Source organism: Vipera berus (genome assembly GCF_964194415.1).
Source record: "Vipera berus genome assembly, chromosome: 7".
NCBI lineage: Eukaryota > Metazoa > Chordata > Lepidosauria > Squamata > Viperidae > Vipera > Vipera berus.
The window spans coordinates 13680822-13810847 of record NC_138209.1 but is presented as its reverse complement, the minus strand read 5'-3'; the positions used below and the strand labels follow the sequence as shown (position 1 = coordinate 13810847).

The 130026-nt window shown below is 41.1% G+C and overlaps 3 protein-coding genes across 3 annotated transcripts; 2 read left to right on the top strand and 1 right to left on the bottom strand.

Moving 5' to 3' along the window:
* Positions 1-14345: 14345 nt before the first annotated feature.
* LOC308671160 (broad substrate specificity ATP-binding cassette transporter ABCG2-like) lies at positions 14346-42032 on the top strand. The gene is made up of 15 exons (XM_081333231.1): positions 14346-14921; positions 22779-22838; positions 24845-24959; positions 25835-25987; positions 27648-27805; positions 28459-28610; positions 29854-29952; positions 31732-31961; positions 34108-34190; positions 34960-35049; positions 36865-36989; positions 37286-37440; positions 37937-38026; positions 39036-39136; positions 39772-42032. The coding sequence occupies exons 1-15, from the start codon at positions 14734-14736 to the stop codon at positions 39917-39919; spliced, it is 1947 nt and encodes a 648-aa protein (XP_081189357.1). The 5' UTR covers positions 14346-14733; the 3' UTR covers positions 39920-42032.
* An 8205-nt stretch (positions 42033-50237) lies between these two features.
* LOC308671235 (broad substrate specificity ATP-binding cassette transporter ABCG2-like) lies at positions 50238-77890 on the top strand (the record flags this gene model as incomplete). Its single annotated transcript, XM_081333335.1, has 14 exons — positions 50238-50290; positions 50727-50841; positions 51740-51892; positions 53413-53570; positions 54468-54619; positions 57491-57595; positions 60428-60669; positions 65557-65639; positions 66675-66764; positions 67808-67932; positions 68688-68842; positions 70961-71050; positions 75991-76085; positions 76750-77890. The coding sequence occupies 14 exons, from the start codon at positions 50238-50240 to the stop codon at positions 76895-76897; spliced, it is 1764 nt and encodes a 587-aa protein (XP_081189461.1). The 3' UTR covers positions 76898-77890.
* Positions 77891-78571: 681 nt separating this feature from the next.
* PKD2 (polycystin 2, transient receptor potential cation channel) lies at positions 78572-117050 on the bottom strand. The gene is made up of 15 exons (XM_081332715.1): positions 116522-117050; positions 107885-107995; positions 103850-103983; positions 102219-102469; positions 101161-101385; positions 98901-99129; positions 97980-98150; positions 94201-94382; positions 92358-92478; positions 90129-90227; positions 89264-89385; positions 88307-88424; positions 87290-87453; positions 86524-86671; positions 78572-80674 (listed from the first exon to the last, which is right to left on the bottom strand). Exons 1-15 carry the CDS (start codon positions 117018-117020, stop codon positions 80429-80431), a joined length of 2820 nt encoding a protein of 939 aa, XP_081188841.1. The 5' UTR covers positions 117021-117050; the 3' UTR covers positions 78572-80428.
* Positions 117051-130026: the final 12976 nt, after the last annotated feature.

Here is a 130026-nt window from a genome sequence, read left to right as displayed (position 1 = left end):
TGTTAGTTTAAAAATGTGCTAGGAAGGTGGAATATTAGATATATTTGTTGCCTTGAGTTACTTATAAAATAATAAAGGCAGGATAAAAATCAAATAAATAATTGCTAGTCTAGGGGGAAAATGGCATTTTGAAACTGAAAGGATTTCATTTACAGTGAGACCATTTTTGAATGCTTTGAAACACTTTAGCCCAGGTTGTTGTTGTTGCTACTGCAGGACAAGAAGCAATGGGTAGAACCTTATCAAGGAGAGAAGCACCCAAGAACTAAGAACAAATTGCCTGACAGTGAGAACAATTAAGCAATGGAAGAGTTTGCCATTGCTGGAGGCTTCCAAGAAGAGATTGGACAGCCATTTCTCTGAAATGGTACACGTTTCCTGCCTGAACAGAGGGTTGGACTGGAACAGGGGTCCCCAACCCCTGGTCCGTGGCATGCCAGCAACCAGTCCGCACAAACAAGCAAACCCCATCCATGGGATGCAGCCAGCACACAAAACCACGGACCCTCCGGTCCATGGAAAAACCTCTTTCCATGGAACCGGTCCCTGGTGCCCAAAAAGCTGGGGACCTCTGGACTAGAAGACCTGACAGTTAGAACAATTAACGAGTGGAACAACCTGCCTCCAGAAGTGGTGAATGCTCCAACACTGGAAGTTTTAAAGAAGAGACTGGACAACCATTTGTCTGAAATGGTATAGGGCAGGTGTAGGCAACCTTGGCTCTTTTATGACTCATGGACTTCAACTCCCAGAATTCCTGAGTCAGCTATGCTGACTCAGGAATTCTGGGAGTTGAAGTCCATGAGTCATAAAAGAGCCAAGGTTGCCTACCCCTGGTATAGGGTTTCCTGCCTGAGCAGGGGGTTGGACTAGATGACCTCCAAGGTCCCTTCCAAATCATCATCATCATCATCATCATCAACAACAACAACAACATCTTTAAGGTCCCTTCCAACTCTGTTATTCTTTTTTCCCTGGGCTAAGTTGCTATTTATAGATAAGCTGTCAACTGACTATCCTCTCAGCTCTTAGTTGTTAACATTTATCTTCCCTTCTGTTTTGTTTTGTTTTTACAGCCTCCCCGCAGTTTTCCCCAGACCTTAAGGCAGACAACATCCAGAGATCATTTCACAGTGAGATCAAATGGCAGCCTAGGATTCTAGTAAGGATTGCAATGCTATCAGTTATCCCCACTAATCACAAAGCTTTGAGGGGCCCATGTAGGAAAATCAGGGGACAGTCATGGCGAAAAGCTGTGCTAGACAAGGTAACGTTTAATGTATATTAGATTCATATCCCATCTTTCCTTGAGGAGGGAATAGCAGAGAATCGCCCCCAACATTGGGGGATTTGTCACTGGGGGATCTTTATGGGTTTTTTACACTGTGAAATGTTGAAGTAAGAGTCCTGGAGTCACCATATGTCAGTTTTGCAGCCATATACATTTGTTTAATAAATAGATAGTGCTTCTTCCTCTTTTTTTAAAAATCTTTGTGTGAGGTCAGTTGCAGTGAAAGTGAGTGACTGGCACAAAGTTACTCAGTGAGCTACCATGGCTGTGGGTGAATTCGAACTAGCCCTTGTCCAGCATCTCAGCCACCTGATCACACTTGGATATGAAGGGTCCTTGGTGCTCTCTGAGCTTGGTTGTTTTCTTGCAGACATTTCATTACCCAAACATGGTAATGTCATCAGTGTTGGTGAGGAGTGGAATTTGCTTCCTCGATAGTAAGGAGCAAACCTATTCCTTACTAGCACTGATGATGTTACCTAGTTTGAGTATTGAAACATCTGCAAAACAACAACCAAACTCAGAGAGCACCAAGGACAAATAATCTCCTTTATTGGTAACACTTGGATTTCTTATACCTATAGTAAGTAGATATACTAACACTAGTTTAGTATTCTTTGCATCTTCTAATGCCCTTCCACTCACAGTTGTCTAAGACTGGCAGCACCATTTGAAGCACCATTTTGAAGTGAGGGATCCAAGAAAACTGCTGCAGTGAGATGAAAGTTGGACTAGCTAGCCACCAGTCTCTTTCAACTCTATGGTTTTATCATTTTTTAGAAGTTCCAGGACTAAGGGTAATTAATCCACCTTCTTCTCTCCAGGTGAATCAGGTAGCTGCCTTCATTTTATATCTTTACCCAACCTATTGTGGCACTTGTGTCCAAGATGGCCTCTGACTAAGGAAAGGCTGCCGATTTCTGCAATTAGCAATAGCAGTAGCACTGAGACTTATATACCGCTTCATAGTGCTTTACAGCCCTCTCTAAGCAGTTTATTGAATCAACATATTACCCCCAACAATCTGGGTCCTCATTTCATTGACCTCAGAAAGATGGAAGGCTGAGTCAACCTTGAGCTGGTGAGAATTGAACTGCTGGCAGCCAGCAGAATTAGCCTGCAATAGTCCATTCTAACCACTGCACCACCACAGTGCTTATTCATAGACTTCTGGCTTTCTAGGCAATATGTCTACTGTTGTTGTTAGTTGCGAAGTCATGTCTGACCCATCGCGACCCCATGGACAATGTTCCTCCAGGCCTTCCTGTCCTCTACCATCTTCTGGAGTCCATTTAGGCTCACGCCTACTGCTTCAGTGACTCCATCCAGCCACCTCATTCTCCGTCGTCCCTTTCTTCTCTTGCCCTCAACCTTTCCCAGCGTTAGGCTCTTCTCCAGTGAGTCCTTCCTTCTCATTAGGTGGCCAAAGTATTTGAGTTTTAGCTTCAGGATCTGGCCTTCTAAAGAGCAGTCAGGGTTCATCTCCTCTAGGACTGACCGGTTTGATTGCTTTGCAGTCCGAGGGACTCGCAGGAGTCTTCTCCAGCACCATAGTTCAAAGGCTTCAATTCTTTGGTGCTCAGCCTTTCTTATGGTCCAACTTTCACAGCCATACATTGCAACTGGGAAGACCATAGCCTTGACTATAAGCACTTTTGTTGGCAGGGTGATGTCTCTGCTTTTTAGTGTGCTGTCTAGATTTGCCATGGCTTTCCTCCCCAGAAGCAAGCGTCTTTTAATTTAATTTGTCTAGTTACACAGCAAATACTCTTGGCCTCCCTCTGACCACCTCTCAAGCTTTGTGAAAATGTTTGGGAGTCAACTGTACCCTTCCCCACCTTCTCATCCCCCTTGTAATACAGGGGCTCGGATCATTAGGGGGAAAGCCACAACTGTAAGCCCATGAAACAAATTTTTCCTTGCACAGAGAAGGGACACTAGTGTGGATGAGTTACATTGGATTCTGATCTGGGTTCATTTGATCTGAGAATCTGGCATTAATGAATGTCAAGTGACCCATTGTCAACTGACACAAATTGACAAAATGTGGACCAAGCACAGAATGTGATCAAAGTAGAAAAGAAAGCAAGAACAGGCATGGGAATGGGGTTGTGATATTCAAGTTAAGTGAGAACGGGAAACATATACCCTTTGCCCTATAAAGGCATTTCTGCTTTCTATTCAGATGCTTACTAAGACCTTCTCTATATTTGGAAGAACCAAGACAAAAAGGTTAAATGAGAGCTATTTGGCCCAAGCTGCAACTGCGAAGATCCTTCAAAAATTCTTCCTTCTCAGCTGATCCAGGGATACACATTCCTTTTTCTTTCTTTAGAGCATCACCCCGGACTAAGAAAGATTCTTCTCTTCCATCTGAAGATACAAGACTGGCATTCAGACCACAGAGAACCATCCTTTTGGGTAATTATATCTTCTGCTATGATTGTGTCTCTTGTGTAATGAATGATAGCCTTGGGAAAGCGTGTTAAAGGGTATAGTTCTGAACCTATATCTTAGCCATGTAATTAATAAAATGAAACTTCCCTCTTTACTTGCCTAAGTAGGTTTACTAAACACGGCATCTATTCAGTGTTGTTAAACTGTTGTAAAAGCATCACTGATGGTATAGCCCCAACTGGAATTAGGATTAACAATTAATTCCAAGTAGCAACAAAGCAATCTTTAAAGACAGCAAATGGGTACTGAAATATCAGAGGATGACACACCAAGATGTGATAAGAACTATAAACTGAACACCACATCTAGCTGCGGTCCTGATATTTAGAGAAAGTTAAGAAATATGTTGAGAATGGAAAAAAAATGAAAAGAAAGTGCTTCTAGACTTTAAATACTTCCAGTGGAGTCCCAGGACTTCTTCAGTTTAACAGTTTGCAATATTCAGTGCAGACAACAAAGCTGTTGGCAGAAGGGGGTCAAAAAAGTCAAGATGGCAGTCTTCCCACCTTGTGACACAAATAAAAAAAGTGGAGATTCAGTCACCTAGTAGTGGACACCTTCTTAAATTTTTTAAGCCCCGTAGATACTTCAGGCAACCTTAATGCAATCAAATATGAATCATAGGTAAGCAGGGCCTCCAAGAATTTTTGAGCTCTTGAAAAACAATTAGCATGGAAAAATCAGATTTAGTTGAGCAAGACTGTCCAAATGGAAGCCCTGAAAAAACAAGTGAATACATGCAGAATTAAGAGTGTTAAGAAGGAGAAAGCCCAGAAATAAATAGGCTGCGTATTACTAAAAATGGCAAATAGTGTTCTCTTTCCCTCAAGTCCATGAACCACTGAAACTGGAGGCTAAAGCATGTCTAATGAAAAGAACAAGTAGCGGTCATACGATATAACACTTTGTGTGTGTGTGTGTGTGTGTGTGTGTGTGTGTGTGTGTGTGTGTGTGTGTCTATTTTCCAAAGCATCAGAAGACAGGACAGGAAACAATGGAAGGAAACTAATCAAGGAGAGCAGCAACCTGGAACTAAGGAGAAATTTCCTGATAGTTAAAACCATCAGTGTAATGACTTGCCTCCAGAAGTTGTGGTTGCTCCAACAATGGAGGTTCTTAAGAAAAGATTGGACAACCATTTGTCTGAAATGATATAGGGTTTCCTGCCTGAGCAGGGGGTTGGACTAGAAGACCTCCAAGGTCCCTTCCAACTCTGTTATTCTGAACTGCTGAAGCTCTGTGTTTTTGATATATATCCAGTTCTGAAAGCATTATATGGCTTCAGCTCTTTGTTAGCTTGAAGAAGGACAAAGATATCAGCCATTTTTAGTAATCGGCAGTTTGTTTGTAATTACAAGTCCCGACTTACATACAAATTCAGGTTAAAGAGAGATTTAGGAATGGAATTTGTTCTTAACCCAGGGACTGTCTATATTACTATGTTTGGTTCAGTTAAAACTGAGACAGATATGGTAAGTACCCCATGGATCAGTTTAAAAGACATACAAGGACTTAAAAAAGAGTTTAAGGTTTGTTAAATACAACTTGATCAGCATTCCCAACAAACTTCTGAATGGAGTGGCATGAAGTTTAAATAAAGCAGAATTGCTCCAATTACCAAGTACAAAAGGAAGAGAGGAAGCATCAAGAGATGTTTTAAAAAAAGACATTTTGAATGAACTCTGATGGGATTGAAAATCTTTTCAGAATAGTTGTGAGTATACAAAAACATGTCTCTGAGTAAAATGAACTTTGTCCCTGTTACTGATGAAATAGTAATTCAAAGCATGTAAACAGAACTAAAAGGACCAAAAATTGCTGATTCATTTCCATTGTGCTTGATCATGCTTTTGTATTACCACTTAGTCATGTACAGAAGTTCTCTAAAGAGAAACTTGCACAATAATTTAATATTGAAGCATGTTTGGGAATTTGACTTTTTGATTCTCTCTCAGAAGTGCCGGGAGATAAACATCTGTACTTTGAAAATGGTAGAGATAGCTTGTGTGACAAATGGTTATATCGTTGGGTTCCCCTTGTGAAGGTAATATGAAGGTTATATATATATATATATATATATATATATATATATATATATATATATATATATATATATATACACACACATATATACACATATATACACATATATACACATACATACATACATATATATATATATATATATATATATATATATATATATATATATATATATATATATATATATATATATATATATATATATATATATATATATATATTTGTTTTCTGAGGTTTTCGCGGGTGTTTGTATGTGGATGTTTGGTCATTCGGGTTTTTCCCCGCGTAGAACTAAAGGTGTAGGAGCAACGTTTCGACGAAGCCACTAGCCTGATGATGACGGATGGGATTTCGTCGAAACGTTGCTCCTACACCTTTAGTTCTACGCGGGGAAAAACCCGAATGACCAAACATCCATATATATATTCAATTCAACTAAGTAATATAACCTCAGATTTGATTACTACATGTGTTTCTTGGATTTAGTGTCTTTCCTTGGATAAGTTTTTTCAAAAAGTATTTTGTGAAGATAAAAGTCATGAATTTTCTTGAGGAACACTAAAAGCAGGAGCTTAGATCTGTTGATAGATGAACAATTTTAAAAACTGTAATTATTTAGGGTTTTTTTCTTCTTTACATGTGAATTTTGAGTTAGGGTTGCAGACTTTAGGGGATCCCCAAATGGATTCTAAATTAATGGGATTGGAAGCAGGAAATATTCCTATTCCCAGATAGATAATTGTTCAATGTATTCTACACTGCATGAATATTCCTGAGCAGAGAGAAAAAAACAACAATATGTGAAAGAAAGGAAGAAACAAGTAATCTGGTTTATATTGAATAAAAAAGGAAAAATGCAGTGTTTAAGAAATGAATTTAAATATAAATATGTGCCTATACATAATGTAAAATAATTGTAGTCAATGTGATGGTATCATTTAATATGTTAGATATGTGGAGAATGGCAATGCAATTTTAACCAATCAAGTGCCAAGAATAAGCATAATTTTACAGATTGGCATAAAGCAGTGTGGTAATTTTGGAAGATGTATTAATTAATACCTAAGCCACCAGGTTTTTGGTTTTTTTTAATTTGATGGCTTATAAATTTATAGTTATTGAAATGTTGACTTTTTAATAGTTATTTAATAGGGCTTCTTTAATAATTATGGAATATGCCCTGAGTTGTGTTTAAGATGGGCGGCCATAAAATTTATTAAATAAATGAAAAATACAGTGAGCCAAAATAAATTAAGATGCTGCTGCCAGAAAGCAATAGAATGAAGTTATAACTTCAGAAAACATTTGAATGTATTTGAGCAATTGGGAAGAAGGATGTGGCTATGGGGCTCATAGTTTTTTTTTTAAAAAAGGATGGCAATCAGGTCTGGTAACAGGTTTTGGCTTTGAATGTTTTTCCTTCTAATATTCCCTGAAAAGTATGACGGGGCAGCTCTCTAGAGAAGACTATACTGTAAAATCTGGAAAAAGTGGAAGGAAAGAGGAGAAAAGGATAACCAGAAGCAAAAGGGACGGACATGACTAGAATATTGATGGGTGCACTGTTGAAAATAGATCATAAAGTCTCAGTGTGATGCTAAGAGCTGACACCCAATTGTTGGCAGATAATCAAGCAGTCAATGGGTCCTTCTTGCAACCATTCTGTCTTTGACTTTGTACCTCATTCTACCTGATACTGATGGTTAATACAATAGCTGGAGATGGAGAAATGAAGAAAGTCAGGTCAATAATCTTACAGCCTTTCCTTATTGCTGGGTTAAAGCACTACTCACTCATCCCTGAGTTGGCAGAAAACTAGACTGGCATGACACATGACATCCCATCCTTCCTTTATTACTTATGCTTTTCAACACTGCAGTCCCTCTGTGTCCTTCCAGGTCAGTGACTGACAAAGTCCAACAGATTTTGTATGCTTGGAGGGTGCCCTTGGAGGGTGCCAGAAGAAGGCAGAAAAATACTACTTAACACTGATAATAGTTAAAGGAAATCTAGTAAGTCCGTCTTGCTTGTGGACCAGAGATGAGACTTAGGCAATGCCACGGTTTTTAAGCATGATGCTAACACTTAGTGACTGTTTCAAGTTACCCCAAAAAAGAAGAAGGCAGATGCTTACTTATGCTTTTCAACACTGCAGTCCCTCTGTGTCCTTCCAGGTCAGTGACTGACAAAGTCCAACAGATTTTGTATGCTTGGAGGCTGCCCTTGGAGGGTGCCAGAAGAAGGCAGAAAAATACTACTTAACACTGATAATAGTTAAAGGAAATCTAGTAAGTCCGTCTTGCTTGTGGACCAGAGATGAGACTTAGGCAATGCCACGGTTTTTAAGCATGATGCTAACACTTAGTGACTGTTTCAAGTTACCCCAAAAAAGAGGAGTTACAATTCCGAAGCTTTCCCTCCCTCCATATTCATGTGACTGCACTTTGGACACTTGTCAATACAATCACATTTGCAAACATTTGCAGCACCCTGGTTTAACACAACTGTGTTTTACAATGATTTTGCTGAAAATGGACTCTTCTGGGTTTTTTTTTCTCCAGAACCATACCATTGCAGACAATGGGTTTGTTTAATGATTGTGATGTGCGTTTAACAACTGTGTTCACTTTACAGCCGCTGACTTAATGATCACTGCAAAAGAGATCATAAAAACCAGGCTGGTCACGTGACTGGCCTGTTTTGACTTATGACCATAATGGGCAGGGTCCATTATAGTGGTAACTTGAAGGCTACCTGTAGTCGTGCTTTGATCCTGAATATAATAAATAAACATTTTTGGGGGGCTGGTGCAAATGAAGAAAGCCTTTGAAAGCCTATTACAGTGCAGTGTAATATTCTGGCTTTAAGAGATAATAAGAAAAGTCTCCATCTAGTGGTCCCAATGTGGAGGACTTTTGCATTAAAAATCACAGATGCTTGAAACTGTGAAAGATTTAACACTTTGCTCTTTTGTCACAGTCACATTCTGCAGTTATGCTGCTTTAATTGGCACAATATTCATTTTTTTTCACTTGCTCTGCAGCAATAAACATGCCCATCTGTTCAAATGAATACCTGGTGATTCCCTAGCCCAGGGCAGAAATGTCGGTTGTCCTCAACTTACAATGGTTCACTTAGTGACTGTTCAGAGTTACAATGGCACTGAAAGAAGCAACTTATGAACGTTTTTCACACTTATGACAATTGCAGGATCCCCAGAGTCACATGATCAAAATCCAGAGGCTTGGCAACTGACTCATGTGTATGATGGTTGTCTGGGATCATGCGATCTCCTTTTGTGACCTTCTGCCAAGCAGAGTCATTGGGAAGAGTCTTCATCCTGCCCCCTCATTTTCCCGCAGAAGTACGAATAAATCCCCTTCCTTCTTTAGAAAAGCAAAAATAAATAAATGAATAAATAAAAGGGAGAGGATCAAAGAGCTGGTGCTTCTGTAACAGTCTTATTGGCAGGTTGCTAATCTCCTTTGGCAGTTGTACATTTAGATCCAGTAGTTGTGAGACAGGATGAGCCAGACTCTTCCAGGCACAGCAAAATATTGAAGTTTTGGCAGTGACAAATACTACCTAAAAGTGGGATTTCCTATAAAGCAAGAATTGGAGGAAGTTAACACTAATTTGCTCTGATAAGCACTTGGCAATGTTGTTATATGATGGGTGTGTGTGTGAGAGAGAATAAATTCAGTTGGGGCTCTGTGATGCGTTATTGTATGTAAGAATTATAGAATCATAGGGCTGGAAGGGATCTTGGAGGTCCTCTAGTCTAACCCCCCCTGCCCAAGGAGTCCTTACATCATGCTGGGCAAATGGTTGTCCTTTTTTGTTGTTGTTGTTGTTGTTTTTGAAAATCTCCAGTAACGGAGCACCTATTAACAATAACTATCATTAATGTTGTGACAGTAATGTATCAGTCAGTTATATTTGGCCTCCTTCCTAATGCAGATATGCCTAGATTTGAAGGATCAGATCAATGTTGGAGCTACATTGACCCAAGTAGTACAGTAAATCATTGAACATGTATCTCAAGGGTCAGGTGTGGAACTGCTACTTTCTTGTAACAGAATAGAAGCCAGATATTAAAATAGTACCAAACTCACTATTATTTTTTTCTGGTAGATCTTATAAGTCTACAAAAGACTGTCCAGCTTTTCAGGTAGAAATCTTCCCTAGTCTTGTTTCAGTTCAATACCTATCAGGACATACTCATAGCAATGCAACTGTTAAAGTACAATGCATGTAGTGCCCCAAAAATGATTGAAGGTGATAGTGAACACAGCTGATAATCACCATGTCTCCTTTCCAGGCCCTGCTAGCCCTAACTACAGAACATGAGAAATCCCAAAGTCATTAAACATGAATTGATCAAGATTATTATAATTTCCTCTTCCCATATAATGGTCTATATGTTACATGTCTTGTCCTTCACTGTCACCACTTCTCACAGTTTAGATAGGTAAATGATGATAATTAATTGTTTGGCTTTTTTCAATGTTACAGATTTTAACCTAGTTGAATGAACCCAGCAGAAACCCAAAGAGAAGAATAATTGTTGTTCTATATTTGATCTACAGAGTTGCCTTATATTGTATCAAGCTATAAGTTGATTTATTAAAATTTGGTGCATGAATGTTCCTGGCTCTTTAGGATGTGCTTTCTATTCAAGAACCTTTAAGTGGAAATATTGGGTATTAAAACTAGGGTCTGCTGAATGCCAAATGTTAGTCCCACTCAGTCTGCCATTACCACCGCAGTCACGCCCACCCAATGGGCCACACCCACCCAATGGGCCACGCCCCCCGGCACCCAATGATACATAAGTGGGTTTTGGGTTGCAGTTTGGGCACTCGGTCTCTAAAAGGTGCGCCATCACTGGCATAGGATATGGTCAAGGTCTGGATCTACTGCACGTTTACTCCCTTTAGAGTAGAATCTCAATTGTTTGAACAGAGCTGGAGGCAGTGGGGGAATACGTTTGCCTAAGCATTATCCTTAATTTTTCCTCACATGGGCATGAACATGTGGGCAGCCCGGATGACTCTGGAGCTTTTTTCTCAACATATGTAGAGTGGGGAATCTGGGTGCACTGTCAAATGCCCATGGACTTCCTGTGCGCCTTCTGCATTGTGCCTGAAGCATTATCAGTCACTGAAATAGAGTCAGGCAAAAGAGTTGTTCTTCTCTACTAGCCCCTCCCTAACACAGGCCTTTCACCCCTCCCTTAATTGCAGCTGGAAGGGGGAGGGATGAACTGATCTCTTTACAAAGCTGTGCAAAAGGAATTGCTTGAATTGAAAGAGAGAAGAAACTAACCAGCGCTCTTTGTCGTACAAAGCGGTCTCTTGGATGCCCCAGTCAGGCTCCTGAGGGTGCTTGTCGGAAAGCCGTACAAAGGTCTGCACGTTGCATTCCGTAATTCAGTCCCAGATGTGATGTGAACACCTTATTTTATTTTGCTGCCGCTTCTGTTGCCTCTTACATTCATTGAAGGTAAGTCCAGAATAGACATTTGGGATTTCCCCCCCCCCCTTTACTTTCTGATAGATGAGTTTTGTTTGCCTCTTTGCTTGATTTGGTTCTAACTTCTCATCTTAGTTGTTTGCATGAGTAAAGGAAAAAAAAAAGAAAGATCAGAAAGAAATGGTCCCTGTTAGCAACAGCATTTGTGGGTTTCCTTACAGTTGTTTTCAGCTGATAATAAGCCAGTTCCTTGCTTGTGTGATTTAAGCTTACCACTTTTTTTTTTACAAATACCAAGTATTCTAAGTAGGATAGGAATGTTCATAATAGATTCACACAGCAAAGTAACCAAACGTACTCAAAATTTGCAATGGCCAGACCTGACGTACTATAACAGAAGGAACCTGAAAATTACAATCACGTATAAATTGTATAACTGTATAAAATATATATAAAACAGAGAGATTGGAATAAAACTGAGCAAGAGATAGATCTATAACTGCTATGAGTCGGCGGAAGTCAGACAGCAAATAAATTTAATAAATGAATCTAACCAATACCTATCTTATTGAATAGTAACCCTGACTGATTTTTCAGTGCACTAAATATTAAGAAATCAAGCTGAGATTTTCTTTGTAAAGGATTAATTCTGATTCCTTTAAAATCATAAGAAATGCAACAACTTCCTTAGGACCTGATTAAAACTTAGTTGTCCTCCCATTGGTTTTTTTTTTAATTCTGTAGCTAATTAGAATAAAAACACAAGACTGTCTTCCCAGAATATTTTGAAAAGCCTTCCACGGTTAATGCTATCAGTTTAGTAAGCCAGGCATGTTATGAAATGCGAATACAATATTAAAGTGTAACGTTTTAACTAGTTATCACAAGGGCCAGTTAAATAGTGCTTCTCCCCCTTTCCTTCCCTTTGTCAATAATTCAGATCTATTTTGGCTGATTTATTAACAAGATCATTTTGCCAGAAGAATTTAATAGACGTATAGCTTAAAAAGCCATCCTTAACACCACTGCATTAGCTTTATACTGAGCCTCTATTGAGAACAGGGGAACCATAGCTAGAATTCACCCTATCTGGAAAGATATAGAAATCACTTTTAATCAATCCATTTAAAATAAATTCAGGGCATTTTTTTAAAACCTGCCTGCCAATCATATTTTTAAGGGAGAAATGAAATGTATCCAAATCTCGCGCACAGCGTGCCTTTAAAATTTTAAAATCAGTGACAGACGTACCTTGGGCTGTTCAGACTTACAGTTTAGGCTCCTATAGTATCTGCCATTTCCAGAAAGGCATTTTTTTATTCATCTCTGGCATCAAAAAGACACAAAGGGTCTTAATAGCACTTTAAAGACTCAGCCAGCCTTTAAAGCAGAAGCTTTCGTGGAGCTACATCTGATGCGAGGGAGTGTCGTCCATGTGGATTATGCCAGGCAAAAACCATTTATTTGCTTAAAACCAAAGGTCATTATGCAGCAGGTAACACTATCCACGCAATCAACCCAGATGAATTCCACAAAATAAGTATATGATTCTGTCTAATGTGCAATGCAGCTCTTTGTGTGTCTCTGTGTTGTGTTTTTGGCTTTTCCCATGTGTGCATCTGGGGCTTCAAGATTGACTCCTTATGTTGAGAAATCAAAGCCTTTTGTTGGCGGCATCCTGTCTGTATAATTCTATGCTCGGAAGGGCTAATGGGGCCGCTGAACACAAAGGCTAAACCTTTCCATGGAGAAAAATAGCTGTTTCAGAATACAGTTTATCTATGAATCAGTTTAGAAATAAGTATTGCTGAGGCACAACTGATCTGTACTGGTTACTGGGAGTGCTGTCATAATTAGCTTTTTTTAAAAATTTCACACTGGAGTGTTAATGTTTCATTATCTATGTTTTATTTTGCTGTCTACATTTTGAGAATAAAGGATAACTCAGTTTTAGGGCTAAAAGAGAACCAAAGTTTATCCATACACAATTCTATACTACTTCGTCCTTTGATTTTGTCTCTTTTCTTCACTACTTTTATTCTACCTCTTCCTAAATTGTCCAACATTTCCTTTTGGTATATGGCATATATGTGTATTCCTCTTACATGGTCATATGTTTATTTTTTAAAACAAAATTTCTTTATCCTCCTTATTTTTTCCCCCTTTTTGTGATTGTTCACCCTCCACCCTCATTAGCTTTGTGTTATTAAATAAGTAAAAGTTAAGAGAGCCACCCAGAGTTGGTTTATAAGACAGGCGGCCATAGAAATGTTTTAAATAAATAAATAAAACAATGAGGGACTTTAGAAATGAAAATTCTGGGGAAAATGGAATTCTCTTTATTCCTTAAGTTTTTTTCTTTACATCGTATCCGCTCAGAAATAAGTACAATTGACCTTCCTTACAATTATGCTACTACTACTTGAAAGAATTATTTTTTAGGACTCACAGCTGTAAGAAAAAGGTTTCTTTTTAAAAAAAGTTAGTGTAATAGAATTCCCAAAGGTGCTTTTTCAAGAGGCAATTGGACTTTCTTTGTTTTTCCTTGAAGGTATTTCGCTTCTTATCCAAGAAGCTTCCTCGGTTCTGACTTTCCTTGAAGCGAAACATCTTCAAGAAAAAACAAAGAAAGGCCAGTTGCCTCTTAAAAAAGCACCTTTGGGCCAACCATGACCTGGATGACTGCGAATCTCCATAGACATTTAGTGTAATAGTAGTGAATCATTTATGAAATGCTTTCTTGTCAATACATTATGTAGTGATTAAAATAAATTGAATATAATAAAAAATTTTTTTGAATCCAAAGCATTGATATGGGATTAAAATAAACTGAACTTAACAGAAAAATAATAATAAAATCTGTATAAAATACATTTAGTGTTGATATGGGATTAATTACATCCTTGAGCTTGTTAAATCTAGATCTATGGAAATGTATTACTTCATCTTTTCATTTTTAGAATACAAAAACTTTTCAAAAATCAGTAAGTTCAAGAGTCCTTAGAGATATATTCAAAAAGCAAAGTTCCAATGTACAATGATATTTTTTTCATAAAGTTTTTATTCATTATTATTTTGGCATTCTATTTAGGCTGCCCGGGATCAATCTATGAATATTAAGGATGCATCTGCCTAAAATGATGTTTGCATCATAGAGAGCAGAAATGTACAACTGATTTGTAGCATTGGATTGTTCATAATTGTACATTGTTAACATTTGAATTAGACTTTGTTAAAAAAAAGAAGTATTTTTAAGCAATATGGTCACCATTTTTAAAACAGTTCAGTTGATAACAATTTTTTAGGGCTGGTTAATTTTCAGCTTAAGTATTGATTGTTTAATACGGTTAATGCATTTATACATTTTTATTTGCATGATAAAATAAAACAGTAAATGAAAAGAGACAGCGCATGTCTGAAAAATAACACATTTATGTGTTTCCTAGGCGTGAATATAATCCAGAAAGATGTCTCAGAGCCCAGAAGTCATTGTCCCGATGGCAGATTGCGATACAAATGGTATCCAGAATCAATCTTGCAGCTCAACAAAACCCAGTACTGTTGCCTTTTGTAACATCTGCTACAGAGTGAAGACAAAGAGTGGATTTATAGGCTGTCGAAAAATAATTGAAAAAGAAATTTTAAAAGATATCAAGTATGTTCATCTACTACATCCACTTGCATGCTCAGATTGTTTTCTTTTTAGATATCCTTAGCATTTGCATAGGATTTTTAACATTGCTCATTTGCAATATTTTGGAAACTTTTAGACAGATGATGGCACTTGGATAATATCCCTGGGATTTGGAGTTTGTCTATTTGTTGAGGTTGTGCTTCTCTGAAGCATCAGGTGCATAATTTGGACTTTTTATTTTTTTTGGCCCTTCCAGACTGCTTTTGACTCCTGGCCTGGCCTGAATTAGTTTTCTTGGAAAGTTTTCAGAAGTAGTAATGACTGGTCCAAGATCACACAGCTGGCTTTGTGCCCAATATGGGACTAGAACTCATGGCCTCATGGTTTCTAGTTTAATGTCTTGACCACTACACCAAACTGGGTCTCGTAATTTGGACTCGCGTAGTCATTTAGGACCCATAATGGCTTCCATAATAAGGAATGCCTTTCTCAGCTTCAGCTGGTGTACTAGTTGAGTCCATTCCTGGACAGTCACTATTTGAACACTTATCTATGATAATTTTTTTCACATCATCAGAAAGTTCCAATCAGGGAAGGGTTCACACTAATGAGAAAGAATATAGTGTGTCTTTTTTCCCCCTCAGGATGACTATGTTTATTGACTAATCTTTCTATTAAGGATAATTAATACGATGGCCATTTGTAAATTTCAGTGGATTGAATCCTGTGGCGGTTGTGTAGCAGTGAAAAAAATGCTATCCTTTCTGGGGTGTACACTTTCTACCACGGTCATTTATGTCATATCCCAGGAGTCCCCCTCCCCCAGTCTATGGACTGGCACAGGTCTGCAGCATGCCAGCCCCTGGGCCTCGCAAACAAGCAAAGCCCCATCCGCAGGATGCAGGCAACATGCAAAACCACACCCCCACCGGTCTGTGGAAAAAACCTCTCTCCATAGAACCAATCCCTGGTGCCCAAAAGGTTGGAGGCCACTACCGTATGCCATACATTTTTTTTAAAAAAAACCAATTACAAATGAAGGCAAATATACCTGTCCCCAGATAATGTTGCAGGATCGATCCAATCTTTGTCAGTCACCGGGACTGGAGGTTTAATCTTTCAAGCTTTCAGACTTCTGTTAGAGTCCATCCTCAGGGAACATCTCTCTCACTAGAATGTGTCACCACTGGCCTCCAGCACAAGTACAGAAGCTCAGAAAACTAAACCTCTGGAGCAGGTGACCTACCCAGATTGGATCCTAAAAAAATTCTTATCCTTGGAATAGGCTAGAAGAGAACAAAATATGAGATAAATCATATGTGGGAATGAAGTATTGTTGTTGTTGTTAGTTGCGAAGTCATATCCAATGCATCGTGATCCCTTGGACAATGTTCCTCCAGGCCTCCCTGTCCTCTACCGTCTTCTGGAGTCCATTTAAGCTCACGCCTACTGCTTCAGGGACTCCATCCAGCCACCTCATTCTCTGTCATCCCCTTCTTCTCTTGCCCTCAATCTTTCCTAGCATTAGGCTCTTCTCCAGTGAGTCCTTCCTTCTCATTAGGTGGCCAAAGTATTTGAGTTTCAACTTCAGGATCTGGCCTTCTAAAGAGCAGTCAGGGTTGATCTCCTCTAGGACTGACCGGTTTGATCGCCTTGCAGTCCAAGGGACTCGCAGGAGTCTTCTCCAGCACCACAGTTCAAAGGCCTCCATTCTTTGGCGCTCAGCCTTTCTTATGGTCTAACTTTCACAGCTATACATTGCAGCTGGGAAAACGATAGCCTTGACTATACACACTTTTGCTGGCAGGGTGATGTCTCTGCTTTTTAGTGTGCTGTCTGGATTTGCCTTAGCTTTCCTCCCCAGGAGCAAGCGTCCTAGAAGGGAACAGAATATGGGAATGAAGTATAACCACTAGATAACAAGTGAAGAGACATGAGAAATAAAGCATTGTCTACTCTAGATCTAAAGGTTGGTTGACTAGTTTGGAGAATATAGAAAAAACACAAAACACAGTAACCCAAGTTCTAACACCAGTTGTCTCCTGTTCTCGGATGTTTGTTTTATGGATCTCCCTTTAAATGTTTACTTTCCATTCTTATTTTGGCCCATGTAGGCTCAAAAGTTCAGTATGGCGTGGGGTCAGTGTGTGATGCTATAAATAATTAACTGAATTATATTACTCTCTATGTGAAAAGTAAAAGGGTTACTCCCTGCAGAATACTCAGCAAAATACATCTAGGTAGCTAGGTGTCATGAAGGCAGAAGTCATCACACTTAATTACACCATAAAAAGGTCAGATTTCAGAGAATATCTGAGGTCATGGTTATATTTTGAAGTCAATATTTTTTTCCACACAGAAACTCCTGAAAATAGATTCAAGTCTTTGCATATTTGGATCAATGGATTTCAATTTATTACTATAGGTCCGTGGTGGCAAACCTATGGCACACGTGCCACAGGTGGCACGCAGAGCCCTGTCTGGGGGCGAATGTGCCGTCGCCCCAATCCTAGGCCTTCAGCTGGGTTTTATAAACCCTTTTTGCTTTAGGCCTCTGCCACCGTGTGCAAAAAAAGAGAAAAGGTTCAATGAATCAATTTCAACTTCTCACGGGGAAAAAAAAGATCTCGCAAAGTTGGAATTGATTGATTGAACTTTTTAGTCCCACCCAGTCTGCCGTTACCACCGCAGTCACGACCACCCAATGGGCCACGACCACCCAATTGGCCATACCCACCCAATGGGCCACACCCACCCGGCACCCAACGATACATAAGTGGGTTTTGTTGCATTTTGGGCACTCAGTCTCTAAAAGGTTCACCATCACTGCTATAGGTAGTCCTCAACTTATGGCCACAACTGAATCCAAAGTTTATGTCGCTAAGTGAGAAATTTGTTAAGTGAGTTTTGCCCCATTTTACGACCTTTCTTGTTAAGTGACTCGTTGCAGTTGTTAAGCTAGTACCACGGTTGTTAAGTGAATCTGGGTTCCCCATTGACTTTGCTTGCCAGAAGGTCACAAAAGGGGATCCCATGACCCTGGGACACTGAAACCATCATACGTATGAACCAGTTGTCCAGCATCTGAATGTAAATCACAGGACCATGGAGATGCTGCAATGGTCGTAAATAAGAAAAATGGTCATAAGTAACTTTTTTCAGTGTCATTGGAACTTTGAACGGTCACTAAACAAACTGTTGTAAGTTGAGGACTACCTGTATCTAGAAGTCTATGGAGGCTCTCAGTCATCCAGGTCATGGTTGTCCCAAAGGTGCTTTTTCAAGAGGAAATTGGACTTTCTTTGTTTTTCCTTGAAGATGTTTTGCTTCCCATCCAAGAAGCTTCTTCAGTTCTTCAGTATCTAGAAGTTCAGGTAGTTCTCGATTTACAACAGTTCATTTAGTGGCTGTTCAAAGTTACAAAACCATTGAAAACTGTGACTTTTGACTTTTTCACAGTTGCGACCTTTGCAGCATCCCATGGTCATGTGATCAAAATTCAGATGCTTGGCAACTGGCTCACATTTATGACCGTTGCTGTGTCCCAGGGTCATGTGATCCCCTTTTGCAACCACCTGGGAAGCAAAGTCAAAGGGAAATCCAGATTCACTTAACAACTGAGTTTCTAATTTATCTACTGCAGTGATTCGCTTAACAACTGTGGCAAGAAAGGTCATTAAATGGGGCAAAACTCACTTAACAACTGTCTCACTTAACAACAGAAATTTTGGGCTCAATTATAGTCATAGGTCAAGGACCACCTCTACTTTCAATTCATTTACTCATCCAGGTTTTAAACTGTGTTTGAAAAGATGCAGAAAAACAACAATGAGAGGGATGTAGACAATTTTGACAAGGAAAGGCACAAGAAGTTGGCTTTCCTTTTTCGGTTAACAAGAAGAAGGGCAACTAAGGCAGAGGACACCTTGGATATTTAAAAAAATCATATATTGTATGGAAAGTCTCATCGGTCTTCCCATAATACAAAATATAGAGTCTTGAAATTAATTGAGTCACAAAGGAAGTATTTGCCACTATTAGTGGCCACACTGGCTATTCTTTGTGTGTATTCATGTGCCTTCAAGTTCATAATTATGAACCCTGGCAACAGTAGTCCACGCAGAAATTTTTTGGCAACATTTTTTTGGTAAAATAGTTTCCCACTACAAATAGTCCTTGACTTAACAACAGTTCGTTTAGCAACTCTTGCAACGGCACTGAAAAAGTGACTTACGACCGCTTTTCACATTTTATGACCTTTGCAGCATCCCTATGGTCCTACTGCGGCATCTCAGGGGGTTGGGAGTGGGAGGCACCGTTTTACGGTGGTTCTCCTCCTATCTCCTGGGCCGCTCGCAGTCGGTTTTGACGGGAGGGCAGAGATCCGCCCCGAGGCCTCTCGTTTGTGGAGTTCCTCAGGGGTCAGTTCTCTCGCCCCTCCTGTTCAACATCTATATGAAGCCGCTGGGCGAGATCATTCGTGGTTTCGGGGTGGGGTATCATCAGTATGCTGATGATACCCAACTTTTTTTCTCCACCCCGAACCAACCCAGTGATGCCCTCGCCGTGATGTCCCGTTGCCTGGAGGCGGTCCGGGTCTGGATGGGGAGAAACAGGCTTCGTCTCAATCCTGCCAAGACTGAGTGGCTGTGCATACCGGCATCTCGGGTCAACCAGACTATTCCATCTTTAACGATGGGGGGTGAGGTGTTACCCCCCATTGATAGGGCTCACAACTTGGGCGTCCTCCTGGATTCACGGCTCAATTTTGAAGATCACATAGGAGCCGTGACCAGGGGGGCTTTTGCCCAGGTTCGCCTGGTGCGCCAGTTACGACCCTACCTGGACCGAGATGCCCTACGCACAGTCACTCATGCGCTCGTGACCTCCTGTTTAGACTACTGCAACGCTCTCTACATGGGGCTGCCCTTGAGGACCACTCGGAGGCTTCAGCTGGTACAGAATGCGGCTGCGCGAGTTGTGATGGGGGTTTCCTGATACTCCCATGTAACACCTCTACTCCGTGAGCTGCATTGGCTTCCGGTTGCCCTCCGGGTGAGATTCAAGGTGCTGGTGATGACCTATAAAGCCCTAAATGGCTTGGGTCCGGGATATTTGAGGGAACGCCTGCTGCCAGCATCAAGTTCCCTTCGTCCTGTGCGCTCCCGCAGGGAGGGCCTTCTCAGGGTGCCGGCGGTAAAAGACTGCCGGCGGATAACACCCAGGGGGAGGGCCTTCTCTGTGGGTGCGCCTGCCCTTTGGAACCAGCTGCCCATGGAGCTTAGGACTGCCCCCGACCTTCGTTCATTTTGTCGGGACCTGAAGACCTGGCTCTTTGAGCTTCCCGGCCCAGGCTGAGATTTTTTAATTGGGGTTTTTATATTTCTTCAGGGATTTAATTTAATCTTTTTAATTGTTTTTAACTTTTGTATCGATGTTTTAAGTACCCTGTAAACTGCCCTGAGTCCTTCAGGAAAGGGCGGTATATAAATTTAATAAAATTAAAATTCAAATTCAAATGTGACCAAAATTCAGATGCCTGGCAACTGACTCATATTTATGGCGGTTGCAGTGTCCCAGGATCATGTGATCTCCTTTTGCAAGCTCCTGATGAGCAGCGTCAATGGAGAAGCCAGAGTCACTGAACCACGGTGTTACTATCTTAAAAACTGCAGTGATTCATTTAACAGCTGTGGCAAGACAAGTTGTAAAATGGGGCAAAATTCATTTAACAACTGTCTCGCTTAGCAACATAAATTTTGGACTCATTTATCGTCGTAAGTCAAGGAGTATTTGTATCTTCTTTCTAGGGTTGAAGAAGGCCACTGACTTAGACTTTTTTTTTTAAAAAAGAATCGCTGCCAAGTTGTGGTCAGGTCTTGATAACCAAATATCTAGTTTTGGATTTCCTGGTACTTTCCTATTTAATTATTATCCAACTCTGAGCAGGCTTAGCTTCCAAGTCAGAGACGGGGATCCAGATGCTACCATCTGCCATAAGCAACTTGACAATAATGATGCTGCCTGTTCAACTGTATCCGATTCTCGGCGTAGTAGTCCAGTTCTCTCTCCGCATTTTCTGATATTTCACTTGTTTTATGCTCTACCTGGAATCAGCTTTGATAGTCTTTAGCCGCCACGTTTGGGGCGGCCTCGTTTCCTTTTACCGTTGATTATTCCGAGCGCAGCTCTCTTTTTCACTGAGTTTGATCACCTCATCTTATGATTTTTGCCTTCCAGTGACATGTTTGTTTTTATATGTTCCATTACTTGCCTGTCACTTTTGGGGTCCAAGGAATGCCCAGAAGCCTTCTCCAGCATCACAACTGAGAAAACCTCAAATTCAAGGAAGATCAGATAACTAGTGACTACTGGTCATATTATACAATTTCTTGTTCTAAGGCAGTATGAACTGTTAAGGGGAGAGGATGGACAGGTGGGGTTTTGTTTTGTTTGTTTATGCTGCATCTTGGCTCCTTAAAAGAACCTGTTTGGGCATTCTGAAAAAAGGAGGTTTATTAGGTGGATCTTTGGAACTACAAGGTACGCAGTGGCTCAGTGGGTTAGGATGCTGAGTTTGTTGATCAGAAGGTTGGCAGTTTGGTGGGTCGAATCCCGAGTGCCGCGTAACAGAGTGAGCGCCTGTTACTCGTCCCAGCTTCTGCCAACCTAGCAGTTCGAAAGCACGTAAAAATGCAAGTAGAAAAATAGTGACCACTACAGTGGGAAGGTAACAGCGCTCCGTGCGCCTTTGGCGTCTAGTCATGCCGGCCACATGACCACGGAGACGTCCTCAGACAAGCGCTGGCTCTTCGGCTTTGAAACGGAGATGAGCACCGGCCCCTAGAGTTGGAAACAACTAGCACGCATGTGCGGAGGAACCTTTACCTTTACCTTTTTTTGGAACTACAGGTAGTCCTTGACTTACAGCCACAATTGAGCCGAAAGTTGCTAAGCGAGGCAGTTAGGTGAGTTTTTACAACCTTTCTTGCCACATTTGTTAAGTGAATCACTGCAGTGGTTAAGGTAGTAACACAGCTGTTAAGTGAACCTGGATTCCCCTCTGACTTGGCTTCTCAGAAGGTCCTAAAAGAGGATCAGATGACTTTGGCACACCATAAATACGAGCCGGTTGCCGAGCATCTGAATTTTGATCACGTGACCATGGGGAAGCCGCAACGCTCGTAAGTGTGAAAAATGGTCATAGGTCACTTGTTTCAGTGTCATTGTAACTTCGAATGGTCACTAAATAAATGCTTGTAATTGGAGGGTTACCTGTAATGCACAGAGTATTTCTTTTGCACTGGGGACTCTTGTGTCTTTTTCTTTTTTTCTTTTTTTAAATCTTTTTCAAGAAGTTCAGCAGTGGCAGAAATCAGCTTCCTTGAATTACACCTTGCCTCTAGTGTCCAGCTGTTGGCGTATTCCATACCAGACATGTCAAACACAAGGCCCGGGGGCCAGATCCGGCCCGCGAAGTGGTTTCATGTGGCCTGCGAAGCCATCCTGGAAACAGTGAGGGAACGGCCCCCACTGCCTTGGCCCTGGCCCAGAGACCCTCCTTCTGCCAGAGACCCTCAGATCTGTCCCACTCCTGCCCAGGCCCCCATAGGCACCCTTGATGCGAACGATGTAGAGCTGGCCACGCCCACCCAGTAGGCCATATGCACTCTAGCCACGCCCACCCAGTAGGCCATGCCCACCCTGGCCAAACCCACCCAGCCCCCTGAGGGCAACTGCAATGCTGATGCGGCCCTCAATGAAATTGAGTTTGACACTCCTGTTCCATACCATAGCTTTCCAAGGCACATTTCTGACCTAAGATGCTTGCTTCTACTGGCTTAGAAAGTGATACTTCTTTGTTGGTTTGTTTTTCAGTGGAATAATGACACCAGGACTGAATGCAATTCTGGGGCCAACAGGCAGCGGCAAATCTTCGTAAGTTTTACAGCAGTGGACAAATGTGGTTTCGTTTACACACACACACACACACACACACACACACACACACACACACACACACGACTGGGAGTCCCCTGGGCAATGGTGATGTCACCAGCTAATCCTTTTAACTTTAATTTGGAAGCGCCTCGGGTGCTTCGCTCGTGTCAGAAGCACTGAGATGCCTGCAAGTTAAAAGGATTAGGTGGTGACGTCACCATTGCCCACGGGACACCCAGCTGGGGGGCTCCTTTCATGTCCACAGCAGGAGCTGGAGTAAAAGATGGGTTCTTAACACACACACACCCCATGGCAGCATTTGGCTTTCGAGCACGGGCTCGCTCTCACATCCAACCCAGCCTCCTAACTGCAAGAGCCACCCCATTACACACGGTTTTCTATAATCCTTTGCTAAGCAGAAATTACTTTGATGTGAATCATAATTGGATAGCTTCTCTGTCCGCTATTTTTAAGTTTAAGTTTAAGTTTATTAATATTTCTATACCGCCCTTCTCCCGAAGGACTCAGGGCGGTGTACAGGGCAAGAGTAAAACATAAAGTTACAAAAATTAAAAAGTTATTAAATACATGCCCATAAAAAACAATAAATACATTAATAAAACCCCCAATAAAATGATAATAAAAACCCCAGCAATCCCACCCTCAGGCCAGGCCGGCTTGTTCGAACAGGTATGTTTTCAGATCGCGGCGAAAGGAGCGAAGATCCGGATTGTTGGAATATTTGCTTGGATCCTGATAGGTATAATGCTATGGTCACATACCTATCTGTGCTGTCCCAGGCAGCTGAAAAATAGCTGGATGTGGATTATGCCCAACTCTCTAAGAATCAGGGGTAGGCAGCTTTGGCTCTTTTATGACTCGTGGACTTCAACTCTCAGAATTCCTGAGCCAGCTATGCTGGCTCAGGAATTCTGGGAGTTGAAGTCCACGAGTCATAAAAGAGCCAAGGTTGCTGGCTCAGGAATTCTGGGAGTTGAAGTCCACGAGTCATAAAAGAGCCAAGGTTGCTGGCTCAGGAATTCTGGGAGTTGAAGTCCACGAGTCATAAAAGAGTCAAGGTTGCCTACCCCTGGTCTAAATGCTCAGCATTAAGATGCTGAGGCAGTAGAGCAAGAGATGTGTTTGTCACAAGTCATAAAATTTTAAAAGAAAATATATTAAAATATTGATTCATAGATTTGGAAGAACTTAAGATGTCATCAAATGCAATCTCCTGCAGACTGTAGGATTTAACATATCCAGCCTTTGTTTGAAAATCTCCAGCGAAGAGGGAAAAAACCCATTCCATGGGGTAACCTATTCCACTAAGTGACAATTGTTACTCTCAAGAAATTCTTCTTAAAATCAATTCTGTATTTACATTCTTGAAATTCATTGCATTAGTTCTAGTCTTATTTTGACTGTGAGAACAACCACAAAGAAAAGCCTCCAAAACAGAAATGTAATTTGAGAAAATGTCTTAGACTTGACCTCCCTAGTTCTGATAAGATAAAGGCAGCAAGGGGGGAGGGGGCCAAATTCAGATTTGCAAATTTCTGTAAAAATAGTATTAGCACAGTCACAGTCTATTGGTCAAACCATATATTTATGCCAGATAGATAGTTTGATGATGCGTTCTTCCTTTGAAATCCTAAGTACCTCCAGACTTGCAATGTAGGATCAGATCATAACTGTGAAGAGGATGGTGTAATCCTGGCTGAGGAAATCCAGGAGTTGAAATCTTCAAGTTGTCAAGGTTGAGGGACACTGATTTACATGAAATAGTAGCAACTGCTGCAAAATTAGACTGGGAGAGATGAGACAGATGGGTTTTGACGATCTCTGCCAAACCCTCTATCTGAAGGTATTGCATCTCATTGAGGCTTTCCCCATCCTTGTGCATTTTATGTAACCAAAACCACACAAATGCGTTATTTGCGTTTGTGCACTTTTCAGCTTAGCAAAATGTGGCAAACATCATGCAATCCTGATTTCTCCTTTAGATTACTGGATATTTTAGCGGCACGGAAAGACCCTCGTGGCTTAACTGGAGATGTTTTCATCAATGGTGCCCCCCAGCCTGCCAATTTTAAATGCATCTCCGGCTATGTAGTCCAGGTAATTGAGTATCCTTTTTCCCCCACCTGATTGTTCACCAAATACAGTGAAACATCAGAACTGTTATGTGTAAATGTCTTTTATGCAAAAGAAATCTGGATATGTATAGAGTGGACTATTCCATGCTTTCTCTTCTTTTTTTGACACTTCAAGAATCTGGAGCAAAAGTTCCATGTGTTCCTTGAAATCTGACAGAGGCCCAGGTTTTCAGCTGCTGCTGCGGTTGAATGCTAGGCTGGTCAATAACAAACCACCTCTCATTTGTGACCTTATTAAGAGGAACATGCCAACCTGGCAAGCATCACCAAGACATGGCTGGGTTTGAAAGCAAGGGGGTATGGCACCACTCAGACCTGCAGGCCATGGGAGGGGTTCAAACAGTTGTCATCTGGGACTATCTATTGGCCTTCAGAGGTGCTGCTCCACAAGTTGCCAGTTATGAGATCCTGTTTCACATTGGATAGGCTTTGGAACATCTCACTTCCAGAAGTGATGGAGGCCCACCGCTCTCCTGGCCTTCTGGAAGAATATCAACACCTGGCTCACGGCCCATTGGCATGCGGGCCTAAGACTGATATGCAACCCTGGGACTCATTGGTGGCTTGAGGGCACTGCCTTTGCCTCTTCAACATTTTTAACCTCTTAATTTTTAACTTTGCTTTTAATTATCTTTTATTTATTTATTTTTAAAAAAATGTTTTTAACTCTATTTTTAATTATATGTTTAGCTCTGTTTTTAATTATTATTTTTTATATACCACAGTATAAATGAGGCGAGATGAGCGGTGTAGAAATTTGATAAATAAATACATATATAATTTCTGGTTTGACGCAAATAAATGGAAATCAGCTAAAAGCTTCCTTTGTATTTTCAGGATGATGTTGTGATGGGGACTTTGACGGTGAGGGAAAACTTCCAGTTCTCAGCTGCGCTCAGACTACCAAATACAGTAAAAGCTCATGAAAAGGAGGAGAGAATCAACCAGATCCTCAAGGAGCTGGGATTGACAAAAGTGGCAGATTCAAAGGTAATGAAATTAAATCTCCCTGAGGACTGATTTCCATAAAGGGAGCACTAGAAATGGACTCTAAAGGCACGCGGTGGCTCAGTGGGTTAGGATGCTGAGCTTGTTGATCAGATGATCGGCAGTTTGGCGGGTCGAATCCTGAGTACTGCGTAACAGAGTGAGTGCCTGTTACTCATCCCAGCTTCTGCCAACCTAGCAGTTCGAAAGCATGTAAAAAATGCAAGTAGAAAAATAGGGACCACTACGGTGGGAAGGAAACAGCGTTCCATGCACCTTTGGCGTCTAGTCATGCCGGCCACATGACCACGGAGACATACTTGGACAAGCGCTGGCTCTTTGGCTTTGAAATGGAGATGAGCACCGGCCCCTAAAGTTGGAAACGACTAGCACGCATGTGCAGGGGAACCTTTACCTTTTATCTATCCTCACGCCCTAACTTCACCATGCCAGCCAGAATGGTGTAAAAACCCTCTGAATGGCACCAAGGCTTGGAGAGGGTGTTATAATGTCAATTGATCTGTATTTTCATTTGGTGACATTTTACTCAGGAATATTTGTCAGCAATATATCTTGATTTTCTAGATCAGGGGTCCCCAACCCCCGGTCTGTGGACCGATACTGGCCCGTGGCATGCCAAAAACCGATCCACCAGACAAGCAAAGCCTCATCATTGGGATGCAGGCAGCACACAAAACCACACACTCTCCAGTGCATGAAAAAACTTGGAGACCTCTGTTCTAGATCTCCCATATCCAGGACTTTGCCTATAACATACATAGACACACATATAGAATATCTGCCTTCAATTATCTAGATTTGGATCTGGTTCTATCTCTATATCTCTAGCTATACTTATTCCAAAGCCTATACCTTTATCTATACCTATATCTGTATCCTCCCAGAATATGGGGCATATTCATCCTTTCATGTTTTTTGAAGTCAACTGCAATTCGTCTGTGCTCTTTGTGTCATTAATAGGGAGACCTATGATCTATAACACTTGTGCATAGCCTAACTACAACACAGTATCAACCTTTGGGAGAAGTGAAGAACAGGAGGGCTTATGTGTTACCAGATCTTTATATTAAAAATGAAGAATACAGAATTCTGGCTACTCAACAATCAGACTGAGAGAAATTGGTCTTAATGAGATGAAAGGAGTGTATTATTAGCCTTCTGATTAACAGTGCAGAAGTAAATATGAACCAGGTTAAGCGATTAGGCAAATAAATGGGGAAGTACAGAGTGAATACTTAAACCAGATGTTACTATGGTTTGTTCTTATCAACACTGAACTAGGGTTCAGCAAAGGGTGCCCGAAGATGACAATGTATTAACTTTGTGTCTGTGCTAATGTACCACTGATAATGAATACATATTCCAATTGGAAGGGTCTTTGATACTCTCTAAGCTTGGTTGTTTTCTTGTAGACATTTCGTTCCCCAAACTAGATAACATCACCATGATATTATGAAATGTCTACAAGAAAACAACCAAGCTCAAACAACATCAACCCTGAGCTGCAAATATTCTCCTTTATCTTCCAGGGGTTTTTTAAATCAAGTTCAATAGCAAGTCTTCTATTTCTGGGTGCTAAATAATCTGTACTGGAAAATGTTTTCTAGAAGACAATGTCACGGACATCCCCATTTTCCATTAGGTTGGAACTCAGTTCATTCGTGGCATATCAGGAGGAGAGAGAAAAAGGACCAATATTGGAATGGAGCTCATTACTGACCCAGCCATCTTGTTCTTAGATGAGCCAACCACTGGTCTGGATGCCAGCACAGCCAATGCCGTTTTGCTGCTCTTGAAAAGGTAATTGCTAGATGAAGTGCTCCATGTAGAAACTAAGCAGAAAATAACTCGAGGTTTTCAAAAACAGAGTGCACAACTGTTGGGTTGACCTAGAAGACCTCCAAGGTCCATGTCAGCCCTTTGATTCTATGATTCTATAAAAGGAAGTGATGCTATAGTCCAAGGGTCTTCAAACTTGGCCCTTTTATGACTTGTGGACAACTCCCAGAATTCCTCAGCCAGCATTGCTGGCTGAGGAATTCTGGGAGTTGAAGTCCACAAGACATACAAGGGCCAAGTTTGAAGACCCCTGCTATAGTCTTTTTTCCATGCACAAAGGCCACATATAGAATTAAACATCGTCCCCTTGATCAGAGGATCAAGATACCATTCAGAAGGCGTTTTCTTAGCAGCCCTACCCGCTCCCTGAAAAGAAAAAAGAATAATGAAAAGAAAGAGACCAGTTACAATATTGACATTTTGCACAGCCAAACAAAATGACAGATGGATAAATGGATGGATGGATGGGTGGATATTTTAATTCATTTTTTCCCCAAAACAAAAAAAACACCTAGGATTTGAGTGATCAATATTAATTTTCAGGGTCTTTTACATTAAGGACTTAACTTTAGCTCTTAAACATATTTCTAATGAGCTTTCTACTCTCTGTGCAGGATGTCTAAGCAAGGGAAAACCATTATCTTTTCCATCCATCAACCACGCTATTCCATCTTCAGACTGTTTGATAAGCTGACCTTGCTGGCTGCAGGAAGACTTTTGTATCATGGACCTGCTCAGAATGCCTTAGAATACTTCAAGACCAACGGTAAGCATCCAGAAGGCTATTTATTGAATGCCTGGATATCTCCTTTTCTTTTTTCTTTTCTTTTTTTTAAAAAAAGATCTGGGATCTGATTTAATTTGGAACCATAACGTTGATGGGAAAGTATTTACCTCTGAGATTAATTTGCCAAAGATCCAGTATGATTCTTAGCTCAAAGACAACAGTGAAGGACAGGATTGCTCATGGAGTATTAGTATGAATAAAATTATAAATGACCTTACTTAAGCCTAAGTATTAGATCTGGATAATGTATTTGGAGAGGCATTGCAATAAACTTAGCAAAGATGGTTTTGTTCTTCAGAGGCTCATCATATTTTGAGGTCTTCCTTCAGTTTTCTTAGTACCTTGTCTCTGTGTGCACCTTTATGTTCAAAACCTGAGAAAAAAGTCTGAAGGTGAGATAATGAGCCTTGTAGAAAACTGGCCTTCAGAAGCAACCCCTCCAAATGCTTTCCACAATTCTATTACACAATAATCAAGGTGTACCAAATACCATACATGTACTTTGGAAACTTTGGAGTCGAACAATGTGCTGTTACGTTATGAAACAATTTTGAGGGAAACATTTATTAAGAAGTAGCCAGGGCAGATGTGCGTAGAAATGTCCTAGCCTTTGTAATGTAGTGGGTCTGACGCAAGGAAGAGACGCCAGCTGGAGTACGTGTTCATCTCTTTATTGGGGGGGAACGTACTGAGGAACGAGGGTTACCTGGCCTCCTTAAATACCTAGCCAGGTAGGCGTCCAGCCAATGGGGTTGGCCCTAGGTTTCCCGCCGAAACTAGGTTTCCCGCCAAAACCGTCCAGGCCACGCCCCCTGGTGGCTGTTGCTATGCAGATGCCTGCATTGGATACATAACACCCTTCTCTAAACAATCAACTTTCCAATGGCTTGTGTTCTCCCTGCGTTCCATCCCCAGCATTAAATCCCAAAGGAAAAAGGCTGTGATGATGCTACCATCTTTGCTAAGGTGGAGTCCTGCATTTTTTTAAAATTGGTGGATACGTTTTGCTTCACCTGGAGAAATTCAGAGAAAATGTCTACCCAATTTCTCTGTCCTAAATTTTATTAAGGAAGCCTGTTTGGGCCAGCTCTAGCAAACAATAATGTAGATGTTTGTGGTACTGCCGGAAATGCTTTGCCATATATTTTCACCAATGGTTGAAATGATGCAGAAGCAATTTTGTTTCTTTTATTTTTTCTTTCTTTCTTTCTTTCTTTTTGAGGTTATGAGTGTGAACCATACAATAACCCTGCTGACTTTTTTCTGGATGTCATTAATGGAGACTCGACAGCTGTGGCTTCTCATAATGAAACTGACAAAGGTATAGTGTGCAAAACATAGCTCCTTGTTTGGAATCACTGCCTGGTGTGCTATAGAGAGCCAGTCTGCTTTTTGCACTGTCAGCTCTGTCATTGAGCTCACTTAGGATCTAAATAGTGCAAATTGCACCGCAGGAAACATATATCTAAGTACATTAGATTCATTTATGTGTCAGTATTCCTAAATGCTGCATAGCTTTCACTAATTATGATGCAGTGGAGCCACAGAGAGTAGGGAAAGCTGCATCCATCATTACATGGATTATATTTTAATACCAGCTCTGACAAATTGAAAATTGGTTCTGCAGTGTTAATCAATTCTCTAGCTACGCTATGCATCTGTTGAAGTGAGCTACAGCCTACAAAAGCCAGTACCTTTTGATAAATGTTGTTAGCCAAAAAAGAATAGCAGAATAACAGAGTTGAAAGGGACCTTGGAAGTCATCTAGTCCAACCCCATTCCAGACAAGTAGCTGTCTAGACTTCTCTTCAAAGTCTCCAGTGATGGAGCACCCACAACTTCTGAAGGCAAGCCGAACGTTCTCCTAATTATTCTAACTGTCAGGAAGATTCTCCTTAGTTCTAGGTTACTTCTCTCCTTGATTAGTTTCCATCCATTGCTTCTTGTCCTGCCTTCTAGTAAGGTACAAGCAGACTGATATTTTTGGCCATCATTGACTAATTTAGATTCCTTCTATTTTTGTCTTTTTACCAACCTTTTAATGTTGGTATTGTTATTATTTCAGATTTTTGTGTGCACCGCTTTGAGCCACATTTAGATGTAAAAGTGTACTTTAAAAATTCAAAAATGAATAAAAGGATATTTACAGGCCCACCGACTTCTGGGTGACAAGGAAAGTGCTGGGCCATGATCAGTGAGATGCAAGTCAAAGTTTGAACTCAGCTACACAGAAATTCACTAGGTGACTTTGAGTCAGTAACTTTAACTTATCACCCAGGATTGGTATGGGGAAAATTAAAAGAAAGAGACATATGAATGCTGCCTCAAATTCCTAAAGGAAAAGCAGATACAGATCAAACAATCAGTTCTGAATTGGCTTTGCTGTCTCTGCAGAGATTTATAGGTTGGTACAATTTCTGTCATGATCATTGTTAAATAGCGGGTTCTTTGGCTCAGGAATGAAGACGTGGAACGGAGTACAGGGTAACTCAGTTTATTTCGTGCTGTGACTGTACCAGGGAAGAGGCTGCAAACAGCCGCAATATATAGTCTAGCCCCTAGGTGGCAGCCAATAGGTTTGAATCAACCATTGCCGCCTGGAGCTAGCCAACTGCAGCACAGGAGACTTGTAGTCTGGGTTGCTGGAGAGCCGTTAGCTGCTCCAGCAACCCACGTGGTATTCCCTCAAAAGCCCAGTACATAACAATGATTATCATGATGCTCATCATTAGCATAAATACAGGTAGTCCAGTTCATTTAGTGACCATTCAAATTCAGTTCCAGTGTCCCCAGGTCACATGATCATCTTTTGTGACCTTCTGGCAAGCAAAGTCAATGAGGAAGCTAGTTTCAACTTAACAACCATTTTTACTAATTTCACAACTGCAGTGATTCACTTAATAACTGCGGCAAGAAAGGTCGTAAAATGGAGCAAAACTCAACAAATGTCTCACTTTGAATTGTGGTCATAAATCAAAGACTACATGTATTTAAGCAACGCTATTCCCACCACCATCAAGCCAAAGTGCTATCTGTCCACCCAGAGAAGGGAAAAAAAACCATATTCAATGTAATTATTTTTCCTTTTATCTCTTTAAAGATGGTACTCACGATCAGATGCTGGCAGACAAATTGGCAGAGAAGTATTCCAGTTCTTCTTACTACCAAGAAACCAAAGCAGAATTGGAAAAGCTGTCTTCCAAGGGCAAAACCAAACACATCACTTTCCCAAAAATCACCTATTCCACTTCCTTCTTTCACCAGCTGAAGTGGGTCTCCAAACGGATGTTCAAAAATTTAATGGGTAATCCTCAAGCCTCCATAGCACAGGTAATTCTAAAGGTTTCAATTCTCCTGCCCTTTGACATTCCAATTTTAGACTTACTGAAGCTGGTGAGGTGTTGCTTGGGGCTTAGGTGTCAATGCTTCCTTATTTTCAATAAGGAATTTGTTTCTTTCACGTTTCTTCTTACAGAAGTCTTTACAGTACTGTTAAAAAAGACAGAGGACTACTGGTGCTTCCATGTTGACATGTCTTTCCATCACTCTAAAGCGTCTCTGATCACCCACACCTTCCAATTTAAGAAATCCCAACTGGCAATTCCCTCCTGGCATTCCCTTGATTACGGAAGGGGTCTCAGAGAAGATCAGCTGGAGAAAAAAGCTGATTTTCTCTGAGATCCTTCCCATTGTCAGAGATAGCACCAGTTTGAATGCTGCCTCTCTAGGAAACTAACTAACCTGATTATCCTCCCCATTTCTTGATCTAAAGGCTATAATTCATATTTTCTTATGGAGCTGTAAGTTTCTCTTTGGTTGGGACTTCTGCCTCTTAGATCTCCTAGGATCCCAACCTATTGGGCACCAGGGACAGGTTCTGTGGAAAGAGGTTTCTCTGCGGACCGGAGAGTGTGTGGTTTTGTATGCTGCCTGCATCTCGCGGATGGGGCTTTGCTTGTTTGTGTGGCCCAGTTGTTGGCATGCTGTGGCCTGGTACTGGTCCACAGAGCGGGGATTGGGGACCCCCAATCATGAGGGCTGAAGAATTCTGGGAGTTGAAATCCACAAGTCTTAAAGTTGCCAAGGTTGGAGATTCCTGCTCTACAGATATTCTGCCTCCAACATGTTTCACTACCTTACTACAGCTGAGACACCCTGTTGCCTTACTTTACTGATCATCCCACACTGTAGTTTCCTGATACTCCCCATTCCCCACCACCACCACTTTTCTGGCTGCAAAAACCAAACATGAGAAGGGAAGAATGAGGCTGAGGATAAGCTGGCTGTTATTTTTTTATCCTTCCGTTAGCCAGCTGTAGGAGCTCAGTAATGATGGACACCAGCTTGACAGCTTGAAATTGCTGTGAAAGATTTGATAGGTGAGTCCAGTGACTGTGTGGAAGTTCTCTGAGATTCAATAAAGACTGTTTTGGGGTCCCTGATAGTGTAAAAAAGCTGCTTTAGAGGTAACTGCCATGGAGAAATAGCAGCAGACAAAATCTATCCCCTTCACCATCATTTCTTAGAGGTTTGGTGGTATTGGGAAACTTTAGAAGTGGGGCTTAATAAAATGATTAGATCTGTTTGATTTCTTGTTAAAACCTTTGCTCTCCACGAGGCAATAATCTCCTCATCACAGAGGTCTTTGATGTTGTATGTTGATGTTATGAAAATCCCTTTTAATAGCATTGTAAAAGCTTGACCTTGTGACAAGAATTATGCCCTTTAAGAGTCTTATAATCTCCTGAGGGCTAAGAGTCCTAACTTCCTGCCCCCTCTTGATTGCTTTGTTCTTCCTAACCTCATTAGGAATGGTTTATGAAATGAAATCTGTAAATGCTGCAAGGTATTCCTTTAAACCTTTGTATTAATCTTCTCAGATTGGTCTTGCTATGATCCTTGCTCTCTAATACAATTGGCTTAGTTGCACGATTTTTGACACTAGGTCCTTTTGGCAGTTTCCTGAATTTCTTCAGTTCAAGATCGACTCTCAATGGCCTGATACCATTACTTTGGCTGCAATTTTAATCAATGCTATGTAGTTTCTTTTTTTAAAAAAAAATGTATTGATTTTTTGCAGTAACAATCCTTAGTACCTGGTGTTCAGCGTGTTGTCTTGGTTCATATTTTTTAAAAAAATAATAATAATTTATTTTTATACTTCCATAATTAGTATATTGATTAATAGTATATTTCTTTGATCTTCTCTTCTCCTAATAGTGTTCTCCTTCTTTAACCTTAAACAAATAGAATTAATATTTTCTATGCATAAATGATTAAATATGAACATTTTTTCCATGTTTGTACCAACAACAATAGCGTCCACATATGACATTTTTTTTCTTATCAAGAAGAAGTCCACGAGTCATAAAAGAGTCAAGGTTGCCTACCCCTGCACTAGAACAACTGTTTTCCAATAGGTTTATGTTAGTGTGCATCAATTAATAACTGAGCATAATATATGTTTATATTTCAGTTACTGGTTACAATTTTCCTGGGATTAGTCGTGGGTGCCATATTCTTTGGTGTAACAAATGATGGTAAAGGTTTACAAAATAGGTGAGTCCTTTGGGGATAATAGGATGATCAAATGAGTGGTATTTGTTTTGAGTGCAAATTCCAACAATGATAACTCGAAATAAAATTGAAACCTTATTTTAACAGGTTGAAAATGTTCATTACAGAAAAATGTATGGTGAATTGGAGAGTAGGACATTGCAAGAGATTTCCACTATTTTGTCTGATATTTATCTCTGTGTACATGTTTTTGCATAATGGGATGATTATAGAAATTGTATTTTGGAGGTAGTGCTTCAATTCAGCTATGGAAAACACACTTGAAATAGGGTGTGTTCATAGGGTGAAATCATTGCTTCTGCCATCTTCACTGTTTAATAGCAAGGGCTGTTGCTTTTAAAGCCAAAAAACATCACCTACACAAAACTGATATAAAAGGTTGCCAGAGGTAATAACTTTTCTTGTTTTAATTTTGATAAAATATGTATTTATTTGATCAAGGTTAGAGCAAGATTGTTGTTACTTCTTCTGACAACTTTTTAAGGAAAAAAAAATAGTCAGATAAACCCTTTTGGCTTATCATTTGTATTTCCCTTTAAAATTTTAAAACCTCGGCCAGTTTATTTTGTTGAACCAGTAAAACTTCCTTTTCTAAATCATTCTTTTTTATTTACTATTTACCTCCTGGAACACAAGTGACAGAACATTTTTTGCTAAGAAAATAAAACCCAGAAGCGCTGGATTATTTTATTTTTTAAAAAGCCATTTGAAAAACCTAGTTTCTCACAATGACAATCTGTCTTTCCCCTAGAATCGGTGCCATGTTCTTTATGACCACTAATCAGTGTTTCAGCAGCATCTCAGCAATTGAACTCTTTGTGGTGGAGAAGAAAATATTTATGTAAGTAAGCATTCCTAGAGAAAATAGATGATGAATATCTAAAAGAATTCTTTCTTTAGTGATAAAATCTTTTGATCTACCGTATTTTCCGGCGTATAAGACGACTTTTTAACCCATGAAAATCACCTCAAAAGTTGGGGGGTTGTCTTATACGCCCAGTCGTCTTATACGCTGGAAAATCAGCGAGCCCGGGAAGGCACGCCCTCCCCTCTCACTGTGGAGGAAGCAGGGCAGGCTGGTGTCTGGCGGGAGCCGGCAGGGCAGTCCTGCGCACGCGCGTGCTCCCCAGCTGTTAAGGAGCACTCCTTAGCAGCCGGGGAGTGCGCGCATGCGCAGGACTGCCCTGCCGGCTCCCGCCCGACGCTCTTCCCTCTTGAAGCAGCATCGCTCCCTGGCTCCTAAGGAGTCCTCGGGGATGCTGCCTCAAGAGCCATGGCAGGTGCCTCACGCTCTTCCCTCTTGAAGCAGCATTGGCGGAGCCGTTGGGCGGGAGCCGGCAGGGCAGTCCTTCCCTCTTGAGGCAGCATTCCTGAGGACTCCTTAGGAGCCGGGGAGCGATGCTGCCTCAAGAGGGAAGAGCGTCGGGCGGGAGCCGGCAGGGCAGTCCTGCGCACGCGCGCACTCCCCAGCTGCTAAGGAGTGCTCCTTAACAGCTGAAGAGTGCGCGCGTGCGCAAGACTGCCCTGCCGGCTCCCGCCAGACGCCAGCCTGCCCTGCTTCCTCCACAGTGAGAGGGGAGGGCGTGCCTTCCCGGGCTCGCTGATTTTCCGGCGTATAAGATGAAAAATCTTGAAAATCATCTCAAAAGTTGGGGGGTCGTCTTATACGCCCAGTCGTCTTATACGCCGGAAAATACGGTATTCACTTGCAGTATAGTCCTCTCTAGGCCTCAATGGGTGTGCAGGTTTGACTCTCATTGCTGTGTTTGGCTGTGCATAGGGCAATCCAAAAACTCAAGATAGTAGTCACAAGGTACCTATTAGACATGCTTCTGTTTTTATGACATGCTTCTGTTTTTATGACTATTTCTAACTTTAATCAGTAATATTTATTGAGAATGCCACCTAATCCCTTCATGATTCTGGGTAGTACTGGCAATAGCACTTAAACTTATATACCGCTTCACAGTGATTTACATCCCTCTCTAAGCGGTTTACAGAGTCAGCATATTGCCCCCAGCAATCTGGGTCCTCAGTCAGCAGAATTAGCCTGCAGTACTGCATTCCAAGCTTAACTGATACACCACAAGAGATTAAAAAAAAACAAGCAAAAGTTTCCATAAAACAAAAGGTCTGTCTAAATAAGTTTTGAATGCCAGGCTTTACTCTGTAATTTTAGAAATATATTGGGGCAAAAACAAAATGGCTTAAATTAAAAGGAATCACAGTTTTTGCAGAAATAATAGTTGAATATGCATATTGTAAGAATGGGAGTTTGATATTAGGATAAACATTGTTATTAGGACATATCAAAATGTGATATTTAATTTTTGATTGATTGATGATTTATTTATCTATCTAGCTTGTGAACTCAGCCATAGACGCTCGAAATGCCGAGCCAGGTTTTATGTATAGAGTAGTGTGAATACAGATTGTAATTTACTCCGTAATGAGTAGTTTAATTATTATTCAATATATTGTGTAAACTGGTTGCAAGAAGTCAAACTAAAAGCTGTAGAGCTTTTGTAAATGCAATATTTCAGTCAGGATAATTTCCAAGGAACAGTCATTCTGCTGCAATTCATACATGACACATCTATGTTTTTAATGAGTGAAAGTTAATCGAGTATCTAATTTTTTGGTTGTTTTGTTATAGACATGAATATATCAGTGGATACTATCGAATTTCTGCATACTTCTTCTCAAAACTAATGGCTGATTTAATACCTATGAGAACTTTACCCAGCATAATTTTCACCTGCATAGTTTATTTCATGCTAGGTAAGTTTATCATCTTTTGTCTATCTGGAGAAATATACCGAGCAAGATCTGCAAACAGATGTTTCATGTATAGACATCATAAAAACTACAATGCATCTTTATGCAAATCGGAATGAATTATGTAACAAAAAATGTAATCCTCAGGCTAAGCTACAAACTGCTAAGCTTGTAAGCCGCCCTGAGTCTTCGGAGAAGGGTGGGATATAAATGGAATTAAAATAAATAAATAAAAAATAATATAATGTTTGACAATATAATAGGATTGAGATTCCAATCCTGCTTTTCTTGTTCTCAAGGACTGAAACCCACCGTAGAGGCTTTCTTTATAATGATGTTTACTCTGATGATGGTGTCATACACTGCAACCTCGATGGCACTTGCTATTGCTACAGGACAGAATGTGGTTGCTGTCGCCAATCTCCTGATGACTATCAGCTTTGTTTTTATGATTGTGAGTACCTTGAACGCACATCTCATTAAGGCTACTTTGTCCAACTTCAGAGGTTTCCAGAGGGTTGTCAACCACAACCATAGAATCAAAGCCCCTTCCTTTTGAATTTGTTGCCATGACACAAATAAAAAGATGGGGTTTCCATTACATGATTGTGATTTCCCTATTGACTAACCCTAACAATTTGCTTGTCCCCTTCCCTGTTATCATCCCTTCCCCACATAATGTTGTTCAGGTATGTTACACATCAACATCTGGCCAGCATGCCTGAATATGGGCATTTCTCTTACCACCAGGCCAGTTTGATGGTAAACAGTTTGAAAAACCAAGATGGGATTAAGAAGATACTACACACAGAAGGAAGAGAATGGATTTAGTTGAGAAAATAGAACAGCCTTTAACATTCCAGGAAATGTTTGATCATTTACTGATTATAGTTTCAAAAATTACATTCCTTTTTTTTTAATGAATTTTGCATCTTTGATTTTATCTGCAGATTTTCTCGGGTTTGTTGGTCAATCTCACCAGTGTCATGTCATGGCTATCTTGGCTCCAGTACTTCAGCATCCCTCGATATGGCATGACAGTAAGTGCTACATCATCTTGTAAAGAAGAATTGACTAATATGTATCTTTCTGTCCATCCTGTCCATCCATCCATCCATCCATCCATCCATCCATCCATCCATCCATCCATCCATCCATCCACAAGCATTCTCTAGCCCACAATAGTATATTGCTGAATAGCAAACAAATGAAATCCTTTCAAGACCTCAAAATCTCTGTTCTGCGATTTCATGAGATTAATAATACAAGGAGAGAATACTGATTTATTGGTTCTTTTATGGGTTATGGCCCCAGTGCAGTTAAACATATAACTAAAGGGGCAATTTTAGCAGCAGTGGGTATATTGTAAGTCTAACACACATAATATCTAATACTTCTGAATGCATAGGCACATTGTTGCACACATTGAGGCTTGTTTTTTATATGCTTTCAAAAACACTATTGTGTTATGTTTCTTCATCTTCAAAGGCATTGTAGATCAATGAATTAGTTGGTCTTGAGTTCTGCAATTTCCATACAAATGAAAACTGAAGCCCCTCCAATTTCTTACTTGAAGCTACATTCATGAAAAAGTTTTAAGTCAATGAAGTTGTCAAGTGTCCAGTCCAGTTAGCCCAAGCCAGAATAATGTAAAAAGGGGAATGAGAAAAAAGATTATTGTTCTCCTAACTGTATTTTTAAAAAACTTTTCTTCTTGATTAACCATCTCACAAACAAGAAAAGCCTCACCCTTCAACCAAGATGTTTACTTTTATAATACCCTCAGATATTATTTGGTTGTGTGTCAAAAAGCTCTGAAAATCAGGGTCAACTGTTTTCTGCTTACAAGTATGGAGACTTCCTTTAATAGCATTTATTTTATTTATATTTTATTTTTTTCTGCAATTTTAACAGAAGTAGGTATATTGTAAGTCTAACGCACATACTATGTAATACTTCTGAATGCATAGGTATATTGTTGCACACATATGGCTTGTTTTGTATATGCTTTCAAAAACACTATTGTGTTATGTTTCTTCATCTTCGAAGGCATTGCAGATCAATGAATTGGCTGGTCTTGACTTCTGCAATTTGCATACAAATGAAAACAGCATCCCCTCCAATTATACAGAAGTTAGCACAATTCAGCCGTAAGTAGGATCTCTGCTTTTCTCAGCTATGCCTAATACTAAAGACTTGAGGCAATCCTGGTACAAGATATTATAAGTGAAAGAAATGAAATATTATCCTTTTCATATTATGGTTAATGAAGTCTTGAATCCTTTAAAGTGGGAATCAGAAGGAGAAAGCACCTAAATCTGATCAGGTCCCCCCAGAATATATTTTCCTATGTAAAGACTTTGCACTGATAATACCAACAACTTACAATTGTAATTGAGACTTGGAATTGTGGTTGTAAATCATGTCGGTCGATAAGTGGGTAATCATATGACTAGCCTGATTTTACAGCATTATTATGTGGTGGTTGTTAGGCTACCCTCAAACCAATCTGTATCCATGGGTTATAATGTGGCCACATCTGTGTTGCAGTCTTTGGCCCACACAAGACTGAGGCATCCTTTGGTGCTGTCTAAGCGTGGTTGTTTTCTTGCAGATGTTTCATTACCAAACTAGGTAACATCATCAGGTGTACCCAGAGAGTACCAAGGACCCTTCATTTCATCCCTGAGCTACAAATATTCTCCTCTATCGATGCCACACAAGATTGTTACATGTGTGGTGAAGTTTCTAATAATCAAAAACCTCTGCTTGTATTTCTTTTTAGGTGCACTGGAGAAGAATACCTAAAAAGCCAAGGGATTGATGCAACTGATTGGGGGTTATGGCAGAACCATGTGGCACTGGCTTGCATGACCATCATTTTCCTTACTATTTCTTACTTGAAGCTACATTTCATGAAAAAGTTCTCTTAAGTCAATGAAGTTGTCAGGTGTCTAATCCAGTTAGCCCAAGCCAGCATAATGTAAAGAGGAGAATGAGAAAAAAAGACTATTGTTCTTCTAACTGTATTCTTTCAAACTTTTCTTCTTGATTAACCATCTCACAAACAAGAAAAGCCTTATCCTTCAGCCAAGATGTTTGCCTTTATAATACCCTCAGATAGTATTTGGTTGCATGTCAAAAAGTCTGAAAATCAGTGTCAATTATTTCCTGCTTACAAGTATGAAGATTGCACTTGAATAGCATTTTTTTATTTATATTTTTCTTAAAAAGTCTTTATATTCCTGACATAGCCCATGCTGATTCACAACATTAAATGACAATAAAATTATATTTAAATGAATGGACCCATCAAATAACAATAAAACCATCTCACAAATAAAATTAACCATTGATAAAGACATAAATAAACTTCTTGAAGGGAATGCTACATTTAAAGATTTCAGGTTATTTTTCAAATAATTAGATACAGTGGTACCTTGGTAGTCATCGTTAATTGGTTCCGGGAGGCACAATAATGATGAGTATCAAACAATTGTTTCCCATAAGGAATAATGTAGTGAGTCACAAGGCAGACGACATTGACAAGTTCTAGCTTGTGCATTGCGTACCAAGCAAACAATGATTACTGGGACAAAATTTTCACATCACAATGAATTGAGTACCAAATTTGATGAGTTTTAAAGCAGCCGATACTAAGTCACCATAGTACGTGTTTAATTCTTCCCCAGGTACTAAATGGTTATGAAATGCTTAATTCCAGATTAATCATATTTCTCAATATATGGGTTTGTAAGTGATTCATAGTCTAAAGTATAAATATGAAGTGTAACAAAGCCATTGGAGATAAACCAGGACTGGTGACAGATACCACTACAAATACTAAAACTCTATTGATATTTTTATTATTATTTATTTATCAAATTTTGAAACTGCCCATCTCCCTCACAGACTTTGGGCAGTGTACAGTACAGATAAGATGTACAGATGTGTACAGCTAGCCTGATATAGGCTGTAACAAGCCTGAAAGCTTGACAACAATTCTTTTCTCTCTCTAACATCAAAGAGACTCTAGACAAGGCAATCTTGAGTATCATTTTTACACCTTCCTGTTTTCCTGTTCATGGTTTCCTATTGACTGCAATATATTTTTTCAATGCTAACTCCATGCTGCTGTACAATTGTGTAAAAGGTTACTTAAATATCCAGTCCAATTCAAACCAATCCAATCCAATTATAGGTCAGTGACACAGATCAAGTAAATCTTACTAGATAAAACCTGTAATGTACAACCCACAAAATAGAACATATAAAATAAGGCATATAAGGAGCAAGAATTGCAATCATGCTACCACTATTTTGCTATCAACAACACACACATTTTATTAGTTGCCACGCAGGTATGGAAACATGACATTTTTGTTTATTATTTACAGGCTATAAAACATTTCTACTTACAACCATTATTATGGATTGTACTTTGTGTGCAAAGCTTAGAATGAGAATTGCCCCTACTACACACCCAACACCTGTGAATATATGAGAAAACATTGATATAAAAATGTGCATAGTATGTCGGGATAATAGTCAGGTGGTTTCCAATTCATATTATCCACAGTTACAGCACAAAAGTTTTATTCTACTGCACTATTGCATTTAAACATATTTCATGGAGTATTTTTTCTCATAACCTTTTTGGAAGCCAGTGACTGAATTGCCATACCTTAAACTTAAAACCGTGATAGTTGGGGTTTCATATCAATATAAAAGCCTACATTTGAACTTTTTGGTAGAAAAAGTCAATACTTGCTTTATATCAAAATATATTAAGGTTGTCCAAAACCAATATCAATATAGTAGGTACGAATGGATGATCAAAGCTGTCCTTCTTTTTAACATGTATAGGATGCGTATTTTACTTTTGTTCAATCTTGTCCAATTCTCAGAGACTGCCTAGAGAAGTTTGCAGTTTTCTTGGCAAGATCTTTTTGGAAGTGATTTGCTATTGTCTTCTTCCCAGGGCTGAGAGAAAGTGACTGGCCCAAGGTCACCCAGTTGGCTTCATGTCCCATGTGAACTCATAGTTCCTCAATTTCTAACCCAGGGATCTTCAAACTTGGCCCTTTTATGACTTGTGGACTTCAACTCCCAGAATTCCTCAGCCAGTGTGCCTGGGAGTTGAAGTCCACAAGTCATAAAAGGGCCAAGTTTGAAGACCCCTGTTCTAACCGAATGCCTTAACCCAGGGGTAGGCAACCTCGGCTCTTTTATGACTCATGGACTTCAACTGACTCAGGAATTCTGGGAGTTGAAGTCCATGAGTCATAAAAGAGCCGAGGTTGCCTACCCCTGCCTTAACGACTACACCAAACTGGCTCTTGTGATGCATATAATAAATCACATTCTGACATATTGGCAGTCCTGACATATGCCCCTGCCTCACATCAACGTTGATATAAAGCGATGACTAAAAATGACTTCATGAGTAGTTAAGGATAAATGTAAAAAATGAATATTGCTTTAAGACTGAGATATGTACTCAAACGGATTCCTTTGTTACTACCTTGAATGGATTTTTCGCCTTTGGGAAGGACAAATTTCCTAATTGTGCCATTGATGGGCTTTATATGATAATGGCAATTTTAACTTCTTCAATCTTCAGTTTTACCACTAAGCATATGTTTTCCCTTCTATTTTCTTTGTGAAATTTAAAACTGAGGAAATTAAGATTATATGACTATGTTAACTTTTTAATACTTCGGCAATGTCTTGGTTCTTTCTTCTGCCCAAAATTCAGTTGTATTTTCAACACTGAAGGCTGCCAGGCATATAAAGAAGTATGATGTTGTTTCTTATTTCCTGAATTTTATACCTTTGGGTTAATCCTACATTGCAAATTCATGTATCTATGTATGTATGTATAAAAATTCATAGATAAATAATATTGTACTTTAGTTCAACTTATTGCCAACCAAACTTTCAAACATCTGTTTTTTATTATTGCAAAAAGGATTTGGATTGTCTAAAACTACAGAAAAACAGTAGATTTGATTAAAGTGTCTTTTGATTTCATAGCTTGGTCTGGACTTGTTACCAGCTCTATAACTCCTGAATTATTATTATTTTTGAAAAATATACTTTACAATTCCAAATTTATAGTTCTTTAGACAATTAATGTATATTATTATGATAGACATTGGTTATTTGTAAAAACTCTGCAAAGAAGTGATGGAATATTCTATAATTAAGTGTTAGTTAATAGTTAAGTGTCTTAAATTATTAACTAGGTTCCTTGTTATCATAATATGATTTTTAATGTTTATTGGACACATCAGAAAAGATTTAGAAAAAATTGGCTACCAGCTCCGTTTGGCTAGAAGTATGAACTGACAAAAGGTTATCTAGTCATTGTCCTGATTTGGTTTAATGTTCTAAAATTTATTATAAGACATTAGTAATAAGATTTAAAGATATTAATGTATAATATGTTGTTACAATAGTTAACAGATACAATTCTCCATGTAAATGTCTAATGAAATCATTTATGCAAGTGTGTGTGTAACTACCATGCTTTTTTTAACCTATTGTATTTTGTATAAATAAATTCCATACAGGTAGTCCTCAATTTACAACCATTTGTTCAGAGTTACAACAGCACTGAAAAAAAGTGACTTATGACTGGTTTTCATACTTACAATCGTTGCAGCATCCCCATGGTCACATGATTAAAATTTGGGCACTTGGCAACTGGCAACTAGCAGTGTCCCGGGATCATGTGATCTCCTTCTGCAACTTTCTGACAAGCAAAGTCAATGGGGGAAGCCAGATTCACTTACTAACTGCCTGCTTCCCTTAATAACAGCAGTGATTTGCTTAACAACTGTAGCAAAACAGATCATAAAATGGGGCAAAGCGTACTTAAAAATAATGGAAATTTGGGGCTCAGTTGTGACCGTACGTTGAAGACTACCTGCCTTTCATTATATTTATCCATATACAGTCTAATCCACTCATAAGTAGCAAGTTTAATCGGGTTTACTATTGTAACAATATATTACAGGTAATCCTCAATTTACAACCACAAAATGAGACTGGGTCGTTAGTCGGTGTACTATGTGATGGGACTAGATTTTACAGCCATGTTTTTTATAGCAAGCTACCATGGTTATATAGCGAATGAGATGGTTGCTAAGTGAATCATGTGGTTCTTAAGCGAATCCCGTTTATCCAATAGACATTTTTTTTGTTGGAAATCAGCAAAAAACCCCTCAGAAATCATTGTCATGTGATCAGAGGATGCTGCAACTTATTGTAAATGCAACTATTTGCCAATCACTTGAAATACAGTCATGTGAGGGAGTCAAAACTTCAAGAATGGATCTTAAGTAACTTCTTTAGTCTGTTGTAACTTTAAATACTCATTAAATACCCAGTAGCAAGTCAAGGACTACTGGTATACAGCTAGTATTTGACTTACAACTGTTCATTTAGTGGCTGTTCAAAATTACAACGGCACTGAAAAAAGTGACTTATGACCATTTTTCACACATATGACCATTGCAGCATCCCTCGGGTCATGTGATCAAAATACAGACACTTGGCAACTGATTCATACTTATGACGGCTGCAGTGTCCTGGGATCATGTGATCACCTTTTGTAACCTTCTGACAAGCAAAGTCAATGGGGAAGCCAGATTCACTTAACAACCGTGTTACTAAGTTAACAACTGTAGTGATTCACTTAATAACTGTGGCAAGAAAGATCGTAAAATGGGGCAAAACTCACTTAACAAATATTTCACTTAGCAACAGAACTATTGGGCTCAATTGTGGTCGTACGTTGAGGACTACCGGTATATTCTATATTTTAATTTTTTTCCTGTTGTATTATTTTTAAGCACTTGTTATGCATTGTTTTGGTATTGTATGTATCTTTGTGTTTTGTTCATTTTCTTTTTTCTTTTTTCTGTTACCTTGAAAACAATAAAACATTTACTTTTTAAAAAAAGGTAAAGATATTAATGTGATGTGGCTTTTCAAACCAGACATTTGGAGCTTATCAGTAGATGAAGAGCACTGGATTCACTGAACATTCATTGAACAACACTGAACACTGGGTTCATTGAACAAGAAGATTGCAGTATCTTGTTATAATGAAAAGACGACAGCACCAATCCAGATTTTCAGCCCTGGATTGGGAGTTGCATTCTCTCTGCCTGGAACTCATTTTCACTTGACATAATGAAAAAAACTCACTGATATTCCATGTCGTCAGGGTCTAATGTGGAGAGGGGGGTTTAACCCACCTGCTTCTGGGCATCCCAATCACATTAACAATCAGAGCTCTGCACACTGGAAGTAGCCTTTCACCATTGCTACACACCTTCTGCAGACAGTTGGCACCGCCATATCAGAATAACAGAGTTGGAAGGGGCCTCGGAGGTCATCTAGTCCAGAGGCCCCCAACCTTTTGGGCACCAGGGACCAGTTCCATGGAGAGAGGTTTTTCTGTGGACCAGAGGGGGCGTGGTTTCATGTGCTGCCTGCATCCCGCAGATGGGGCTTCGCTTATTTATGCGGCCTGGTTTCTGGCATGCTGCGGACTGGGGGTTGGGGACCCCTGATCCAGTCCACCCCTGTTCTAGCAGGAGACCCTATACCATTTCAGACAAATGGCTGTCCAGTCTCTTCTTAAAAGCCACCAGTGATGGAGCACCCACAACTTCTGAAGGCAAGCTGTTCCACTGGTTTGATTGTTCTTACTGTCAGGAAAAGTTTGCTTACTTAGGTCCAGGTGGTTTTTCTCTCTCTGTTCAGTTTCCACACATTACTTTTTGTCTTGCCTCTTGGGGCTTTGGAAAATAGGTTGACCCTCACTTCTTTGTGGCAGCCCCTCAAATATTGAAACACTGCTATCATGTTACCCCTAGTTCTTCTTGGTATCATGTCGCCCCTAGTTTTTCTTTTCACTAGACATACCCAATTCTCCTGCTTCAGCGGGGGGGCTGGACTAGATGATCTCCAAGGTCCCTCCCAGATTCTATTCTATTCTATTCTATTCTATTCTATTCTATTCTATTCTATTCTATTCTATAAATTCCTGCAACCATTCTTCCTATGTTTTAGCCACCAGCCCCCCAATCATCTGCGTCACTCTTCTCTGCACTCTTTCCAGCGTCCGGACATCTTATTTTTTTTTTAATATTTTGGTGACCCAAACTGGATGCAATATTCCAAGCGCGCTCTTACCAAGGCTTTGTTATAAAGCGGTAGTGTCCCTTCTGTGATCTTCATCCTATCCCTCTGTTGATGCAGTCTGGGATTGCACTGGCTTTTTGCAATCTTAGACAATCCTACATTGCGGCTGCCAAATAAAATAAAATAAAATAATAAAATAAAATAAAATAAAATAATAAAATAATAAAATAAAATAAAATAAAATAAAATAAAATAATAAAATAAATAAAATAAAATAATAAAATAAAATAAATAATAAAATAAAATAATAAAATAAATAATAAAATAAAATAATAAAATAAAATAAAATATTAAAATAAAATAATAAAATAAAATAAAATAAAATAAAATAATAAAATAAAATAATAATAAAATAAAATAATAAAATAAAATAAAATAAAACCCAATTCAATCCAGGGCTGCATTAACACGAACGATTAAATTAACATGATCGCTGCGCTTTTTTTCCCGGGGCCCGGCTTGGTCCAGCGTTCGGACGACCCCTGGGGCGCGCAGCCTGCGCGGAGGGAGGGGCCGCCCTGGAACGCGGCCGCGGCGGGCAACGGTTGCGGAACCAAGCTGGGGCCGAGCAGTTAAGCCTCCGCCGCCTTCGTCGGCAACGCTTCGCTTGCGTTCGGTTTCGCGGCCCGCCGCCACTCCTTAACGTCCCGGTGAAGCGAGAGGGAGGGCGGCCAGGAGGCTTAACGGTAGGAGGCGAAGGGGGAAAGGAGTCGGTTCCAGCTGATCCGGATTGCTGACCAAACGCCGGCCGGGAGAAGCGCGGCTTTCCTGGAGTCTGGTGTTCTGGCCGGTAGTATTCCATCATCCGAGATGAACGAGATGGAGAAACGCGCTCCCTGTACGCAGATCACGCTTTCCCAAGTTCGGCTTTTCTGTATCTCTTTTTTGTTTCTTCTCTAGAGCCCTAGTTCTCAAACCTTGGCAACTTTGAGCTGCGGGGACTTCAACGCCCAGAATTCCCTTAGCCAGCAAATAGATGTAGCCGTTCATCTTTTATTATTATTATTATTATTAAAGAGTTTTACAAAAACAAAATTTTACAATATATCCCCAAAACCCTCCCACCCCAAACCCGCCCACTTCCCCCCCCCACTTCCCAGAGCTAAATACAGGATTATAGTTACAATAATCATATTCTAAATAAAAATTATGCATAATATACAATTAACCAAATTCATAATGTGCTTTAACTCCCCTTTAACATAACTACAAACAAAGTACCAATAACAATATCCCACTAAAATCTACTCATAAGCTAAATGGAACTTTTTAGTCCCATATTTGTTCTGAATATAATTTATCCATCTCCTCCAAACTGAAATATATCTTACCTGTGAATGATCTTTCAAATAAGCAGAAATCTTAGACATTTCTGCAAGATTCGAAACTTTAAACACCCATTCTTCTATAGTGGGCAAACTATCCTTCTTCCAATATTGTCCCACCAGTAACCGTGCTGCTGTTATCATGTTCAACATCAAGTTAGTTTCTTTAACATCACAATCTTCAACAATACCCAATAAAAACAATTGCGGAGAAAACTTTATCTTTCTCTTAAAAATCTTTTGAATGTTCCACCAAATTTTGATCCAGAAAGCTTTTATATTTCTACAAGTCCACCACATGTGAAAATAGGTAGCTTCTAAACTACCACATCTCCAACATTTAGGCTGTAAATTAGGATACATGTTGGACAACTTCTTGGGATCCAGATGCCATCTATAAAACATTTTATAAAAATTTTCTCTTAACTCATAACACACCGTAGGACTGGTATGGCTAGTTTTGGCCAGAGCAACTCCATTTTGTTGAATCTCCCCCCACACCCGCCACCCCAACTTTCGTCTCACTTCTGTTCTTAGATGTTTTCTCCTGGGGCCTCTCAACCTTGACCTAAAATTCCTGGAAGGGTACAGGGTAGCCTTATCTAGGGACTCTTACCAGGCCAGCAGCTGATTCAGGGTTACCTCCCCTTTGTTGTTGCAGATTAATTAGCTAGGAAGTTCTGCATACTTAATTATCAGCCTTATCAGTTAGGGGCAGAAGGGCGAGGGCTGCAATATTTTAGTAATGAAGCCCCCCCCTTCAGGAAGGGCCATTGAGTTACCAGGGTTGTGAATATTTTATTGCTTTTTGCTTCTTGCTTGCTAATGATCGCAAGCCTCTGTGTTCCAAAAGTGTCTAAAAGTAGCCCACAGCTGAGCCCAGCATTTCTGTTCCTGAGAGATTTGTTAAGTGAGCATTGCCCCGTTTTACGACCTTTCTTGCTACAGTTGTTAAGAGAATCACTGCAGTTGCTAAGTGAATCACGTAGTCATGAAGCGAATCCAGCTCCTCCATTGACTTTGCTTGCCAAAAGCTCGCAAAAGGAGGTCACGTGACCCAGAACAATATCAACCGTCATAAAATACGAATCGGTTGCCAAGGGTCTGAATTTTGATCATGTGACCGTGACTTTGCTGCCACAGTCGTAAATGTGAAAAATGGTCATGTCATATTTTTCAGCGCCGCTGGAACTTCGAACAGTCACTAAATGAACAATTGTAAGTTGAGGACTGCCTGTGTAGGCAGTCCTAGTCTTACAACTGTTCATGACGGTTGTTATGGTAAGGACTGTTCAAAGTTAGGATGGTGTTGAAAAAAGTGACTTGCAACTGGTCCTTACACTTATGACTATCCTAGAGTCCCCCAAGCTCATGTGATCAAAATTCAGGTGCTTGACAACTGTTATGTATTTATAATGATTGCAGCAGCATCCCGGGTTTGCATGGTTACCATTTGCAACCTTCCCAGCTGATATCCAATAAGCAGAGTCAACAGGGAAATAAAATTTAGTTAACAAGTGCATGATTCACTTAACACCTACAGTGATTCACTTAACAACCATGGCAAAAAGTGATAAAATTAGACATGACTTATTTAACAACCATCTTGTTTAGCAACGGACGTTTCGGTCCCAACTGTGGTTGTAACTTGAGGTCTACTTTTAAAAGCTTATGCTAATGTATGTCTTGATTTGTGATTTAGTCCTGGAAGCATCACTCTTTGTGCAATACAGAATTGTTACTTCTCCCAGCTTGTTCTCTCTAGACCAGCCATGAGGTTTCCAATCATTCCTTCTGTTTTTTTTTTCAAGATCCTGACAAAAGTATAGTTGACATATCGAAGAGAAAAGTTACGTTCTTAAGCGGGATGAGTAATGTAGAAGGAAGTATCATAACCTTTTACAATGTTTCCTATTTTGTGAAATTCAAGACTGGCTATCTTGGCTTTCGAAAAGAAATTAAGAAAAACATTTTGTTCAATATCAGGTAAGTTTTAACTGAGGAGGGGGCTTAGTGGGGTGCAGTGGGTTAAATTTGTTTGGACTGGGAAGCTAAGCAGGGTCAGGCTGGATTAGGATTTGGATGGGAGAACACCAGGAAGTTCCAAAATGACAGCTACGACAGTATGATAGAAGCTCCACCTGCTTTATTGGGGCGGAGCTTCCATCACACCATACCATTCTGGCTGCCATCTTGACAGTTTTGAGCACATCCTGCAGACACACCTGACTATAAGCCGCCTTGGATATTTGAAAGTTATTCCAGAAGTAAACAACGGCCAGCCATTTCTGTTGCACTGCCAAAAATTTCATAAACATATACACGTAGCCCCTTCCCTCCCCAAACTCAGATTCAATTGAGGTTTATTGTTTCCTTTAAAAATGTAGTATTTGAGCCAGGCCTTTTAATGCTATTATTATTGAACTTTTGGAATGTTTATTATTTGTCCAGTCTTTTTAATGTCAGGGACACAATGGAGCTGTTGATGTGTTGCCATGTAACTCACTTTTGATCAAACCTGAAACTATACAATTTAAAGAATTGAAACTGATGAATCAACTCAAATGATGAGAGGCTTATAGATAATAGTCACATAATGTTTTTTGCCCATGTATCTAAAATAACAAAGCAAAATGTGTAGTTAGTAATATATATATACAGTAAACATCTCAAGTGTAACAAACTAATTTTATTTTGTAGTGGTGCCATGAAACCTGGTCTTAATGCAATTTTAGGACCCACTGGCTGTGGCAAATCTTCGTAAGTATTAAAATAATGACACAAAAGCCCTATTTTATAATCCAATTAAATGCATATTGCCCTCAGGTGGTTTGGAGAATAGGTTGACCCCCTCTTCTTTTTGGGAGCCCCTCAAATAATGGAACACTGTCATGTCACCCCTAATCCTTCTTTTCATTAAACTAGCATACTTAATTCCTGCAACTGTTCTTCATAAGTTTTAGAGTTTCAGTACAGGTTTGAATTTTACAAGACTTTTGAATGCTTGCATTCTTTAACAGTTTAAACAACTTTGTATTTCTCTGGCTTATGTAGCTGTTTTGAAAGCACCTGTTTCTCTTGTGTGTGCATGCACAGATAAATTATGATTTTGAACGATTGTAAAGCTGCAGTTGATGTGTTCCTGAAATGTAGATCTCAGTAGTTTCAATTGAAATGGGTTTTATTTTTCTTTTAGGCTATTGGACATTTTATCTACAAGGAAAGACCCCAAAGGGCTGTCTGGGGATATTTTATTAGATGGCATGGGCTTGCCAACACATTTTAAATGTATGTCTGGATATGTAGTACAGGTAAGCCTTTTGTTGCTATGTATAACCCACATATTTTATTTTCCACCCAGGGGAAAGTATAGAATTTCTCAGTGACTCCTGTTTATTTATGATAAATTGGCCAAATAGAATGGTTTGTGTCAGGAACACATTCCAATATCTTCTGTGCTTATATTGCATAATTTAATGTAGAATATTGTAAAAAATTTTTTTTACAAAAATATACACATGCTGAACGTCTAGACAGGAAGAGGAAATTAAATCTAAAAGAATGTTCAGGGGCTGTAAAACCAGAAATGAATACAGGTAATCCTCAACTTACAATAGTTCGTTTAGTGACTGTTTAAATTACAGTGGCACTGAAAAAATGACTTATGACTGTTTTTCACACTTACAAGCGTTGTAGCATCCCCATGGTCACGTGATCAAATCCACACACTTGGAAACTGGCTCATATTTACGACGGCTGCAGTGTCCCAAGAATGTTTTTTTTTTGCGATCTTCTGACAAGCAAAGTTAACGGGGCAAATAGATTAATTTAACAATGGTGTTACTAATTTCACAACTGCAGTGGTTCACTTAACGACTGTGGCAAGAAGGGCCATAAAATGGGACAAAATTAATGTAACAACTGTCTTACTTAGCAACAGAAATTTTGGGCTCAATTGTGGTTGTAAGTCGAGGTCTACCTAGGTGGGGAGGTGGAAGTTTTGGAAAATCCTATATATAGTGTGATGTCATAAAATAAAATCTAGCTCATTTTTGAGAGGTTTTTAAAGGAACGTAGACGTAGAACATAAATATAATTCTGTGAATGCTCAATACACTCTCTTAAGTGTCTAATAATGATTGTACAATAGCGGTCTTAGCAAGTCTAATGTTCAAATGAAAATATCTAATTGTTTCTTTAATCTCTAAGGATGACATAGTGATGGGGACCTTGACAGTCAGAGAAAATTTAATGTTTTCAGCAGCCCTTCGGCTACCTTTATCTACGACCAAATATGAAAAGAAGGAGAGGGTTGAACAGGTTCTCAAGGAATTGGATTTGGCTAAAGTTGCAGATACTAAGGTAGCTATACATGCATTAGTATAGTTTTTAATCCCATGCAATACCAACATTTAGTGTTGTAAATAGTTGTGTCAATAAAGAACGGTACGAAACCACCATCTTCAAAGAGTGCTTTTGTTTCTGGAATCCAAAAAAGTATGTCTGGGGTTGCATGTAAGCTGCAGATTGGTGTTTGCCCACCTTTCATCTAATCCGAAAATGAGAGAAAGTTTAGTCTATTACTATTACTCTATTTTGCAAGAACAATGATGCTTGAGTGTCATAGGAACTGCCGTTGGGGCTGTGCTGAGCTTGTAGAAAGCATCCAGTCTGCAGTTGTTGTATGACTTAGTTTAACATAATATAGCTGAAGGGCCTGCAAAAATGAGGAAATGGTGGGTCATCTCATCTGCATTGCTTCCCTTCTTGGATCCATGTGAAAATAGCGCGGGCTGACAGTGTTTAGTGGCGAAACTGGACTTAACTAGTTAAAATCCAGGAAATAGGTTAAATGAGAATGAAACAGGGCAGGAGATTAGGGGATGGGATGCAAATGAACCCTTTGTTGGAGAGATCTCTGTTGACCTGAGGGAAAAGAACATGAAAGAGAAGGATGGGGGCAGTGAATGCAAGCAGAGCAACAGAAATGGCGTTGTACAGAGACGGGGCTGCTGAACTGGGCTAGAGAGAAGAAAGAGAAGGAGGCAGGAAAATAATCAGCTGCCTGGAAAACAGGTGGTAGATGAGCGCTGGGGAAAGAGAGAGAAGCAACTTTACCAGTCTCCCTTTTTTTTAAATAAAGGGGTACTTTGAGACTGGACACCCTCAGTGTAGACACTAATCTGTGAGGGAAGATTTGCTCAAGGTGGCCATTTTGTGAGTGCCTCAAGGACATGCAGGTTCTTAAAATTCCAAAAAGGTTGCCTATCTTTATGCGAGGTCTTAGGTTGCAGGGTTCTGATAGATCTTTCTGGCAACTAAGGGTCAAGTGAACTCCATATAAATGGGCATTCTTTCACCAATGCATGAGGACAGGTGGCTTAAGATGACCATCTGAGACCCCTTAATGCAGGGGTGGGCAATTAATTTTCCCACCTGAGAAACTGGGGCAGTTCTGGAAGGCCAAACCAATAGGGTTCTGAAGACGCATCGGCACGCACACCCACACACATATGTAAATTGTAAAAAAAAAAAGCAGTTGCCTTCAAAATAAAAGCAACGCAATTGTATTGCATGCATGGTGTACACTTATTTACATTTGACTTCTAATTTCTAGACTGATCTCATGCAGGCCGGACAGGGACTATCAAAAGGCTGGATATGGCCTGGGGTCCATAACTTGCCCAGGTCTGCCTTAATGTATGCTGCCTTTCCAGTCCCCCCCATATTCTTTCAATGATGTGCCATTTGATAAACTCAGCTGTTATCAGGAGAAGACATGGTTAAAGTATTCTATGCTGAAATAATTTTTTTCTTCCATACTGTTCATGAAATGTTACAGTTCCAAGAAGTTTATTTTGCCATTTCATTTGCTGCACCAGGTTGGCACCTATTTCACTCGCGGAGTTTCAGGGGGGGAAAGGAAAAGGACCAGCATTGGATTAGAACTCATTACTAACCCCAGAGTGTTGTTCTTAGATGAACCAACCACGGGATTGGATGCTAGCACAGCCAACGCTGTCCTTCTGCTCTTAAAAAGGTAATCTGTGCCACGGGTAATGCTCAACTTACAGCCATTCATTTAGCGACCTTTTGAAGTTCCAATGGCACTGGAAAAAAGTGACTTACAACCAGTCCTCTCCCTTACGACCACGGCAGACATTTGCTTAATAAAATCGGAAAAAAATTGTAAAACAGGCTGCCACCCATTTAACAATTGCCTGGCTTAGCAATAGAAATGTCAGGCTCAATCGTGCTGGGCTGAGGACCACCTGTGCTTTTGTCATTCTGGTGGCCAGGAGAACCTTCTTCGTCATGTGTTATTAATTCATTTCATATGTCTTGTACAACCCTGATGGCGCAGTGGTTAGAATGTAGTATCGCAAGGGAAGCTCTAGTCCAGGGGTAGGCAACCTTGGCTCTTTTATGACTCGTGGACTTCAACACCCAGAATTCCTGAGCTAGCTATGCTGGCTCAGGAATTCTGGGAGTTGAAGTCCACGAGTCATAAAAGAGCCAAGGTTACCTATCCCTGGCTCTAGGCCCACAGCCTAGAGTTCGATCTTGGCCAGATGAAGGTTGACTCAGCCTTCCAGCCTTCTGAGGTCAGTAAAATGAGGATCCAGATTGTTGGGGGTCAGTATGCTGACATTTGTAAACCTCTCAGAGAGTACTGTGAGAGAACTATGAAGCAGTATATAAGTCTCAAGTGCTATTGCTACAGCTCTGGCTAAGACAGAACTGGGCTAAAGCAGGTGGCTTTGGCTTGAGCAGGGGTAGGGCTACAGGACCCTCAGCAATTTTCGACTGTGATAGCAACATTCAAGAGTCTGATCCATTTTCTCATTTCAAGCTGCATGTATTGTACTTTGATGCACAGCAATTAAAAGCAAAGAGTTCTTACGTGAGGTAATGGTCTTCCCTTTGTTGCACCCAGGATGTCACTGCAAGGAAAGACAATCATTTTTTCAATCCATCAGCCCCGCTACTCTATTTTCAAGTTGTTTGACAGCCTGACACTACTTGCCTCTGGAAGGCTATTGTATCACGGGCCAGCTGACAATGCTCTTCCCTATTTCAAAAGCCTTGGTGAGTTTTTATGGGCTGTGCCCATTCTTACCCAATTTGATTAGCCCTCTGCCTTTCTATTTGGGGAGTAAACATTCCAGTAAAAAATGTGAAAGGTATCATTTAATTTTTTTAAAAAAAAAACCCAGTTAAAATCAGTGGTGTACAAGGGTTTCCTAAAAGGAGAGAAAGTGGAGCTGAACACAAGGCAATGTATTCTATCACTTGGGAGCTGTTACAGGTACAAATTATGGATGTGCCTTGGGAATATTATGGACAGTAGGAAATAGGTTTTGAGCAACGGTTAGTGAAAAAAAAAGATTCATTTAAGGAAATGCAATGCAGAGGTAAGCAAAGCCTGGCACCTAGTTATCTACCGTGTTTCTCCAAAAACAAGACCTATCCCGAAAATAAGCCCTAGCTTGATTTTTACGCATGGGCCTAATGTAAACCCTACTTCCAAAATAAGCCACGCCCACTCCATCCCACCATCTGGGAAATGGAGGCCAGGCCCCGATGCACGCATCATCCCGGAGCTCCATTCTGGGCTGCAGAGGCCTTTCCTGAAGGTCTTTGCCAGTGAAACGAAGGCCGGGTCGCGATGCGCGTGTCATCCCGGAGCTCCATTCTGGCTGCAGGGGCCTTTTCTGATGGCCTCTGCCAACGAAATGGAGGCCGGGGGCAATACTTGTGAGTGGTGACGAGTGGCCGCAGAAGAAGTGGGCCAGTGGCAGCCATGCGGGCTCCTTCTGGATGGGGCTGTCGGTGCCGCCGCCATGAGGCGAGACAGCAGAAAAGTCATCCCCCGAAAATAAGACCTAATGTCTCTTTTAGAGGCAAAAAAAAGACTGGGTCTTATTTTCGGGGAAACACAGTATATCTGATTTGGAGGAAAGTCTAATAAAATGGAGCTTTGCTTATGTCTGTAACTGTATCTTCCCCCCTTTTCCCCTCCCAAAAAGTCTCTGTAGCCTGATCCTGTTTGCGCTTTTGTGAAGTGTTGAAGATCTTGCTTTTTCTGCAGACTTGGAGGGTGTCTGTCTGTGTATGTGTGTTTTTGTGTTTGTGTGGTAGGTAGTTTGGTAGGCAGATAAATAGATAGGATGGGGTGGATGGCTTGAAGTACCTCCTTGGTGTTCTGATTGTTTTCATAACAGGTTGTATTTTTCCCCCAGAATGGATATTTGGCAAATGTCTCTGTTGTAATTTTTTTTGTATATACTTTTTAAATTGCTGTTTTAAGGCTAATCATTCTACTTTGTCAACTGGCTTGAGTTGTGATAGACATTGGGTTAGCTTATAAATTGGATGAAATAAGTTGAAAGGAAATATAATATAAAATAAAAAGCGTTCCATATGTTTGTGCCTGGGAAGAAAAGCAGAAGGAAATAATCTGAGTTTAAAAATCTTTTGGAGCTAGGATTTCTAGCCTATATGCCCCATGGACCTTTTGAGAGTCTGATAAAACATGCAGATCCCTTTTCAGAATGAATGAATGAATGAATGAATGAATGAATGAATGAATGAATGAATGAATGAATGAATGAATGAATGAATGGTTTAAATGCAACCCCGCCCCAAAATACACTGTTCTAGACATAGATCGTGTATTGCAAAGGAAACCAATATTTGAAAAAGGACCTCAGAAAGCTGGAGTAATTCAGCATTAAACAGTTCATATAGAATAGAAAAAAACTATTAAGCCCTGGCAAACAGTTGGCCTCTGGTACAGCCTTTTGACTTAGTTTTAATATATTCCAGATATGTTGCGATAGATAGGAATTATTAAACCTCACTCTCTGGAGAAAAATCAGTGCTCTCAGAATGAATATTATTCCTAGATATATGTTTATATTCTGAGGTGTTTTCCCATTTATATATCTGGAAAAATATTTTCAGAAAATATATTTTTTAGAAAATTTCTGTGGGGTTCTTCAATTAGGACAATATATTTAGAGAATATGCAGTTCCTAATTAATGAGGGAGGGAGGAGTTGCTTTTCGGAATCTGGAGTTACCGTACATCATCATTTATTTAGTTTATTATTTTATTGTATTGCGTTTATTTATATTTTGTATTTCTGGACCATCCCTCTCCCACATACTTATATATCAAGAAGCCAACAGTTGGATTTAATTTTCCTACTTGCGCAACTTAAGAATATAGATACAAGGTAGTCTTTGATTTACAATAGTTTATTTAGTGACTGTTCAAAGTTGCAGTGACACTGAAAAAAGCAACTTATGACTGTTTTTCACACTTAAGACCGTTGCAACATCCGTACAATCATGTGATCAAAATTCAGGCCTGGGGTCATGTAATTACATTTTGCAACCTACTGACAAGCAAAGTTAATGGGGAAACCAGATTCATTTAACAATCACCGTACCAACTTAACAATGAGGCAAAATTCACTTGTTTCACTTTGCAACAGAAATTTTGGGTTCAATTTTAGTTGTAACTCGAGGACTACCTGTATAGCACCTTTGATGGGATGGGCAATATTAAAATCTAAATGTACTAAAACTCTGGTATCTCTGAAAACCATTACGTCAGTTAGAATGTTATGGTTTGTAATATCTAATAAAAAAAGGATTGGTCTGTTATTCCCATGCCAAATTAACTTTATGGAGAAATCCAGCTTTGAATATTGGGGGAAAAGATGGTGATGTGTTCCAGATATTGTGCATCAGTTTAACAATTTGGCTGCTGGTTTTTTGTTGTTTTTTTTGGTCAGTACGCTTTTTGGTCATCCCTCATAAAGTATGATGAAGTAGCCAAATTGGATGTAACTAAAAAAAAACCCACTCCAAGTTGTAATTGCTTTATGAGTTTTCATTACGACTGTTGTGGTAACAAATATATTTTTTTTTTAAAAAAAATTCCTTGCAGGTTTTGTCTGTGAACCATACAACAACCCTGCTGATTTTTTCCTGGATATCATCAATGGGGATTCCTCGGCGGTTGCAATGAGTAAAATGACAATTCACACTGCAGGTATAAATGGCCAAGCTTTTCAGATATTCTGCGGAAGAAATCGGGCATCTGTGCGACGAGCTTGTGGGTGATTGCTTCAGAAAAAGAAGTTAGCTCAATAGCCCTCCAAGGCTCTCCTCTCTTTCCTATACTTCAGCTCCAAAATATCCCACACAAATTGATGAAAGGCAAGGAAGGAATGAAAATGTTATAAATAAAACATATTTATACAATTCATTTGTAAGGATACAAGCAAGCCTTGCTCAATGACTGGTTGCTTAGCAACCATTCGAAGTTACAACAGACACCCCCCCCCCAAAAAAAACAAGGTACTTAAACAATTTGGATTTGAAATTTTGAGGGCTAGCCCACCCTCCCTCCCCACAGTCACATGATTGCATTTTGGGTGCTTGGCCGTCCACAATTACGGCCATTTGTAGCAAGCTGCACAGTCGCCACGTGACTGTAATTTACAATACTTTTTTGCTTTGTTGCCAGAAATTGGCTTTTATTTCTGGTTTCCAGCAAAAAAGCACCCAGTGTGGACAATAGGTTAGGATTAGGGTTTCGTTCCCAACCATCATGTTTGCTTAATGACCACCGCAAAATGAGTCATAAAATCAGGTTGGTTGTGTGATGACTCGTTTAACAATTGGCTTTACTTACTAATTTCAGGTTCACTTACAGCTGAATGTCAATGACTACCTGTACACCCCCGTAGATAGGGCTCGCAACTTGGGAGTCCTCCTAGATTCACAGCTCACCCTGGAAGACCATATAGGAGCTGTGACTAGGGGGGCTTTCGCCCAGGTTCACCTGGTGCGCCAGTTGCGGCCCTATCTAAGCCGGGATGATCTATGCATGGTCACTCATGCGCTCGTGACCTCTCGACTTGACTACTGCAACGCTCTCTACATGGGGCTGCCCTTGAGGACCACCCGGAAGCTCCAACTGGTACAGAATGCAGCCGCGAGAGTTGTGTTGGGAGTCTCCCGATACTCCCACGTTACACCTCTGCTCCGTGAGCTGCATTGGTTACCAGTTGCCTTCCGGGTGAGATTCAAGGTACTAGTAATGGTATTCAAAGCCCTACATGGCAGGGGTCCGGAGTACCTGAGGGAACACCTGCTGCCGGCATCGACTTCCCTCCGCCCTGTGCGTTCCCACAGAGAGGGCCTCCTTAGGGTGCCTCCGGTCAGAGAATGTCGACTGGTGGCCCCCAGGGGGAGATCCTTCTCTGTGGGCGCCCCGGAGCTATGGAATCAGCTCCCGGTTGAGCTCCAGACGGCGCCCGACCTTCGCTCCTTTCGCCGCGAGCTAAAAACATACTTTTTTGAACAAGCTGGCCTGGCCTGATGAGGGGATCGGGGGGTGGGTTTGCTATTGCTATTTATTAGGTTTTAAATATCTATTTTAGTATGTGGGCATTTATTTAATTTAGTTTTAACTTTTGTAATTTGTATTTTTATTCTTGCCCTGTTCACCGCCCTGAGTCCTGCGGGAGAAGGGCGGTATAGAAATATTAAATAAATAAATAAATAAATACACACACACACACACACACACACTGATTCATTCATTCATTCATTCATTCATTCATTCATTCATTCATTCATTCATTCATTCATGGTTATCACCCAGTTCTTGTTTAAATTATTTTGCATTCCCTTGTATCATTTATTTCAGTGTTTTTCAAAATTGGCAACGTTAAGATGTGTGGACTTAATGCTGACTTAATACTGACTGAGAATTGAAATCCACACGTCTTAAAATTGGCAAGTTTCGAAAACACTGATGTCTTTCAATAAAAAAATGATTCAAGAGAGTTTGAACATGTGTGTATATATACATGCGCACATAGATACCTACATACAGATACATATACAGATTTATTTGTAATTCCAGTCTGAGGAGAGACTGACTTGAACACTGAAGAAAAACACACAGGGCACGTCTTTTCTGCGTTCCCTCATAGGCTGTTTTAAGATTCCCCCCCCCCAAAAAAAGGGCTATTTAAAACTCAATGAAGAACTGCAAAATCACATGAAACTGGAATTATGGTGGAGCTCAACAGCTGCTCACTAGTGGAAGAGCTGCTTTTTGCAAAGCACAGATAGGACCTAGAACACAGGTGTCAAACTCGATCATGTCACGTGACACAGGGTGGTGTATCGTGACTTTTTTTTTGCCTTTGTGGAGCCGGGTGGGCATGGCCTGCATGTGACGCATCTGGCCCACAGGCTGCCAGTTTGACACCCCTGTTCTGTACCAGCCTGCTACCGGCCCTGCAGAAAAGGCAACCCCTTTACAAACGGCAAGAGGCTGGAATTACATCTGCCAAATTTATTACTACAAAAACAAACAAGACACGAACCAAGATACAGGAGCTTTGAAACACTATCTGAGCGGTTGCTTTCAGCAAACCAGCCCTCCCCACACATTCCCTTTATAAAGAGTTCAGGGCGTGGCTTCTCTCCTTCCGAGAAGCCCAATTGCCTTCCTCTGTTTACTCCTACTTGACTGCCTCCTGCGTCGGGTGTCCTTGAACAGGGCCAGCTGTGGGTCATCTTCATCCACACTGTCAGGCTCACACAGCTGGGTCTCCATGGTGACCAAGTGGGAGGGGCCTGCCTGAGGGCTATCATCAGCAAGATCTTCAACCCCCTCAGCAAGGTCTTCAACACCCCCCTCCTCCTCTGAGTCGTCCGACCCAACTGCCGAACCCACAGGCTGACCCTGAATCACAACAACCCCTGAGTCCTAGAACATAATAAGCTATGATTCAATTGACCTGTATGTCTCTCATTTTATTTGAAACACACTAATTTGGCTTTTCCCTTGTCCTTCAAACAGTTCTTGAGGCAACTGAGAGAGAGCAGGAGACGATTGCTCTAACATTAGCAGTACAGTTTTCCAAATGCAGTTACTACAAAAAAATACTCGAAGAGCTGGAGGCAATGTGTAAAGATCAGAAAATACAGGGAACAACAATTAAAGGAGTTCCATATTCCACTCCTTTTCTTCATCAACTCAAGTGGCTGTCCAGGCGCACCTTTAAAAATTTGATAGGCAATCCACAAAATTCCACAGCGCAGGTAAACAAAGTGACCACCACCACCACCACCACCTCCTCCTCCTCCTCCTTGATATATTATGAAATAAACTGTTTATATCATTTAAGTGGTTTTTGAAATAGCTAATTTGTGTCAGATCTAAAATTACTGCATTTAAGCTTATTTGAGGGATACAAATGTGAGTCCTTAGAATCCTTGGTGCTCTCTTGGCTTGGTTGCTTGCAGACATTTCATTACCCAACTAAAGTAATTATAAATCATGAAGAAGTCTGGGAATGATGTTGCAAAATAAAATCAAACCATGGCTTCCTTCTCTAGTCATCTATTGGTTAATGAAACCACCTTCAAGCATTAATATATCCTATTTAGGAATTAATAGAATCAGCTTAATAGGATATATTAATGAGATAAATCCTCTGATCAGTGCTTGATAATGTTTCCCAAATGTACTAGAAGGAAACTTTAATGGTTGTAATAGGTGCTCACATGCAGAGATTAAAAAAATTCAGATGGTGTCTGGGACAGTGTTCAAAACATCACATCCATCACCATCCATCACCAAAATGGAGCAGGGCTTTGATAGCAGGATTGTGGCTGCCATCTTAATATTTTTGACAACCACTCCACATGCAGTGTACACTTTTGGATTGTAACTAGTGTCAAACTGAAGTGTATTTTGTGATTTAGATGCAGCCTTAAATGTTTGAGGGCAAGACTAGATAAAAACAGGCTAAGATATCATTTAACAGATTCCTTGTTGTTCAGTGGTTGGTTAGGATTCACCATCAGTCAATTGCAAAAGGCAGCTTTACTTGGAACCAGCTTATATATTGTTAGGGTTCTTTGTAATCCACCCAATGTGTTCTGGTTATTAGGTGGACTAGAATTAGAATTAAATAAAAATAAATGACATAAGCCTTTCCTTCGCTCGTTTCGCCGGGACCTGAAAACTTGGTTATTTGAACTTTCTGGCCTGGACTGAGGGGGTTTTAATTTAATTTTAAATTTTAATTTGTTTTAATTGTGGGCTAGTCTTTTTTTTATTTAAAAAGTTTTACAGTACATTTTAACTTTATCAATCCCCCCCTCCCCCACCCCTATCTAACCCTCCCTATCCCTCTCCCCCATTCCCCCCTCCCCCCCCCGACTTCCCAGAGCTAAATACAGGGTATAAAAACAAAAAACAAACATAAGCATCCATATGCTATCTACAATAAACTATTAATTCTATCACCCTCTAGCTCATATAAAATGATTACAAACAATATTAATATTACGGATAAGAAAAATAAGAAGAAAAACAGAAGAAGGAGCTTTACTCAAATACAAAATAAAATTTCTTAGTCCCATATTATCATATTAATTTTTAAAAGAAAAAAACTTTCATCTACTATTTACCTCTAATTTCTAAACAAATTCTCAATTACGCGCCAAAAGCGCCTATCTCTATTAACCTTATTAATCTCCCACCAAACTGAACTATGATCAAAAATAGTTCTTGCATATATCACACCAAATGTCTCACAATTCCAGATCATCCTTGAATTCAAATAAAAAGAAAATTTAGGCAATCTAGCATAACTCATAACACACTTAAAAAAAAAAGTTTTTTTCCCTTTTTTTTTCCTAAAATTTTTTATAATCCAATTAAGTACCCTTTATGTATAGTAAGTTAAAAAAAGTCAACTTATTGTTAATTAGGAGCTTGCGTACCCAATCTTAAATTCAGAAAATACTTTTGATCCATAACCCTAATATACATTTCTTGCAACCAAAAACATCAGTCTTAAATTGTTTTAAATATTGAAAGACTTTCTTTCTCCTCTATGATGAATTTAATCCACTGAGATTCTAAATTAGAGATTTAGTCACCAATCTTGATGCCCCAAAGCTTTTGGAGCATGTCTGAAATGGCCCTTGTGACTTCTTTAGACCACGCCCCTTCCACAGCTTCACTGTAAGTACGCTTTGGAGATTCCATAACTTTCTGCTGGTCTTGCTCTTGCTCTCGTCTCGCTCGTCTTAAGGCGGCACGCGACATCCTCTGCTCTCCAACAGCAACCGATGAAACTGTAACTTGATCCCCTCCAACACCATTCTCCTCTGTCTGTCCATCTGCAACATCTTGAGGTTTTCCCTCGCCATATCCTTTTGCAGCTTCCAGAAGTGATAGGGGGGTTGCTTTTAACATGTTGCTATAAAAATCACGTGCCTGGGCCACAGTAGCCAGACGATGTCTTTTACCTTCATGCATCACCACCAGTCCAACTGGAATCTCCCATCTGAACTTGATATCACATTTCTTAAGTTCCTGTGTAAGAAATGCAAAATCTTTCCTTCTCCTTAAAATCTTTGAAGGAATCTCTTTTAAAACCAAAACTTCTTGCTCGGCAACTACCAATTTAGTATCATAAACAGCTTGAATAACTTCATCTCTAATTACTCTCTTTGTAAAATAGACCACCACATCTCTGGGTAACTTCCTCTGTCCTGCAATCCATGAATTTACACGAAAATTTTTATCCATGGGCTAGTCTTAATTTAATTCTATTTTAATTGTATTTATTTGTATTGTTTTAATTCGCCCTGTAAACCGCCCTGAGTCCTTCAGGAATAGGGCGGTATATAAAATCACATACATAAATAAATAAATAAATAAATAAATAAATAAATAAATAAATAAATAAAAATAGGGCGGTATATAAAATCACATAAATAAATAAATAAATAAATAAATAAATAAATAAATAAATAAATAAATAAATAAATAAATAAATAAATAAATAAATAAATAAATAAATAAATAAATAAAAATATCCTGCAACGCTATCTGTGACACCATCAAACATCCACATCTGCCTATCCCAGGTCCTTGGGAAGGACAAAAATGCCAAATCCAGTCTGAACATCTGGCTGACTGCCCGATGAACCATAATAGTAATATATTTACTAGTTGTACATTTAACTTGTTCTCAGGATAGCCTTGAGATCTGATTTCAGGAAGGTGGTTTGGAATTTGTGCAACATGTAGCATGTGTCTCCAACTCATTTAAAGAGTTGCAAAGCAGTGGTACATTCAGCTCCAAAGTTCAATTTTGGAATTGAATATGCAGCACTACATAATGTATAATATTCTTCAATTTTTAACACAATTTTTTAACACAATATTTTAACACAATTTTTAACAATTTTTAATAGCCCTATGAAACAGTATTGTCTCAGATGTAGTGATTGTTGCATATATATCCATTAATCCATTAAATATCCATTAATTTTCTATAACTGACTCGACTTCAGCTTGGTTCTCTTTAGTTGTGGTCTAACATCTTAATGTTAATAAACTAAGGTGGGTCTTTAAACATATGTTAAAATTGGGACATGAATTTGGAAAGACTGAAATTTTGGCGGATTCAAAGGATGTCTTTCAGGTCTTCTGTATGAAAGGCTTTGAATGTTTTCCTTTATATAGCCTCTCTGCCTCTTTTAGTGTGATTTTTGGTTCCAGCTAATGTTCTTGCAAAATTGTCAAGTGGTAAAAAAAAAGTACATAGTAATTGTTAAATTTTCTAGGAAGAAAGGCCATGCAGTTAAAAAGTTTTGTTATGTGTGTGCTGGTCTTATGTGGACCTTATAAATTACTTTCTAAAAATTTGACCTTGTGACAGGAATTGTGATTTTAGGAGATTACAATTTTTCCTCAGCTAAGAGCCCTGACTTTTTTTTTTCTCTCACAATCATTTCTATCTCCCTAACCTCATTACAGATGGATTTTTGAAGGCATTTTTCCAAAAGCCCTTGCATTTCATGGAATTAATCCCTTTTGTTAATCCTCTTAAATGGGTCTAGCTATGATCCTTGTTTCCCACTGTAATTGTTTAGTGGTAGAACGAGTGGAGTGCTGGTATTTTGATCTTTTTTGGCAGTTCTCTTGAGCCTAGGGCCACATTTAAGAGCTTGTCATTTTGATTGAGGCAATCTTTCCTGTCTAACACTTCAGAGCAGCCTGTTACCATCACCTTAGCTGAGATTTTAATTATGTGTGTGTTTATTCTTAAAAATAAAAAGACACCTAATACATTAGATATCTGTTAGTTTGATTATTATAATTGGTGCCTAGGCATATTTATGTAAGGGTAATCCCCATTAACTGAATAGTAATTCTGAGCAGACATTAGAATTACTTGGTTAACACATTCAAGCATAGATAACTTTATTTTTAGTACCCTCATCCCTAAAAACTGCTGCTGTACAATGCTGGCAGTCCATAGAGTTCCCAGACAGGAATTCTGAACTAATGGACATACTGATTAAAATTACAGAAGCTAAAGACTCTAGATCAAATGATTTGTTTGTTAGGCCAAAACCAACCCAACCCAACTCAACCTATTGTAACCCAAGCCAAGCCAAGCCAAGCCAAGCCAAACCACAACTTAGTATGTTTTCAAAACTTGGATAAGTAGTAGTGACTGGATTTACACATATGAAAAATTTGCTTTCATTATGGAATATTGGGTTATAGAAATCCAATCAACTGTATTTTAGTCAATGGACTGTGGCTAAGAGATATGTACCATTGGTCAGCACAATGTAGGATACCTATCTCCCCAGCCAAGACCACCAGGTCTAGGGTACAAAAAATGGAGTTTTCTTTAACTCTTTGATTCCATTTAGTGGCCCACTAGATTTTTTTCAGCTTAGATCACCCTCCCAGTTGTAAAAGCAGGGTGTTTCCTATCCCTATTTTTCCTATCCTTTCCTGATCGTTGGAATGGAATATTTGTCGTATCATTTAAATTGGAGACCTACAGAAAATGGGTATATATTTTTCCTAAGCTCATTAATTTGTCAAAAACATTTAATACCTGTTTCATCCTAACATTGATAATTTGAAGTACCCTTTCTTCCTAGATAGCTATTATCACCGTCATGGGAATAATTACTGGAGCTGTTTTTTCTGGCATTAAAAATGATGCAACTGGAATTCAAAATAGGTTAGTTAATGTAAGAAACATGCTTCTAAACCAAATGCACCTTTCTCAATTAATAGTTTAACTTTTGAGATTAGCAGGGCGTAAAACAATTGTATATATAAAAAAATAATGTTAGTATCACAATCGTCAATATTGTTTTATTTGCATGCTTCTTTGCCTGTAGAGCAGGGAAGAATAATTTCCTAGGAAATAACTTCATTTTGATTACTTGATCAAAGCATTGTGCTTTGTTTTTGTTTTATTTTCAGAAAAATTAGTCAATTTCCACTGGGAGGTCCCTAGGGAGATCAACAGCATCAAAATGGTGGGCATGACTGGGCAATAGAAACTTTTATTCATTTTGATATTTTAGTTATTTTTTTGCAGATGTTTCATTACCAAACTAGGTAATCCCAACAGTTCACCAAGGACCCCAAAGTTCAACCTTGAGCTACAAATATACAAAATACTTCTATTGATATATTATGCTCTTTCATGAGCTTATATTGCATGCCTATAAAGATTCAATCACTGCTAAGCTTGTAAGCCGCCCTGAGTCTTCGGAGAAGGGCAGGATATAAATGAAAAATAAAAAATAAAAAATAAAAAAATAAAAAAAGTTGTATACCCAAGTCCTTGATGCTTCTGGTTTCCTGTAAGTGCATCTATTTCTGATTGGCAGAAGCCACTACATTCAGGGTGTCTCTTATGTCCCCACTATCTGAATTTCAGGAGAGACGGGACTTCCTGGTTGCTGTGTTGTATGAGGCAGTGACCAGCTACTATATTTGGGTTCCAGATGATCTCTAGACAGAAGCAAAGTCTTACGTTTTCTCTATTTTTTTGCTATCATCTAATAGTCATCTGGTAAATTACAACTTATATAACATACAGTATGTATCTCATGTAAAATTCTGTGAATAAAACATGATGATAGAGGCCTCATTTGGAGGCACCCTTGATTTTCTTACATTGTGATCTTATCATGCTCTGTTTCATTAGTGCTTCATATGTGTTTTCCTTTTCTAATTTGAAAATTCTTGGGTTTTCTTGTAGAATTGGTGCTTTGTTCTTTTTGGCAACGAATCAGGTCTTGAACAGTATTACAACCGTTGAACTTTTTATCACAGAAAAAAGGATATTTATGTAGGTAAATCTGCATGGAATGGAACATCAAGTTTTTTCTTACAATTAATAATTGCACTTGTTTACTCTTTAGTTAATCATTTGTTGGTTTCTTTTCTGACCTACAGTTTTCACCAAACTATAGTCAATCTCCTCCCCCCCCCACACACACACCCATCTAGTGGAAAAGCTGCCATGTAGGACTTTAAAGGTCACATCCAACACCTTGATTTGGACTTGGAAGCAAACTGGCACCCAGTGCAGCTTGCGTAGCAAAGCTGTTACATGCTCCATTCTTTTGATGCCCAAGGTTGTCCAGATAGCCACACTCTGTACAAGCTGAAGTTTCCAGATACTTTTCAATGGTAGCTCCATGTATATAGCACATTACAACAACCAGGGGTAAGGCAACCTTGGCTCATTATGACTCATGGACTTCAACTCCCAGAATTCCTGAGTCAGCATAGCATAGTCATAAAGTCATAAAAGTCCATGAGTCATAAAAGAGCCAAGTTTGCCTACCCCTGCAATAGACCAAATGGGAGATGACCAGGGCATAAATAACCGGTCGGAGCGCCTCGCTATCCAGGAAAGAGGATAGCTGGAACTCAAGTTGAGCAAAACCCTTCCTAGCCAAGGCCGCCACCTGCTGTTCGAGCAGGAGATGTGAATCCCGGAGGAACCCCAGATTACTCACTGGGCCGGTCTGGAGTAGAGCAACCCCATCCAAGAACAAAGATGATAAACTCCTAGAGGCAGAAGGGCCCACCCACAGCTCCTCGATCTTACCGGGGTTCAGCTGAAATTGTTGTTCCTCATCCAGGCTCCCACAGTCTCCTGGCACCACAAAAGTACATCCATGGTATCACTCACTTCACCCAGGGTGATGAAGAGATCTAAATGGTGAATACAAAATGTAGCTAAAAAGACTATTTAATGTTTAACTGAACATTTAAGATAACTGAAGAAAATCCAGTAAATTCCCAACCTGAAACCCATTGCATGCATTTATTTGACTGTTCCAGGTTTAAGTATGGATATATGTGTTGTTTTTTTTCTTGCAGACATGAATATATAAGTGGCTACTATAGAGTGTCCGCATATTTCTTCTCAAAAATAATAGCTGACATGTTGCCCATGAGGACTTTGCCAGGCATCATCCTCACCAGCTTGAATTATTTCACAATAGGCAAGTAAATTCAGTCCTACACCCTTTTTGTGGTACAGAGAAATCATATAGATTTAGGCTGCTATATCTGGGCTGCAAAAATCCACCCACTAAGGGGTATCAGAAGGATATAGAAAATTCCAACTCTTGCTGCCCTTTTAGGATTGTCTGAATGCTTTGCAACTCAAATATGGAAGCCTTAATAAAATTATTTTCAACTGACTTGTCCACACAAAATACAAGCAACAGGACAATAGCAAATAAAAGCAAATTCTGATACATGGCGGTGAGCACTGATTGCATTTAGCGGGACTTCCTTCTAAGTGGACATGCAGAAGGTTGATTGCATGGCTGAAGTACAGGTGGTCCTCGTCTTGCGACCATAACTGAGCCCAAAATCTCTGTGGCTAAGCAAGACAGTTAAGTGAATTTTGCCCCATTTTACAACTTTTCTTACACAATGAGTCACAGCAGTTAAGTCAGTAACCCAGTTGGTAAGTGAATCTGGCTTCCCCACTGACTGTGCTTGTCAGAAGGTTGTAAAAACAGGACATTGCAACCCTCATAAATACAAGCTAGTTGCCAAACACCCAAATTTCGTTCACATGACTCTGCGGATGCTGCAATGATCATGAAGTGTGAAAAATGGCCATGAGTCACTTTTTTCCAATGCCATTATAATTTGGAACCTGTATACGACTCTGTTAAGGTTGATACTAAGTGTGTATGTGGATTGGTATACACCCAGTTTATGTGTATTTATTCGTTCCTTACAGGTTTCAAGCCAGCTTTGGAGTCATTCTTTATCATGATGTTTACTATTATATTAATTGCATATGCCTCTAGTTCTCTTGCTATGGCAGTTGCAACAGGGCAAAACGTCACATCGGTTGCGAACCTCCTCATAAATATTTGCTTTGTATTTATGATTGTGAGTGTTGCCTTTTCATATTTATTTGTTATACGTAGCTAGCCTACCTTTAAAAAGCTAGGATTTGACATTCCCTTCATTGGCTTAAATGCTGGCAATTTCCTCTATGTCAGGGGTGTCAAACTCAATTTCATTGAGGGCCGCATCAGCATTGCGGTTGCCCTCGGGGGGGCAGGGGGGCAAGGCCTACTGGGTGGGTGTGGCTAAAGTGCGTATGGCCTACTGGGTGGGCGTGGCCAGCTCTACATGGTTTGCATCAAGGGTGCCTATGGGGGCCTGGGCAGGAGTGGGACAGATCTGAGGGTCTCTGGCAGGAGGAGGGTCTCTGGGCCAGGGCCAAGGCAGTGGGGGCCGTTCCCTCACTGTTTCCAGGATGGCTTCGCGGGCCACATGAAACCACTTCGCGGGCCGGATCCAGCCCCCAGGCCTTGTGTTTGACATGTCTGCTCTATGTGCAGAATCAGAATCAGAACTGGAAGAATGGATTCCGATGTGTGTTTTATTTGTAATGGTGGTGGGTGTCAGCGCTGGGTCAAACGGTGGTGTAGTCAGGACAGGAATTTAGAAAAGGATCCCTGAGATCCTTTCAACAGGACAAATGTCCATTATAAGAAGAGTAAATTCCCTGTGATCCATTGTGTGTCGTGACATCACTGTCAAAGGACAAATTTGTGGAATGATGTCATCCTTGGCCCCATTGTTCCAGAGGTTTCCCAAAGACCTGGCTTGCCACATTTCAAAATACTTCAACATATTTCTGTTTTAAAGGGGGAGCCTGAAAATATCACTTGAGTTCAGAGCCTAGAAATATATTAGCTGATTTACTGGCCTCAGAAGTGATCCCAGCTAAACCAGTCAACTAAAAAGGTTGACTGACTCTTGTACGCTAGAGAAAAAGCAGGGCTGATGCCTGAAGCTCTTTTGATGTGCCACTCCACACGCTGGCTCCTTCCTTATTAGGAGAGTTATTAGGAGATAATTACTATTTAGTAAAAGGGAGACAGCGTGGTGGCTCAGTGGTTAAGACGCTGGGTTTTTTCGTATGGAACACTAGCAGCCCAGGTTCGAGACCCAAGCTCCACGTGATGGGGTGAGCTCCCGTCCTGGCCCCAGCTCTTGCAAACCTAGCAGCTCGAAAGCATATAAATGCAAGTAAATACTGTAGGTGCTACTTCAGTGGGGAGATAACAGTGCTTTGTGACAGCAGGCTGGCCACATGACCGTGGAAAAGTCTTTGGACAGTGCTGGCTCAGTGGCCTTGAAATGGAGATGAATACCGGTCCAAGTTAATTATGACCTAGGTTAAGTGTTTTGTTCCCCCCACCCCTCAAATATGTGGGCATGAGCTCCCAGAACTCTCTAACCAACTGGATCATTCTCCAGTTTGGCAAAAAGTAGCCAAAGGAAATCTTACACCATATCCTCAGCCCTAAGGAAATCAGGCCAATATAATATGCATGAGATAGTATTCTGAGTAACTTACTTCAGATATGTATATTTGTAACACAGGATAAGTTCATGAATCTGATTAGCTCAATTTAGACTAAATTAACCATAGTCATAAAAGGTTCAGTCTTAAAAGTGTAATAACACACTTCATTGATTTTTCTAGTTTTCTAACCGGGTTATCAACAGGATAGATAACCTGTATACATGAAACTTGACACATATTTTGGCTCTGTCATCCAGTAATTTGGAAGGAAGTCAAGTGATCAGGTGTGATTGGGATCAGAGGCAATAGAGGCAGGATCAGGGATAGCGGATTTCTTTTTGGATTGTTTTCTTACAGGCCAGGGATGAGTGGCTACTGCTACGAATTGGTAGTGCAGAAAGGCCAGTGACTTTCAATTTGCTGGCAAGAGAGAGCTTGTGCGTTTCCAAAGACAATATTCTTTCCAAATAGGCCTACAATATGAATCATAAATAAACGAATTGCAGGAACTTTGTTTCTCAGGAAATGTGAAAGTCACAAATTACCTGTGTACAGTGTATGTGCAGTGGCAATTATTGATGGAAGAACGAATCCTGGATATAAATGTGAAATTATTTATGGAGCCCTGGACAAAATTCTATGCTATAACAGATGTCTCTCACCCCCTCCCCTTTTTTTTCTTGCAGGTTTTTTCTGGTGTGCTGGTAAATCTCACAACCATTACACCTTCGTTATTGTGGCTGGAGTACCTCAGTATCCCTCGCTATGGCCTAAATGTAAATATTATTACTAGTATTATTTGTTAAACTATTTGTAAAACAACTTATCTCCCAGTACTCTCAAGTTGGTAGAACTGACTTGTTTTCCTTGGCACGACTTCATGTGGTCTCTTAGGATTAAAGTGGACATGTTGCTGTTTAGGAATATTCTGAGTTAGGCCATTGTCTTACCTGCTTCCAGGATGTCAGAACATTCAGCAGTTCCCAGAGATTCATGGAGGTTCTGCCATCCCCAAAGAAGTTGGGGTGTGAATTCCAAACATTTTCCCTCCAAAGGTTGTCCTTCTCCATACAGACATGTCCTCTTTTCTATATGCTAGAACAGGGGTGGGGAACTAAGGACCTTTTATGACTTGTGGACTTCAACTCCTAGAATACCTGAACCGGCATGGTGGGCTTAGGAATTCTGGCATTTGAAGTCTATAAAGGCAGCGTAGTTCTCCACCTCTGCACTAAAAGGAGATTCTGTATTTGGTTTAAGGCAGGTTTGGGGAGAATCTGTTCCTTTTTAAAAAGAGAAGTGTGTGTGTGTGTTTCTACAGTCTTGCTTGAACCAAGCCCCCACTTTTCAGAAGCAGCAGTTGCAGAAGTGTTAGAGAACCATTCAAGCACCTTTTCTGTTGTAATGATGCCCTCAACGTGATGTACCGCTGCCTGGAAGCAGTACGAATCTGGATGGGGAAGAACAGGCTCCAGCTCAACCCAGCCAAGACTGAGTGGCTCTACGTACCGGCATCTTGTTTAGTCCAAGAGGTTCCGTTTTTGGTTACGGGAGGAGAGGTGTTACCTCCCATTGATAGGGCACGCAACTTAGGCGTCCTCCTGGATACACGACTCAGTTTTGAAGATCATATAGGAGTTGTGGCCAGGGGGGCATTTGCCCAGGTTCGCCTGGTGCGCCATTGCGCCCCTATCTGGACCGAGATGCTCTACGTACGGTCACTCATGCACTCGTTACCTCCCGTATAGATTACTGTAATGCTCTCTACATGGGGCTGCCCTTGAAGACCACCCGGAGGCTCCAGCTGGTGCAGAATGCGGCCGCGCAGGTTGTGATGGGAGCATCCCGATACTCCCATATTACACCCCTCCTGCGTGAGCTACATTGGTTACCGGTTGTCCTCCGGGTGAGATTTAAGGTGCTGGTTCTTACCTATAAAGCCCTACATGGCTTAGGCCCGGGATATTTGCAGGACCGTCTGCTGCCAGGAACGACCTCCCATCGCCCGGTGCGCTCACACAGGGAGGGCCTCCTCAGGGTGCCGTCGGCAAGACAATGTCGGCTGGCTACCCCCAGGGGGAGGGCCTTCTCTGTGGGAGCGCCGGCCCTGTGGAATCAACTTCCCCTTGAGCTCCGGTCCTTTCGTTGCAGCCTTAAAACATTTCTCTTCCATCAGGCTGACCTGGACTGACGATAGGGATTTTTAAATAGAATATTTTTATCATTTTATCATTGGGGCTTGTTAGTTTAATCTTTTTTAACATTTGTATTATTGTGTTTTATTGTTGTTAGCCACCCTGAGTCCTTCGGGAGATAGGGCGGCATATAAGTCCCAAAAATAAATAAATAAATAAATAAATAATGCTTGTCCTCTTCATTGGCGTCACCACTAGGAGTCAGCCGGCTCGCGCCACTTCGGCAGAACCAAAGCTAATTTTTTTGTTGCCCAGGCCCAGAATGGACTTCCGGAAGCGGCATCCACACAGAGAACCGGTTGTTCACATATTTGAATCCCACCAGTGCCCACATTCTACACATTTGCACAAGAGACTCCTTTGGGGAAAACATTGTTAATCTGCCTGTTATTCTGCTTTTATTCTTTCATTATTCATTGTTATTCTGCCTGCTAAGGAATTCTAACACATCTGCTATAGAACCATTTGAGGGATTGTGGAATATGTTCTGCACTGCATCCATTGTCCAGATAGATATTTTTTGCTCTACTTCTATTGTTTCCTGTGAGTCAGCTGTGTATTCTCCCGTATTACTTACGGGAGCACCTGCTGCCGGCATCAACTTCCCTTTGTCCAGTGCGCTCCCACAGAGAGGGCCTCCTTAGGGTGCCGTCGGTCAAAGAGTGTCGACTGGCGACCTCCAGGGGGAGGGTGTTCTCTGTGGGCGCGCCAGACCTTTGGAACTGCTTACCGGTTGAGCTCCGGATGGCTCCTGACCTTCGCTCCTTCCGCCGTGACCTAAAAACATACTTATTTGAACAAGCCGGCCTAGTCTGATGGGTTTGGGGTATTTTAATATTATTGTATTAATTTTATTGTAATTGGGCTGCATTATTTAATTCTTTTTTAACTTTTGTACACTGTATTTTTACTGTATTTGCCCTGTACACCGCCCTGAGTCCTTCGGGAGAAGGGCGGTATAGAAATTAAATTATTATTATTATTATTATTATTATTATTATTATTATTATTATTATTATTATTATTATTATTATTATTATTATTATTATTATTATTCAAGCAACCTAATCTTTATAATTAAATGAAGGACTTACAGTGGTGAACCAACTGCTTTCATGAAAGCCGTTTAGCAAATGTTCTTCTTCTACAGAGCCAAGTTCAAGGAAGGGCAATCTTTTGAAGTTACAAACTGGAAAAAAAATCTAATAATTGACATCTAGTGGTTCATTTTGAGAACTTGGTGTGATTTCCGCTTTAGAAGAAACAATTCTATCCTACATAAGTAGCTCCTACATAGTGGCAAAAAAAATTAATCTGGATTCATAACACATTATTTAATTATTAATTTATTATGGGCATTGTTTAATTACTTTTTAATAATTTTTAATTTTTGTATCTTGTTTTTATGTATTGCCCTGTTCACCGCCCTGAGTCCTTCGGGAAAAGGGCGGTATATAAATTAAATAAATAAATAAATAAATAAATTAAAAATGTAAGATACCAGAAATCTGGCTTAAGGGTAATCTGCATCTGCACAGCCAACCTGTCCTCTCGCCACTTTACCCCAATTTAAATCTTTTATCAGCCTAGCCCAGGGGTAGGCAACCTCGGCTCTTTTATGTTTATGTTTATTGGACTTATATACCGCCCTTCTCCCGTAGGACTCAGGGCAGTTCACAAGGTATTTAAAATAACAATACAAATTACAAAAGTTAAGAACAATTAAAATAATTAAATTTAGTCCTTGAATAAAATAAAACCCGTTAAACTCCAATTAAAACCCAATTAAAATAAAATTACAATTAAAATTCTCAGTCCTGGCCAGAAAGCTCAAAGAGCCAAGTCTTCAGGTCCCGGCGGAATGAACGAAGGTCAGGGGCAGTCCTGAGCTCTACGGGCAGCTGGTTCCAAAGGGCAGGCGCACCCACAGAGAAGGCCTTCCCCCTGGGTGTTACCCGCCGGCAATCTTTTGCCGGCGGCACTCTGAGAAGGCCCTTCCTGTGGGAGCGCACAGGACGAAGGGAGCTTGATGCCGGCAGCAGGTGTTCCCTCAAATATCCCGGACCCAAGCCATTTTATGACTCATGGACTTCAACTCCCAGAATTCCTGAGTCAGCTATGCTGTATGAATCTGATGAAGCGACTTGTAGCTCACAAAAGCTTATGTCATTTGATACGATTTGGAAATTGGGGAAAAAAATGATTTTTTTTTTGCTACAATAACTAACACGGCTGTCCTCCTCTACACGGGGCTATGATATTGAGATGTGCCAAGGAGCTTGAAAAGTGCACTTCCAGCTCTGTAGTTTTTGAACAGGCAGTGTCTGCGACTACAGGGTGAATATCCAGATGGATCTACCGGTTTTGATGCCCTGTTGCAGTGCCTCTTAAGAGGCTTAGAAAGAGGCATGGATTCACACCACACATTAAAACATCTGGCTTTATTTGGTTTGGCTTTGGTTAGGTTTGCTGTGGGAACCATTCTGGCTTGAAAACCATCGTTTATGGCCTAGTGCAGGGGTAGGCAACCTCGGCTCTTTTATGACTCATGGACTATGAGTCAGCTATGCTGACTCAGGAATTCTGGGAGTTGAAGTCCATGAGTCATAAAAGAGCCGAGGTTGCCTACCCCTGGCCTAGTGTGTTATGTACGTGTACTTCACATTTCTGTTTTCAGTGGGAACTAGAATAGGCAGTGAAGATTTGCATTGCTAGAGTAGAAGTGGGTGAAGCGACACACGAGTCAATTTTTCCTACTGCTAGAGAAAGGGTAACCAGATACAGGTAGTCTTTGACTTAACAACGGTTCATTTAGCGACTGTTCAAAGTTACAACACCACTGGGGAAAAAAATGACAAGACCATTTCTCACTTAGGACCGTTGCAGCATCCCCACGGTCATGTGTTCAAAATTCAGATGCTTGGCAACTGATTCATATTTATGACGGTTGCAGTGTCCCGGGGTGATGTGATCCACTTTTGTGATCTTCTGACAAGCAAGTCAATGGGGAAGCCAGATTCACTTAACAACCATGTTACTAACTTAACTGCAGTGATTCATTTAGCAACTGTACCAAGAAAGGTCATAAAGCAGGGCAAAACTCACTTGAAAACAAATGTCTGTCTTAGCAACAGAAATTTTAGGCTCGTAAGTCGAGGACTACCTATACTACCTACAGGAAATCCTGTGTCTTAGAAACGTGAAGGGGAGCCAGAATCTATTGAAGTGAGTCCTCATCTTATTCTCTATATGTGACTTCTACAGCTCATCCAAAAATTGTTGTCAACTTATACATTTGAGCTGGATACTACATGGGAGAGCACAATAATTGAATTAGAGCAACAACTTAATGGGAGCTCAACATATCCCTACCTATTAAGAATAAAACAAATCTGTTGTTGCTTTAATTTTTAGCAAAGCACTCTCATTTCTGTCATTTTGTTGCCTTTTAGGTCCAACTGCAGGGGAAACCTTTCAGATAATATAAGCAAGTAATTCCATTATCTGTCTGTTTTTCAAAGGCTTTGCAAATCAACGAATTTACTGGACTCAGATTTTGCAATGATACCCCAGAAGGGGTCAACGTAACATGTGTTTCTACTGCTGCATTTACAGTGTAAGCATCTGTCACCTGGCAAATTGTTGGCACCATCTAGAAAAGTACAACAAACAACAGTGCCCAGGTTTCTTTAATTATTACTCCTGCTTTTTTTTTTAATATTCAGGGCTGCACTAGTTAAAAAGATATGGAACTGTTTCCAACTTAACATTGGGAAAGGTGGCTTGCAAAGGGTATTGTAGCAAAAGCACTTTTCCTTAAGGTTGCCGCATCCTTGTGGAGGCTGATGTTTTTGACAGTTGAATCTAAAGGTATATATGCGCCACACTTCTGCTGGGGCTTCCAGAAAAGCAAAGCAAGCACACATGAAAACAACCTGGGAAGCATTCTTATCACGTTTCGTTGTTATTCGCCAAAATTTAAAATTTAAAAATATGATGTTTTTGCCAAAAACTTGCTATTCGTTTCAGGTTTTCAGCCAAAACCTGCCATAGGGAACAATGAGATTCCTTAACGATTGTTCTCTTAATGGATGTGGCCTTCACCTTATGAGTGCTGGGTTTGCTTAATGACGTGAAAAGGGTTCCAAAATTATGGGCTGGCTGTATTATGGTCATAAGCAGAGGACTATCTGTACGAATTTACAGCAATAAATAAATAAAAAAGGTAAAATTAAGAATTGCATTGTTCTAACACAATTTTTTTTAACCCATGTTTGTAGATGCACTGGAGAAGACTATTTGGAAATGCAAGGCATTGGCACAACTGCTTGGGACTTGTGGCAGAATCACGTTGCGCTTATATGTATGACATTGATTTTTCTGACATTTGCATATCTGAAATTGAAATTTCTGAAGAAGTATACTTAGCAAGAGGCTATCCTTATTTAACGCAGCATTGTACTTTTATAATAAACACTTAGTTCTTGTAACATATGGTTATACAGTTCTTTAAATACCTTTCTGATTTATATTTAATGATAATTATGGAATTGCAATTGTTGTACAGCTATTGTCTTCAAACTGAGGCCCAGCTTAAGTATATCGTTTTGCGTGAAAAATAAGAGAACATGAAACCTCTCAAAATTCCATCTGAGGTGTCTATGCTACACCAGCCAGATATCTGATCTCTTGCAGTCCAAAAAATGGACACGGAGGCAAACTGGATGGGAAGATGGTGTCCCCACAGCAGACTTAATTGGCCAATAGGAGCAGGGCAGATCTTGGCTCCTGACTGTATTGTTGGTATCATTAATGAGGCACTACAGAATCTCTGTAGTTAAGATTTATATTGGGAAAGGAAAAATGCCACATAACTGTGAGACAACTGAAGATAATTAGATTGTCTCAACAACAGATAATACCATAAAGATGTGTGTCCCTTAAAATCAGGTATCAAGGTATTAGTGGTAAATGGAATGCAAAGACAAGCCCTATAATAATACTAATTCGTTTTATTCATTGAATTGGGGATGTGCAAAATATTTTGCAGAGTATTCCGATCTTGAAGCCATACCTGTTTTAAGTTTTGTTTTGGGCTCTGAACTTGAAAATAAAACTTTTTTTAAAAAAAAACCCAACATTTTAATTCCTTTGTATTTTGCTGATAGTGAATTTCAGGATGCATTTTAAAATGCAAAGCCTCTACATTGAACTGGGGTGATTAATTCTGTTTTTTGTGTTCAAGCTTTGGTGTGTCTCAAGTGCCTTTTATGATCTGAAGAGTGAAAAATCTCTATTGCTTTAAATGCTCAATGTATTTTGCTTTTTTTTTCCCCTCGTGCAGGGCTAGGTTTCCGTTTAATCTGTTAATTTAGCTCCGGCTGTGATTTAATTCATGATTAAATTTACTTTTTAAATCATGATTTAATTTTAATTCAGCTCTGCCTCTGTTCTGTGAGCTCCAGAATATATTTTGCTTCCTTGTGGTAGAACCAGGTCTGGGGCAATACTATACAGATAGTCTTCAACTTACAACTGACTGCATAGTGACCATTAAAAGTTCTGATGGACCTATCCGTAGGATACTTATGACACTTCCTCCAGTCACATGACCACAGTTATGACCACAAATAAAAAGACATGATTATAAATCTTTTATTTCACAAACAGTTAATTGGATGGCACTTAAGAGCAGAGTAAAAAAATATCCAATCCTTTGAAATGAATGCAAAGGCCACTTCCGCCTTTTCACAAACAACTTCAAAACACACAAAATTGGCCAGGAAGTTGTTCACTGGTACATTTTTACCGTTATGTGAAATGTTGAAAAATTAACATTTATATTCCTTTCTAAGGCAATATTATCCTAGAAATATATTGGCACTTTGGAAGCATATATATATGTATCTATGTATGTATGTATGTGTGTGTGTATGTATGTGTATATATATATATATATATATATATATATATATATATATATATATATATATATATATATATATATATATATATATATATATATATATATATATATATATATATATATATATATATATATATATATACATACATACACATATACACAGTGTGCAAAATAGCAGATACTCAAGCTTCTTTGCTGTCATACTTTAAATGTATGTGTACATTGTCAACGCACATGGCTATCCCATGTAATCTTAATGCACTTCAAAATGAAGTTTGTTATGAAGTAACAACATGTTACAGAAATGTAAGCTATTACGATATGAATGCAAACCTTTGGTTTTCATAGTATTCCTTTATGTGAAACTCTATTGTTCTGAGGGTTGTTAAAGAGAACAGGAAGATATACTGTATCTTAAAAACAAGCATAGTAAGCCATGCAAACAGTTTCCCACTCTACCTCAATACCCAAAGCATGGGTGATTCAGGAGTTAAAAGACACAAGTGTTTTTACAAAGCTATGCTTGGCACTGTTTTGAGTAAGGAATGCTCTTTCCTTTCCTGCCATGAACACTAAAACAACATAAGATGAAGCATCTACAGCAGGGGTCTTCAAACTTGGCCCTTTTATGACTTGTGGACTTCAACTCCCAGAATTCCTCAGCCAGCGTGCCTGGCTGAGGAATTCTGGGAGTTGAAGTCCACAAGTCATAAAAGAGCCAAGTTTGGAGACCCCTGATCTACAGTATAGAATAGGGGTTTCAAAGTTAGCAACTTTAAGGCTTGTGGACTTCAATTTCCCAGAATTCCCCAGCCAGCACAGCTGGCTGGGGAATTCTGGGAAGTTGAAGTCCACAAGCCTTAATGTTGCCAAATTTGGAGACCTCTGGGATAGAACATACCTGGTTCCCACTGCCAGAGGCAATCTAATCACCAGATGTCATACATGCATGTTACATTTTGAAATATGTTACATGCAATTCTACATCTCAATCTGACCTGCGCTGCTTCTACACCATCCACCAACCTCTCTGGCTTTGACTTATAAGCGATGAAATACAAGAATATAAACCTTGCAGAAGCTCCCCCATTAAATACTATTCGTTTCGCTGTCCAGTTTTCTTTAGAACAGCTTATTTAACTTAGTGCTTTTATTTACTTTACTTTTACTGAAACTACTTTCATAAATGCTTTCAGAATATATTTAATCAGATCCCTGTTTTATGGGCTTATGAAGATTATGCTCCAGAGAATGCTTTTTCCAGAACCTAATTTTACAAGGACAATTGTAAATGGCCCGTTCAGAACAATATGCTATTAAGGGGAAAATTTTCCTATAATCATGCATTTTCATCTGTGAGATAATTAATGTTGCTAAATTGTGTCGTACATTTTTTCTCAAAGGAGCTTTGAGAATAATGAAGGTTATCCTCCCAATAACCATGTGAAATAGGCTTTGACAGAATAGGAATTCCTTTTTGGTAAGCTTAAATCCTAAAGATTAAAAGACAAATCTATCATACTGAAATGATGATAATCTAATTCACGCAGCCAAACACTGATATTACTTCTGTATGTATTGTTTTGCAGAGAATGTATTACAGACTGCCTGTTTCAATTAAAAAAGGGAAGAGAAAATCATATAGACTTGATTACTCCACATGAAACAGCTACTTATAGGGTAATTTATGTACATTTTTTTAAGGAAGTATGTCTCAGGTTCCAATATATCTTATTGCCAGGTAAATGTGCAAAGCACTCTCACCTTAAGTTCTACAACTGGAAAATAAATTTACTAGCTTACCTATTTTCTCCTAGCTGGTCGAGAAGTGTGCACCTTTTTAATCAAAGCTGTTGGAAAGGAAACCAAGGGCATTTAAACAAGAAGCTCTGGTTTTTAAAAGCCAGACCAGATCACAACATGATAGGTTTCCTATATCTTACCCTATAAAATCACAGCCCTGTCCCAAGGCATTTTGTCATTTAGTTAACTCATGATTTGTGGAAAATAAGTTTCAGCAAATACAAATGCTACTAGACGTGGATGTTGCTCCCTCTATTTCCTCCCCCTCCTCCTCCTCCATCAATGCCCTCTGTGGACTGTGAGGAAGAAGGGCGCGAATTCCTGGTCCGTCCGTGGCTGTTGAATCCCACCGGGGTTCCCAATCGCTGGCTTACTTGGGATGCAGCATCATCCGATTCCCAGTGTTCCAGTTCTTCTCGTACAAGTCTCTCCATCTGATCTCTGCGCGCCTCATTGTCACAACCCAGCCTTTCATCCTAAGCAGAAATGCCACAATCTCTGATCGTGCTCAAATGGCTAAACTCACTTTCAGTGCAAAGATATAAACGCATTTTAAAATCATTTTTAATAATTTGAACAACCGGTAGTGCTCAATTTACAACTTACAACTGGGAGCAGAATTTCCATGGCTAAGCGTGGCGGTTGTTAAGTGAATTGTGCCCGATGCTATGACCTTTTTAGCCATGGCAGTCAAGAGAGTTGTTAAGTGAATTGTGTAGTCACTGAGCGAATCTAGCTTTTGTTGGAAACCGGATGGGAAGGCTGAAGATGGCAATCGTATGAGCCCCAGGATGCTGCAATATGAGCCTTGGTGGAGCAGTGGGCTAATGCCTCCTTAAGTAACACCAGCTGCCTGCAATTAGTGCAGGTTCGCATCCCACCAGGCTCAAGGTTGACAGCCTTCCATCCTTCCGAGGTAGGTAAAATGAGGACCCAGATTGTTGGGGGCAATTAAGCTGACTTTGTAATAATGCCGCTTGGGGTGTGTGTGAAAGCCCTAATAAGCAGGCATATACATAGAATGAAGGCTACTGCTAAGCTTGTAAGCCGCTCTGAGTCTTCGGAGAAGGGCGGGATATAAATGGAATTAAAATAAAAAATAAATAAAAAAAACTATTGTAAATACAGGCCAGGTATCAAGTGCCCAAATTTTGATCATTTGACTTGGGGATGCTACTAACAGTTATGTGAGCATCAGTTCTAAGGCACTTTTTTCAGTGCCGTTTTAACTTCGGTCAGTAAACGAATGGTTGTAAGTCGAGGACTATCTATAGTCAGAATGGTATAATTCTGATAAAATACCCTGCTTCCTGACCATTAGAACAATTAGTCAGTGGAACAACCTGCCTCCAGAAGCTGTGAATGCTCCAACACTGGAAGTTTTCAAGAAGAGACTGGACAGCCATTTGCCTGAAATGGTATAGGGTTTCCTGCCTGAGTAGGGGTTGGACTAGAAGACCTCCAAGGTCCCTTCCAACTTTATTATATTACTATTACTATTATTATTATATTATAAAACTTTTATTCATAAAACATGAAACTCAGTCAACTGAACACTCAAATTGACTGGCACTGATGGTTGACACAGGTTGCTACCAGCATCCTAGGTATCAACCAGGTATCTCCTTAAAATGTAAGATGTTCCGAGTAGCACAGTTTTTTGTAGCTTTGCTGGAGTTATTGGAGGAAGCTGCAATTTCTTGATTTAATTTAATTTTAATTTAATTTATTAATATTTCTATACCGCCCTTCTCCCGAAGGACTCAGGGCGGTGTACAGGGCAAGAATAAAAACACAGAATTACAAAAGTTAAAAAGTAATTAAATACATGCCCACTAAAAAACAATTACCGTATATACTTGAGTATAAGCCGACTCGAGTATAAGCCGAGACCCCTAATTTTACCCCCCAAAACTGGAAAAAGTTCTTGACTCAAGTATAAGCCGAGGCTGGGATCCGCCGTTCTGCAAGCCTCGGCTCGATCCGCCGTTCTGCAAGCCTCCACTGCCCCATTCTCTCAATGGGAGGCTTGCTTCGGCTGCTTTTCTTTTGGCAGAGCCATCCATACTGGAGGTGGATGGGGGCAGGGCTGGTGCACATTTTGCCTCTCTCGCCCGGTGGAGAAAAGGGGGCAGCGGGAGCCTCTGGGTGCCCAAGCCACGTCGGAGGGTCTCCAACCTGTGTGTGTGTGTGGCGGGGGGGGGGGGGAAATCAAATTGGATCTTTTTATTGATGTATCGTACTTTTATTCGGTATTAGGTTTTTATGGATCAATTATGAACACCCGGGGTCCCTCTGCGACTTACGGGCGGAATATCTAACTTCAGAGCCGTCCTCTCCGGCTGCGGTGGCCTGGGGGAGGGCAGCGCGGGGCTCTAGGAGGTACTCAAGATAGTTGGGGGGGATCCAACCTGCCGCAGGGGGTGGGAGTGGGACTTTAGTCATGGACGGCGAGAGGAACCTTCGGAAGGGGAAGCGGGAACGAAGAGAAGATGAGGGTGGAGCGATCGGGGAGCCGGTAACTCAAGTTCCCCGAGTGGCTTTCAGCACTGGAGAAAATGCAAAATCGCTCGAGACCAAACTCGAAGGAATCAGCTGCCGGTGGGAGCGAGGCGATCCGTGCGGTGGCGTGACAGCCAGTCGGGCAAGCAACGCGAAGAGCGGCAGGGCTTTATTTTTGCACCGTGGAGCTCCCCCTCCCCCTCCTCCCAAACTCCCCCTCTCTCCCCCTTCCCCCCACTTCCCAGAGCTGAATACAGGGTATTAACCGGCGGCGGAGGCTTGTAGAACGGCGGATCGAGCCTCTGTCGGCGGCGGAGGCTGGATCTGCGCTCCGCAAGCCTCTGCCGCCGGCGGAGGCTGGATCCGCGCTCCGCAAGCCTCTGCCGCCGGCTGGATCCGCGCTCCGCAAGCCTCTGCCGCCGGCGGAGGCTGGATCCGCGCTCCGCAAGCCTCTGCCGCCGGCGGAGGCTGGATCCGCGTTCCGCAAGCCTCTGCCGCCGGCTGGCTCCGCGCTCCGCAAGCCTCTGCCGCCGGCTGGATCCGCGCTCCGCAAGCCTCTGCCGCCGGCGGAGGCTGGATCCGCGCTCCGCAAGCCTCTGCCGCCGGCTGGATCCGCGCTCCGCAAGCCTCTGCCGCCGGCGGAGGCTGGATCCGCGCTCCGCAAGCCTCTGCCGCCGGCTGGATCCGCGCTCCGCAAGCCTCTGCCGCCGGCGGAGGCTGGATCCGTGCTCCGCAAGCCTCTGCCGCCGACGGAGGCTGGATCCGCGCTCCGCAAGCCTCTGCCGCCGGCGGAGGCTGGATCCGCGCTCCGCAAGCCTCTGCCGCCGGCGGAGGCTGGATCCGCGCTCCGCAAGCCTCTGCCTCCTCTTCTCCAAAAAGGCCTGTTGGAAAACTGCACAGAGCAGAAGCGGCAGCCAGGAGCCCACCATCTCTCCTCTGCCGCTCGCTCTCGCCGCTCCAGCCCTGGCGAGCCAAAGAGACGAAAGGCCCCGAGCAATAGGAAGGGGATCTCTGCCCTAGAGCGGGAGGGGGGAGGGAAAGGGGGGGGAGGAAAGGCCCGATCGCTTTGTGTTGAGCTGGTTCAGCTCAGCCGGACTAGGCGGGGCTGCGGCTCCCAGCTGAGGCCGCTGCCGCCATCCAAGTCCGGCCGGCAAGAACTTTTTTTCTCCCCGCCCCTCAGCGACGAGTAAAGTGCGACTTACTTCCTCCTCCGTGCCCACGTCGCCTTCTCGCCCAACAATCCCAAGTAAGGGGCGGCCTCGGAAAGGGGCTCTAACTTTCTCCCGCCTCCTTCCCATAACGGCCTCTACCTACCGGACGGCGCCTCAGCTCCCCGTGTCCGCCGCCGCCCCCTTCCTAGCCAGCCCTCAGCCGCTTCACAAGCACCCGTTTCCGGCCCAATTCTATCAGACCCGCGCGGCGTCGCACGTACTCCGTTTACACGGCCCCCGTACTTCCCCCACACGTCCCTTCTCCCGCCTCCTTCCCATAACGGCCTCTACCTACCGGACGGCGCCTCAGCTCCCCGCGTCCGCCGCCGCCGCCCCCTTCCTAGCCAGCCCTCAGCTGCTTCACAAGCACCCGTTTCCGGCCCAGTTCTATCAGACCCGCGCGGCGCCGCACGTACTCCGTTTACACGGCCCCCGTACTTCCCCCACACGTCCCTTCTCCCGCCTCCTTCCCATAACGGCCTCTACCTACCGGACGGCGCCTCAGCTCCCCGCGTCCGCCGCCGCCCCCTTCCTAGCCAGCCCTCAGCCGCTTCACAAGCACCCGTTTCCGGCCCAGTTCTATCAGACCCGCACGGCGCCGCACGTACTCCGTTTACACGGCCCCCGTACTTCCCCCACACGTCCCTTCTCCCGCCTCCTTCCCATAACGGCCTCTACCTACCGGACGGCGCCTCAGCTCCCCGCATCCGCCGCTGCCGCCCCCTTCCTAGCCAGCCCTCAGCTGTTTCACAAGCACCCGTTGCCGGCCCAGTTCTATCAGACCCGCGCGGCGCCGCACGTACTCCGTTTACACGGCCCCCGTACTTCCCCCACACGTCCCTTCTCCCGCCTCCTTCCCATAACGGCCTCTACCTACCGGACGGCGCCTCAGCTCCCCGCGTCCGCCGCCGCCCCCTTCCTAGCCAGCCCTCAGCCGCTTCACAAGCACCCGTTTCCGGCCCAGTTCTATCAGACCCGCGCGGCGCCGCACGTACTCCGTTTACACGGCCCCCATACTTCCCCCACACGTCCCTTCTCCCGCCTCCTTCCCATAACGGCCTCTACCTACCGGACGGCACCTCAACTCCCCGCGTCCGCCGCCGCCGCCACCCTGACCAAACCCTCTCTGCCTGCGCGCGCCCTCCCTCCCTCCTCTCTGTCTCTAGCTGGGCGAGGCTTCCAGCCGTCGCCGTGACGCTGCACGCCCAGCTTCTCTCTGATTTCCCTGGCCCAGTCCAGTGATGCTTGAGAGGAAAAAAAAAGCGAGCGGGCGGGCGAGGGGGGGAGGGAAAGGCGAGAATGACCGCTTTGTGTTACCTGCCGTGAAACCAGTCCTTGCAGGCGTCGCACTCTATCATGAAGCGGGTTACATCGTAGGGCAGCCAGGCAGCGGAAAGAAGCAGGCAGGCAGGGCGCGGAGGTCCGGAGACCTGCCGACGTTTGGGGAGGTTTGGGGAGGTGCGCGCGCACCTCCCCAAACCTCCCCAAACTTCGGCAGGTCTCCGGACGGCGGCGGCTTGGGAGAGGTGCGCGCGATCCCGGAAGCACCGAAGCCTCAGCCGCGCGCAAGTCCTCGGTAAGTTCTTTTTTTTTGTTCACTGGAGTATAAGCCGAAGTGGATTTTTCAGCCCAAAAAGTGGGCTGAAAAATTCGGCTTATACTCAAGTATATACGGTAATACATAGTAAAAACCCCAATAAAATGACAGTAAAAACCCCACCATCCCCCCTCAGGCCAGGCCGGCTTGTTCGAACAAGTATGTTTTTAGATCGCGGTGAAAGGAGCGAAGATCGGGCGCCGTCCGGAGCTCAACTGGTAACTGGTTCCATAGTTCCGGGGCGCCCACAGAGAAGGATCTCCCCCTGGGGGCCACCAATCTACATTCTCTGACCAGTGGCACCCTGAGGAGGCCCTCTCTGTGGGAACGCACAGGGCGGAGGGAAGTTGATGCCGGCAGCAGGTGTTCCCTAAGGTACTCCGGACCCCTGCCATGTAGGGCTTTAAACACCATTACTAGTACCTTGAATCTCACCCGGAAGACAACTGGTAACCAATGCAGCTCACGGAGCAGAGGTGTAACATGGGAGTATCGAGAGACTCCCAACACAACTCTCGCGGCTGCATTCTGTACCAGTTGGAGCCTCCGGGTGGTCCTCAAGGGAAGCCCCATGTAGAGAGCGTTGATGTATTTTGCAAAGGTTTTGGACATAGTTCCCAGTGCCCCGATGACAATGGGTATCACTGTTACACTTTTCATCCATAATTGCGCAGTTTCGATGGTCAGGTCACGGTATTATTATTATTATATTATTATTATTATTATTATTATTATTATTATTATTATTATTATTATTATTATTATTATTATTATTATTATTATTATATTTTGTGAAAGCTATGGATTCATTTGCAATGGAGATGGGTGCCCCACTGGAAGAACTGAAAGCTCAGTTTAGAGACACGATGATTGTGACGAAAATCTACCCACGTGCTCGCTAAGATTTTGTTACACAATCCAGTAGCAACATCCTTTCATCTGAAGAAATTAAATACAAAATAGTGACGCTTGCAAAATAAATACTAAATGTTTTGCCAGCGTTAAGTAAATTTACCTCTGCCACTCCGTCAAGCAGCCTGCGCAGCACCTCTTTCCTCTTCAGTTTAACTCTCTCCATAGTTTCCAGCTTGACTATGACGGCATCAATCTTAGATACAATGCTGCCTATGGAATGTTCCATGCGATCCACTCGGCGGACCAAGCTGAACGGAAAATGCATTCGGATACAGTTAGGATTTCAAGAACAGTAGGGACAACACATTCTCTTTCAAATCTCTGTCCCAAAGATGGGTAGAATGACAGTTAAAATAATCTTTCAGGATCCAATCTGGGTCAGTCACCGGAAGTTTTTGCCCACCCTCAGGGAATTTCTCTCTAGCAGTGTGTGCGCTTTGGATTACACTGTGTGTGGTATTTATAGAGTGCCTGTTGTAAATACCACACAGAGAACAGCCCAAAGCACACACTCTACTATGGAGAAGTTACCCAAGGGTGGGTTCCCGCATAGGTCCAAAAGTTCGGAAGACAAACTCTGGTTCCAGATTGGATCCTGCCGCATTATCCTGGGACACGTTTATTCGCCTTCATTCATGAGGAAATAATATTTCATCTACTACTTTCGTTAGGAACATCCATGTCTATGGGTCTAGTGGCCTCTTGGATAAGAAAGTCTGAAGTAGCCTCTGATCTATTCTGGAGAGCTGCTTTCAGCCGGGTGCACTTGGAAATCAGATTTGTATGGAAAGAGAGTTCTTGACATGGATTCTGTACTTTAGAATTAATGAAGTGAGATTTGACAGGAAAAAAACCATAACACGAACACTTGAAACTCTTCATATGAAACGCCACTTGAGCTGCTGCCTCTTCTTCTGGAGCTGTGTCCACTGTCGTCGTCGTCATCCTCTTCCGAATCATCAAGGCTTCGTGGAAAGCTACGGCCACTGAGTGGACGGTTTAGAGAACTTCTGTCTAGCTCTAAGTCCTCCTTAGTGAAAACAAACACAACTGTTAGAACTTGACTCTTTCTTACTCCTACAATCAAGTGTGTCCTATTTGCAGGCAATGGAAACCTGCTTGACCAACCGAGAAGGTTTTTGCGATTCTTTCAAGGTGAATAGTAGATTGCCCAGCCCAATCTATGGTACTGCAATTCAGGATGAGCAAAACATTTCCCATCCAAAACTAATACCGTTAGTCCTCAACGTACAACAGTTCATTTAGTGACTGCTCAAAGTTACAACGGCACAGAAAAAAGTGACTTATGACCGTTTTTGTTACAACCTTTGAAGGCCCCCCATGGTAAAGTGGTCAAAATTCAGACGCTTGGCAACTGGTTCATACTTAATGACCGTTGCTGTGTCCCAAGGTCATGCAACCTTCTGACAAGCAAAGTCAATGGGGAAGTCAGTTTCACTTAGCCACCAGGTTACTGACTTATCAATTGTAGTGATTCACAGTTGTGGCAAGCAAGGTCGTAAAATGGGGCAAAACTCACTTAACAAATGTCTCACTTAACAACAGAAACGTTGGGCTCAATTGTGTTCATACAGTACGTCGAGGACTACCTGTATGCTATTTTGTTGCCTCATCATTCAACATTCAGCAGCCAGAGATCTTCACCAGCAATAAAATGAGATTGTACAAAGTTAGTAAACAGGACTAGGTAAAAGTGCTTCTCTGAAATCAAAAAGCAAATTTCCCAAGAAATGAAATTCCAGAATTCTTTACTGCATTAATAGCCATAAAGATTTCTTTCTGGTACAATAGCAGTGCAGGCTAACAAAAAACCTCCCACATTTTTCAAGGATGCGACCACACCAAACCAATGTAAAGCTCACCCTCTCTTTCTCTAAATCATCTCTCATTTGCTGATGCTCCAACTCGGTCAATTCTTGATCTCCATCTTGGTCATATTTTGTAAAGATGGCTTCAATTTCAGCATCAGTGCGTCCCTTTCTGGAAGTAAAGGCTAGGTTTTTAAATCTGATTGCTTTAAATATTTTAGGTTAAAAAATTATTTTCTGGTGCTAGCAATAAATCAGGGGCCTTCACAGAGTCATTCTGCATTCAGCAACTTAATTATATTATTGGTTTGGGAGAACTGTCATATAATTAGCAGGGTCGCTAAATGTAACCAGAAGTGTTACTTTGTATAAAAAGTATGCCTTGAAAAAAGAACTATTGTGAAGTAATCATATCTTTACTTTAAGCCAGTAAATATACAAGGAGACAGACACCTTCTTGTAACTTAGTTTATTGAGATAAGAGTGCTATATGATGGAAGTAAAATATGTTTTATGGATACCTATTAAGAAATGCTTGTGATTAGAAGAATGGACAGGTATTTTCATATGGAGATGATACAAAGAAATTCATTGGGACAGTCTGACTTACAGAAAGAGTAAACCAGGAGTAAGTAAGGATCCATTCACCAACATAAAGGGAGGTGAATATGCTGACAGGAAGGAAACGACCAAAGAAATCATGATCTGACAGAACTGATGAGAATCTGAAAACGAGATGTGAGAAATTAAAGGAACAAAAGGCAATGGATAGGATACAAAGAAGACTAGTTTGCAAGGACAGAAAGATATGGAGAGAAATTGCAAACGGTTGCATGGTAAACTGTGTTTAATTTCCTTTCCTTTCTTTCTTCTTATCTAATTCCTTGGCTTACTATTTCTTTACTCCATTGCTGAGCTGCGGAAAACAGCGCCACTCCTGAAAGGAACTGTGTGATCATTTATTTGTTATTTAATCCCTGTACAAAAGGGAAAAAAACGGTGCAAAGTTACCCCTTTAGGTTTTGCCGCAGTTCATCAAAATTTAATTTGCCTCCACATTGGCGCAGACTCTCTGAAATGTCATCGACTGGTGTTTTTTTCAACTTTAATTTCACCATGGCTTTGGTGTATCCCTGAAAAAGGAGAGCAATATATTCCTTATGTGGATACAACTGTTAGGCAAGCAATGCAATGAAGCGCCTTGAAGTTCCCAATGGAAGCTAATGAATTACCAGTTACAGATTTGCATAGTGTAATATCTGTTTGGCTGATTTAGAAGTACTTGTTAAAATAATTGATTTACTGATTATCCTTAAAACTTCTATATCAATGTTTTTCAACCTTGGGAACTTTAAGATGTGTAGATTTGAACACCAAGAATTCCCTAGTCAGCTGGGGAATTCTGGGAGTTGAAGTCCACACGTCTTAAAAGCTGTCAAGTTTGAAAACCAGTTATAAATCATGCACAGATTCTGTTATATACAGGTATGTTAGCTGATTGTCAGATGAGGTTCTGGTAGCAACAGACTGTATCCGGAATATATTCTAGTCTCTTTCATTTTAAAATATTTGAATGAAATGATAGTTTTCCTCCCCAATCTCCCACTACCAGATGGAAACAACTCATTTATCATCTTTATCTTGATAAGGGGGGGGGGTTAACTCCAGTCTGGTCAAAAATGGAATTATAAACAATTTGTTACAACAGAACAAAACAACTAAATAAACTATCCTGTGATGGAAACAGGCATCATAAGCCCTGATTTTAATAAGAGTCAGCCCTCTAAACATTAATGAGTTCAAGTCCCGCCTCAACTCTGAAAGCCAGCTGCGTGATCTGGAGCCAGTCACCGGGAGACTGGGAGTTCTAGATTACCTTTTTAATAAGATCTGAAAGTTCCATTTCCGACTTCTGCTGTATCATATCAGTTTTGACTTCTGAATATGTGTCGTTGATGATGGCCAAAAACATGTTCTGTTTAAGAAAAGCATTTTAGAAATATATATATATATATATTTTAAAAAAACAAAAAACAAAAATGCTGACCAAGGATCCCAGTACAAAGAGAGTTATTTTTCAATATCTCTAGCAATTAAGATTGGCAACTGCAAGCATAAAACAATATTTTTTCTGGTCCGTTTAAACTGATTTAATGTATCTTACCAGAGTAGTCATTAGAAAAAACAAAAATTAAATCATTTATGCGGCATGTGGACAGTGCAGAAGGAAATAGAGCAGGACACACCCTTAGGTCCAGTGGTGGGATTCAAATATGTGAACAACCGGTTCTCTGTGTGGATGCCACTTCCGGAAGTCCATTCTGGGCCTGGGCAACAAAAAATTACCTACCAGTTCTGCCAAAGTGGTGCGAACTGGCTGAATCCCACCACTTCTTAGGTCTCATGGAAAGTAGATATTACATTGCCACTTGTATTAATGCCTCTTCGTATATTCAGAAAATGAAGCAGCTTCATCACTTGCTAGCATAGGACACCTGTGAGACTTTAGACCAGCATTCCATGAATGCCCATGTGAACCATGTTGATTTTGATTTTGACAGGAACTTGGCAGGTGATCAGAGACAGAATGGGACAATTCGCCACAGCCAATTCATCACAGCCAACTTGCCATGGCTAGTTCACCACAGGACAACTCGCCATGGCCAACTCACCGTGGGACAACTTGGCACAGGACAAGTCAACAATTCCATTTAATTATTCAAACTAATTAAAAAAATATTTTACTTTTTGTCAAGGAAATAGATTAATACTGCTAAGCTTGTAAGCCGCCCTGAGTCTTCGGAGAAGGGCGGGATATAAATGGAATTAAAATAAAAATAAATAAAAAAATAAAATAATAGCTAAACAGCTGCCTTATGTAATGTAACATAAGGTGGATGATGCAATGATAGAATTACTCAGCAGGGTCTGTGTCTGTATCCCTTTAAGAGCCTGTGTATAAAAGGGAAGGCTTTTGCTAGGGTGTCAAACTCAATTTCATTGATGGCCGCATCAGCATTGTGGTTGCCCTCAGGGGGCTGGGTGGGTGTGGCCTGGGTGGGCATGGCCTACTGGGTGGGCGTGGCTAGAGTGTGTATGGCCTACTGGGTAGGCATGGCCAGCTCTACATCGTTCGCATCAAGGGTGCCTATGGGGGCCTGGGCAGGAGTGGGACAGATCTGAGGGTCTCTGGCAGGAGGAGGGTCTCTGGGCCAGTGCCAAGGCAGTGGGGGCCATTCCCTCACTATTTCCAGGATGGCTTCGTGGGCCGCATGAAACCACTTCGCGGGCCGGATCTGGCCCCCGGGCCTTGTGTTTGACATGTCTGTGCTAGAGTATCTCTTAGTCGTCCATTTTCCTGCTGTAATTGCTGTGTGTTGGAGTTTGCTGTATTACCAGGTGTATGTATATTGTTCCTGGTGTATATTGTAGATACTGTATGATAAACCACCATTTAATACAAACCACTGTTTACTGTATTTACTCCTGGGTTACCTCAGCGCAAAAAGACTGTGCGTGCTCTGACATTGTCATTCATATTTCATTTTGTCCTCCTTCGGCAACCTTTCTTTATTGATTCTATTCTACCATTTCTTTGATATTACTGTAATTCTTGTTCCGTGGCAAATTGTCCCATGGCAATTTGGCTGAGGCACGTTATTCTAGACCCAGGGTAGGCAATCTTGGCTCTTTTATGACTCATGGACTTCAACTCCCAGAATTCCAAAGCCAGCATGGCTGGATCAGGAATTCTGGGAGTTGAAATCCATGAGTCATAAAAGAGCCAAGGTTGCCTATCCCTGTCCTAGACCCAATAGAGAAGCAGAGGAATCTATACCTTTTTGATTTTATGTTTATGAAACCTGCCCACTTTTTAGTATAGTAATGCAATAGTGAGATTCTCCCATTACACAGTAATGATTTGGAAGGTGCATGCTTTTGGGGAGATTTAGTCATTTGTTGTTGTTGTTGTTGTTCTGATACACAGATACATAGCATAAAACTGGTATTAGTTGTAGTGAAAAATAATAATGCAAAATAAACTTCAATTTGAAAAAGATGACCAGCAACAAAAACATCAAGGAACAAAAAAAAAGTTACATACCAAAAGAATGAAGAGCATAAAGAACACAAATGAAGTGAAATAAACTGGTCCTAAAATTCTGTTAGCTTCTTCAACCTCTGTAAAGTCAAAATCTCCCAGCAGGATGCGGAACTGAGTAAAGCTTTAAAGAGAATAACACACATATAGCCAACAGTTAAGGCACTGTGTGGAACTGGAATTTTCTTTACCAATTAACTTTAACCTTTCAGGATATTTCTAGTGCAAAATCAGGTGTTTGAAAGCTTTCTGTAGCTGAGAGGCTGAAGTAAGCTGAATACAACGGAAAGAGGGTATTGAAGAAGTGTGTGCTAAAACAATCAAACAAACAAAGGTTCAAGAATGTATGGGTGAAAGTGGATTCAATTCAGATTGACCAGGATGAAAGAATTTCACTCAGATTTTGCATGATCACAAGTTCGTGTAAGAAAGCTATTGTTGGATGGGTTTCGTAAGATGCTGATGAAGGGATAGTCTAAGGTAGGGGTTCCCAATCCCCCGTCCATGGACCAGTACCAGCCCGTGGCATGCCAGCAACCAGTCCGCACAAACAAAGCCCCATCCACACGATGCAGGCAACACACAAAACCACGCACCCTCCAGTCCACGGAAAAACCTCTCTCCATTCAACTGGTCCCCAGTGCCCAAAAGGTTGGGGACCTCTGGTCTAAAGGACAAAGGTTGGAAGAGTGTATGGATATGGTGTAAGCAAGGAGGATTTGCAAATATACAGTTGATTTTCATTTTTATATCTCATGTCTTTTAATCTCTCCGATTTCTCTTTCTTACTCTTTTTTTCCACCTTGCAATATGATTGGGATGTACATATGTAAGTAATATCTCCAAGCTAATCCACTGAATCAGACAACATTTTAAGTCTGTAAGACATTTACTAATTCACTAAGGGCTTTTGAATCACATTATCTTACAGTTTAATCCCTTGAATGAGGACCACTGAAATGTACTCTCCATTTGGCTGACCTTGAAGAGTTCTCAAAAGCTACAGATGGTTCCAAATGCAGCAGTATAAACAGTTGTGAGCATGCCTTAGGGTGCCCAGATAACACATCTGTTGTGTGAACTGTGCTGGTTACCAGCAAACCTCAGGGTATAATTCAGGTTTCTGATTGTGATCCACTAAGCTCTTATTATGGCATAGGACTGGTTATTTGAGGAACTGCTTTTTCCCCCCTATCACCTCTGCCCTTCTCATAACCCGTGACAGCGTGGGCATGCTTCATCTCCTATCTACTGAGTAATGCCTTGTGATGGGACCAAGGAAGCATGATTTGTCTGTCACCATGCCTGTCTTCTGGGATGCATGTAGTGTATTACAGGTAAGTCCTTGACTTATGACCATAACTGAGCCCAAAATTTCTGTTGCCGAGTGAGGCAGTTGTTAAGTGAATTTTGCCCTATCTGATTACCTTTCTTGCCACAGTTGTTAAGTGAATCACTGCAGTTATTAAGTTAGTAACACAATTGTTAAGTGAATCTGGGTTCCCCACTGACTTTGCTTGTCAGAAGGTCACAAAAGAGGATTACATGACCCTGGGACAATACAACCATCATAAGTATGAGCCAGTTGCCAAGTATCCAAATTTTAATCACATGACCATGGAGATACAATAGTTGTAAGTGTGAAAAATGGTCACAAGTCACTTTTTTCAATGCTGTTGCAACTTTGAACAGTCACTAAATGAACTTTTGTAAGTTGAGGGCAACCTGTATGTTCTTCTTTTATTTTCTCCAGTTTAATGAATTTATGCACCAACCATAATTGTTGAGTTGGACAGCTTTAGAAATCTAAACTATAACATATAAACAAAGAGTTCATTCTACTTACACACTATCCTGGAAAGTACTGAAGTCATTAACTTGTGTCCCAAACACAAGGTAAGCTAGCTGAGCATAGGCTAAGAAGATGATGAAAAACATAATTGCAAAGCCAAGAATATCTTTGGCACATCTTGACATGGTTGTGGACAACTGGTTCATGGTTCGGTTGAAGCTGATAAATTTGAAAAGCTGATGAAGAAGAGAAAATGGTTTAAAACAAGGAGCCAACAGTAGCTAAAAGAATTGAGCTACTGACCAGAAAGAATTGCAGTGAACACATTCCATACCAAATAGTTAAGTAGGATACTTTGATTTCATGTTTATATGTTCACCGAGCTGTGGTTTGTGATACAAAAGTGAAGGAAAACCAGAGTTTATATGGAAATAACATCTTAATTATTAAGAAACGTAACGTCAAGGACCAGGGCTTTTTTTCTCATAGAACGCTCAGAACGGAGTTCCGGCACCTTTTTTGGATGGAACCTTGTAGGGTAGGCAAGGTGGGTTGTATGACATGTGTGAGTTCCGGCACCTTTTTCTTTTACAAAAAAAAGCACTGTCAAGGACTATTCCAATGGCTGCTTTTTTGACAGATCAAGATATATACAAAGTAAATACGTTAAAGGTTTAAATTGTGCCCTTATTTTCACTTTTGGTGTTCATTTGCCTACCTTGATGCTTAGATGTTTTCAGCTGAAACACTGAATGTACTATCTCAGTTGTATATTATTAGAGCAGACAAAAAAAGAAAATCATTCTTGGGGGCAGGATATACTGCAATATTATTATTATTATTATTATTATTATTATTATTATTATTATTATTATTATTATTATTATTATTATTATTATTATTATTATTATTACATTTATATACCGCCCTTTCCCTGAGGACTCAGGGCGGTTTACAGGGAATTAAAAACCAAAAATACAAAAGTTAAAACCAGTTAAATTTAACCCTGTGCACCTAAAACCCCAATTAAAATAAATTAATCCTCAGCCTGGGCCAGAGAGCTCGAAGAGCCAGGTCTTCAGGCCCCGGCGGAATGAACGGAGGTCGGGTGAGGTCCTCAGCTCCACTGGCAGCTGGTTCCAGAGGGCAGGCGCCCCCACTGAGAAGGCCCTATCCCTGGGCGTTACCCGCCGGCAATCTCTTACCGGTGGGACCCTGAGCAGACCCTCCCTGTGGGAGCGCACTGGACGAAGGGCACTTGATGCTGGCAGCAGGTGTTCCCTCAAGTACCCCGGACCCAAGCCATGTAGGGCTTTATAGGTAATGACCAGCACCTTGAATTTCACCCGGAGGGCAACCGGAAGCCAATGCAGCTCGCGGAGTAGAGGTGTTACATGGGAGTATCGGGAGACCCCCATTACAACTCGAGCGGCCGCATTCTGCACCAGTTGAAGCCTCCGAGTGGTCCTCAAGGGCAGCCCCATGTAGAGAGCATTGCAGTAGTCCAAACGGGAGGTCACGAGCGCATGAGTAACTGTGCGTAGGGCATCTCGGTCCAGATAGGGATATCATATTAAGTAGCATCAAGTATATAAAAAAGGGGTGGGGCTTTGATTGTACGATGTAATGAGCCCTTAGAATAACCTTGAAGAAGAGGAGGAACAGCTACAGCTCTGGTAACAATTAGAATAGGAGCGGAATTTGAGAATTCCCCTCCTTTCCTTTACTCTTCCTAGTTCTTTGTAGGATAAAGGCAAAATCCCAGGGCTGGTATCAGCCCTTTGTGGTAAACCAGATATGAACACTAAAGTCATGAATACTGAAACTACAGGTTTCAACTTATGTCCACGATTGAGCTCCAATTTTTTGTTATTAGGCAAGACAGTTGTTAAGTTTTGCCCCTTTTAAGACCTTTCTTGACACAGCTGTTAAGTCAATCATGTTAGTAACATGGTGGTTAAGTGAATCTGGCTTCCCCATTGTCAGAAGGTCGCCAACGATCCTGGGACATTGCAACTGTCACAAATACCAGTCAGTTGCTAAGTGGTTGAATTTTGATCATGTGACCCTGGGGATGCTGTAGCGGGCCTTATGTGCGAAAGATGGCCACAAATCCCCTTTTTCAGTGCTGTTGTAACTTTGAAAGGTCGCTAAATGAGCTGTTACAAGTCAAGGTCTACTTGTATTTCATTGCAGAGTTACAGTAACAGAATTTTGTTAATTCCAAATGGCCCTCTCCCTTCCCAGCTTTTTTCCTAGAGAGAACTAGAGAGGGTCTGAGATACTTTCTCAAATTCCATTCCTGCTCTGGACTCATATTTCCCTTATCTGATTTTTGCCTTGGCTGCAACTCTTCCTCCTCTTCTTCAGAACCCATCCCGTAAATTCATACTGCCATCTTGACTTTTTTTTTATCCTCCTCCTCCTCGTTGGACCTCCTGGATTGGAGACAGCATGTAATTCATCCCTTTCATGGCTCTCTCTCTCTCTCCCTCACCCCATCACCACCAATGACTCGGACAAGACAACTATCTCTTTTTTTGTTTTCATTTGGGAAGAGAAAGCTAAGGTGCAAAATGGTTGCCTTAAGCCCTGTGGAAGCTTAAAATGTCTATTTCATGTCTTATCAGGGGTGTCAAACTCAATTTCATTGAGGGCCGCATCAGCATTGCGGTTACCCTCAGGGGGCCGGGTGGGTATGGCCAGGGTGGGCATGGCCTACGAGGTGGGCATGGCTAGAGTGCGTATGGCCTACTGGGTGGGTGTGGCCAGCTCTAAATCATTCGCATCAAGGGGGCCTGGGCAGGAGTGGGACAGATCTGAGGGTCTCTGGCAGGAGGAGGGTCTCTGGGCCAGGGCCAAGGCAACGGGGACCGTTCCCTCACTGTTTCCAGGATGGCTTCACGGGCCACATGAAACCACTTCGCGGGCCGGATCTGGCCCCCGGGCCTTGTGTTTGACATGTCTGGCTTAAATACTCCACAAAACTATCCTGACTTGGTCATCTTTAGAGGGCGACCTCTGTCCAGTGGACATATTTATGATGATGGAAGCTTTGCATTACTCTAGACACGATCTGCATGGCACAAGAGACAGAACTGTTTTAGACCTAAAGAGTTCTCCTACCTATTATTCTTCTGCAAGGCTAGAAGGTCTTCAATACCCTTTAATTTTGCCTTTAGTGAAATCCAAATAAATACTACGACTGTGATTTAGAATCATGTGGATTGTCTCAAAGCAAATCAATTGAAAACCATTTTCATTTTCAGTGAATTTTATTATTACATTTCTGCTGTGTAAGATGGAAAGTGTTACTGTGGGGGTAATGGTGGGCCTACATTTCCCCCCCCCCCCACAAACCGTGATTTATCACAGCATGTGAACTGAGCCACCCCTTTAAGCAGAAATATTGTTAGGAGCTACTTTTTAATTCTCTATACAACCACATAATACACATTTAATTACTAAATTGTATTTTTAATTCTGCAATTATGGCAAAAACTAACTTGGATTGGGCTTTCTGCTCCTTTTTAGAAAAAGCTCTTGTTAGTCAACCAAAGCTTTTAAAATAATTTTTATATGCCATGTCAGAAAGCAGTAAAAAAAAACACCACTTAACTGCAAGAGTTTTATTTATTGCAGTACATTGTTCTATGTTCCTGACTTTTAGGATAGATAGACATTTAAAAGAACAAAAGAGAGGAAGACCTTGAATGCAAATTGATTTTCCTCACTCCCAAATTATAACTATTCAGTTTTTCAAAAGAAAAAAAAACAATTTTCTTATAAAGTGTCCTGATTTACTTTAATTATCTCAGTAAAATTTGAATTACCTTTATCCAGACGAAAAACATGGTAACAGCTGCAACATTATTGAACTGGGTTTGCCAGTATGCTAAAGGTTCAAAATTGGGAAAGCTATTTTGATCTTCCAGCAGTTTCTTCAGTAGCTTATTCACAGTAGATATTTGATAGATATTCAATCCAATAGCTGCCAATGATAGCTGAGAATAGGAAGAAAAAAAAGAAAAAACATACACAAAGTTTAGTGGACTAACTTTATTGCTCCTGCATAATACTGTAATCCTGTCAATACAGACGTCACTGTACTTTTAACTTCTGGTTTACACCTAGTACCACCAAAAGAAAACATTCTGGGTATCCTTAGTACCATAAGTACATATTTGGAGTATTGAGGAAAAGAGTATTGAAAAGAGATTCAAAAAGATTGTCCACATAGTTGGAGACCACTCTGAAATTTGTGGCCCATCCATTTGGACCCTTCATAATGTCTTGAAAACATGGCTTTATGCTTAAGCCTGGGGCCCATCTTAGAGAACCATTTCCTGATTGCATGTATGATGGATTAAGGGGATGCCCGGCTATTCATTTTTATTTTATGTGTCTTTATCCATTTATTGTAAGCCTCCTAGCATCGCATAAGTCAAATGGACACCTACATAAATAAAGTAGATAATACAGTATAAAATGCTTTGTAGTACAAGCATATGGTTTCCTGTTCCACTGATTTGGCTACTGATTCATCAAAGATGGGAAGGCTGCTGTTTATTTCAAATTATTATTATTTTTCTAGCAGCATCAGAAAGGAAGGCATCCCTAGCAGTTATGGTACAGAAGGGGCAAACAAGGAGGGATCTATCTCTTTTGTTCATCAGAAACTTGAGAGTTGACAACTCCCTACAAAGTTTCTGGAATATTTCAAATTAGCCCAGTATTTAAATGGGTTTACTTACTGTGATTATGAGAACATCGAGACAGTTCCAAAGACTCCTAAAATAGAACAACCTGTGAATGTGAATTTCCAGGATTTCTTCCACCACGTAATAAATAATAAAGAGGCAAAACACAAGTTCACAAGCAGCCAAGAAAAAGTCAAAAGTGGAAATGTAGTGGATTAACTTCACTGGCTGGAATTGCCAGGATGTCAGGAGGCCTCCGGTGGGTGGGAATTCCACCAATAGCCTGCATTTAAAAATAAAAGTTATCTTGTCATAGATTATCCTTTTGTTGCTCAGCTGATATTAAATATCTTTTTTTAACCCAAGGGTGGACAATTAAGATGTTAAAGTGATAAGTAATACCTATGAAAATCCTATGCTTGTAACTATTTTATTAAAAGATTTTAATTAAAATTATTTTTAACTTCCCACAAAATATATATTTTTTATAATTTGCAAGTATTGGATTATTTCACTTACGCTTACTAACCTATGTTTGAAATAAATATACAGGGTTTTTATTTATGACCCTTGGTTTGGTGTGGTGGTTAAGGCTCCAGACAAGAAACTGGGAGACAATGAGTCTTAAACCTGCCTTAAGTACAAAGCCAGCGAGATGACTTTGGGCCAGTCACTTTGTCTCAGCCATAGGAAGGAGGCAATGGCAAACCATTTCCATAACTGGTGCCAGGAAGACTTGTTCATGTAGTTGCTAGGAGTCAAGTCTGACTTGAAAGGATTCCCCCACTCCCAAAAGAAAAAGAAATATTTGCAATATCATAATGAACAAAAACACTATATAATCAATATATAATTGAGGCTGGCAATAATACCACACATTCTCAGCACAAAATGGGCTCATCTCGGTCCAGCTCAAGGGAGGGGGGGAAACCAGATGTTTGTGGCTTTGCAAAAGGCCAAAAGAGTTGAGGCCATTGGTGTGTGTGTGTGTGTGTGTGTGTGGTCATAGCAACAAAGAACTCTGTTATTTTCTAGAGTATGCCTGCTACATTTTTCTCTAAATTATCATTCTTCTTTTTATTGGGAAACGGCCTAGAAAACACTGCCTGTTGCAGTATAATTTTATTTCAGGTTAGGGTTTTAAAAATATAAAATCATGTCTGGTGCTATAAAACTGTAAACTGGATCAAACCCTTCTCTTCCCTACGATGTATCCATAAGCATGCTTGATGTAGGAAGCTAAATGTTAATGTGGTTTGGTTCTGGCCATCTCAAGAGTTGAACTTTATAGACTTCCTAGGTCAATATGGGCCCTCCTTGACTTACTACCCAAAATTGGGATCAGGGTTTCCATTACTAAGCTATTGAAGTTAAGCGAGTCAGACCCAATTTTGCCAGGGTTGTTAAGCAAATCACTTCCAAGCTAAGTGAATCACGTGGTTCTAAGCAAATTTGGGAAGGTTGCAAATGTGATCACATGATCTCAGGATGTTGCAACCATCACATGTACATGCCAGCTGCCAGGTGCCCAAGTTCTGATCACACACCAGCAGGGATGCTGCAACAATGGTAAGTGTGAGAACCGGTCATAAGTCAATTTTTTCAGTGCCATTGTAATTATGAGCAGTCGCTAAATGAAAAGTCAAGGACTGTCTGTAATTAAACTTTTACCTAAATGTTTATGGAGATTCTCAGTCATCCAGATCATGGTTGTCCCAAAGGTGTTTGTTTTTTCACGAGGCAACTGGACTTTCTTGCTTTTCTTTGAAGACGTTTCACTTCTCATCCAAGAAGCTTCTTCAGCTCTGACTGGACGGTGGGGAATGGAAGGATTTATATTCCTTGCAGACAGCTGGTCATTTGCATTCTTTTATTGAGTCATTGAGGCCACTTGGAGGTTTATCTGTGTCCTCAAGGTCACCCATCTGCACTACTCAGGTGAGCCTGAGGTCACCGGTAAACCTCCAAAGAGATCAACGACTCTCTAAAAGAATGCAAATGACCAGCTGTCTGCAAGGAGTATAAATCCTTCCATTCCCCACCATCCAGTCAGAGCTGAAGAAGCTTCTTGGATGAGAAGCGAAACTGTCTTCAAAAAAAAAAAGTACTTTTGTAACTTTTACCTGCATGCTATTATTCTTACAAAAAATACCCCAAATCGACGTTAACTATAGCCTCGTGAGAGAAAAAAACACATTATGGGTAGCATGGCCTTCCTGTTGAGTATAATGGAGATGAAACCCACATGCACCAGAAGGTGGCTTCACAAATCAAGAGTTAATGCTCAGTTAATAGTCAAACAGTCCATGCTCACCTGACAATGAAGAATAGATTGATATTTGCATTGTAGACGGAAAAGTCGATAAATACTGCCCTTGTGCCTCTGTCAAGCCACAAGTTGTTCTTAAGGACAGCAATCAAGGCAGAGGTGTCTTCTTTGCTTTTTGAGAGCTCCTGGTAATAGCCAGCTCCACTGTATGTGGCGATCAACCCCCAGTGGCTGCTCCCATTCAAGTCTTTTTCACTGCTGTACGTCCATCTAAAACACAACACTAGAATCATGAGAATTACTAGAATCCCACCTCCGTTACCGTCATCGTGAACACTTATGAAACAAATTATCCCTAAGCGCTTTTTTTCCCCATCAGAAGTAAAACATGATGACAAAATATTTGAATATCCGTTGAATCTGCGGTATGCGCCATACATTGAATATTTTTCCTAGTAGGTGGGGTGGCAGCAACAGGATAGTAACTTGCAGGGGCCATCTCCAGAATAGTTTATCAGCTGTCTTAGTAGCACTGAAAAGCATGAGCATACTTGGTATAAAATTAGGTATGGGTTGCTCATGTAGCATGCCCCATTACTGTAGTCAAACATCAAAAATGGAGTACTGTCCTATTGGTAGGGCATACCGATAGTATGGGTAATGTAAGGGCTGATAATGTACTCTACACCTCCTCTGCCTTATTCAAATGCACTATTAAGTCTTCATCAATAAAAGTTTCATAGCTGGCTCATCTGGTAAGCATATAGAGGTTTGGTTTCCAGAACATAAGAAGAATAAACTTTAAATAGAATGAATGAATGAATGAATGAATGAATGAATGAATGAATGAGCTAACAAATAAATGAAGAAATGCAGTTGTTATCTGATGCTATGGATGTGGTTGTTTAAAGGCCTTAGAAGCTTTAAGTCCTGTTAAATAGCTAAGACATCTATGTATATTGGGATGGGCAACTATGGCAACTTTATGACCTGTGGACTGCAACTCCCAGAATTCCTGAGCCAACATGGAGTTGAAGTCCACAGATCATAAAGTTGCCACAGTTACCCACGCCTGGTCTATACGAATGTGAATAAATACATACGCTGTCCCATTCCGGAGCCCAAACGGAGCAGTGTCCTCATTAGCCACCGAGTAAACATCGTAACAGTCTTTTATTTCATCTTTTAAATCTTCAGGTATCGAACATGAGGCATTCCTCACTTTCAGCTGCCGGATACGAGGCACTCCTAAAAGTAGATTCTCGTGGTAGATGAAACTTCTGTTCTCTGCCACTGTTTTATTATTGTACCACATCTCCCAGTACAGTCCATCCAACAACGGCCCCTCAGTGAACTGAAAGATTAAGCAAACTGTTTTAGATTGAGAATCAGCGATGTGCTGCCTCTGATGCTACTTGCTGGACTCTACTAAATTTCAGCCATTAAAAAATGTTTTAAAAAAGAAATATTTTTAATTCATATTAAAGTTAATAAGCTGCCTTGAGGATCACTGTCCCCTCACATAAGATTTCTTGTCATTTGGTCATTTAATTTAATTTTTAAATATCCCTTTTATCAGATAGATAGATAGATAGATAGATAGATAGATAGATAGATAGATAGATAGATAGATAAAGACAGACAGACAGGCAGGCAGGCAGACAGACAGATGATAGATATAGTAGACCACCTTGGCCAATGGATCTCAACGGAAGGTGATACAATAAAGGAAATTTAACAGCATGTTAAATGTGGTTGGCAGGCATTCAGCAAACTAATAATAATTTTCAAGAATAACCTCCACCTATGGCTGAAGAGAAATGTTTTTGATCAGTGTGTGTTACCTGCTCTAACATAAGCCAGTGAAACATGGACACTAAGCTCACAATCGATAGAAAAGCAACGAATGTCATAAAGAGCCATGGAAAGATACATGTTCGACATTAAAAGACAAGATAGAAAGACCTGCACATGGATTAGAGCAGAGTTCCCCAACCTTTCCACCTTTGCGGAACAGCATGGGGGGGGGAGAGGTGATGGTTCAGCATGAGCTGCGGGTGTGTGCATATGTGCAGCTCCATTTGCGTGAGCGGTGGGCATGAGTGCTTGCCGCTTGTGCAAATGGAGCACGTATGCACGGGCTCACCTGGTGCTCATACACGTGCGTGTGCGTGCTTGCTGCATTGGGCCTTCTGGTTTTGAACAGCTCACGGCCTGTTAGTGGTCCGTGGCCTGGGGGCTGGGGATCCCATGATTAGAGAACAATCAAAAGTATACGATATCATGAAGAGAGTAAAAGGATTGAAATGGAAATGAGCTGGTCACATAAGGAAGAAGAATTGGTGGCAGGTGGACCAAGGCAGTCCTAGAATGGATCCCACTTGATAAAAAGAATCCATGAAAGAGACCTAAAACAAAGTGGATCATCAACATCAGCAAGTATTGTGGGCCCAATTGGCAAAAGAAAGCTCAGAACCATCTTGCGGAAGAGGCCTTCATCCTGCAGTGGATAGAAAGTGTGTGTGTGTGTGTGTGTGTGTGTGTGTGTGTGTGTGTGTGTGTAAGTCTGAGTCAACCTTGAGAGCTGGTGAGAATCGAACTCCTGGAGTCAGCAGAATTAGCCTGCAATACTGCATTCTAACACCAGTGCCCACCAGGGCTCTCATAATTTATGTTAAATCTGAGTGATATGCATATAGCTTAACGATATCAAGAATCACATTTCAATTAGTACCTTCCAGAAGTCTTCCATAGTAGACAAAGATCTGAAATTGGTTTTCTCCATCTTTGATACTGGTGTATCGAGAAACAGCTGGGACATTACTCTTGTGTAGTAGTAAACGTTAGAATTCACCATTCCGTAAGATACTGTAAACATGAATTTGGAAATAATATGTATTTCAGATAGAAATTTATTAATCACCATCTTCATCTGTAACATGTAAGCAAGCAAGTAATATTTTATCTGCTATATTATCAAGAATTATCTCACATGGGGCTCTTTAGGATGAGCCTAGATGCCAGAGATTGTCTATGTTTAATGCTAAATGCACAAGAAGTATTCATATTATGTATGAATGTTCCCAACATCAACCAAAAAGTAAATATAGTTCTTCCGAATTCTGTTCAACAGATCCTTCATACGTTTCCAGAAACTCTTGTGTTGAAGGAACCCAGGACAATGGGGAACCTGTAGCCATCTAAAACAATAAGATGGATTGATGTATATGCATATTTGCTGTTTATTTTTTTCTTTCTTTTCCTTTTGTTTTATTTGCTGGCTAAATGCTGTAATAAAACTGAATTGAAACTGAAATTATCTAGATTCAGTTTCTGAAGAAAACGTACACTGGAGGCAGTCCTCTTATCCAATCATTAGGACACGGACTAGTTTCTAATACTAAACCTATTTGTTTATATTTAATATCTGAAAAAAGCAAAAAGCAAAAACATAAAAAAGGTACATGCATTTCTAATTTATTTGTCTTGGTGTCCGGAAAAGCATCTGCAGTGAAGTTGGTTTTCTTAGTGAAGCACTTAACTGGAGCTACATTCAGTTAATCGCCTGCCCAATTATATTCTCTAGCAGAAATAAAACTCCGCAGGAGACTGCATTGCAGACAAAAGGCAGAGCTCTTTCAATATTTTATGTATCCCTAAAATGTTCTAAGAGCCAGTTTGATGTGCTTGTTAAAACCACCAAGCTGGACATCAAAAGACTGTGAGTTCTAACCCTGCCTGAAGCAGGATTACGAAGCTTGCCAGGGGATCTTGGATCAGTTATTCCCTCAGTCCTAGGAAGAACGAAATGGCAAATTATTTTAAAAAAAAATATTACCAAGGCTTTGTGCATGTACTGTAATTGGCAAGAGTCAAGACTGACTCAAAGGGACAAAAAAAATAAATCCCATAATTGAAGAGAGAACGGCTCTTTTAATATCATCAATACACGGACCCATCGTGATTTCGAATTGTGGTATTGGAGAAGACTCTTCAGCGGCGGTGAGATTCAGCTGGTTTGCACCAATTCAGCAGAACCGGTAGCTAATTTTTTGTTGCCCAGGTCCAGAATGGACTTCTGGAAGTGGCATCCACACAGAGAACCGGTTGTTCACCTACCGTATTTTCCGGCGTATAAGACGACTTTTTAACCCATGAAAATCGTCTCAAAAGTTGGGGGTCGTCTTATACGCCGGGTCGTCTTATACGCCGGAAAATACTATTCACCTCTCTGATCTGCAGTCCCCGGCAACGCGCTCCGAAGCCGCCTCCCAGCCAGCATGTCGCCACCAAACTTCCCAGCCCACACTGCGTCTAGGCACTGCAGCCCGGATGGGTCCGGTCCCGGTCAAGGACGCCGCGGAGCCTGCTGGCACCGGGCGAGACCCAGCAGCTGGCCAGCTGCTGGGCGTCGGTGTGTCAATCACTCATCGGATCGGGGGAGGGGACGGAACGGCTTGGAGCTGAGCTGCTGCTGTTGCCGTCGCCACCGGGGTTCGGACGGGAGGGAGAAGCCTCCTCTTCGCGAGCCTCCCCTGCCTCCGAGCCAGGCCGGCGATCGCTTGAGGGACGGACGCGGTGTCGGACGGTCGGAAGCAGCCGACACGCGAAAGGCAGGCTCACGACGAGTCGAAGTGGGCCTGCGTCTGTGGCATGCAGGGATGGCGGGGGTGGCTCCCGTAGCGAGGGAGGTGCGTCCATGGGGAGATGGGTGAGGCCCGTGCGGCGTGCTGCAAAGAGGGGCCCCGCTGAATGTCACACCCGTAGGCCGCGACAGACAGTAGGAAGGGAACACCTTTGCTCCTGCCGAGGCACCGCCTGACCTGCGCCGACTGGAAGAATCGCTTGCCTGGTCACGGAGTGCGGAACAGCGGTACTTGGCGCCCCTCTTGCCCACAGAACATGCAGCGGCCCTCGCCAGCCGGCCTCGGCATGGCCGCCCCAAGCCCAGCTCTCCAGCGCGTCTTCCGGGCCCGCCTGGCCAACCGTCTCCTGGGCGGGGCATGGCTCCAGACGCGGCAGCTGCTCTGTCTGCAAATGCTGTCTCAAAGCCGAATCGCGCTTGGCTGTGCAGGCTGCCGAAAGGCGGGGCTTCTGGCGTGCTGTTTGCAGAGTCTGGCCTGGAAGAGCGCATGGCTTTGCACCATTTGCATCAGACGGGGCTGAATCTGAATCGGGCTTGTGTCGGACACTTGGCAACGGGCATGTAAGTATTTTCCGGCGTATAAGACGAAAAACCTTGAAAATCTTCTCAAAAGTCAGGGGTCGTCTTATACGCCGGAAAATACGGTATTTGAATCCCACCACTGCTCTTAAGCGCCTGTGGACTGCAGGGGAAGATCAAATCAGTCAGTCCTAAAGGAAATCAACCCTCTCGGTTCTTTGGAAGAACAGATACTGAAGATGAAATACTTTGGCCACTAAATGAGAAGAGAGGAGTCATTGGAAAACATCCTGATGTTGGGAAAGAAGGAAGGCAAAAGGAAAAGGACACAGCAGAGGATAAGATGGATAGACAGTGTCATCAATGCAGTGAACATGAATTTGGGCAAACTCCAGGAGACAATACAGAACAGGGAAGCCTGGCATGCTATGGTCCATGGAGTTGCGAAAAGTCGGACTTAGCAACTGAACAACAACAATATCATGTTGGTTTTGTAATGAAAAGAACAAGGCCACAATCTCCCTTTATTGTTAATAAAGGTTGTATTTGTAATATTTAATATTTTATATGTCTACATTTATTTATAAGATATTATTTTGCAAATTAATCATCAATTTTAAAAATAACAACAGAGTGGGAATACAGACACACTTATTTGTATCCCATATTTATTATTTTTTATAAATAACTCAAGAGGGCAAGCATACAGCATCTAATATTCTGCCTGTTATTTTCCCCACAATACCAACCCAGTGAGATGGGTTCAGCTGAGAGAAAGTGGCTGGACCACAACAGCTGGCTTTATAAAGGAAATATAACTTGAATACAATATGTGCAGAGGACTATGGAAATAGCCTTGAAGAAAATATGCAGCAGCGGTTAGGAAACATGAACGTAGCCCAGGAAAACATGAACGTGTGAGAAGAAAACTCAAGATAATGTCAATTTGAGACTCTTTGGTATAGGCCAGGGGTCTTCAAACTTGGCCTTTTTTTGACTTGTGGACTACAACTCCCAGAATTCCTCAGCCAGTGTGCCTGGCTGAGGAATTCTGGGAGTTGAAGTCCACAACTCATAAAAGGGCCAAGTTTGAAAACCCCTGGTATAGACAGACAGAGGGAAGGAGAAAGGCTGCAGGTTCTGATATTATAGCTTATAGTAAGTAATATGTTTTTTTGTGTGTGTCTGTGTGTGACTGTTTCCTGATCTGCTCTACCTTGTAAAACTAATAGTATTGTATTTATTGTTTTACGGCAGTAGAAGTCTACCTAACTGATATATCCACTATAGCTGATTTTGTAAAATCTCAGACTATACATTTTTTCTTCTTATTTTTAAATTGTAGACTGAAATTGTACTATACTTTTAGAATTATCTTCTTCAAACTGTTTTCCCTAGATCTTGAATCAATCTACAGCCATAAGAATTAAAGAACAGGTTTGGGAAGTTATTATAGCCTATATGAATTAGCAATTTTCTGAACATCAGATTTGACTGGATAAGCAATAACCATGGCCTCAAATTAAGAAATCTTTCAGACTCTATTCCATTATGTATTAAATATCAGTTTACCATCACATTAAAATATCAGCAAAGACTACTTACAGATTGATAGGACCACAAGAAAAATCAAATATGTTATTAGCTCACGCAAAACGCTTTTCAAGTATTTCTCTCGAGTTGTAGCTTCTTCCATGAGCCGAGTACCCCACAGACCTTAAAAAGAATAACCAGGAATCCGTAAGAAATACGACGTATTGGTATATGAAAGGCATCAGTATAAACTAGCACTAGTTTGGCATTGTTTAGTCTGATGTATAAGTTTGGGCATTTATTTCCACCTTACAAGATTAATATAAGACTTACTTTGTACAATAGGTTTAATTTAATTTAATAATTTAATAATTTGATTTCTATACCGCCCTTCTCCCGAAGGACTCAGGGCGGTGAACAGGGCAATACACAATAAAAATCGAATACAAAAATTAAAAAACCATTAAACATCATGCCCATAAAATCAATACATATTAAAGTTAAACTAGTTTTAAAAACCCAACCCCATCCCATCAGACCAGGCCAGCTTGTTCGAAAAAGAATGTTTTGAGATCGCGCCGGAAGGAGCGAAGGTCGGGGGCTTTTATGGTTATTAAATTAACAATGATTCACTTAAAAACTGTGGTGAGGCAAGTCGTAAAATGGGGCAAAACTCACTATCAACATAAATTTTGGGCTAAAGTATGGTTGTAGATTGAGGACTACCTCTATATGTGAACCAGCATGAACTAAAATGTAGCCTGTCCTAAGTTTACTTTAGTTTGTTCCTGAGAAGCTAGGGATATTTTGAGTATCCTAAGACAAAATGCAGGGGGACTTTTGAAGCAAGCAGAGTAAGGCTGGTGCCTTGCCCTTATCTCCAGCTTTTTCTGCTAGATGTTCTCTAACCCAAGAATTTCAGTGGCCTCCTTTCTCAGTCTGTTCTTATGCTGCACTAGACATCAAGGAGATTGATTGGTAACAGAGAAGCAATAATAGAAATCCCTGGGAAGATTGGGGCCGGGAGTGGTGGTATGGGATGTCTTGTCCTAGAAGTAAGAACTCTAGTGGCAGTAGTAATGGTTGTCCAACAAGACTGTTTCTCCTGTTCTGCTGCTTATTTCCCCGTAGATCAGGGTATCAAACTGCCGGCTCGCAGGCCAGATGTGTCACGCAGAAGCCACGCCCACCCCATTGCCGGCAATGGCAAAACAGTGCAGATACATCGCGCGACGTCACGGGTTTGACATGTCTGTCTTAGATTCACTATCTACTGTTGCTGTCCTTGGCTTTTGCCTACTCCCCACTATATATCCAGATCCTGTTTGTTCCAGACCAGGGGTCAGCAACCTGAAACAGTGAAAGAGCCACTCGGAACCGGTTCCCTCACAAAAGGAAAAAACTGTGAGCCGCAAAAAATGTGTGCACATGCGCAGAACAGGGTTTGACTGAAGAGTGGAGCCAAGGCGAGATATGCACCTACCCTGCATATTTGAATTGATTGGTTGAACTTTTTTAGTCCCACTTTTTTTTTTTGGACTGCACATGGCAGAAGACTGGGAGCCGCAGGAGACGGCTGAAAGAGCCGCATGCGGCTCCGGAGCCGCGGGTTGCAGACCTGTGTTCCAGACCCACATGCATGTATGTTTATCTAGATATGGGCCACAGAAATTAACAGTTTGTGCACAGGAAACCTCGCACATCATTTGCTTTATGGGGAGGAAAAGGAACATGAAGCCTCCCAAAGACAAATTGCTTCTTTCTCTATCCTTAGAAAGCTCCAACTCTTCCCTCCTGCAGTGAATTGCTGTTTTGGGGATTAAGCTGTTTTGGAGGGGGGTGGGCATAACATAAATTTGCCTTTCAGAAGTTCCCACTTCCATTTCCCCTTAAAATCCGGGGGGGGGGGAAGTCAGCAGAATAAGCAAGTTTGGTGGGGAGCTTGAAGGTGGAAATGGGCAGCTTACCTTTCTACCAAATACAGCTTTTGAGCATTTAGGTATGTAGGAAGGAGCCAGTTTAAAGTCTCTGGAAGAAGTGAGGTCCATATGAGATAATAGGTGCCCTCCTCCCAATCCTCTGGTTTGGGAGGAGCCATCCTTTTGCTAGTTTCTGTGCCTCGAATTTTATATAAAATCAGGAATACTGAGTTAGAAGATCAAAGGCTATTTAAGCTGAAGGCCATTGTCTAATGATCGGACCATTCTGGATTTAGATAATAAGATGATGGCTTAATTAACTCTGCAGGGGCATATCCTGAAGGTCTCTTCCTATTATGGATAGCAAGTGTAATGTTCACCTGGAAATGTATGGTTTTTCAATTGTGTTGAATAGAGCACTAATTAGGGAGACTTTACTGATTCTTCCAAATTACATCCAAATTGTGCAATTGTTACTTAGGGACAGTTTCACGTTCTGATATCTTTATGCAGATACATATGATGATGATGATGATGAATTTCAAGAGGCAATTAGGCGAAGTCTTGAGGAAAAGTGAAGATGTCCAAAGATGGGTGTACCAAAATATCTACCTGACTTCAAAGAAATTGAAATTTGTTCACCGTTTTATAAAAACACTAAAAATGTACTGGTTATTATTTCAGTGTTTCAGTGGCATTGTAAAAGCTGAGCTCTATCATCAAGCAGTAGCAGAGTTCAGAACCTGTTGTAAAATTTAACTAATGGGATTTCAGTCATCCCTTCTCATGACTTAAGCAGTAAACAGTTTTAAAATGTGATATGGTCAAGCTTACTTTAAAAATACAAGAACATGGCAAATCTGCTGAGTCATAAGATCCATTAACTATTTTTTTTCTAATGACTGACCCGAAAACTGCTTTTTTTGCTGCTTTTTCCCCCAAAACTGTTCTTTTCTGGATTTTAATATTTTACTTCTCCTGTTGACTTTATCTTGTAGTAGATACAGGTATTAATCCAGAATGTCTAGAGTGTCTTTTCTTGAGGTCCAAGAACTAGTTGCTTTCTGTTACCTGTCTCTTCATTCTTATGTACATGTTTTAATGTGGAGAATGAATACAATGCCAAATAGACTGAGTGTATTTGTATATTTTGTTTCCTGTTATTAATACTGCATCAAAGTATTTTCCTGTTTGTTTTTAATAATATTTAAATGTAACTTCAGGAAGCTGAAGTCTTTCTTTGATTTTCTGTTTTAACTTATTTGCATTTCTCAGAGCATAATATTAACCAAAAAAACAAGGAAATAAACTAGAAAGGGATGAAAGATTGCTACCTAAGGTGTAATAACTGAATGCAGATAGTCCTTGACTTACAACCATTCATTTAGTGACTGAAGTTACAACGGCACTGAAAAAGTGACCACTTTTCATATTTACAACTATTGTGGCATCCTTCTGGCCACATGCTCAAAATTCGGATGCTTGGCAACTGGTTCATATTGATGACAGTTGAAGTATCCCAGGGTCATGGATCCCCTTTTGTGACCTTCTGACAAGCAAAGTCAGTGAGGAAGTCAGATTCATTTAACAACCATGTTATTAACAACTACAGGATTCACTTAACAACTGTGGCCAGAAAGGTCGTAAAATGGGGCAAAATTCACTTAACAACTGTCTTGCTTAGCAATGGACTTTGGGGCTCAAATGTGGTTATAAATTGAGGACTACCTGTATATCATTTGCATCAATATTACATCACTGCAGTTCTAAGTACTACCAAGATAGCTCAAGCAGAAGACCACTGATAAGACTAACCAAGTTAGAATGGCAAACCATGGCCAGCAAAAAGCACCTTGTGCAATTTTTACTGGAAAATATGGAAATAGTTTTTGCAGGCAAAAAAATAATAATCCAAAAAAACACATATTCAAATTTAGTGAAACAGCACTTGGCTCTAGGTAAGGAAATACGTTTATCTTTGTCTTATTGGCAGTTAACAACTTTTCTCTCAAGACCAACACAGTAACAATGAAACCAATGGCAACAGCATATAAATACATTGCAAAGATGATGCACTATTTACAAACACTGCTAAATTGATGTTTTAAAAAGCAATACTCCACTAATGCAGTTTATTGAAAAGGTTCTTCTACAACATGCTCTGTAAGAAATCATCAAAAAGGATTTAAAGATTTTAAACATCCCAAATAGGCCAAAACAGTTACTCAGTCTCTTCTGGAAGGCAGCCAGACCAGAAAGCTCAAAATGTGTGTTAACAGCCAGCAAAGTAACAAAAAGAACTATAAAGTTCTACATTATTGAAAGTCCACTGAAGCTAGGCCAGTGATGGCGAACCTTTTAGAGACCGAGTGCCCAAACTGCAACCCAAAACCCACTTATGTATCGTCGGGTGCCGGGTGGGCGTGGCCCATTGGCTGAATGTGGCCGATTGGGTGGGCATGGCCCATTGGGTGGGTGTGGCTGCAGTGGTAACGGCAGACTGGGTGGGACTAAAAAGTTCAATCAATCAATTCCAACTTGGCGAGATCTTTTTTTTCCCCACAAGAAGTTGAAATTGATTGATTGATTGAACCTTTTTTTTTTTGCACATGGCGATGGAGTCCTAAAGCGAAAAGGTTCTTTAAAATCCAGCTGAAGGCCTAGGACTGGGGTGACGGTACGTGTGCCCACAGAGAGGGCTCTGCGTGCCACCTGTGCCATAGGTTCACCACCACGGAGCTAGGCTGTTCTGTATCCGTTTATTAAACTTGTGTGTAATTTGTACAAAATTTGTAAGATGTATTTGCATGCTGTTACACATCCCACTTGCCTGAGAAACAGGCACCCTCACAAATGATAAATTGACAGAGTTTTGTAGAAGTTTGCACATTACCTAGTACCAATTACCACCCACTTGAACAACAGGAGAAAAAATTAGGACAGTGAAGATATTTTTGGTCTCAACTTTCACCAGTTCTGGCTAATGGCAAAGAATTTCAATCCAAAACTTCTGAAGGATATCAGATTGCCAACCTCTACTCTTTAAGGATCAGGGATTTGTCTTAGTATCTGAACAGATGTGTCACGTTATAGTGCAAAGGAAAGTACTCTAAACATGTCCCACTTTTTTAAAAACAACAACAAGCTATGTTAAACCGCATCAGTTTTGTATTAGACCAACAATGAAGATCAATCCCTGTCCTGTAACAGTGGATCATGACATAAGAACTAAACGGTGCATGTTGCCAAAAACAGTACATCAAATCAGTATATAGATCAAAACAGTAGTTGTACAAAATGTGCTCATTTCATCATACCAAAGGCATGTTACTAAAAATAACAGCATGAGCTATCCACAGAAGGAATTGCAATGCAAGAAAAAGGGCATAACTTAGGTATTTTATGCCCAGTGAGTAAGCTTGCAAATATAGCTTAGGTCTTTTTAGTTGTTAACATCTGTCTCAAATAATTATCACTTGTGGGAGGTTTTTTAAATTAACTTTTAAGATATATGCTACTTTGTAGCAGGATTTTCTCTCTCTTCTATTCTGTGAACCATCCTGCATATAAATAAATTACAAGCAAACAATATTATATGAAAAGAAGCGAGTGAGCCTTGGTGGAGCAGTGGGCTAATGCCTCCTTAAGTAACCCCAGCTGCCTGCAATTAGTGCAGGTTCGCATCCCACCAGGCTCAAGGTTGACTCAGCCTTCCATCCTTCCGAGGTAGGTAAAATGAGGACCCAGATTGTTGGGGGCAATAAGCTGACTTTGTAATAATGCTGCTGGGGGGGGGGGAAAGCCCTAATAAGCAGGCATATACATAGAATGAAGGCTACTGCTAATCTTGTAAGCCGCCCTGAGTCTTCGGAGAAGGGCGGGATATAAATGGAATTAAAATTAAAAAAAATTAACGGCTTACAGTACAAAGCTGAAAGTAGCTGCAGTTATGCTTGTTTGTTTTTTACTTCTAAGGATTAATATGGCTACCCTTCTGGAATTTGTAACTAACTAGGTGGCTATCCTGAACTGGAACAAATGAGCAAAGGCTGGTTGGCCAGGCAACAGAAAGTTTGAAATGCACTCTGAATGGATTGGAGTTTGCAACACTTGGCAAAGAAATATTTTATTTTTGGGAAAAAAAGAAGCATAGCTTAAAAAATAGATAGTCTATGAATTCTGCCTGGTGCCCAGGGTAAAAGTTTCATATTTTTTCAGGAAAGGAAAAGGCTTAAAGCTTTTCTTTAAGACCTTTCATTTTGTAAATGTTTTTGCTCATACAGGCGAAGATCACCTCAGCTTGCCTTGGCCAGGGCCTTCAGAGACAAGGTGAAAGTGATGTCAACGAGATAAAGCAGAAAGATGTTGTCAAGATACGTTCGTACTTTGCTTAGGAGCAAATGGGGACAGGCCTCAAAGCATGCGAATAAATTGCAGTGAAGTTGGCAAATTATGTAATATTGTCTGAATACCCGCATCTGCAGCACGGTAACAACAAATCTGAATTCAGAAGAAAAATCATGTGATTTCAGGAAAAACAAAATCAAGTTTTCAAACACACACACACACACACACAGAGACTTTGAAATAGTGACAGTGGATTGCCCTTCAAATACATATGACCAGTTCCACATTATAACTGAATAGATTTGCATTACCTACTACATTTTTTATAAAAACTGCTAGGTTCCACCAATGTGTATTAAATTTAGATAGCAAGGGTTAGTATTCAGGAATATTTTAACTGTTATAGTAGAAATAGTCAACCACAATCTCCTTGGGTTATTGTTTCGAAGATATCTCCTTACCAGATTTCTCAATGTTTTCAACAGTGGCAGAGCTTCTAAGGTACAGGTGGTCCTCAACTTATGACCACAATTGAGCCCAAAATTTCTGTTGCTAAGTAAGACATTTGTTAAGTGAGTTTTGTCCCATTTTACAACCTCTCTTGCCACAGTTGTTAAATGAATCAATAGAGTTGTTAAGTTAGTAATATGGTTGTTAAGTGAATTTGGTCTCTCCATTGACTTTGCTTGTCAGGTCACAAAAAGTGATCACATGACCCCAGGATATTGCAAATATGAGTCAGTTTTATCAAGCGTCTGGATTTTGATCATGTGACCATCAGGATGTTGCAGTAGTCATAAGCCACTTTTTTCAGTGCCGTTGTAACTGCAAACAGTCTCTATATGAACTGTTCTAAGTTGAGGACTACCTGTACTTCAAAAGTTCTTAAAAATTCAAATAGATATTCAGAGATGTATGTATCTGCCTTGAAAGTAGCTCACATTTACACTGTATAGTACAGTTAGACATCAGCAGTTGACCACAGGAAATGTTTTATAACCATATCATAAAAGTTGGAAGGGACCTTGGAGGTCTTCTAGTCTAACCCCTTGCTCCGTAACATTTTTTATGTCATAAAGTGCTTTATAGAATTCACCAATTCAATTCCATAGGATTTCAGATTTAGGATGCACTCTGTACAGTAGCCCATTAAAGGTATTTTGGCTGAAAACGTTTTGTCTTACGATACACTATTTCATCCAGTTAAAGGCTATAGGCACCATGTAATTTTTGTCATGAGATCATCTGGATATTCTTAAGGCCAAAATGAGAACATCACATTACGTTTGGGGCTATAAAGAAAGCCCTAAACTTTTTATTCACAATCATTTTTTCTCCAATTAGAAAACCACAGACTACAATTTAAAATCAAAATCAAACCCATCTGGAGGATATCAATTTGGAAAAAGTCGAGCCACCCATCAAAGGAATAAAATACATATCACAATTATTGGAAATATGGAAAAAGTTCAGAGAAGAGCAACTAAGATGATACAAGGCCTGGAGACTAAAACATATGAAGAATAGCTGCAGGATATGGATTTGGCTAGTCTAAAGAAAAGAAGAAATAGGGATGACACGATAGCAGTATTCTACTATTTGAGGGGCTGACACAAAGAAGAAGGGGTCAAACTATTCTCCAAAGCACCAGAGGGAAGGATGAGAAACGATGGTTGGAAACTGATCAGAGAGAGAAGCAACCTAGAATTAAGGAGAAAGTTCCTAACAGTGAGGACCATTAATCAGCGGAACAGCTTGCCTTCAGAAAAAGTGGGTGCTCCATCACCGGAGGTTTTTAAGAAGAGATTGGACAGTCACTTGTCTGAGATGGTATAGGTTCTCCTGCTTGAGTTGGGGGCTGGACAAGACCTCCAAGGTTCTGTTCCATTCCATTCCATTCCATATATTCTATTCTATTCTATTCTATTCTATTCTATTCTATTCTATTCTATTCTATTCTATTCTATTCTATTCTATTCTATTCTACTCTACTCTACTCATTCTAATTCTAATTCTAATTCTATTGCAAGTTAATAAATAAATAAAAAACCTTGAAGTTAACGGAAGTACCAAAAATACACAGTAACCCCTCCCTCTTTATTACTAAAATTCAGTGCCTTTTGAGCTAGGGCAGTTGTTTTGGTAAACATTATGGAAGTTATTGGCTATTGCCTTCTGGAACTTTTTTTTGGGGGGGGGGGAGTTTTCAGGCTCATTGATAATCTTGGGGCTCTCCTGGTGGTCTCCCATCCTGCTTTACGGTTTTGGGTGGGGTTTTTTTGAGCTGAACTCTATCCCCTTCAGGTCCCAGTCCTCCTGGCAGCCACAGGTAGATGCATCCGCCAAGGACTGCCCTTCCTTCCAGGAGCAGGAAAGCCGCGTCCGAGAGCAGCTGGGCGAGGGGCGGGGAGGCGAGGCTGCCCCGGACGGCCGCTCAACTCACCTCGCAGTCGGCTGGCCAGTCCTTTGGCCCAGGCGACCCGGTGCGGCGGGGGCTCCGCAGCCTCGCCGTTGCCCTCTTCGGGAGCGAAGCGGGCGGGCAGGGCGTCTCCCGCTCCTGCGGGGAAGGGATGGCCCCGCTCCCCTCCGTCCTCCTCCTCCTCTTCCTCGCCCCGCCGCCTGCGCCGCCGCTGCCTCCCTTGCGCGGCGTCTCCGCTTCGAGCGCCGGGCCCGCCGGAGGTCGGCGAGGCCGCGTGGCCCCGGCCCCACTCCACGTCCATCCTCAGCACCGGCCCCGCCACCGCCGTCGCCACCCTGGCCGGGTCTTCCTCCTCGGGCTCAAAGACCGGGTTGTCCCGGCTCCAGGCCTGCCTCGAGCAAGAGGAAAGCGGCGGCGAGGGCGAGCCAGCGGGCTGGCCGAGCTGGCCCAGCTCCAGCTGCTCAAGACCGCCCGGGGAGCAAAGTCCAGCGCGGCCGCCGCTGCCTCCCCCCGCTCCCGCCATTGTCCCTTTGCAAGCCCCGCCGCCTCGAGAGCTTCCCCGCAACCCCGCCGAGTAACGGGGCGGGAAATGAGCGCCCTCGCCCTCTTTCCTCCCCATCCCCGCCCACAGCGCCTCGGCGGCCAGGCCGGCCGAGCCAACAGCCTCCTCGGGACGGGCTGAGAAGGGAAAAGAAGCGAGCTCCTGAGCTCCCGGTGGAAAGTGGCGCTGCTGGGGAAATCTCTCGGCCGATTTTCCCCCAGGAGTCAAAATCTCCCCCGAGTTTCCTTGGAGTCGTTTCCAAGGATGGAGGCGGAGGCGGGAGCAAGCAGGTCGTGGAAGGATTCAGTGCTAAAGGCAGGCCGAGGTTGGATCGGAGAGGGCTGAGCCCTCCTTCGTCGGGGTCTGGATGTGGAAAGGCCGAAAGGTCCAGTCGATCATCCGGGAGAAGCTGCAGGGTCCCCTTGCAGCAGCAGCAGCAGCAGCAGCAGCAGCAGCAGCAGCAGCAGCAGCAGCAGCAGCAGCAGCAGCAGCAGCAGCAGCAGCAGCAGCATCCTATTGTTTGTGAAAACACAGTGGAGCAGCTCACTAGACCAGGGCTTGTCAACATTTTCACCCATTGTACCGCATTGATTGATTGATTGATTGATTGGACTTATATGCCACCCTATCTCCCGAAGGACTCAGGGCGGCAGGGCGGCTAACAACAATAAAAACAACAATACAAAAGTTAAAAGAAATTAAATAAACAGCCCCAAAATAAATTAACTAAACAATTAAAAATTAAAACATTTTTAAAAACCCGTCGTCAATCCAGGTCAGCCTGATGAAAAAGGAAAGTTTTGAGGTCGCGGCGAAAGGACTGGAGATCCGGGGCCATCCGGAGCTCAAGGGGGAGTTGGTTCCACAGGGCCGGCGCTCCCACAGAGGAGGCCCTCCCCCTGGGGGTTGCCAGCCGACATTGTCTAGCCGACGGCACCCTGAGGAGGCCCTCTCTGTGTGAGTGTACTGGGCGATGGGAAGTCGTCCCTGGCAGCAGACGGTCTTGCAAATATCCCGGGCCTAGGCCATGTAGGGCTTTAAAGGTAAGTACCAGCACCTTAAATCTCACCCGGAAGACAACCGGTAACCAATGCAGCTCACGCAGGAGGGGTGTAATATGGGAGTATCGGGATGCTCCCATCACTACCTGCGCGGCCACATTCTGCACCAGCTGGAGCCTCTGGGTGGTCTTCAAGGGCAGCCCCATGTAGAGAGCATTGCAGTAATCTATCCGAGAGGTAACAAGTGCATGAGTGACCGTACATAGGGCAGATAGGGGCGCAACTGGTGCACCAGGAGAACCTGGGCAAATGCCCCCCTGGCCACGACTCCAATATGATCTTCAAAACTGAGTCATGAGTCCAGGAGGACGCCTAAATTGCGTGCCCTATCAACGGGAGATAACACCTCTCCTCCCATAACCAAAGATGGAACCTCTTGGGCAAGTTGAGATGCCGGTACGTAAAGCCACTCAGTTTGGCCGGGTTGAGCTGGAGCCTGTTCTTCCCCATCCAAATCCGTACCGCTTCCTGGCAACGGGACATCACATCGAGGGCATCGCTGGGTTGGTTCGGGGTGGAAATAAAAAGCTGGGTATCATCAGCATATTGATGATACCTCACCCCGAAACCACGGGGTGGTTTTTAGGACAGGGCAACATCTGAGTACCACCAGTTGCCTAGCAAGGTGTCAAAAACTTGACCAAAAAAAGAAAAAAAAAGAAAAAAGTGATGGAAGTACAGGTAGTCCTCGACTTACAACAGTTCGCTTAGTGACTGTTTGAAGTTACAATGGCACTGAAAAAAGTGCCCCCCAAGCCACAGCTTGGGGGTGGGGGTGTTTGTTTTTTATTCTCTCTCTCTCTCCCCCCCCCGGTCTGCTGGGTGGTTGCAGCAAGTTTTGGTCACTTCACATGACCCTGGGACACTGTGACCGTCATAAATATGAATCATTTGCCAAGCATCTGAATGTAGATCACAAGACCCTGGAAATGCTACAACATTCCAGCTGACCGACGCTTGTTCTGGGCTCAGAAGCACCAGGATCAGTGCCAAGCTCCAGCTGGAGCCTGGCGCTGATCCTGGCGCTTTCGCTGAGCCCTGAAAAGCCCTGCAGCTCCAGCCATCTCTTGCTCAGGCTTGTGCAGTGTTGCCACTGGTTCAGCTCATTCCCCTCCCCTGCTACCACATTTCCAGGATGGTCGCATGTACCACAGGTGGTACCTGTACCACTGGTTGAAAAGCCCTGCACTAGGCCCGGATACAAAAAGAGGTGCTTTTATTAAGTATGACCTAAAAAAACACATGACTATAGTAAGTCCTGGGCTTACCACCGCAGTTGAGCCCAAATTTCTGTTGTTAAGTGAAACAGTTGTTAAGTGAGTTTCGCCCAATTTTACGACCTCTTTTTGCCACAATTGTTAAGTGGATCTGTTCAGTCAATCTAGCTTCCCCATTGACTTGTTAGAAGGATGCAAAAGGTGATCACATGACCCCGGGACGCAGCAAGCATCATAAATATGAGTCATTGCCAAGTGTCTGAATTTCAATCACGTGACCATGGGGATGCTGTAATAATGGTTATAAGTGTGAAAAATGATGATAAGTCCCTTTTTCCAGTGCAGTTTTAACTTCGAACAGTCATTAAACAAAAGGTTGTAAATTGAAGACTATCTGTACTCTTTTCTGTTAGAAAGCATTTACCTGATCTTGACTGTGCTGGGTTGCCCTGATGAGGACTTGGGAAGAAAAAGAAAAACTGACGGGCTGAATAGCAACCTATTCACAGGGTTGTTTTTATTAACCTAAAGTCTGCTGGAATGTACGGTACATATTTTGTGAGTAACATGTAACGGCCTTGCTAACTGACATCTTTAGTCTTTGTATTAAAATGATTGAACTATGTTATTTAAAATAATTAGTGCTCCATGAATAATCAATTTTTTTCCTCTTCTCTCAATAAAATAAAGTGAAACACCATAGGAATTGTTAAAAAAGAGAGACATTTCAATAGGAAACAAGATTGCTAATGGTAGAGTTTTGCTTATGAAGAAATCTGCGAACTTTGACTTTATGATCTGAAATCGGAGTCATTACTCCAATTTGTTGAAAATAAATACTGATGTAACTCAGAATAATGACACAGTTGATTTATGCTGCAGTTTAAATTTTATTAGGAAATTTGGAGTCATTCTGACAACCATTGTATAAGTTGTATAAGTTCCCTATTCTTCTTTCTGTAGTTCACTTTCTTGAGGTGTATCATTATAGATAGCCTCTAAAGCTTCCTCTGAAAACATCATTGCCTCAGGGTCCTGCAAAAAAAGGCATTGTCAATAGGGCCTACTACAAATTCATCTTTAAACAAAACAAATTGAGGATTTGTTTTAATAATAATTTGTTGTAAATTCTATTTCCCACTTGTATCGTGAAAATGAAATGATAGCTATTTTGACTACGAAAATTCTTGGAACCAGTTCCAAAATGATACAAGACAGTATTCAAAATGAAGTTAAGTTTCTGAAATTCACTGTTCTTAATATTTTGTCATTTCTTCCCATTCCTTCCACTTGACATAATTTACTATAAAAAACGAGGCAGGTGAACATTAAAACGTGTAACCTAGAATATTATGCTTAGAAGTAGTACAGTTATGCATCTTTGGCATTAAACCCTTGTTCAAACTATATTTTATTATTTCTTAGTTGTTATTTATCTGGCAGGAATGGGATGGGGAAGATGTATCTCTTAACCACCATGATCTGGACATTCCTATATTTTCCTGTTTGATGTGCCTCAGAAGCGTTACACAAAATGGTTGTCCATTTTGCCAGAAGAAGAATCAATATTTTTCTTGCTGTTTCTCTTACATCGGCATCACTTTTGCTGCTTTTTAAGTGTCTGGTCTATATAAATCTCCTACCTCGTTGTCACTTAATAGAAGTATCTTGCCAGAAATGTATCTTTTGGGGAAAGTATCTATTTTTTAATTGAATAATTTAATTGTTCAGTGAAATTCAGAATGTACAAGGTTTATTTTATATAGCGCTATGCAAAGTAAGTTTACAATAACTTGATTTCTGCTGTAGATTTTCTTTTTGGAGGAGTTGGGGAGGAGTCATTACTGACTACTAGAAACTGCCTGGACAAGTTCATGCCGTGTCCTTCACAAGTTTTTGTCAGAAGTGGTTTGCCATTGCCTCCTTCCTAGGACTGAGAGAGAGTGACTGGCCCAAAACTACTCAGCTGACTTAGTGCCTAAGGCTGAACTAGAGCTCACGTTCTTCTGATTCCTAATCTGATGTCTTACACTGTTCTAATTATTATTAATATTATTATTATGTTCTTAATGATTTAATTCCAGGTACCTTTGATTAAACAATGACATCTGATGGTACACAGAAAACACGTTTCAGTCTGCCCTATGGAAGACCATACCCTCTTAGATCTGGATGGCTTTGGCCCTGTGACTTTCTGAAGACATTAACACCACCAACCCACCACCCCGGTCTTAGGTTAAAAAATTAAGTGAACCCTTGTGTGGAATTGTGGAGGTGGGTTGTCTTGGATCGCTGTACTGCCCCAGGCTTGATAAGCTTCTGAATTTTTGTTAATTATTTACCAATTTAAAAAGGTTATTTGTTCTTTTAATTTATTTGTTACTGATCACGGTATTACGTACAAATCCATTGAATCAAAACAAATAAACACTCTTTAGTGCAGGGGTGGGGAATCATGGCCCTTTTATGACATGTGGACTTCAAGTCCCAGAATTCCTGAGCCAGCACTTGTGGACTTCAACTGAGCATGACTGGCTAAGGAATTTTGGGAGTTGAAGTCCACAAGTCACGAAGGTGCCCATCCTTCTCCCCCTCTGCTGTAGTGCTTAATGCACTGAAAGTATTGCTTCTACCTGCTGTTCCTGGAAATCTTCCTGGCTCATATCTAAAGGAACAAAGTCAACAGCGGGGAGTTTCTGAAGATAAGATGGTGCTGTAGGATCCTTTAAAGCGAGTGCTGGTGCTGTGGGATCCTTTAAATGGAGTGCTGGCCTTGTAGCTTCCTCTAAAGCGAGCGCTGGCGTTGTGGGATCATTTAAAAGGTGTTCTGGCTTTGTAGCTTCCTCTAAAGCGAGTGCTGGCGCTGTGGGATCATTGAAAAGGTGTTCTGGCCTTGTAGCTTCCTGTAAAGCGAGCGCTGGCGCTGTGGGATCATTGAAAAGGTGTTCTGCCCTTGTAGCTTCCTGTAAAGCGAGCGCTGGCGCTGTGGGATCATTGAAAAGGTGTTCTGGCCTTGTAGCTTCCTGTAAAGCGAGCGCTGGCGCTGTGGGATCATTGAAAAGGTGTTCTGGCCTTGTAGCTTCCTCTAAAGCGAGCGCTGGCGCTGTGGGATCATTGAAAAGGTGTTCTGGCCTTGTAGCTTCCTGTAAAGCGAGCGCTGGCTCTGTGGGATCATTGAAAAGGTGTTCTGCCCTTGTAGCTTCCTCTAAAGCGAGCGCTGGCGCTGTGGGATCATTTAAAAGGTGTTCTGGCCTTGTAGCTTCCTCTAAAGCGAGCGCTGGCGCTGTGGGATCATTTAAAAGGTGTTCTGGCCTTGAAGCTTCCTCTAAAGCGAGTGCTGGCGCTGTGGGATCTTTCAAAAGAAGTGCTGATCTTGAAGGATCCATTAAAAGGAGTGTTGGTGCTGTAGGATCCTTTAAAGGGAATTTAAATATTATGAAGCAAATTAAAAGAATTTTATGCAAACAGGTTTCAAGATCAATAAACAGAAGACAAAGATGTTAATCAAAATCATAAGAACAGAAGATCAAACAGAACTGATAAAATGAGTTTTAAGTTTGAGTAGAAAGTAAAATATCTGGATGTCACTATGACAAACATGAATTATATGTTATTTCAAAGTAACAATAGAATGAGGTTTAAAAAGATAGGGGAGAAATTACTGTGGGGAGAATATCTGATAAAATGAATATCTTGCATAGAATATGTTTTTGTATCGGACGCTATCTGTTTTGATAATTGTTGCACCATTGAAACAGCGGCAAAAGGATTTATCTAAATTTGTATGGTAAGGAACAATCTATAAAATAAATATAAGATGCAAAGGAAAGAGGAGGATCAGGTTTATCTGACTTGAAATTGTATTTTGCAGCTTGCAGTTACTTGGTTTGGATGAAGGAGTGTTGCTGAGAAGTAAAAGGCGTTTTTGAAGTTAGAGGAACACAGCCTGAGATTTGAAGGGCATGGATATCTGTGGTACAACAAAATCAAGGTTAATGTGGATTTTATTGTTGAGAGGACACCCTTTATAGACGTTTTGTGTGAAACAGAAAAAATGATTTTTATGATTTATGGTTTTGATGATTAGACAGGTGAGATTATAGAAAGAAGAAAGTTATGTTGTAAGCATAGACTAAGCAGTACATTTATAGTTACACTTAATAACTGCAGTAAAGAATGGAAGCTCTTCTTTTATCCTTGTTTTTCTTTTCTATTTTTTTATATTTTCCTTTCTTGCATTTTTAGCTTTCTCTTTGATTTCTTTGTTTTTCTCCAGGTAGTCCTCAACGCACGACCACAATTGAGCCCAAATTTCTGTTGTTAAGTGAGACATTTGTTAAGTGAGTTTTGTCCCATTTTACAACCTTTTTGCCTCAGTTATTAAGTGAATCACGACAGTTGATAAGTTAGTAACCCGGTTGTTAAGTGAATCTGACTTCTCCATTGACTTTACTTGTCAGAAGGTTGCAAAAGGGGAATCACATGATCCCGGGACACTGCAAATGTCATAAGTATGAATCAGTTGCTAAGCATCTGAATTTTGATCACGTGATCATGGGGATGCTGCAATGGTCATAAGTGTGAAAAATGGTCATAAATCACTTTTTCCAGAGTAGCTGTAACTTTGAATGATCACTAAATGAACTGTTGTAAGTTGAGGACCACCTGTATTAGCTTGTATTAGCTTTTATCTTGAAGGAGAAGAAGGAGGAGGAGGAGGAGGAGGAGAGGAGAAGGAAATATTGAAATGGACAGACTTTTCACCATGAAATATTTTGCAACCTTTATTATTTCTTCCAAAAGAACGATGGAAATAATGTTTGACCTACCTCCTTTGCTTCTACCAGTTCCAAAACATTGTCTGGCAGTGGATGAGCGACCTTGGGAAAAGACAAAGCAGAAGAGGGATGGTGAAAAAGGATTTCATTTCCTACTACCAATGCAAATATATAACGTCCTTGGTTTGTTTTTTTTTTTAAATGGCAATGTACTTACTGCTAAAGCAAAGATGACGATGGAAAGACAGCAGATTCTCTCAGTGCTTTTCATTGTGACTGATCCCCTGTAGAGTATTTAATAAGAGGATAAATGTTCAAAAATGAAGACAGAAGGTTACAAAGATTTTAACCCTTGCTTTTTTTGTTGTTGTTGCCCTCTTTCTCTTGAATTGTCTGTTCAGTGGTTTTTGTGGCTGACCAAATTACTGGTTTGGTCACCTGATTTCAGATCAAGGTTGAAGCACTACCAACAAAAGTACAGAAGTCGGAAAGATGGAAAGGGAACTAACGTGAGCTTCCCATGAATAACATTATATAGCAGTGTTTCTCGACTTTGGCAGCTTGAAGATATCTGGACCAACTCCAGAATTCCCCAGCCAGCTATGTTGTATAGGAATGGCTGCATTATATTCAACATATTATTGTTGCAGCCAGTAAATATATTTTAGAGCAGGGAGCGGTCCCTGTAAGTTTTCACAATATCTGAAAATCCTAAATGATCCGAGATAAAAGTGGGATAAAAATGCATTCCTATATATCCACCAAAGAGCAAAGGTGCCAAAAAGTACCTAACTGGGAAGCTTGAAGTATGCTTGCTGTAACAGTTTTGACATTTAGCCACAATATTTTGAAATTTAACCTCAGGAGTTCTTTGTTGTGGTTGCGTCATTGAATAGCCACAGGAAGACTAGTCTCACTATACAAATCACCAAAAAGTGCCATGAAAACCATTCACCTTTTGTTCCCAGTGGTTGCGTTTTTATAATACGCTTGTTTATATAATATTATTTTTTTTTCTGGGTTTGTACAACACACTGAACAAGAAGCTGTTTGTGTTGTCTGAGTTGGCACAACAAGCTAATTTAAAGGTGATGGACTCTTATCAAACAACAACATCTGCCTATCCTAGGTTGTGGGAAGGGGCTTGATAGGGAGATGAATATGCCAAATCCAGTCTAAAGATTTGGCTGACTGTGCAATCCACTGTAATAATAAGACTGAAACAAAAGGAAGCAAAGACAGCACCAATAGTGATAGGCTCCTTGGGTACCATTCCAAAATGTCTGGAGCACTACTGAACACCATTGGCGTTGAATTTTCAAAATGAAAAAAGTCCTGGACATTATTTGGATATTTGAACTGGAGGTTGACAAACTGTCAGTCAATTGTAAAAGGTAGCTTTGCCTGGAACTGTCATTAAATTCTGGGTGGAAACTTTTCGCACCACCAATTCATTTAATAAATGAATAAGCTAGCTGTTGATTGCTTGGGTTTAGTAGCTATGCCAATAGCTCATAAAAAATGAACTATTGATCACCCAGTGATTAAATTCTTTATCCAGAACGTACAATAATACAGGATAGAAGTGAAACATAGGCCTACAGCACTATCACAAACTGGAAGAGAGCTTGGATGTCTTCTTGGAGACATTCATAGAGTGGAGTTTACTGATTGTTTATACATAGTAGCTTGCCCTGCCAATCTTGGTTGGAACGTGGTATCCTTGATGGTTTCTTGACTAAGCTATTGTTTCTTCCCTGACTATCCTATTTCTTCCCTTTTTCTTATCTGGATGTTGGGTGTTGCAAAGGTTGGGTTCTAGGGAGGCTGTGCTCTGTGCTTGCTCCCTAACTCAACTTGAATCTTTCACTTGTCTGTTTAGAGACAGAACTAAATTTTAAAAAGAGATGTGAAATAAAAGTTATATTTAAAGGCAGGAAAGAGAATCTACGAATAGGAGCAACTGCTTTAAGTTGCCTATTTGCATAAATTAATAAACAGTGTAGTGTGACATAGTAGCATAGAAATATTCTTGATCTATACCAGGGTTAGGTAACCTTGGCTCTTTGATGACTCTGATCATTGACATTGACAGTGAACTTCAATACCCAGAATTCCTGAACCAGCTATGCCTATCCCTGATCTATACAATACCTAGATCTTAACAGCAACTCTGGCTATCTTAGGGAAGCTTAGAACTTCTTAGAACGTCAGTAATTTAAGGATAGCAACATTTGTTTTGCTTACAAAGTTCTTTTTATATATTGCTCTAGATATTCTAAAATAGTATGTGATCATCTCATTACCTGGATCTGAAGAGTAAATTCTCCAAAGGCGGCCAACCACTTAGAATGGATTCCAATGTAGTGTTGGACTTCTGATTCAGAAGAGACTTTTATCCCTGCTGCTCTGTTGCCTACAACCCCTGGGAATTTTAATCCTGCCCAAGGATCAACCCACAGTTTCATGAGGTCAGACTTACATAAGTTTCCTTATTGCTTCCTTTTTGCTTGCCCCCTTTTTCTTCTTTTGGTGGCTGGAAAAACAAAGATATTGTTAAGATTGTACTGGTTAAGGCATTTCTTATCATGATCTAGCATTTGCATCAAAGACTGAGTGGGAGATCTAAAAAGAGGTACAAAGTATTTCCTTCAATTCAACGTAGGAGTTCTGAAGAACATGTCATGGCCTTTTTATGATGTTGGCAATTGATTTCCTTCAGTCATTAACTTATCATTCCTTAGATTTCATGTGGATAGAAGTATTTTAATGAAGGTATGCCTTAGTGGTTAAATAAAATTATACAGTAATAATTCACTGAAAAGTGGAGAGTTTCTGCCTTTGAAGTTTAAATATCAACAGTAAATAAAAAAAAATCAATCAAGACCAATGCTTTGATAGGTTAACAATAAGGGCTTTGGAAAAGGTATTCAAATGTTGTGGTGTATCTATAGCTTGCAAAAGGCAGAATTCTGCAAGCAGTGTCAGTCCTCTGAAGTAGACCAGATCAGAAAACTGACTTCACAGGAAGACTGGAACTATAGTTTATTGAAATAGGCTACATTTGTAGAATTTTGCAAGTATCACTATTACAATAGCCACCAATGGACTGCAGATTTCAATCTATGACTATCTTTATACAGACTCTTGGCATGATGCCATTGTCTAGGTTCCATGGGGAAAAGGCAGGTAAAAGTTCAGATGGATTCTGGAGCTATTCTGGTAGCATAAATGGAAAAGTAGAGAAACATATTCAGTGATCTGTAAAGCCCTATACCCACGTGAATTAATTTTTAAAGAAAAACGTGGAAAAATTGGGGGAAGTATTATATCTATTATCTGATACTGTCACAGAATGCTACTTGGCATTTTTTCATAATTACCGTCTGTACTGATTAGTGCCCTGGCACTGAATTCAAAGGATGTGCAACAAGTAAATATTTTAAAAATGCTATATTTAGTTACTGAAATCAAAAAGCCCATATGCCTATTTCCCTCTTCTGGTCACTCAATTATAAATCAAAATATAAATCCAGATGTCTGGAACTTCTGGTCAGTTCCGGTGCCAGGTAAATGAGCACAGGATGCCTGCTTGAAGTGGAGGTAGAATTTATTTGGCAGCAGGACAGTCAAACGGGGCCACGTTTAAAAAGTTTTGGAAATATTTGCACAGAAATCTAAGGTTTTGTTAGTACAGTGGGCATGACTTGCCGTGAGGGTTTGCACTGAGTCTGGGAGGCAATGACGTCTTCTCACCCTGAAGGGTGAGACAATCTTTTTATATTTTGTATATGTTGGTATCTGCCATGGGTGATGGGTTCAGATTTGGAGAGTCTTTAATGTGTGTATAAAGGATTTTAATGTTTTGAGGAGCTTTTTTAGGGTTTGATTTGTGTTGCTGGTATTGGCTCATTTCAATAAGGTAAGGTAAGGTAAGGTAAGATAGGACAGGACAGGGCAAGGCAAGACAAGACAAGACAAGACAAGACAAGACAAGACAAGACAAGACAAGACAAGACAAGACAAGACAAGGCAAGTTTGAGAGTTCACAAGATTAATACTGTATGGAACAAAATTGTGACTGAATCTGGATGTTCTGCTTCGGATACCCCGAAGCTTACTCCCAGAAGGTAACAAACAGGTTGTGAAGAGGATGTGTCGTGTCCCAGACAATCCTGTGGACCCTGCTCAAGCAGCGCTTATATGCCATGTCTGGATAGAAGGGAGTGAACTGCCAATAATCTTTTCTGCTATCCTCACCACTCTCTGCACCGCCTTCCTGTCTGAAGCAGGACTGCAATGCAATATGATAGGATGCTCTCGATCGTCCCTCTATAAATATTGGTAAGAACAGTGGAAGAAAGATGTACTTTTCTCATGCGATGCAGAAAATGCAGGCACTGCTATGTCCACTTCACCAGTGTCTCACTGTTGAGCGACCAAGCCAGCCTACTTGTTAGCTGCACACCCAGAAATTTGATGCTGCTAACCATCTCCACAGATGAATCATTAATACATAGAGGAGTGTAGCTGTGCCTGCCTTTTCTGAAATCGACAATGATTTACGGTAGTTTTCCTTTTTTTTATTAAAGAGTTTTACAAAAACAAAATTTTACAATATATCCCCAAATCCCTCCCACCCCAAACCCACCCACTTCCCCCCCCCACTTCCCAGAGCTAAATACAGGATTATAGTTACAATAATCATATTCTAAATAAAAATTATGCATAATATACAATTAACCAAATTCATAATGCGCTTTAACTCTCTTTAAACATGACTCAGCCTTCCATCCTTCCGAGGTAGGTAAAATGAGGACCCAGATTGTTGGGGGCAATTAAGCTGACTTTGTAATAATGCCGCTTGGGGTGTGTGTGAAAGCCCTAATAAGCAGGCATATACATAGAATGAAGGCTACTGCTAAGCACATTGATTTGTGCTTTAGATTGTAAGCCGCCCTGAGTCTTCAGAGAAGGGCAGGATATAAATGGGATTAAAAAAAAACAACAGTCATGGGTCAACAGGGTGAACAGCAGGGGACTTAGGACACAACTGTGAGGAGAACCTGTGCTCAAGAAAATGGTGTTAGAAATATTAGTCCCAACTCGCACATACTCCATACCCAGATCTCCAGTCCTTTCGCCGTGGCCTCAAAACACTCCTTTTCCATCAGGCTGACCTGGACTGACAGGGATTTTAATTATGTTTTAAATTTTTAACTTTATTTTTTAACTTATTTTAATTTTAATTTATTCTACAGGGCCATTAATTTAATTTTTCTTTTAACTTCTGTATTATTGTATGTTATTGTTGTTAGCCGCCCTGAGTCCTTCGGGAGATAGGGCGGCATATAAATCCCAATAATAAATAAATAAATAATAAATACTGGGGCCGATCAATAAGAAAATCAGGAATCCTGTCGCACAAAGGAGCATTAAAGCCTAAAAGGCTCAATCTGTCTGCTAGATGCTGAGGAATGATTATACAGTATTAAATGTCGAACTGAGGGTGACAGACATGAGTATTTCTTTCCTCTAAGTGCTCCAAGCTTAGATGGAGAACAGGTAAGACATGTTTAATCAATTTCAGCCCAAGTTTCAATCAGAGGAAAAAGCTTAAGCTGTGCTTTTGTATTTCTGTCTAGGGTTTATTGAAGGTCAGGGATGGCTGCCATCAATGTGTGATCTGTCTAGCAGGAATGTCAGGGATGTTTTTACCTTTTAACAGTAGTTTTCTGCCTACCGTATATCAAAGATAATTTCTCCAAGCTGAAGCTGCTCTGTTCAGATGTTTGAGGCTATGTCTTCCAGGCTTAGGTAATTGGCATGTCAGATACAAATCTGGGAATTCAATTTAACAGAATAACAGAGTTGAAAGGGACCTTGGAGGTCTTCTAGTCCAACTCCCTGCTCAAGCAAGAGACCTTATACC

Coding starts and splice junctions, on each gene's coding strand:
- LOC308671160 (XM_081333231.1), top strand. CDS start 14,734: ATGTCTCAGAGCCCAGAAGTCATTGTCCCGATGGCAGATTGCGATACA. Junction 24,960..25,834: donor TCTCCGGCTATGTAGTCCAG/GTAATTGAGTAT, acceptor TTGTATTTTCAG/GATGATGTTGTGATGGGGAC. Junction 31,962..34,107: donor CTCAAGCCTCCATAGCACAG/GTAATTCTAAAG, acceptor TTTATATTTCAG/TTACTGGTTACAATTTTCCT.
- PKD2 (XM_081332715.1), bottom strand. CDS start 117,020: ATGGCGGGAGCGGGGGGAGGCAGCGGCGGCCGCGCTGGACTTTGCTCC. Junction 89,386..90,128: donor TTTCAGATCTTATTAAAAAG/GTAATCTAGAAC, acceptor CTCCTTTTTCAG/GGATACACCAAAGCCATGGT. Junction 88,425..89,263: donor CTGCGGCAAAACCTAAAGGG/GTAACTTTGCAC, acceptor CTTTACTTCCAG/AAAGGGACGCACTGATGCTG.